Source organism: Passer montanus, unplaced genomic scaffold (genome assembly GCF_014805655.1).
Source record: "Passer montanus isolate IOZ18808 unplaced genomic scaffold, ASM1480565v1 scaffold127, whole genome shotgun sequence".
NCBI lineage: Eukaryota > Metazoa > Chordata > Aves > Passeriformes > Passeridae > Passer > Passer montanus.
Genome location: NW_024359499.1, coordinates 155,512 through 285,099, shown reverse-complemented (window position 1 = coordinate 285,099; position 129,588 = coordinate 155,512). Strand labels below are relative to the sequence as shown.

General features: G+C 54.5%; 5 protein-coding genes across 18 annotated transcripts; 2 read left to right on the top strand and 3 right to left on the bottom strand.

Annotated features, from left to right (window-relative positions):
- The first annotated feature begins 19,339 nt into the window (after positions 1-19,339).
- Positions 19,340-26,048, top strand: TMEM9 (transmembrane protein 9). 5 transcript variants are annotated; one of them, XR_005626474.1, is made up of 7 exons: positions 19,340-19,621; positions 21,882-21,983; positions 22,080-22,171; positions 22,594-22,702; positions 23,568-23,699; positions 24,977-25,714; positions 25,813-26,048. XR_005626474.1 is itself a non-coding variant. In XM_039698508.1 (6 exons), exons 1-6 carry the CDS (start codon positions 19,355-19,357, stop codon positions 25,124-25,126), a joined length of 852 nt encoding a protein of 283 aa, XP_039554442.1. In that variant the 5' UTR covers positions 19,340-19,354; the 3' UTR covers positions 25,127-26,048. The 5 variants fall into 5 exon arrangements, 4 of the variants coding, with proteins under 4 accessions (XP_039554442.1, XP_039554443.1, XP_039554445.1 ...); XM_039698508.1 differs by having other exon boundaries at positions 24,977-26,048; XM_039698511.1 differs by lacking the exon at positions 19,340-19,621 and adding an exon at positions 19,633-19,818 and having other exon boundaries at positions 24,977-26,048.
- A 956-nt stretch (positions 26,049-27,004) lies between these two features.
- On the bottom strand, positions 27,005-43,062 carry LOC120497272 (alpha-1,6-mannosyl-glycoprotein 4-beta-N-acetylglucosaminyltransferase-like). Of its 5 annotated transcripts, none has more exons than XM_039698501.1 (4): positions 42,925-43,062; positions 29,800-29,923; positions 29,385-29,508; positions 27,005-28,471 (listed from the first exon to the last, which is right to left on the bottom strand). In XM_039698501.1, the coding sequence occupies exons 2-4, from the start codon at positions 29,902-29,904 to the stop codon at positions 27,330-27,332; spliced, it is 1,371 nt and encodes a 456-aa protein (XP_039554435.1). In that variant the 5' UTR covers positions 29,905-29,923; positions 42,925-43,062; the 3' UTR covers positions 27,005-27,329. The 5 variants fall into 5 exon arrangements, with proteins under 5 accessions (XP_039554435.1, XP_039554434.1, XP_039554436.1 ...); XM_039698500.1 differs by lacking the exon at positions 42,925-43,062 and adding an exon at positions 36,317-37,259; XM_039698502.1 differs by lacking the exon at positions 42,925-43,062 and adding an exon at positions 33,444-33,540.
- TMEM183A (transmembrane protein 183A) lies at positions 37,421-50,790 on the bottom strand. 4 transcript variants are annotated; one of them, XM_039698506.1, is made up of 8 exons: positions 50,635-50,790; positions 49,858-49,947; positions 46,809-46,964; positions 44,501-44,660; positions 42,925-43,105; positions 39,646-39,726; positions 38,865-39,020; positions 37,421-37,894 (listed from the first exon to the last, which is right to left on the bottom strand). In XM_039698506.1, the coding sequence occupies exons 1-8, from the start codon at positions 50,729-50,731 to the stop codon at positions 37,709-37,711; spliced, it is 1,107 nt and encodes a 368-aa protein (XP_039554440.1). In that variant the 5' UTR covers positions 50,732-50,790; the 3' UTR covers positions 37,421-37,708. The 4 variants fall into 4 exon arrangements, with proteins under 4 accessions (XP_039554440.1, XP_039554441.1, XP_039554439.1 ...); XM_039698507.1 differs by having other exon boundaries at positions 44,501-44,657; XM_039698505.1 differs by having other exon boundaries at positions 44,501-44,657; positions 50,542-50,779.
- Positions 50,791-54,794: 4,004 nt separating this feature from the next.
- PPFIA4 (PTPRF interacting protein alpha 4) lies at positions 54,795-113,335 on the top strand. Of its 3 annotated transcripts, XM_039698545.1 has the most exons (31): positions 54,795-54,873; positions 80,026-81,001; positions 88,555-88,656; positions 88,762-88,926; positions 89,443-89,517; positions 91,067-91,162; positions 91,671-91,892; positions 92,308-92,454; positions 92,556-92,690; positions 93,309-93,392; positions 94,174-94,305; positions 95,882-95,944; positions 97,106-97,197; positions 100,034-100,175; positions 100,405-100,610; positions 101,032-101,272; positions 101,481-101,516; positions 102,102-102,235; positions 102,376-102,533; positions 103,180-103,273; positions 103,504-103,585; positions 104,358-104,558; positions 106,065-106,127; positions 106,797-106,823; positions 107,697-107,872; positions 108,587-108,684; positions 109,292-109,467; positions 109,692-109,760; positions 110,367-110,544; positions 111,703-111,790; positions 112,207-113,335. In XM_039698545.1, the coding sequence occupies exons 2-30, from the start codon at positions 80,765-80,767 to the stop codon at positions 111,759-111,761; spliced, it is 3,690 nt and encodes a 1,229-aa protein (XP_039554479.1). In that variant the 5' UTR covers positions 54,795-54,873; positions 80,026-80,764; the 3' UTR covers positions 111,762-111,790; positions 112,207-113,335. The 3 variants fall into 3 exon arrangements, with proteins under 3 accessions (XP_039554479.1, XP_039554481.1, XP_039554480.1); XM_039698547.1 differs by lacking the exon at positions 95,882-95,944; XM_039698546.1 differs by lacking the exon at positions 101,481-101,516.
- Positions 113,336-113,632: 297 nt separating this feature from the next.
- On the bottom strand, positions 113,633-118,546 carry MYOG (myogenin). The gene is made up of 3 exons (XM_039698526.1): positions 118,020-118,546; positions 115,126-115,207; positions 113,633-114,189 (listed from the first exon to the last, which is right to left on the bottom strand). Exons 1-3 carry the CDS (start codon positions 118,485-118,487, stop codon positions 114,068-114,070), a joined length of 672 nt encoding a protein of 223 aa, XP_039554460.1. The 5' UTR covers positions 118,488-118,546; the 3' UTR covers positions 113,633-114,067.
- Positions 118,547-129,588: the final 11,042 nt, after the last annotated feature.

The window sequence follows — 129,588 nt, the reverse complement described above, 5'->3', positions numbered from 1 at the left end:
CTGGAGCCTTCCCTAACATCACTGGGTTCATCTGGATGCACATCTCTTGGTGCCTGCATGCTGGGAAAACCACTGGAATACATCTTGGTGCTAAGGGGTACCTGTATCCTGAGTGAATGAAAACATTTTGTGTTAAAATAAATCACTTTCCCCTCCTTTAATGTCTCACACTGACCTTTGTCACCTCTTTGCAACATTATTCCCTTCAACACAGCTGAGTTTGCAACTGCCTGGGAAAAGCAGAGCCTCTGAGACCAGGCAGATGATCTCGTGTCTGCAGCCAGTTTACAAACTGTCTTTGGCAGTTTCCAGAGCTGGTTTTCCTGGATTGCTTTGGTGGCCCACAGTCACACACACTCCATGTTTTCCACCTCCAGGGATGTCCTGGTGTTCCCAGACAGACAGACAGGCAGGCTCTGGGCTGGGGAGGGACAAGTGGGCAGGTCACTTTTCAGGTAGGTGGATGGATGAGGAATGGATGGGTGGATGGATAGATCGTTGAAAGGAGCAGGATAATGTCAGGGGTGCTGATCCATCCTGGGCAGACTGGGAGAAGGGAGGAAAGGAGGAGTGGGTGTCAGAGAGGGATCCTGTGTCAGAACTGTGATGGATGAGGGAGATCTGTGTTCTGGGAAGGGTGGCTGGGGCAGACAATGCCAGTGCCAGGAGCTGAGCAAGAGGAAACCAGACCCACGCAAAGGCCCTGATTAACCCTGCATTGAGACAGACCTGGGCTGCTGCTCTGGGGCAAACTGAAGGGCAAGCAAATTGCTCATAGTTTGAGCATTTCCAAATCCAGTATGTCCTTGTCAATCTCTTGGACTGACAGACTGAGTGTCCCAGGTGGCTCAGGGCTGCGTGTGACCATAACAGTGAATGGGTCATACTCTCATTCATGAGCTCTTCAGCTTCATTCAGCTTATTTTCCAGACATCTCTCATTTTACATTCACCTCTCACTCCTCTCTTTGCACCCAGTGAGTTCCAGTTTGAAGGCCTAACCAGAGCAAAGTTTCTTTCCCCACAGTGACCACAGAGGGGCTGAGCTGTCCTGGCAGCCCTCAGTGGAGAGGAGAAGGAGAGAAGCCTCACATGTTTATCACTCAAACCAGCTGACCTGTACTCCTCAGTTCTACTACTAGTCTGGACTCCCCCTGGCTCCTCAGGCCAGCTGGGTCACACTGCAGTTGCCCAATCCTTGCTGGAAGAAGGAATGTGCTGGTGAGATGCTCTCCTGGCCATCCTTCCCACCCCTTTCATGGCAATATTGAAGGACTTGGATCCCACTCCAAGCTGGCAGCAGAGCAGAAAGCAAGCTGATGCAGAAAGGTCAATCCATCAGAGAACAAGATTTTCAGCAACCCAGAGGAAAACTCTAAGGAGCTCTAAAAAGCAGGGAGCAATCCAATAAACCATTAACTGCTGCTGCTCACCGTCTGCAGGTATATGAAGACAAAAATTTCTGGGCTTTGTGCATGTTTGTATTTTAAAGCACAATTTTAGCTCTCTGTCCGATTTATCTACACTAAAAATCCAGGTTTCTCTTCCTGGTGTAGTATTTACCCATTTATCCATCATCTTCTAAGTGGCTATCTGATACTCCAGGTGCCTTTCTTGTCCCTGTTCTCCCTCTTTATTTATCCTGTTGGACAATTTGTGTCTCCTTTGTAGCTTATGAATATACACCTCATTGATAAGGACATTGAGATCTGCAGTTTGTCTTCTCTGGAATGGTTCTGGCCTCCTTCCTGACTCTCTAGGTATGCCTGCAAATATAGCACAAGTGCATCGCTCACTGCTGACCACAGCCTTGAGAAATAAACTTCCTTAAACAACAAGCCACAGCCGTCTGCGGCAGAAGCCAAGACTCACTGGCCTTGCCACATGCCACAAAGGTCACCAGCCCCAAACTGCCCCAGCAGACAGGACAGAATGCCAGAAGCAAAGGACATATAAATCTAATGACTGTCGGCTTAACTATGTCAGCTGATTGCTGAGCTCAGCCAAAGGGGGAAAGAAGAAGATTGGCCCCAGTTTAACTTTGTAAGTCTCAAGGAATTGGGACCCCTTTCAACACAAGTGGTTTTAGCAATTCCTTAAACATTTCACCCAAGAAAGGTTCTTTAACCCTCAGCTCTGTGGTGTATCAGTCAAACCATCCACAGATCCCAGAGCTGGTCAGAGGATGGCAGGACGGCTGGGAGTCTCCACAGAGCAGCTGAGGTCTGTAGGATTTATTTATCTGCTGTCATTCTTGAAAATGGTTTATTATTTGCCACTTTCCATTGCCCTAATCATTGTTTCCAGAGATGCAAGGGCAGAGCACTCCTACAAGGCTCAGGGTCAAGAAAAGTCACAGAGTCACAGAATCGTGGAGTCATTTAGGTTTGAAAAGCCCTCAAAGATCATTGAGTCCAACATTCTCCCAGCACTGCCATGCTCACCACTAGACCCTGCCCCCAAGTGTCCACACATTTTTTGGACACTTCCAGGGATGGTGACTCCACCACTGTCCTTGGCAGCCTGGTCAGGCCTGGTGAACCTGAAAGACACCTGGCCTGGCAGGTGGCAGAGAGATACAGCTGATAGTCACTGAACCATGGAGGTGGCAGTGACCAGGGGATCTGGAGATCCCCAGTCCATCCTCCCACTCAGGGCAGGACTATCTGGAATACCTGATTGAGCAGCCAAGCCTTTTTCACGGAGTCCCAGGAAACACCCCAAACTCTCACAAGGATGGAGATTCCCCCTCTCTCGTGACCTGTCCCAGGCCTGCACCAGCTTTCTGGAGAGATCTTTTCCTAGTGCCCACCCTGGACCTCCTGAGATGGAACTTTTGGCCATTGCCTGTTGCAATTTGGAAGCACAAAGAAGATTTTGTCCATCTGTCCCTCTGTGACCACCCTTGCTCTGCTGGCCACACATCTCTGGATTTAGCCCAGGGTGCAGAAGTTTATGATGGGCACACAGAACTGGTTCACCTTCAAGCTGACCCCCACCCAAGAACATCACCTGGAATGGTTGTGTTAACTTTGAGCAGTGAACATGAGATGATAGTGAAGTTTCTGTGTGCAAGTACCACGACAAAACTGCAGAAACTTGCTTTATTAAATGTGTGGAAATGGATAATGGGCTAAAAGGAGGCAACAAAAATTAATACAAGAGAGCTCAAGAGGAAGGTTGGAGTGACAGTGCCTGTCAGCAAAGGCATGACACGAAGAAGGGCAAGCACTGCAGAAAGGAGAACTCCTGAGCTGAAAACCATCCTGACAAATCATGTCCCATAAGGCAGTTTGGAGATGGAAGCTTCTAAACCCCAGCATGCCAGAGTCAGGGATTTAGGATTCCTGGCAACATTTCCCTTCTAATGATTTTGCTTACCAGAAAGTATGTCATTAAGGCCCTGTGAGGAATTGCTGTCATGCTGCAGTCTGATATCAGCTATTATTAATAACTGGGGAGTCCTGGCTTATGAAAGGAACTCATTTGGGTGCGCTCAGAGAAGATCCATGTTGTTTCATCTGTGTTCATTGTGGAGGAAACCATGAGTGATCAGTTTCCCTTGACCTTGCACAGGTGCTCTGAAGATGCCATTCTTGCCAGGGAATTGGGTCTATTGCTACACTCAGGGGCCTGACTCTGATCCTCAAGTTTTTGTCACAGTACAAAGTCAACTTTAAGTATAAGACTGCAGTTCAGGTGTTTCATGCCTGCACTGGGGGAGATTTTCATCTCTCTGGTCCATTCTCATATCTCTGTTGAAATCTGCTGGTTTTCTTCATTTCTACATTCCAAAGCTTCCTGATCTTCAGTCTGAGACTGACTTAAGTGGAGACACTCACAAATGAGAGACCCAAGCGTGGGGACCTCCACACGAAACACAGACGGAAAAAAATAATAGGTTATTTTTATTTCTACTATGACCTTGATTCCCCAAGGTACTCCCTTCACATCTACAGACTCTGTCATGTTTCTTGTCCTGATGAGTCTGAGAAGGGGTGTTTTGCCAGCTTTTATGCCTTTCCCAAACTGGTCTGTTTGCAAAGCCTGGTTAAGTGATTAAGTAAGAATTGACAAATATCAACCTAAGTAGGACAGTACATATTCCTCAAGACAAGCAGTGAAAAAATCTAGACCAAAAAAAGAAGATTAAATGGGTTGACTCTGCAGCACTGAGAGAGTGAGAATATGTGAAGCCTCCGTTTTAAATCATAATGATGGCAAAAATGGTGATGACAAAGGTGACTGGAGAACAGAGGACACAGGAATGGAAATCACCATGAGCGTGTGGATGGAAAACTCCAAGTGCAATTCCAGCATGAGCTGGTAAGTATTGCTATTAGGGAAATATCCCAATTTCTGAGGCCTCCACCACAATCCAGGAAACATGGCTGTTTGTCCATGTTGAAAACCAAGTTTCTCAAGCAGGAGGATGTGTGGAGGTGGCATCATGGGCTGCTTAGGTAGGGGAGGACAAGTTGTATTAAAATAGAGTGAGTAAGGTTGCTTGTTCAGCCCAACAAAAGAGACAAGGGGGATAAAATATATTAAATATTTTACAAAGGTAAATAACAAAAGGGGACACAAGGTAAGAGAAGGACAAAGAAAATAACTGTCCATAAAGAGGAATATCAGGAGACTTTTAACCACCAGATGTGGTTAGTCCAGCCTCCTTGTTGGAATAACAAGGTGGAGTGTCTGACACAGTTACCATCGATTTATTTTATAATGGGAACTTGGTGTCACAGCTTTCTGCCACTCAAATTCAGAGGCCTTTTCTAAGGTCAGAAGATTTGGGAGGACAAATGGCCAGGAGACACTGAGGTCAGAAACTCTTGGCTGCAGTAAATGCCAGTCGGGGGTGACTTGCTATACAACTATTTTGGCAATTTGTTGTCCTGACCCTTGGACATTCTCTTTGAATTGCCAACCTACAGTGAACTGTGTGCACAGCACGATGGCCCCCATGTCCCAGCCCAGCAGCAGGGCCATGGGCACAGCTCTGGATACTCCAGTGCACTCATTTGGGTGAACAAGGCAGTGTCACACAAGTTTACAGCCTGCCAACACCCTGCCAGAGAAGCCCTTGGAACAGAAGGTACCAATTCTTACCCACTGTAAGACCTCCATGTCCTTTAGACAGAAATCCCAGATGGGTGTTTCATCCAAACAGAAATACACCTTTTGTGTGTGTCTGTTCTCTGCTGTGATGGTTCTTCCATCATTTGTGTGCGGGTGTCTCTGACAGCATTTCATGGGACCTGCTGGGGGCTCTGGGGCCTCAGAATCACCACAGTTTCCTGTTCATGACTCTGCTGACTTATGATGGAGAGTGTGGGAAGCTGTGACCAAGGAATGTCCCCTGTACACCCAGCTGACAGCAGAGCTCCTGCCCCAGCACCCTGCATGCAGGGGCTGTGTCCCTGCTGCAGACCATAAATTACTCACAGCCAGCTTTAACACCTCCACAGAGTTATGCCCCAAAGCTTTCGGTCCCAGCGGCTCTGGAGGGGTCAGTGCCTCTGCATGTCCAAGCAGGTGTTGATAATAAGGAAATGCCCCCCCGTGGTGAGAGGAATTTTAGAAGCTGTGAGGAGAGGTCGCAGGCGCAGGGAGGGCAGTGCAGGAGGCTGCACCCACTGACTGCCCTGGGCACTTGGCCTCAAGAACAGAGCTCTCCCTGCAAACAGATCCCTGGCAGAGCCTGTGCCAAACACAACTGCTACAACAGCCTTTGGGCCATGCCTTATGGTTAGGAGCAGTCTGCTGCAGCAAAAATCCCCAGGCTTTCCTGAGGAGGTGGGAAATGCAGAGCTCTTGCATCATTTCACTTGAGAAATGAGCATTCCTGAGGCAAAGGCTAGGAAAATCTTTCTCCGGATTTCAGAACAAAACACACAAGACACAACCATTCTACAGTCCACAGTCCCTTTTGGAGCTACAGAGAGCATACAGAAGCTCTCAGTCCTTTCCCCATGTTTGGTGAGATGCACTGGATAATTTGATTGTGAATCAAAGAAGTCTCAGTGCCACTGTTCAGAAAGGAAATTCAGCATGGAAACAGCAGAAAACAAGCCAAATAAAACTCTCTTCATACTCATAAATGATGCTTTTTCACACTCCATCATTCCCCAAAGGCGAGGAATTGCCTTGCTTTGATTACTTTGGATGAAGAAGGTGAAGGAGACCCAGGGTGAGGTGCTAAGACCAGTGCCATGCTAACACAGCTCTGGCACAGCCCCATCACCACTTGCAGCACTTGGCTGTTTGTGCTGACTTCCTGTGAGTACTCGGGGTAACCCCTGAGTTCCCAGCATGCCGATTCCAAATAGAAACTTCCAGCAGAGCCTCTATTCCCACCAGCGCCAGAATCTACCTCCGTTTCATGCCCCATTCCCTTCACAGGATTGCAGGAAGGGAGCTAGCCAGGGCCTGCTTAAGTTCAATATTAGGAAAAATTTCTTCACTGGGAGGGTGATCAAGCCCTGGCACACCTGTCTGGGGCAGTGGTGGAGTCACCATCCCTGGAAGTATCCAGAAAACAAGTGGATGTGGAGCTTAGGGATGTGGGTTAGTGGTGCAGAGCTGGGTTAATGGTTGCACTGGATGATCTTGGAGGTCTTTTCAGCGTAAATGATTCTGTGATCTTGTGGCTCATGGTCACAGGACCTCCAGCCTGAGTACTGCTGGTCCTGAGAAGATGCCACTCCTGCTCCTGGCTTTTTGTTTGCACTGACATGGCCATACAGTGTTCTGCAGGTCTCCTATTTTCAATGGTGTAGGACAGTTAACTCCATGTCAAAGCTAACGATTGACCCTGTAGAGGAAACGCTGGAGCTGGGAAGGTGTGATCCCATCCCAGTCTCCCAGAGCAGGCCATTGAAGCAGGTCTCCATTCCTCTGCCCTACAGTGTGTGTGAGGAGGGCCTCCCCTGAGCCATCAATTACAGCACACAGTTAGTTCCACTGAGCCAGAGTCTCCCAGCACAGCCCTGGCAAACTGCCCTTCCTCCCACTTCTCCCTCATTAGGCTGCTCCTCCCTTGCTTGATCTTTAATTAGCTTGTCATCAGCAACTTGGCCTGGACTGAATACCCTGCATTGTCCCAAATGAAACTGTGTAAGACAGATGGGACACCAAAGCAGCAAGAGAGGAGGGCAAGAAGATTTGCAAAGCCATCAATATGTGTCTGACTGCAGGGACAGGCTTGCCAGGAGCAGCAGTAAGATTTCATCTGTCTGGGCAAACTGGGGGTGTTCAAACTGTAGATTGGCTGAGACCCAGCAACCTCATTTCAGCAAATCCAACAGAAGTCCAGCACAGGGAGAGACAAACCCCAGCAAAATCAGTGGCCTTAAGGAGTGAACCTCTTTATTGTGGCATTGAAGTTGTCAGGCAAATTAATCCTCAAACACCAGAGGTTTATGCCCAAAATGGAGACAGAGGAGTCCTGTAACCTTATTCGAATAAAGGGAGAGGCCATGGGGCATTTCCCCTGGGGTCTCTCAAATTTTTAGAGGACACAGCCTCCTAATTTCCCAGCCACATTTCCCTCTCTCTTTCCCCATTGGCTGAGGTACTTGAGAGGTACAGACTTCCTGAATTTCCTCAGACCCCCTTCTAAAGTATACCCCCCCATTTTATTTTCCTATGGGATTTATGGTTCCTCCCATTGCTTCTTTAATCTCTCAGTATCTAGCTTTACCCACAGTTTGTTTATAAAGACAGGTCCCTCTCATTCCTTTCAAAGTGAAGCGCCCAACCTGGTTTGGAGCAGCTTCACAAGGAAGCATCACACCCTCGACTCCCTTTTTTCCCTAGTTCAGAAGCCAGCCGGTGGCCTCAGATCCCCTTTTCCCTGCATTCTGCAGGAGGTTTGTTCCCTGTGTGCCACACAGAGAGCTCACAGACACTCCTGGCGCCGCTGCAGAGCCTGGAGCCAGCACACAGGAGGGACGGGGCAGCCGCAGTGCAGGAGGGGAGAGCAGCCCAGCAAACTGGCACCTGTTGTCAGGCAGAAGCCAAGGCTTGTGTCAGCCTGCTGAAAATGTTTCCCCTTCGACCTTGGCGACCTTTCCCATCACACTTTATGAGGCAGACTGCTCCCATTAAGTGCCACTTGATCCTCTGCTAATGCAGCAGTTATGAAAGGCCCATAGCACTTGTCACTAGGATAAACACCTTCTGAGTGGGAGAAGCTGTGGGGAAGGGGTACACCCTCCCCTCTGCTCCCTCACGTCCCTTCCCTGTCCGTCCATCACCACTGGCACAGCCCTTGGCTTGGAGCAGGAAAGCTGAGCCTGACTGCAGCACTGCCCTGCCTCTGCTGCCAGGGCCTGAATGACTACACAGAGAGGGGCTGCTTGGGTTAGTCAGACATTGCCCTGCAAGAGAGAGATTCAGGACACAGCCCTGGGTGTGTACTGTCTCTTCAATCCTGCAGATCACACAAGCTCAACCAGCTGTGATGGGGACAGGTCCTGCTGAGGACACCCCTGTCCAGTCAGGGCTCAGAGCCCTCTGCAGCTTTAGCGTGCTCAGGAAAAAAGGCTCAAGGTGTGCCAGGGAAGGTTGGACATTAGGAGGCATTTCTTCACAGAAAGGGTTTAAAAATGTGTTTAAAAAAAGACTGGATGTGGCACTTGGTGCCATGATCTAGTTGAGGTGTTAGAACATGGGTTGGACTTGATGATCTTAAAGGTCTCTTCCAACCTAGAGATTCTGTGATTCTGTGATTCTGTGGTTATTAAACATTGCAAGGGGCTGCCGAGGGAGCTTTGAAGTCCCCAATCCTAGGAGCACCTGGATGTGGCACTCAGTGCTCTGGGCTGGGTGACAAGGTGGGAGTTGAGCATAGCTTGGGCTCAGTGGTCTTTTTCAACCTAAATGATTCTGTGATTCAGTCTCAGGGGAAGCATAAAAACACCTTCCCTGCTGGAATGCTCCTTGGCACTGTCCAAGCTGTGGCTTGGCTGTTTGGGTAACCTGAGCAGGATCTCCAAGGGGCTGGCACTAATGTGGGGGTAGGTGGGCACTACTGCCCTGCAGGACTTGCCCAAAGAAAAGAAGACCTTGAGGGCCAGGGCAGCCTGCTCAGAGCACAAACAAGCTGCTGTTAATGTCCTGCCAGCCAACCCTTCCAGCTCCTCCGCACGCTCACAGGAGTGACCAGCAGCAATTCTGTCAGCCCTTTGAGAAGGGTGTCTACATTGATCCTTCTACCCCAGAGCAGGATTGGACACACACAGAATGTAGCTCATCATCCCTGTGGAGAGACTCCCAGAAAAGGGACTGACTTTGGAAGAAATAGCACACATGGGCAGATTTTAGTGAATTGAAAGGTTTTCAGCATCTGCACTGGAATATTTGTCAAAGGAGAAGAAAAAGCAATCAAATGAAGTCCCTCTCTTTTCCAGAAGCTCTGGTGCTCCCGTCCTGGCTCTCTGAACTGTGTCAGAGGCCTCTTGGGTCTCAGGGAGCAAGAGAGCTGTCAGCCAGCAGAAGTATCTGAGGTGTTTTCAGTAGCTGTGATGGATGGTGATGGTGGCAGCACTGTTTGGGCTGTGGGTTACCTGGGTGAGAAGTGCTCAAGGCATGCACATTTCCCTTGTCCCTGTCTGACAAGGGCTGCATGGGCTGAGATTGCTTTGGGGCAAACAGGAGGTGAGTTGGCAGAGACACTTTAGTATTATCTGCTCTGGGTTTGAAATAAATCCCTTCTGGACCAGGCATCTACACAGGGGGCTTCTGCTGGTCACTAATCCCTGTGCAATGCCTTGAATCATGACTGTGTCACAGAACAGAAACACAAAAGGGAACTTTTGAAGTCCCTAATCCAAACCCAAACTCTTCAAGAGCTCTCTCTACCTGCTCAAGCATTTTGGGCTCTTGTGGAAGCAAACTTAAAAAACAACAGTGGTTTGTAGGATCACAGCTCTCTGCACCAGTAAGAGCTGGATATTGTGAACACAGTGGTGATCCCTGCTCCTGGGACACCCTGCAGAGCTGGGACCACTCCTAGGGACTATGGTCATTCCTGTATTATCCATCATAAGCATTCCCCAACAAGGAAAGCCTGGGAAGGAGCTATGAAATCTGCCTAATTCATCGAGATAAATTTTCAGGAGAATTTCCCCCATTATCTAGCAGGAATGGGGGCAGTGAAAGAGACTCCCTCCACTGTATTTTAATGTCTCCTGTCTTTCCACAGGAGACATTTCTGCCCATCTGACCTATGGCTGAGTGGCTTCCCCCCAAAGCTTTCCCTTGCATGGAAAAGACAAATTGCACAGCTCTGGAAGATCAGACTGTTGAAATAAAAAGGGAGTGAAGTTATCTTAGCCCTCAGGAGAAATGTTCTGACGTGTGACTGCCCTCCATGTGGTGATAATGTGGTATAATTTATATGGGTAGAAATCCCTCTTCCCACTCTAACAATGTTTTGTTTGCTTTGTCCTGAATATTGAGCCCACTCATGCCCTGGAAATGATGGTTCAGAACACATGTGCAGAGTTCCTAACCCTGGGCAATGACAAGAAGTTTCATCAGATCAAATAAATATTCCTGCCTCACCAGGAGAGGCCCTCATGCTTCAAATGTCTCACTTCCCTACCTGCCAACATTGGAACTCCATAAATAGGGCCAGCTGGGAGGGGAGCTGGGATGTGCAGTGCCACCCACAAGATAGCTATGAGGCCAGGCCACACTTGGAGGGAGCTCAGGGTGTAAAGAGCACAGCACCAGGCAGGAGAGGCCTAGACCCAAGGCTGGAGCAGCCTGGTGGATCACCGAGCACTCCAGAGCTCCCTCTGGAGCAGGCTGGCTCTGAGCATTTCTCTGCTCTCACAGCACCTCTGCACTGCTCCAACACCTGCAGCAAGCTCCAGTGGAGACTCCACATCCCTGCAGCAGAATGTGGTTCAGGACATGCCCAGAACATCCAGTGAAGTGCTTGCTGATGTTGGTGTCAGTCTTTCCATCCCTGCCAGTGCATTCTGAAGCAGGATGTGACCACCTCCTGCCAGCACCTTCCCATAATCTACCACTATCTTCCAGTGCAGATACCTGTTGGCATAGCAGCTCCCACCCCCTTTCCCAGCACAAAGGCTTCTCCCAGAGGTCTGTGATTCCCAGCACTGTAGGTCTCCCATGTTTCCACAGGAAGGATAAGCACAGCCCTCCACAGATGTTCTTCACTCCTACAGCCATGGGCTGAATCTTGCTCTGCATTACAACCTCCTCCCTGCATTACACAGCCCTCTGTCACTGAGCCCAGAACAGCAGTGGAAGGAAATGGGACTTTTGGCTCACTCCTACTGCTCCTGAGCCCATCTGTTCCACAGGGCCAGAACCATCCAGCACAGGGTCAGTGATGTGGAAGCACTCACTGGTGATGTGACCCACCTGTACAGGTCATTCCTGACAAAAAAAACACCACTTGGAACCAACTCTTGAAATAATCCAGTCCAAAGAGAAAGCCAGCACAGCAGAAATGTAGAGCAGGTTCTGTGTCCAGGCCCTCCTTTGTCTCCCCTTCCAAGGAGAAGGCTCTTTGACAAGTTGGGAACAGCCTCTATCTAATCAGAGCCTGAATGCTGGAGAAGCTGTTAATTGCCTCTTGAAGTCTTCTGTCAGCAACATTATCCTGTCCTGCCCTGCCCAACCTGGCCAGGGACTGTCCTGGTCAGTGGCTGCAGTGGGACACGGAGAAGGGGAAGGTGAAATATGATATGAGAAATAAAACCTATGGCAGCAAGCAATGCTAATAAAAAAATCGTGAGGGAAGTAGCATTCCAAGGAGGGGGGAATGCTGGGGGAGGAAAAGCATGGATCTCTCTTGACAAAGGTCCAGATAATTTTAAAAGGACCCAAGAAATTATATTTTAATGTCTATTTTTAATACAACCTACATGTGTGCTGAGAGCACTGCCTGCCACACCACTATCTTGTTGCTTCCCAAATTAGCAGCAAAAATATTAATTTAGACAGGGAGGAATAATTGTTAACAAAAGTGTCACTGCCTTCTGGGGGAGACGTCTGACCTGGAAAGATCATGTCCAGGGAAACCCCATACCATAGACAACCCCTTGGGGCTAGGAGCCCCACAGCTGGAAACACAACAGTTTGGGGTAGTTCAGCAAAGTTGGGTGACTGATGATGATGTCAGATGAGTGTAACACATCACTTTAATTGAACATAAATATATGTTTGTCACTACAGCTGACAACAAAAGATGTGGAGATAAAAATGACCAGTGTATTACTGGGAGCCTTTGGCAGCTTACCATCTGCATGTCTGTGTTTGCTTTTCTGGTTTACATTTCATTTCATCCAAGCAATACAGAAATGAAAGGCTTGTACTCATTCTCTGTTCCTTTTCCAAGGGCTGCAAAAGCCCCCGACAAGCCCCCAGTTCTCTCTGGGCCGAGCCCTACAGGAGACAACCAGTTACTGTAGCTGGAGCTTCCCGGGCTCTCCTCCTCCCTGAGGTCCGCCCTGCAGGGAGAGGCAAAATTCCCACCCACACTGCTGGATCCACAGGGATGACCCATCTGGGGCCTCCAAATTAAAGGCTGATGGCAGAGCTGAGAAAGCACAACATTTAGTTGCACTGAGGGAACCTGCCCACCTAGTAACATTTATGTTTTCTTCTGTGCCAGAGGAAATGAGCATTTACTTTACTTGCACTGAAATCACTTCCTCCGAACACAGCTGAGTCACTTCTCCCAGCCTCTACTAAGGTTTCTGGAGAGCATCCTTTTCCAAGGGGGCAAATACAGGTGGGATCCTATAACCACAGTGCCCTCCCAGTCCCACCAAACAGAGAAATTAATCCTGCCCAGGGGTCTCCCCAGGAATTCTTTTAACCTTTCTGAAACAGAGCAGCTGTTTAACAGCAACTCAGCATGGCAGCTCAGAAGATGATGAATTCTGTATCCACTTGGGAATTTTTAAGGAAACAAATTGGAAGAAGTCTGAGACGTGGTCCAATACTGCACTGAGCAACCCTTCCAAGATAGAGGGTCATCACTCCCCAAAGGCAGTGACCTCTATTAGCAAAGACTTCATTGGTCTCACATGTAGAATTTCCCCCCATTGTTCCTGCTGTTGGGACATGTGAATGACTCTCTTGTTTTACTTTGTTTGTGTGCATGGCTTTTGCTTTACTTATTAACTGATTTATCTCAAGCCACCAGATGTCTCACTTTCACTCCTCTGACTGCCCATCACACTGTGAAGGAGTGAGTGAGTGTGGGGCTGCCTTGGCAGCTGGGTTAAACCAGGACACCCACTGCGAGGCAGGAGGAGACCCTGACCATCAGCCCAGCCCAAGAGTTCCAAGCTGGCCAGGTTTAAGGAGCAGTCACAGCACGAAGTGTACTGGGGTGACTGCAGCCCTCCTGCACAACCTTAGAAGGCAAAATCAAGCCCCAGAAGGCCTCATGCCAAAAATACACTTAGGCATAATTGTTCATGCAATTCCATCAAAAGTCTTGGAGAAACTTATTTTTGGCTGAATCAGGTGTTACAGAAAAGGCTGCCAATGGTACTGATTCTCTGCCAAGTAAGGAGGAGCCAGACTTCCCAGGACACCCCCGCGGAACAGGAGTGGGTGCAGCACGGAGCAGTCCCCAGAGGCTGCATCCACTCAGCCTCACAAACAGGATCCATCACAGCCATCCTGACTTTATTCTTTCCCCTCTTCCCTCACACACATGGCAGGGGGAGGACAGCAGGGAGGGTGGCACTGCAGCTTCACCAGACATCTCTACACCCAAAGAGCTGGAAGCATCCCCACTATGGGCAGTGCTCTATACCCCTGGCTTGGAAGATGAAAATACTTTGGGTCTGGCTTTGCCAAGTCTCCACCTGCCTCAGTTCCATCAGAGCACAATTCCCCACCCCTTCCCATGGCAGCTCCCTCCCAGGAGGCTGAAGCTCTTGTTTGGTTCACAGCAGGACTGCACCACCACCCAGGTTCCAAGGCTCCAGGGAAGAGCATAGGCTCTTGAAAAATACCTCAGGTCACAGAGAATTCCCTTTTCCCTCTGTTTCCTTGGGAAATCAGGCAGGGGGAAGCAATGTGGGCCAGAGCACTGCTCTGGGGTGCAGCCACTCTCTCCTTTAGTCTCAGTACTGCAGAAGTTTTGGTTGAACCCAGAGGAGGCTCTGTTCCTCAGCCATCCTGTTTCACATAATCACAGAACCACAGAATCACTAAGGCTGGAAAAGACCCCTGAGATCATTGAGTCTAACCTGTAACCAATGCCCACCTTGTCAACAAGACCATGGCACTGTGTGTCACTCCAGGCTTTCCTGAAACAGGAAAACCTCCAGGCATGGTGACTCCACCACCTTCCTGGGCACCACATTCCAATATGTAACCACCCCTTCTGTGAAGAAATTCTTCCTAATGTCCAATCTGAGCCTTCCCTGGCACAAGGTTTTTGACTGGCAGTGGTCTTCTGTCTAGGGGCAGAAATTATTGAACACAGCACAGGTGGAGAAGCAGGAGTCCCCCCTTTGGGGACTCCATGGGGTCAGCCATGTGTGGGTTGGTTCCCCCTCACCAGCCCAGAGCCATCCCATCACCATCTGTGAGCATCTTCCCCATCACACCTTCATGGCGGCACAGCTGTGACCCACAAGAACCAGCTCCAAATTCCGTTGTCCAGAGTTACCCTTCATGGCTGGACATTAATGGCTGTTCTCTGCCTGTCCATGCCATGGGAGGTCATGCTGGACAGAGGGTCCTGCACAACCCCAGCCTGCATGTGCATGGCCCAAGGGCACACACTGACACTGGATCTCCCAGGTTATCAGAGCCCAGCCTGCTGGGCAGCCACATCTTCTGTCAGCTCCCACGCACACAGCAGCTGCTCCTGCCTGGGTCTGACACCGTTTGTTCATTACTGTATGCTCACAAATCTCCATGAGGCTTTTTAAGACCATCAGGTCTTTCAGGGTGAGAGAAGCCCTCAAGAACTGACCATCACAAGCAGCTCTTGTGACCCTCACGAGCTCTTCAACCACCCTCACAGAGCCCCTCCCAGTGCTGTGGTACCATTTGACTGAGGAAACTGAGGCACAGCACCACAAACCACTTCCTTGGAGCTGGAAAGGAGCTGACAGCATAAAGAGAAGGAGAATTGCCATTATTTGGTCTAACTACCCATCCTGCACAAGGAAGAGAGTCCCACAGGTTGGCCCAATGCCCAGGCACCCTAGATTCTTCTCTTGTCAGCTTACAAGTCCCAAAGCATTTAATTTCATAGGCAATAGAAAGACCAAATAATCTTGCTGCAGGTGAAGAATGAAATTTCTTCCCCCTGAATTATAGGATGCTTTTTATAATGGCAGGATGTATTTCTAGAATATTTACAAGTCAATGTATCTGTTCACAATTTAAAATAAACTGCCCTTTAAATATGTGCCAGCTGCTGTGACCCCGGCGCTGGGCCGGAAGAAGGTTTGCAGTGTTGTCACCAACACCCTTGTCCAGAGGGAACAAGGACAAGCTGTTCCTGTGTGTCCTCAGCCACTGCTGTTAACAAAAATGCCACCTGTCCTTCAGATTGACACCATGAGTGCCAGCAAGGCCTAATTATGTGGGTAAAGGGACAGGAACAGGGCAGGGTATTAACAACTGATGCATTTCCCCTCTTTTACACATTTGTGTTTGTCTCCTATCTCCCATTCCCTCTCCCTCTGTGCCACGTGAATTGTTTGGCCTCTATTCCCAGGGCACTGCCCATGGAAGGCTCCTCTGAGGCACCTCTCACCTTAGTGCTGCCAGCAAAGCGGGAGGCAGAAATCAGGAATGAACAATTTTGGTAGTCCCAAAATCTCCAAAGCCTCTCTCTGTGTGTGTCACAGATCCCTACACAGTGGTGTCAGTGGCTAATATCAACCCAAATTACTGGGAATTCAGGGCAAGATCTCTGTAGGGTTCAGAACCCATTGCTGGAGAGATTTTTGAAGGCACCTGCATTCAGCACACACAGAAATTCAGGAAACATGACCACATCTGTTGGGTGTGTGCAGTGGTGCACTTAGGAATGAGGACAAGACTGAGCAACAGGTAGGAAAAAATGAAGCAGCAAATCCTGCTCCCTTCAGGCAAACTCACTTTTCCCACTGCTGCTGGGCTTTAAACACAGCAACAGGGATGACATCCAGGAGATAACTGAGCCTGCTGCATCCCAGTTATCTGGGACAGACAAAAAGGCAGCTTTGCCAAGGGGAAAGTCAGCAAGGAAACAGGAAACAGTCTCCTGGAAGTGTGTGTGAGATCTCCCACTCATCACTGCAGGAAGTGTACATGCAACTCACTCTCCTATCCAAGAATTCTGAAACCAGCCTCTTGGAAAAGGCACTGGAACTGAAATGCAACTTTCAAACTCATCCTGTATTGGGTCAGTCTGTTTTTGAGGTGCTCACCCAAAAAAACTGATCCCTGGATGTGGTCTCTCATCTGCCTGGGCCATTCCTTTCCTTCCTCCAAAGGCATTTCCAGTGTCTTGTCACCACTCCAGGCTGCTTCCTCCAAATGCGTTCTGTAGCCCCACAAGAAGCAGTGGTACGGACCTCTGGGCTGCAAAAGACACAGAAGAACAGATTGCTGTGACAACAGGTATGTCAGAGATAAAAACACCTCCTCACCAGCCAGAAGAAAGTCAGTCACAGAAAATCCCTACGGCCATGGGCCTTTCAACCTGAAAAAACTCAGCTGTGTCACAGCATTGAGTGTCCCATGAGCAGGCCCAGGGTTCTGCTCTGAAGGGAGAGCTCTGATTTAGCACTAAAGAGCTTCTTTCACTCAGCAACACTGGAGTAGGAGGAAGGAATTAGAAGTCCTTTGCACATCTAATACCCAGGATTATTCTCATGGAAAGTTTCCTTGGATCAGTCCAGCTGATTTAGACTACTATCCTATACAGACTCCAGTGAGTGGGGCTAGAATGCAGCCATGGCAGGGCCAGGATTGTAAACATTACAGCAATGGGTGAGAAAACTCTTTAGAATATTATTTATGAGACTATGCAAAAGAACATGCAGTGACAGGACAAGGGTGAATGGCTTCAAACTGTAAGAGAGGAGGTTTAGATGAAGTAATAGAAAAAAATTCTTCCCTGTGAGGATGGGGAGGCCCTGGCCCAGGTTGCCCAGAGAAGCTGTGGCTGCCCTATCCCTGGAGATGTCCAAGGCCAGGCTGGATGGAGCCACAACCTGGGATAGTGGAAGGTGTGCCTGCCCAGGGCATGGGATGGGATGGGATGAGTTTTGAGGTCCCTCTTAACTGAAACCACCTCATGACTTTATGACTCTATGGAAGCACTTTTACATCAGTAATTCCTATGCCAAGGGCATGGAACAGTGTGGGACATTTTAAAATGTGTCCAAAACTTATGCATTCTGCAAGCCCTAAAACAAGCAGTCTCAATTATTTACTCATTTCTAGAAAGTTAAAACTATCGGAAACACAGAACTACCTGCCAAACAATAATTTACCCTCTGATCTACACCTATTTCTGGCTGAATGTATCTCACCTTGCTATTATCATTTTTATTTTCATCAAAGGAGCAAACTCTGTCAAGACTGGAAACACCCTCTCATGAGGGGTCCATGCCAGGTGGGTTCAGGAAGGACATTGAGGGGCTGGAGAGAGTCCAGAGCCGGGAATGGAGCTGTGGAAGGGTCTGGAGCACGAGGGGTGGCTGAGTGAGCTGGGAAAGGGCTCAGCCTGGAGAAAAGGAGGCCTGGGGGGACCTTCTGGGTCTGCACAGCTCCTGACAGGAGGGGCAGCTGGGGTTGGCCTCTCCTGCTCCCAGGGAACAGGGACAGGACAGGAGGAAATGGCATGAAGGTGTACCAGGAAAGGTTCAGGTTGGACATCCAGAGGAATTTCTGCATGGAAAGGGTGGTCAGGCATTGGAAGGGACTGCCCAGGGACTCCAGGTGGTGGAGTCCTCATTCCTGGTGGTATCCAAGGAACGCCTGGCCATGGCACTGAGTGCTCTGGACTGGATGACAAGGTGGGGGTCAGGCATAGGTTGGACATGATGATCTCAGGGGTCTTTCCAAAACTATTTGATTTTGTGATTCTATTTCTAGAAGTTAAACCAGGGGTTTGGGTCTCTTCTTTTTCCATCAAGGGATATTTTTTACCTGAAAAAAATTAGGTCCTGACTTTATCCAGCAGCACCAGGTAAATCTGCACCAGGTAAAGCAGCAAAGTGCCAGAGAAGCAGGAAGCCCCTTGAGAGGAAAGCTAATGTCTTTATGAACAATTTGATGGGTGAAGGTATGGGTGTTAACGTCTTTGAAATGGGTCTTAATGTATCGGCAGCAGGTTTGTTGCAGAGTCCAGACAGCCTGGATCCTGAAACAGACAAGTGGCTGCACAAGGCTGAACTTTGGGGTAAAATAATGAGTTCAAAGGGGTTCATGTGGTAGGTGGTTCGGGAAGGCTGTACCTTCCTAGTACCTCGGCCAATGGGGAAAGGAAGAGGAAACATGGGGCCGGGAGTTTGGGATAAAAGAAGGCTGTGCTCCCCAAAATTCGGGAGAGAAAGCTCCGTGGGTGTGTGACCCAGTGGACTTTCTCCCTTTATTCGAATGAAGTTGCAGGACTCCTCTCTCTCCTTTTTGGACATAAACCTCTGGCGTTTGTGGAATTTTCCTGACACCCTCCATCCCTCCAGCTCCGAATGGAACCTCCTGGGAGCTGCCACCGGAGCAAAGCCAAGGCTTGGGGTATTTGCACACCTGAAGAGTGCCGACACAGAAAGTGGGGCACACCCGAGGTACTACAAGAACCACATCTGAGTAATGTTCTCTGGGCAAACACCAGACACTGTGGCCTTGGAAAGGCACAATGTTCCTCTTGGCACAAGGAACAGGCTTTTAAAATGAGTCACAAGTCTCAAACACAAGAGGTTCGTAGCAAGACCAAAGCCTTTGAAACTGAAGGAGCAGTGGTATCATCTATCACCACAGATCAGCCAAAATGAGAAGCAAGGGCACCACTGCGGCCCGGGCTGTTCCCTCTGATAGTCACAGGACCACCGCCGGTGTGAGGGGAGAGCAGAGCCATGACGGGAGAACGGGGTGTGAGGGGAAAACGCAGAATGCGAGAGAAGAGAGGCCATGACGGGAGAGCGGGGCCGTGAAGGGAGAGCGGGGTGTGAGGGAGGGAACGGGGTCTGTGAGGGAACAGAGCGGCCATCAGAGGGGAATGGGACCGTGAGGGGAGAGCTGGGTGTGAGGGGAGAAGGGGGTGTAAGGGGAAAACGGGGATGTGAGGTGAGAAGGGGCTGAGAAGGAGCGGGGCTATCCCGCGTCTCAGCCGCAGGATGAGGAGGCGCTGCCCGGGAAGCCAGGCGGGAGCCGCGCGGGTCACGTCGGCCGAAGGCTCCTCCGGCAACGGCAACGGCCGGCGACAGCAGCGCGTCCCTCAGCCCTGCGGGACGCCCTCAGCACCGGCGGCGCTGCCTGCCCTCCGATTGGCCAGCGGAGCTGTCCGTCACTGGGCGTCACGCTCCATGGCCGAATGGGCACGCGGGGCGGGCCTGGCCGGGGCCTGCAGGGCGGGGCTGCGCTCGGGCTGGAGCGAGGGGCAGGTAAGGGGCGGCCGTGGGGTGGGCACGGCCGGGCTGAGGGGCGTCGGGCCCTGCTCCGCTCCGCTCCCCGCACCTGCGGCGGGACCGTGCAGGACCCGGGGCTCGCGGGGCGGCGGTGGCTTGCACTGCCGGAGGCATCCCGGGTGGGACCGGGCGGTGGAAGCCCCTGGCGGGCTGAGGGGGCATCCGGGGCCTCGGTAGTTGTAGGCCCAGTAGATGTAGGGGGTGGTTCGAGCATAAGTCCGGGGAGGGAAATGGGCTGGAGCCTTAGAAGTGCTCCATGTGATGTTCACAGAATCGTCCCAGAATGGTTTGGGTGGGAAGGGACCATCAAGCTCATCCAGCCCTAACCCCTGCTACGGGCAAGGAGCACGAGAGCAGGCTGCTCCAAGCCCCGTGCGGCCTGGCCTCGGGCACTTTCCGGGATGGGAGGTTAAAGATGAGGTGATTACTGGGCAGTCCCAGGGAGAAGAGCGGGTGGTTGTGTGCAGCCATGCTCTGGACAGCCTTTGGTGGGGGTTCGTCCTGGGAGCTATCACACTCACAGCCCCCGAGAACTTCACCTCACCCTCTGCTGTGCTTACTGCGCTGGTGGGTTTTGGTCCAGATGCAGCTGGTTTTGGCTGCATGGCTGCTGTGGCCTGGGCTGATGGTCTGGAAAAAATAGCTCTTAAGGCATGTGTACATGCGTCCCTTTGCTGTCAAATAAATTAGAGATAAATATGCCTTAATCATCCTTTGTGTGGTTGAGGGTGTTCTGCAGTTCATGGTGAGTGAACTCTGCCCAGGTTCTAAGTTTTTGTTTATGGTATAATAGATCATGTGTTTTCCCCTCCTATTTTGAAAAGTGACATTTATGAGTTGTTCAGATATTCTGAACTCAGCTGAGAGTTGGGCATTGCATGCCCAGCAATGGTACATGCCCCACTGCTGTGTTAAAAATTCAGACAAAAGTCCAGACCCACTTAAAATGGGTAACGTGCACTGGGCAGCTTAGATCAGTCCTGTTCCCCAGATCCGTGATGAAGATCTGAACCCCTGATGTACAGGGGAGTCTCCCTGGAAAGGATCATTGTTTGAGGAGATTTTTGAAGCTGTGGTGCAAAACCTTAATAAATCATGGGATGAGGTGATAGGACTGGGACGCATTTTGGAGGTCTGGCAGCTTGTTAGAAAGTTGCTGGTGTTTTGTTTAGATAAAGAAGAAAGGAACTTGGTATTTGTAATTCATTATGTGAATTTAAAGTGTTGACATAAGATAAAGCAAAGGGAATGGAATATTGCAGTGATTTAAATCCCAGTGGAATCAGGTCAGGTGATGGAATACAAGTACCTGGAGTAAGCTGTGGGATTACCTGGGAGCTGATTAATGACGGTGTAAATTCCCTTCCCCTTCCTCTGCTGAAACAGCTCTTCCCTGCTGTCCCAAGGTCCCCCAACACCTGCTCCACCTTTTCTCTCTGAGGGTGAATGCCAGTCTGACCAAGGCAAGCTTGCCTTTTGTGGCACAGGGAATAAATTCATATTCTTATGGATTTATGGAAGCACACATCTCTGGAACAACTTTATCTGGAAGGAGATAATCTTTAGGGTCCCTTCCAGCCCAGACCATTCTGTGATATGTAGCAAAAGGCGTTAATGAATTCACCAAGCTACCAGCTTGAAGTAATTTTAAAATCAGGATTTACTGAACAGGTATCTTGAGATAAAGGAGGTTTAGGAATTGGTTTGGAATACTTAGGAATATTCAACCCCTTTCCCATAGCTCATGACAGGAAAATACATAATTCCCTTCAGCAGCAAGACTTTGAGTGTCAGAAGATGAATGATTTGCTGTTCATGGCAGAGCAGCAGGGAGGCCCCAGTGTACTGCTTTAGGTCACCCTTGCACCTAGTTCTGCATCTTTTAGTGAGCAAAACTGTCAGCACCAAAATATCTGCAGCTGGGCTCCAGGGTAGTAAGAGATGGACAGGAGGTTTTCTGCAAGTCCAGTTGTAAGGAAATCAGCAATATTTTTGCAGGGCTGGGGTAGTTTAGATGTGTGGCTGTACAGGGTGGAAGCTCTTCTGACAGGAGCGTTGTTGGGATCTGTGTTGTTTCCGAAAGTTTCTGGCTGGCATCAGCTGAGATTCAGGAACAAATTTCTTCTTCCTGGGCAAAACAGAGGCAAGTGGGCCAAAAACAAAATCTCTTGACTACCTCATTGTGGCTGCATTCAGCTGAGACGCTCTATCCTGGATGTGAATTTTGTTCCCTCAGGCTCCCAGGATGTTTGCCCAGAGCTCCTGGAACTCTGTGAGCCCCATGCTGCTGCTGGTGCTGCTGGGCTGTGTCCTGTGTCCCCCAGCACAGGCCAGCAAGGTGGGTGACACCGAGCCATGTGTGGGGCACGGCAGAAGTGGGGTGTGAGGGGACAGAGCTGTGTGCCCTCCTTCACATGGCTCCTGTGTCCTGCAGAGCTCTGAGGACATTCGCTGCAAGTGCATCTGCCCCCCGTATCGCAACATCAGCGGGCACATCTACAACAAGAATGTGTCCCAGAAGGACTGGTGAGTGAGTGAGCAGCCTCAGGGGTCGGTCTGTGGCAGCCAAGCTCTGGAGCTGATGCTGAGAACAGATTCCCTGCCTGTATGTTTGCAGAGGGAGCTGCTTTGGTGTTCAGCCTAGGCCAGGGGCATTTTTTTAAACAGAAATTGAGGAATCTGGGATGACATGTTTACCCACTGCTCTTGGCAGATGTAGGGTGTGCCCTCCAATCCTTTCCACCTGGACTGGATCCCTGCAAAAGCTGCTGGGACAAGCTATCCCAGGGAGTTTGGGCAGCTAGGCTGTGAGGGGAGCTCTTAACACCAGATCAGTCTTATGAGCCTGACTGGAAAGCTGGGGCACAGACAAAGTCACCCCAGTGTCCTTGCACAGAGCACTGGTTTCAGCTTGTGCTGCTGCTGATTGTGGTTGGTTTGTGCTGTAGCAACTGTCTGCACGTGGTGGAGCCCATGCCAGTGCCCGGGAATGACGTGGAGGCCTACTGCCTGCTCTGCGAGTGCAAGTACGAGGAGCGCAGCACCACCACCATCAAGGTACCTGAGCTCAGGCCCCTGCCCGGTCCTGCTCCCTGCTGTGCCACACAAGCCCAGGGTGACTGCACTCACTGGCTGTGCCGTGCCACAGCAGCGCCGGCACTGCCGCACTGGTTGGTTCCTGGAGAAGAGCCCAGAAAGTTTTCTTTAAGAAAGGAAACTGTCACAGCGAGTACATGGTGGCAGTGCCAGGGGCTCACTCTACAACTCTCTGAAAGAAGGCTGTAGCCAGGTGGGGGTTGGCCTATTCTCCCAGGCAGCTAGTGACAGGACAAGAAGACGTGGTCTGAAGCTGCACCAGGAAGAATTTCTTCACAAAAAAAGGGTGTTGGATACTGGAAGGGGCTGCCCAGGGAGTCGCTGTCCGTGGAGGTGCTCAAGGAACAACTGGATGTGCCACTGAGTGCTCTGGGTGGGGTGACAAGGTGGGGATTGGTCACAGGTTGGACTCCATGATCTCAGACATGTTCTCCAACCTCACTCAGTGATTCAGGGATTCTGTGAGTTCTGTGATTCCGTGTCTGAGGCAGGGGCATTCCTGGTAGTGAGGAGCTGTGTGGGAGCCCAGTCTTCTTGCTGGGGATGTGGACAAGTGTGACAAGAGTGCCAAGCACCTCTGACCAGGGCCCCATCTTGTTGTCCCTTATGTGCAGAACATGCCCTCAGTTGGCACAGCGAGAGCGTCAGCACACTTTGTGCTGTGATGGCACAACCTTGGCCTCCTGGCAAGAGCAAGAGACTCTTGTGAGCAAAATGAGAACAAGAGATCACACATCAAAGGCAGCTGCAAAGGACCTTCCTGACCTCTGTGGTGCTTCTTATCTACACTGCTTATCCTTTCCCCCTGCACTATCCTCAACTGCAGGTGATCATCATCATCTACCTGTCGGTGGTGGGGGCCCTGCTGCTCTACATGGCCTTCCTGGTGCTCGTGGACCCCCTGATCCGCAAGCCAGACCCCTACACCCAGCCCCTGCACAATGAGGAGGACAGCGAGGTGAGGGGGTGCAGACAGGGGGACAGAAGAAGGGGGGATAGGGAAACAGTGACCTCCTGCTTGTCTCCTCTGATCCACTGAGGGACCAGCACTGCTGCTTTGGGGGTACTTACACAGGTGAACATTTAGATATCTGCACATCATGCAGAAGCACATGGAACGTTCAGAGTTCTGTGTAACGACCCCAAGGCAAGTCTTGCCCTCAGAGGCAGAGGGGACTTTCTAGCAGCTGGCCTGAATTTGGTTTGTCCATCTAGAGGGAAAAAAGTCAGATCCTGTTTGTGCAGTGTCCCAGATGGAGTTTTGTGGTGCTGAGCTTCCAGGGAAGGATGAGCTTAAGTGTCAGCTAAAACATCTTCTAGACACTTAAAACAGTGGCCTTTGAGGTGCTGTTTGAGCCTGCTCTGGGGCTGGGCCTTGGGTTGTATCCAGGCTGCTGTTCCCTATGCTCCTGTGCTGCAGTTCACCAGAGCACAATTTCATTGAAACCCCATCTTTTTGTGGGATGCTGGTGTACAAACTGTGGGCAAAATGATTAAGACCCAGTAGCAAAGAAAGAGCCACTCTCTCCCTCTTTCTCTCTGTCACACACCAGTTTTGGGGGAGGAAAAATTTCTTGCTACATAAAATTAATGCAGTTGCAGCACTTGGTTAGATTGTCCTATTTGTACTTTGTTGTGAGTATAAACTATTTGGCCCAATTCCTTCAAACTCGGATGTGAGGAGCAGCTGCTCCAGTGTCCACAGTCTATCCCTTGCCTCCCTCTGCTGAAAAAGGAGGTCCTGCAGGAGGAGATGCATTGTATCCCAAAGTCATGGGTTTGCAGCAGTAATTCAGATCCAGATCCAGGTGCACATGGTAAATGCCTGGTGTTAAGTGACATTTATCTGACTCCAGTACGCTGGACTAAGTCCTCTGGGATAGGCCTTGTTCCTGTGCCAAGAGGGATCTCCATCCATTGTCAGCCTGGTTTTAGTGGGGGGATGTGGTTCACCTTGGCACTGTGGCTCCTTGTAGACTCCAAGAATGGGTTTCCAGCAGTGCTCTACACTTCGTGCAGTTCCTCTGCTGGGAACTTTTATCTGGAGTCGTGGGTGATCCCCAAGAGCAAGGACTTGAGGGCTGATGTTGAGGAGCTCTGAAAAGGAGGTTCTTCATCAGAACAACTCAAACCTTGAACTGCTCTTTCAGGTGCAGTTTCTCCCCAAGTCAGCTACCTCCCTGTGTGCTCGGGCTGGGCATTGCCTGGTCTCCAGCCGCATTCCTTTCCTTGCAGGACACTCACTCCCTGGCCGCAGTGCCCCCCCTGGCTGGCGCCAGGGCCAACACAGTGCTGGAGCGGGTGGAGGGGGCCCAGCAGCGCTGGAAGCGGCAGGTGCAGGAGCAGAGGAAGACAGTGTTCGACCGGCACAAGATGCTGAGCTAGGCCCTGCTGGGCCCTGCCGCACCAGGACACCCCAGCGTTGGAATGGAACCTCCAGCCCTCCCTGATTCACCGTCTCTAGAGGGAGCAGCAGCCCCAAAGGCTTCTCTGGTGGTGTCCCCTGCCCTTCCCCTGCCCAGCCATGCTGGCCCCTGGGCTCTGGCTGCCCTGTGGAGCTCGGCCGAACACGGGACTCTATCAGCCCACCCCAGCAGGGACAGGGGCTGGGAACAGAGTGCTGCAAGCTGGCTCAGTCCTCCTGGGATAAAAATAGTGGGAGAATTTTGATGTGGGATAAATTATGTCATGTTATGTTTCTCCAGGATACAGCAGCCACCTCCTCCTCCAGTGTGCACTGATGGTCCTTGGGCATTGTGGTGCTGAGCCACACAGGAACAGCACAGGAACAAAGGGGAGGGGGTTTCTGCCAGTGCGCACTGCTGCTTCTGCTTATCCTGATGTAAATGGAGAGATTTCCATACCTCTGGATTCTTTCCAGGTTTACACCAGCATAATTGAGACTGCAGCTTGCTTCTGGGCATGTGAATATCACAAAACCTGTTAGTACCTACATCAGTAAGAGTCCAACAGGTAAAAATCTTTTTGTGCTTTACCAGTAGATAAAAACTTCCTGGGGTGAAACCTCTTGAGTTGTACTCATACTGGTGACCCTTGGTGTTCTCCCACAGTGGACAGCAGCATTTGTGTCCAAGAGAACTAGGACACAGGCTCTCCTGGAGCACTAGAAACACCCGTCAGGGCCCTGGGAAGTGGACACTTGTGCCACTCAGAACACTCCAAGAGCTCTGACAGGGCTTGGGCTGCATGGAGGAAGCTGCAGTGATTCTGGCGTGTGTATTGATCCCACTGAGAACATTTGGAGTTTATGGTCTAGCACCTCCATATTAAATGCAAAGATCTGCTACCTGAGTGGCTTTTTTCAGGGGAAAAAACCCCATCATGCCAGGTCTGAGGCTTTCCATCTGCCTGCCAGTGCCCAGCCGGTGAGCTCATACCACCTCAAAGCAGAGCTGTGGTTATGGTGCTGCAGGAGTGTCCCTGGCACTGTCCCTGTCCTGCCCCAGGAGAGCCAGGCTTGGAGCATGGGCAGACCAGAGTCCTGCTTAGCACAGGTTAGTGACTTAATTTCTCTGGGCTACCCTATGGGAATGCTGAGCAGACTGGAATTCTTCCTTTGCAGGAAGCTGAGACATTGTTGCTAAAAGCCTAATTGGGAGAAATGCCAGTCACTGCCCTGTGTGCTGGGGCCTGCAGCTGCTAGTGGAACATCGAGCCCTCCAAGCTGACCCTGCCAGACAAGCCCAAACAGCTTTTGGGAGCCTGTGTGTACCCCAATTACCCTTCAGCACCTCCCTGGGCTAAAAAGGACCCGTAGCTTCACATTATACCGAGGTCACATTTTCCTTGGCTTATCTTTGTTCCCTGGAGCCCAATTCTGTGCCTTCCTCACCTTTCTAGAAGCCCCATCTTGACTGTCCTTCTCGCTCCGTGTGAACCCCGCAAAACCACGAAGTGAGGTCCCTGGGAATTGGTTTGTTCCCTTCGAGGGCGGGAACAAGGAGCGCCGGTGGGAGGCGGTGCCCGGGGCCGGGCCGATGGGTCCATCTGGTGGCCATCGTCCCCGATGGGCACCGGGAAGTGGCCGGGCACCAGTGGGAGTTTGCTGCTGCCACGAACCTGCTGAGCCTGCAGGGTGAAGGGTTTGGTGAGCAGCACCCCCAGACTTTCCCCTGACCCCTCCAGCAGCAGCTAGGAAACGGGCTCAGAGAGGAGTGAGTTAGAAATCGAGAGTTTTGGAAAAGGTTAGAAAACTTAAAGCAGCTAAGGTGTGGAGAGGCTCCAAAAAATACCACTGCCTGATTAATTATTTGGTTTGTTAATTAGCTGATCAGCTTTGTCCTGTACATCATCCTCCCCGGGAGGAAAGGTTTTCTGCCGCTCAGCCTTGAATTCCCAAGCCCCTTCCCCTTCCTGTGCCCCCTCCCTGGCTCATTGGGGCATCCTCCAGCAGGTACATTCTGATGTGCCCTGCTCCTAGACCCATCCACAGCCCACGTCAGTGGTTTCCATCTCTCCAGACATGGACCAGTGAGAGCCAATAACTTAATTTCTTATCCAAAAAGGCAATGTGAAAAATAAAGGAACCAAATCCAGGAGCTTTGACATCCTGCCACAGGTGTTATGCTCAAGTGCCTGCTGTGGTCCAGATGTCGATGCTCTGGATGATGAGCCACTCGCTCTGGTCCTGCGTCACCCGGATCCTCACGCACTCCACGGGCCCAGGCAGGACCCTCTCCAGACCCTGCTGCTCCAGGGTCCCCTTCTTGAAGGAGCCCACAGGGATGTAGGAGGAGCAGTCCCGGCTGTGGTCCCGGCGCTGGCCCAGCTCCAGCAGCCCTGCGCGCAGGAAATCACCTGGGCGCTCCACGGAGCCCGTGCGCACCCGGACACGGCTGACTCGGGCTGGCTGCTGGAACACAATGGAAAAAGTACTGCCAGCTGCTGGGTCTTTGCCCCAAAAGTACCCCTGTGCCGAGCTGTAGGCTTTGAGGGGCTCGTAGTTCTCAAAGATGGACATGCTGGTGTACAGGGATGCTGGCGGGTTGTCCGGGAGGTCCAAGGCATCAGCTTGGAAATCCTCGTCCTCCAGCCGGTTGACAGTGCCCTGGAAGGAGGAATAAAAGCCCATGTGCTGGAAGAGGGATGGCTTGAAGCGGATCACGTCCTTCTGAGTGAGCAGTTGGCGGAAGTGGACCAGCAGCCAGTCACAGGGCATCTCCTGGTAGAAGAGGAGGAGGAATTGAGCCAGGCGAGGAAGGTCACTGGAGCGGTAGAGCTTTCCAATGTAGCCCAGCTTGGAGAATTCAAGGGTGGCCCAGTTGGAACCCTCCTGGGAAGCCACTGCCCTGCGGATGGCCGTCAGGAAGGACCTGGCGCTCCACACGTCATCCTCAATCATCAGGTAGTAGGAGGAGAGGTTGGCGGCGAAGGCGAGCAGGAAGGCATAGTCCACATTCTGCTTGGAGCGGAACCTCACCCGCTCCTCTGCATCGTTGAAGTTCCTCTTCAGGCCTTCCAGGGTGGGGTAGAATTCAGGGGGAGCATGGATGAGCAGGAGCCGGCCCAGGAGGATGTGGCGAGCAAACTTCTGGGCGATGGTGGCGGCAACACGCGCGTTCCAGCCAGGATCAGTGTCAGCCAGGTGCACCACCACCACCATCTCCTGCAGTTCCTCCTCTGTAGACTGGCTGAAGAGGGACTGGAGCGTGGCCAGCAGGTAGAAACCACGTGGCCTCTGCACGGATGCCATTCCCACTGCCAGGAATTCTGCAAGGTAAAGGAAAGGCATGAACAGGCAGAGGGGTGACCTGGGATCACCATATCTTCTTCCCTTCAAAACGTAATAAAAGGACTCCAAAAACCTCTTCCCGTCGCCAGCCTCCAGGGTCAGTGCTGTTTGTAACCCCACGTCTAAGGCCAGTGGCTCCTTCCTGAAGCTGAAGCCTTCAGCAACTCAGGAGGGGCCCAAAATTGGCCCAAATGGCAGCAAGAGGCAGATTGAGGAGGCAGGGGCCTCACTGAAGAAATGTTCCTGAAAAACACCTAAAAAAGTGAAACCCAGGCAAGTAACAGTGCAGAGAGAGAGTCAATAGAGCAGGAATGGCCTGTTGGTATGGGTGCACATCCTGAAAGCATTCCCCACTCCACACCTCATGGAGATGCACCCACACTGGGATCAGGCACCTTGTGTCCTCCCCGTGGCCCAGCAGTGGCTGCCTTGATTCAACTTTTCTTGCTGATGGCTGGGACAACACCATTCCTGTGCTGGTGCCAGCACAGCCTCACACGTTGCCCTGAGCTCCTTCCCACAGGGTTTGCATGGGAATTGCTTCCTGTGCACCTGTCCAAGAGCTTGGCCCACTCCTCCCACACTCTGAGGTTGTCCCAGTGGTCCAGCTCACCATCTCCACTGGAACCCCAACCCCAGGGAGATGGGATCTCAAAAACACCTGTGGTCATCCCAGTCCCAAGGTGCAGCAACTTGGACCCTGCGTGGAGCACATGGAGCTTCCCTCCATCCCCAGAGTGAGCAGTGAAAGCTGTGGAGGTTGTGAGCAGGTCCCCACCCAAAAAGGTGGGACACAGCCCCTCCCTGCCCCAGCAGCAGTAAGAGGGCAGGTCTGTGCTGGGATGTGCAGCTGTGCACACCCAGATGTGCATACCCAGAGGGTCCACTCACTTTTTTGGGGAGCCGGAGAGCCAGCGAGGAGCTGGTAGGAGATGTTGTGGAGTGCAGAGAGCTCAGCTGTGTCCCTGAGGATGTGCTGGGCGCCCTTCGGCTGCAGCAGCTGCAGGATCGTGTCCTGCAGGGGAGTGACAGGCAACAGGTCACACCCCAGAGAACCATGCAGCAAGGGGGGATGACAGGAGGGGGACCCAGAAGGGAAGGGGAGCCCCTGTCCTGCCCTCCCTGGGTTCAGCGGGGTCCAGCTGCCCAGGGCAACCCTAGGGAGAGGAGAAGGCAGAGTTTGGGGTTGAGGATGACATGGAGCAGGGAAGAGGGCAGAGCTGAGGCTTGGGTTCATGTGGGGCAGGAAGGGATAGAGAATGCTCCACTAGACTCTCCAGTGAGAAGTCACTGGTTGGGGACTCACCTCCAGGGGATCCTCTTCCTGCCGTCTGCCCGCATGGAGGAGGAGGAGGAGGAGAAAGGAGGTAGCGAGCAGAACCGTGAGGGAGCGTTTCGGAGAGCACCGCATGGCCCCTGCTGGCTGAGGCCTGGGGAGAGGGGACATGTCAGGGCACAGCCTGTGGAAAGCCACCACCCCCTGGACAGGACAGTGGGACAGCACACGGATACACCCCTGGGACTGACCCCCTGCCCCAAGCACCCACAGGTGCACACTTGTGGGCAGCTATGGGGCACCAGGAGACACTTGTGCACTGTCCCCTTTGGGCAGGCAGGGACAGGGACATCCCAATCTGACCAGGACAAAACCAGCCCCAGGACACCTCAGCTGCCCTGGGACACCCCAAGCAGCACCCCGGAGCTGGAAGCAGAAGAAATGCAAGTGGACAGGGCCTCAGAAAAAAACTTTTGGGTCATGGAGACACCCCATGACCACTCACCAACACCCCAGGATTTGTCACCAAGCCCTGGGAAACACTCAGGTCTCAAATGGGCCCAGGCTGCTCTTCCAGCACTGTGAGGAAGAAGCAGCTCCCCACCTTCCTCCAGGCAGGCACCAGCTCGCCCTGTCCCAGCAAGAAAAGTGTCCCTGAGGGGACAGTGTCACCTTCAAGCAAGTTGCAGTGAACTTGAGATACTGTACTTTGTAGCAGAGGTGTGGCAGGAGGCTAAAAGACTCCTGTGTTTGCCTGGGTTTTTTCCATTATAAATATGACATTGCTGCCCTGGAAGAGAAGCAGCTGAGCCTGGGCAAGGGCCCAGCTTGATGGGGCAGACACCCTGAGCCCCATCCAAACTGTTTACAGTGACTTGGCTTGGTCAAAGCAGCTTTGAATGCAAACGTGGAGGAAAAGCCCTCCTAAGCCTTCCCAAACCAAGGCTGGGTTTCCTAGGACAGTGCCCTAAATACTTTCCTGCCCCAACCACCGCTGTGCAGGGGATGCTCTGAGCCCACCCGCGGGCCCCACAGACTGGAGCACAGAACCTCAGGGCTGCTGCCCTGAAGCGTGAGCTGGGCTTATTTTAAGGAGAACCCTTGTTTTTGCGCCCAGGAGTCCTCTGGAGGGGATGTCAGCTCCCCAGGAGGCTGGTGCCGAGCAGGTGCCCCCGATCCGATCCGCAGGCACTTCGCCCTTGGAGCACTGGCCGCGCCCAGGGACACGGCTCCTCCCTCGGAGACAAACACTCGGAGCCAGAGAGCCGCGCTCCCCGGCAGGGCAGGGCTGACTCGCGGCAGAGACAAGCGGCTCCTGGAGCTGCTCAAAATCTCTCTCAAAATCCCAGGTCCCAGCAGAGAGTGTGGCCTCTCCATCCCTTACAGCTCGGGAGACATGGGGACCTCACCAGCTCAGGGGGAGCAGCATTAGGGATCTGTCTGAGCCACAGGGACATCACACCCTGATGCCACCCTGGAGGTGGATTTCCAAGCCTGGACCTCCGGGATCTACAACCAGGGCCACGGGTGAGCTGGGAAGGGTGAGACCTGGCCACATGCCAGGCTGGGCATTTGGCCACTCTGGATGGCCACAGGTTTTTCTGGCTGCTGGGGAATGTCTGGCTGCCAACGGCTCATCCTGCATGGAAAACAAGATGCTGCTGAGCACCCCCAGCTCTCACAGGAGCAGCTTCACCCGAAGAGTAGGCAGCCCATGGGGAACAGGGGTCAATGGCACAGAACAGAAGGTAAGGAGTGCAGCCGCATAATTAGCCCCCTAATTGGACTTTGGATTTCTGCCTCCATGGAGGAACAAAGCAGCCCACATAAGCGGGCACAACCAGGGGTGCAGCATCTTCCTGCTCCAGCTCAAAGCACCTCCAGAGGGTATCCCTGTCCCCACAGTCTGCTCCAAGCACCTCATGCACCTTCCCCACAGCCCATCACCCCACTGCAGATGTCCCCAAAAGCCAGCCCACTGTGGGGACATTGGCCAGGAGGAGCTGAGAGCCACTTGCGTGGAGCCAAACTCCTCCCCAGCCTCAGTCCAGGGCAGGGGGAAGGAACAGTCCATTCCCAGCCTCAGTCCCACGAGGCTCCGAGGAAGCTCCCCGTGTGCAGGCAGCTCCAGCTGCTTCCGCCGGCACTGGGGAGAGCAGGGCTGGTTGCACAAGGAGAAGGGACCAGCCAGGGTCCCTTCCCACTGGCAGGAGTGCCTTTCCATGCTGGGGGAAACTGAGGCACAGACAAAGGCTGTGTCACCCAGCAGGGTAAACACCAGCTCTCCTGCAGCAAAGCTCAGTGCCCCGCCCTGAGGGTCCCCGGGCTGGAAAGGGCTGGGATGGAACCCAGCACCAGAAATGGGTGGGGGACACTGCAAATTGCGGCAGCACAACGGCCCCCATGGGCAAACTGCGGCCACTCGGGACTGTGGGGGATGGGGGCTCCTGGGCCCCCTGGGAGTCAGGCCAGGGTCTGGCCCCATGTACGTGTCTCTGCTCCAGGGGTCGTCCCACAGGGACAAAGGAGGGGAAATACCCTGCTCTAGTAGCACACGGCTCCGGGGGCCAAAGCTTTCGGTCAGTTCAGGTGTCCCACAGCACAGTGAGGTCCCTGCAGGGAGGGACACTTACACCGATCCTGTCCCCACCGCTGACAGCTGGGGAACCCCCAGCCCAGCCCCCTGCCCTCATCCCCGGTGCCCAGGCACCCGCTCCCATGGCAGCAGGAGATGGCTCCTGGCCAGCCCCGCTCTGCACGCACCCGCCGAGGGCAGAGACTCACGGGTGGGCGGCAGCCTCGCCTCTCCACGGTGCTCGGCCCTCGCAACTTCCCCAGGCTGGCCGGATTCTGGACTCTTGCTCGGTAAAGCCACACCCCGAGTCCCTGCCTGCCTCCCGCAGAGGAGGAGCGTCCGCCGGCGGCCTCAGTCCCAGGAGCTTCGGGGAACCGGCCAGGTCGGCGCGGACCCCCATGGGACGGGCCAGGGGCCCCCAGCCCACCGTGGGACCTTCGACAGCCTCACGGACGGGCATCCCAGCATGGCATCAGCCGTGTCCCACCGACCGCATCCTCGCAGGCAGCTCCAGTCCCCCGGGCAGCACTAACCCCCGCTGGGGGCTCTTGCCAAGCCCCAGCATCCCAAACTCTGGCACGAACCTGACGCTTCACCGAGCCAGGAGCTGGTGACACGGAACTGGCACAGCTTTTTGCCCATTTATTTTCCAGCTCTTGTGATGAGGTGGCAAAAACCTCTGGGGCTGCAGAGCCAGAACTGCACGTCTGGCACCCTGGACCAGGGCAGAACCTGGATCCCACCCGGGATGTAGCCCCAGGACACCACAGCTTCCCCACACACTCCAGCTCCTCACTGGAGCATTGGGCATCACAGCTGGGCTGGGAATGAAGCCCTTTCTGATCCCAGTGAACCAATGTGGGCCACATGGGGCCCAGTTTGTTCCCAGCTCCCCTACACCCAAAGCCTTTTCTCCCACTGCTTCCCCCCTCCAGACCCAGAGCAGGAACATGGCTCTGGAGCATCCATGAATCATCAATGGCATTGCTTGTCCCCAGCTCCCAACCAGATCAGCTCATTCCCACAGCAGCCCAATGGAGCGGAAACCCCTTCCCCTTCCCCTTCCCCTTCCCTCCTTGCTGGCCTGGACCTCTCCTACCTTCAGAGAGACCTCGCATGTCTTGCCAGGCTCCATCTTCTAGAAATCCCCCATGACAACTTCCAGCCCCAGCTGCTCCCATGGGAGCACATGGAGCTTGGAACACCTCTGTGAGAGAGATAAGGCAGAGCAGGAAGCAGGTGATGGTGCTGGGAAGGCAGAAGAGACGTCCCCAGGCTCCTGGATCTGCTGACTTTTGCTTTTCCTACATCGCTTGGGTTTAAATCCTTAAATTCCTATGGTGGGATGGCAGTGGCTCTGTCCCAGTGGGGACACCCCACCTGCACGGGAGCAAAGGCAGTGTGGGATTCCCACCTGCGCAGGGGCTGGAGACTCCAGGGACAAGGCAGCTGGGATGGTGCAGCCCAGCAGAGCTTTGCTGCTCAGTGGCCCCGGGTGGGAAGGGCTGTGGGCTTGGCGGCAGCTGCAGGAGGGGGAGGGCTTTTCTCACCACAGCTGCCCCTGACCCCCCACCCCTGCACAGGAAGGAAATCTGGTCCTTCCTGCCCCTGCAGAAAGGAAGAGGGGTAGGGCTGTGACACTCAGCACAGCCCTGGGTCCCCAATGCTCGGGGTGCAGCAACCCTGCCAATAGAACAGCCAACACTGCCAAGGGGAGCAGGAGAGCCACCAAATTCCCTGCTGGTCCCCACAGGCTACTTCAGGGTGCAGTGCTAGGGCAGGATTTGACCCTCTTCAGGGACATCCAGAAGTGGGCCTGGAGCAGGAAAGGAATCCAGCTAGGACACAGCTCCTGGTGTCCAGGCAAACATTCTGGGTCCTCTTGCCCTCAGAGCAAGTGCCACAAGGCCAGCCTGAGCCAGTTCATCCAGTCCCTGCTTTGTGCTATGAAGCAAGTCCCAAATGGTTTTTGGGTGCTGAAAAAGTGTCCCTCCACCTGCCACCCTGTGAGTGCCACAGCATAGCCCCAGTGCCCAGGAACCAACCAGAACCTGGCACCAAAGGCTGCTCTCAAACCTCCCGCTGGCCCCAAACCCAAACATGCTCTGCTTACCTTAATATTTGACCTTGGGAAAACAGGGAGGTGGCTGAAATGAGGCTAAAAGGCACATTTTTGCTTGCTTTTATAATAAGCTGAAGAAGAAAGACAAGCCCCAGGTGCAAAGTCTGCTCTGAGAGGGCCCTGTGGCTGCGCAGGCAAACCCAGCTCAGAGGTCTAGGGAGGACCAGTTCTCCCAGTTGAGGCCAGAGCAGAGGGACTGGGATGGGACAGGCACAAGGGGACACACAGAAGGACCTAGCCCCTTTCCCCAAGCCTGCAGGCCTCACCTTACCCAGCTCAGCTCCTGTTGTACACTGGATCCCTGACAAAGATCAGGAGCAGGGTGAAGGTGGTGGCCAAGTCTTCCTGTCTCCCCTAGGAAACCAGAGAGCCAGGCAGGATCTGTTTACAGCCCTTCCATTATTCAGGAGCAGGACAAAGCAAAGGTAGAACGGGGCCTCACACAGCAGGGAGAGCCACCATGATGCTGATCTGGGGCTCCATTTCCACACCACCGAGGACCCCTCTGAGCCGTGTCCTACAGAAATGGGTGGCACCAAAGCACAGCCACTCCGGCCAGTGCACTCACTGCATCCTACCCTGGAGGACACTGAAGAGGACTTTTTTTTTTGGCAATCAAGCTTCAAGACAGGCTGGGCTCAGGGGCCAGGGTGGAAATCCCCTGCTCAGGGCTGAGCTTTGGTGTCACTCCCTCACTGAGCAAACCTCAGCCCAGGGTTCAGGATCTGAAGCTCTGGGTAAGGACCAAGGGGGACACCTGCAGCTCTACACAGAGGCAGAATCCCCCCTCCACTGCATCCCTGCCACTGCCCATCCTCCCAGCATGGATCAGAACAGGTTCCCATTCCCTGCCAACACTGCTGATCAGCACAGCTCCAGCACCAGGATCAGTGGGAGCTTTGTAAAGGAAAAGACTGAGAATTGTTCTTGTACATTTTATACATTTCAGTCTACAAAAAGCCTGGCCTGGGAGGGGGCCAGGCACCTCTGGCTTAGGGGCATCTGTATCCATACAAGTATCCATATTTGAATCCAGCGAGTCTGTTGGTAGCAGGAAACATCCCATCCACCTGCTTCCTGCTGTCACAGCCTGTGCTGCCTGCTCCGGCTGCACCGCCTGGGATCAGCCAGGGAATTCTGGAGCTGCCAAGCACCTTTGCCCCCCGGATTTGCCATATGCCTGATCAGAAGGTATTCCTGCTTTGCCAGATGGCAGGAACACACAGCCCTAGGAGCTGTTCTGTAGCTCTGCACAGAAGCCAGAGCAGGGCCCGGGCTGGCATTCCCAGCCCCGCTCAGCCTGAGCAGCTCCCCACAGGTAAGGGCACAGCCTCAGACAGACACCAGCCTGCTCCATGCTCCTGCCATCAGCCTGAGCCAGGAACCAAACCCCTCTGCTCCCACCCTCCAGAGCCTGCATAAACAGGAACCACCAGGCACATAGCCGTGGCACCATCATGAGGGAATTTTCAGGGAACACAGCAGGAAACAGCCTGAAGCACAGCCAGAACCAGGCTCTGAGTAAGAAGCCACCCCCCTCCAAGACAACCAGCAACTACAGCCTGACCACATTTCACTGCCTGAGCTTTACCACCTGTCCCCATCTTCAGTGGTGTTTAACCCCACAGCAAAAGAAAGACTGTTGTCCCCCACTGCCCTGGAGCAGCTTCCTTGGCGTTGGAGCCCCTGCAGCCCTTACACACAGCTCCAGCCCTGACCCTGTCCTGCCTCTCCTGCACCACAACCACAACACAGCCCAGGCTCTGCAATCATGGCAGCCCCAGGAGCACAGGATAGCACATTTTTCTTGCCTTTTATCTCTAATAAACCAACTTAACTTCAAAACTTACCTGTGGCATCAACGGAAGTTCAGCAGTGGTGGAAAGGGGAACTATGAGGCAGAAGCTGTCCCAAATGTGTTTGAGGTCAACACGAAGAGCCTCCAAAGTCAGGGCAATGCCCTTAGTGGTGATTTACAGAGTGGCAAGAAAACTCCTTCTGATCAGCTACACCAGGGTCATGTGGGGTCACAGAACCACTGGATATTCTGAGCTGGAAGGGACCCACTGAGAGCTCAAAGACCACAGAGTCCAAACTGAGATGGCAGAACTCCCTCTTCTTTGTGAGCTTCACTGAACATTCTACAAGGACAAGTACTGCTCCTCCTGCTTGGAACCAGATGTGGTGTGCAGAACTGAGGAGCTGATATCTGATAAGCAGCAAAGCTCAATCCAGGGTCTGTATCTGCACAGCTGCTCCCCTACCCTGCAGCACCTCCTCTGAACCTTCCCAGGGAGCCACGTGTTCAATTAAACCTCCAGCCAGGTTCCTTCTGGTCAGACCACACTTCTGACAGGCCCAGCCCCTGCACCCCTCACTTCTCAGTCAGCCCAGAACCAGAGGAAGCTTCATGGTTGCTTCTTCCTCACAGAAATAATTTGTTTAGTCAAAAGCCAGATCAGTGGTTGCTTGGGGGCTTTCAATGGAGAATATTTCCACACTGCTCTTTGAAAAGACACAGAGTTGAGTCCTTCATCACGGCTTCAGTTATTTTAGTTTGTCCCCTCCTCTCCCTCCCTGTTTATGTTTTCTGTAAAGCACCTTCTGGTTTTAAGAGTTTAGATCTTATTTTCAAAGAAAAACACCAGTGTGAGAACTTAAGTCTTTTGCCTTACAACTCCTCTTTCAAGTAATTCCTTTGTTTGATCATTTATGCCTTTCTTTCCTTAAACTGGGATCTGCTGGGCTGGGAATTAAGATTATTGTTGATCACTGCTGTCTTGCTCACTGCTCCTCAGACACTGAAATATCACACTGTGCATGAAAACAATTCTGCTGCAGTAAAACAAACATAGATTTTGTTTGTTGATTGTTCCTGGAAAGCAAAAAGGAAAGTTCTTGGAAAGCAAAACCTCCTACTTCTTCCCAAAGAAGAGAACACAAGACCACTTTGATTAGCACCAAAAGGATTTTAAATGAACAGTTCCAGGGAGCTCCTTTCAAATCATAAAATGTCAATTTTACATAAAAGTGTGTTTACAAATAGTTTCTGCTTTACACTCAGCTCTGCTCATTACTGACCAGAAGTTATATACATACAAACTAGCTCAGCAGCTTCAACCACTTGCAAGGAGACTGCAGAATTTATTTCAGAAATAAAAATAGGATTTCCTGGTTCCTAGAAATTCTCTTCAGCCTGCCAGATTCAGTCCCCTGTGGGCTCCTGCAGCCTCAGGAGAGCACTAAGCCTTTGGGGAGAAGGGGTACTGTGGGTGCCACCAGTCCAGGAGCCTGACACTGTGCACAGGGTCCAGCACCACCTGCACGCCCTGCTCCATGCGCGGCTTCTTCCCGTTGCGCACGGGCGCGTCCTGGAACACCAGGCGCACGCGGTGGTGCCGCATGTCCGTGCTCACCGAGATGGAGAACTGCAAGAGAGGAGATCACAGCTGCTTCAGAGCGTCACAGTGGCCAAGAGAGCTCTCAACATGACACTTCTAGACTTTATACATTCCTCTGAATTGTACAAGGTGTTTCACAGTCACATTCTCTGGGCTACAGCACTGCATCCAAACCAGCTGGCTGGCTGGCAGCCCCACATAATCATGGCAGGGATGTCAGAGAACACTGGAACTGCCTGGGCCGTGGTGGCATCACCATCCCTTGCAGTGTTCAAAAGGACTGTGGATGTGGCACTGGGGACATAAGTTAGGGGTGAACACAGCAGTGCTGGGACTTGATCGTAAAGGTTTTTTCCAATCTAAGTAATTTTATGACTCTAAGTGAACCTGGAAGCAAGTGGCTGTCAGGAGAAGTCTGGAACTCACTGCCCAACTCCTAAGTGAGGCCAGATGGAACCTCTACTGAGCACTGGCCACTTCTGAAACCCTTACTCCCAATTTGATCCCAATCAGGGACCAAACACACAGTCAAAGAGTTTCCTCATGTGGGATTTTCCTCCCAGAATTTACTGCCATAAAGAGATATTCCTGTGAGGGGCAGACCTCCACTTGTATTGCTCCCTGTCTCCTGTACCTGCTGCAGTTCTGGTAACACCTGAGGCCGGACACTGCACAGCCACAGCTCCGGCACATTCTCTACATCCTCTCTATTCACTGCACCAAACAGGGAAGAGCCAACGGAAATGGAGAAGTTAAACTGAGATTCTGAGCACTTCCTCTCTTAATTAACCATATGATTCCCAGAACTGGTTTGCTGATACAGCAGTAGGATTTACACAGCCCAAAATAGGCACTGGGTAGGATTCTTGGGATTGTCCTGTGCAGGGCCAGGAGTAGGAACCCTGTGAGTCCCTTCCAACACAGGAGATTCCAGGTGCTCACTTCATGTCCTTACAGTAGCCTCATTTGCAAAGCCTGGCAGCTTTCTCCCACTCACCAAGGTGAAGGTCATGCCCATGACGATTGGCACGAAGATGAAGTTGAAGGTGGTGATCTGCAGCAGGCAGCAATCCTGATCAGGGTTTGTGTGCACTTCCTCATACTGGATTGGGGGCTGGAGACCTTTGCAACACTTGCTCTTAAATCTGGGAGACTTGAAAGAAAGAGAGGCCAATTTAGCAAAGCAGGAACCTCTCCTGGGTTTGGCTGCTCCTCCCCAGTGTGGCCTGGCAGGGTCTCTCTCCTCCTCCCCAGGTATTTGGGCAGTGTCACAATAGCAACAAAATGCCAACACTCAGGATGGGCAATTTTCAGAACCATTTCTTTAGAGGGGAAAGCTGCACAATTCCCAAGGTTGCCTGAAATTACTGGCTTCTCCCAACACCCACCACTGGAGGCTTTCCCTCGCAGTGCTGGCTGTCTTCACTTCTCTGAGAAATCTTGGCAATGGCATAACAAGAAGTTTCAGATTTTGGTCAACATTTTGACCACTGCAGTCACACAGTCTGGTTTTTGGTAACAATCAGTAGTGATGATCCGCATCTTACAGCAGGGAAAGGATACCAAAGGAGGAAATAAAAATGTGGGATTCTAAATGTCTTGGTAACACAGACTGAAAACTGAGTGTAGTTGCACAACGTGCTTCAGTTTACCACAGGAATCTGTTTGTATTTATTCTCTGAATGGACAAAAAGTTTCCACTTCCCTTCCACCCCCCCCACCCCCCGAAAAATAATTTCTGCTTCAAACAAGTCACAGCTGATCTGGTTCCTTCATACCTGCTTTTTGAACTTGAAGTTGAATTCCCACATTGCTTCTTGTCTGTTCCCTACAATCTTTTTGCACCAGAAAAGCAGACACTGAGGTAGAAAAAAGAAACACAAAATTATGAAACCCTTAGAAGCACCACTTTAAATAAGTTTTAACAGATCATGAAGGCTTCCAATTGAAAACACAATTACATAGGAGTAATTAGAAGCCGCGTATTCAAATTAATTATGTTGAAAGAACCCTCTCAGTAGTGTAGATCTCCCAGTTTCAAGCTGGCCAACTCCTCATGCAACACGTAGTCACTGATGTGCCAAACAGCAAAATCCTGATGTGCCATTTGTCCCTTTCCTAGGGCAGGTATGAGTGGTGCAGGTTCACCCGTTCCCTCCACCCACCAGCAACTCCCATTAAACTGGGTTCCAAATGAGGTTAAAGCGAGGAACAAGAGAGAACAGAATAAGGATTGAGAAGGAAAGGATGCAGAGGGAAATGCAAAGACCCCAACACGAGCTATGAGGTGATGGATGAAGAAGCTCCTAATCCATTGTGGTGTCAAATGGAGACCCTGACCTTGCCATTACCAGCACTGAGTGTCATCATTTCGAGTCCAAAACCACTGCCAGTACAGCACAGTCTGACCAACCTTCTGTGTCTTTTCAAAAGAAAATGAGAAACCAGCCTCAAACAGCTTCAGAAGTCACCAGCACTGCTCTCTCATGCAGACATAAACCAGGACTGCTCCAGTTTCACTTGGTTATCGCTGTGTGGGCCACAGGCTCCAGCCCAGGAGCTCATTCTAGAGCAGGAGGCTCAGAAAAACTCCTGTAGGAGGGAAATCCCTGCCTACCAGTCACAGTACAAGCAACCAGCCTTCAACAGCTAAGGAAAGAACCTGGCAAGTCAGTCCAGCCATCCCACAAAGCTTTTCCACACCACAGATGCCAGCTCACCACAGCTGGTCTTATCATCAGTGTCAGCAGGTAAAGGAGGAATAATGTGGGTAAAGAGAACTCCCTGTGATCCATATACAGTCTCTCCTGATGAGAGAAGACCTGTCTGGGTTGCAGGGCAAAGCACACATTTAACTTCGTTCCAGGATGGAGTGATCCTAATAAAACTAAGCCAGAGCCAGCTTGCACCACAGGGGCTCTGAAGAGACCAAGGGGGATACAAGACCCTCTACTTCAACTCTGAGTCACATCCATAAACAAGTCCTTAAAAGACCTTTTCTCTCCACAATCCTCGTGAGATGAACAACAAAGCTCTGTGGAGTAAAGCTCAGAAACATGCATGGAATAACCTCCACCTGGGAGGAAACAACCCTCATGTTTTTTCCAATAAAAACATTCTCCAGATATTTTAACTCCGATAAGCAGGAGATGCTGCTGAGTTTAACTCCACCGTCAGTGGCATTTGTAGTTCACCTGCAGAGGCAGCCTGGTCTAGCAACCTGTTTGGTCATGGCAAGTAGTGAAGCACAAAAGGTCAGTACCTCCTAAGGGGCAGAGGATGTCGTCCTCGGCTCAGCCGTCCTGCCCTTCAGACGCGCCGTGCGGGGCCGCTCCGCCCAAAATAATGGGGTGTCTTTAAAGGGCAAACACCTCTGCTGACACCATAACGGCTCCAGTGTCCCACACAAGCTAGGCTAGGGAAAGAAAAAAGGAAATTAAAGAGGAAAAGCTAGGTTGGATAACACCCGGGGCTGGGCTCTCCTCTAGCCACATGCAGTTTAGGTAGGCATTGCCGTTAGTGTCAGCAACCCACAAAGGTACAACCAAAGCCCAGGAAAGCCAGAACATGGGGAGGCAGTGCCAGGTCCTCCTCCAAACCCTCTGTGCTGAGGGATTTGTGTGCACCGTCACACAAGTGGAGCTCAGAGTCCTGCAGTGCAGTAGTACAGCAAGACCACACTCAGGGTGGCTCTTTCATGCTGCAAGGGGTTAGGTCAAACCTCTACTGCTCTGACAAAGTCTTGTCCCCATTTAATTTCCTTTTTTAAAAGCTGAACAATGAAAGACTGCACTTAAAGGATCCTCCTCCAACTGTTAGTACAGGAGAAGCACTAGCAGTGGGCACCAAAGCCGTTATGATGTCACCAGGAATCCTCCCAAAACATCAACCCTGCCAGCACTGCCTCGGGGTTTCAGCTCCTACAGCCATGAGCAGTGGCTGCTTGGGCTCAGGACTACTGGAATTTGCTCAAAGTGTTTTGCTTTTTCAGTTGGTAAGAATGAAGATCCCCAGCCTGGGGACTCAGGAAGAGAATGAGGAGCTCTGGATGCAGAGTAAGAATGTACACAGAGCCATGTGCTTTTCCCTGTGCTGCAGCACCACCTCCTGTGTGCTGCTGGATGCTCCTCAAGCCCATGACAGCCTGTGACAGGGAGAGGAAGGAAGAAAGGTGGGATGTCATGTACAGATAGATGAAGCTCCTCTATTTTGAACAGAAAAGAAAGAACAACTCCTCAATGAAACCAACTTCAGTTTGGCTCCAAAAACGTCTCTCAACAGGTTTTTGACCTAGGATTTGGAGGGTGGAGAATTCACATCGTTCTTTAAGCTGCTCACAGATTATTGGCCAGTTGCAAGTTCAAACCAAACAAGTGACACAAAGGCATTTCAGAGTTAATGGTCAACAGCAATTAAAGAGGAATGATATGCAAGTGCTCCAAGCTGGGATAGCACAGGGAATTACCTGCCCACACCACAGACAAACCCTTCACAGCCCAACACAAGTGCAGCCCAGTCCCAAAGCAGACACTGGCTCTGCACATTTGCCATGCTCACCCCAGCATCACCACCCCACCTCACCCACACACCAGACCACAGATGACCTGCAGGAAAGCAGGGTGACACAGCTCCTGGCATCAGTGTCACTCCTGAGCTCTCCAGAGGCCTGTTACAGAGAGAAGATGTACTCTGACAGACAGTGTCAGAATAAAGCAAAACATATAAAAGCTGATCCTATGGAGCCTTGATCAGAAGAAGGGAAGCTACACACATCCCTGGCAGTTCTGATATCCAGTGATACCAGGGCCCTTTTTGCTGGTTAGAATGGTGTAGTGTAGGACTTAAGCAGAAGTTACTCCAAAGAGTAACTCTACAGGTACAAGTAACCAGCCCACTTTTACAAATCCTGCTGAGACTACCCAGTTAGTGACATCCTACACCAGCTTCACTGGTGACCATCTTCACATCATCTGTTTTTCTTCTAGAAAGCAAAAACCAAACCAAACAGAAACAGCAACACGTCAGACAAATCCCAGCTCCTGAGTGATGCTACTTACTCTGGAATTCTTTAAAGTGCTGGGAGTACTGTCTGGGATGGCGGGGTTCCTGGAGAGGCGGGCGGCGAAGGGCTCGTACATGTGGAACAGGGAGCGGATGACGCAGGCGCGCAGGCAGTGCAGCTTCTCCATGGACTCGGGGCGCAGGCGCAGGGGCAGGTACGCGTCCAGGCTGTAGTGCCTGCAGAACCCACAGGAGAGGTGTCAGCTCCAGGGCACAGCAGGGCAGGGACTGAGCCGTGCCAGGGGAGAACCCCACATATGACTGACTACAGGATCTGGTCAACCCTGAGGGCTGTGATGGGGGTGTGCTGCTGACAGGCTCAAAGCCCTGACCTGCACCAGGCAGGCTTCCAGCCCACACATCCTACTACAATTCCCAATAATTTCTAGTTTGCCCAGACCAGCCGGGGATGTAGCTGCAGGATGCACAAAGGGCTGCAGGTTGCTGCAGGTTCCCAGGGACTCCCAGCTGAACTGAATGCAGCTCTCAGTACTGCCTGAGCAGCCTGAACACCTGCGCTCAAGGGCTATTGCTTGATTACATTCCAAAGGAGCCTTTGCTAGGGAATGTCACACTAAAAACCAGGGGCAAGGATGACCAAGCCACTCTCTACTCTGTACCCCTGCTGCTTGTGCCTCCTGGGCAACAGGTAGAGCTGTGTAAAGAAAATATTCTCTCCTGAAAGAATATCCCAGTGGAATGTACTGGGATAAAAGGATTTGTATCAAGCGTTGACCACCCCTTTGCCCTCCTTGCTTTCACTTACTCCTGTCACTGTATAGCTCCAGAATTCCCAAATTACACGGAGGTGACTGTGATTAGAGCTTGAGGCAGGGCAAGTTGTCCATCAATGATGTTTGCCTTTCAGCACCGACCATGCCATACACACTTGGAAAGGTTGATATATACAAGTGTTGGGCCATGGCAAGCAGAAAAAGACACAAAGCTCTGAGATTTTACAGGGAACATACAGGAATACACCACAAAGATCCATTTCCATACCCAAAGCAGATGTGATTTTAGAATCATACAATGGTTTGGGTTGGAAGGGACTTTAAAGCTCAGATCATTCCACCCCCTGCCACGGGCAGGGACACCTTCCACTATCCCAGGGTGCTCCAGCCTGGTCTCGGATACTACTGGGGATGGGCCAGCCAGTTTCTCTGGGCAATCTGTGCCAGGACCTCACTGCCTTCACAGTCAAGATTTTTTTTCCTAACATCCAATCTAACCCTGCCCTCTGCCCTCAGTTTAAAACCATTACTCCTTGCCCTGTCACCACCCACCCACAAAAAGTTCCTCTGCCTTCCCTTTATAAGTCCCCTTAAGGTACTGGAAGGTCACAGGGATGTTTTCCTCAAGCCTTCTCTTCTCCAGGCTGAACAACCCCAGCTCTCCCAGTTTGTTTTTGAGGGATAAGAATATTCCACAAGAGAGGCCCATATCACCACGTCAATGTGCAAACACAGGGCCCAGGCCTACAGGGAATTATTCCCTTATTTCCAGCTCTGCAGAGAACTGCTCTCTACTGAAACCTTGCACAACCAGTCTTAAAACCCTCTTGAGTCTCACCTTCTGTACAGCCTGGTCCAAAAGGCAGCGGTGCAAGTGACAGTCCAGGCTTTCTTGCAGATCAGAGAGAACCGGACGATGTCCTCAGGGCGGATGTAGGAAGCCAGGAGCAGCCAGATGTCGATGGGATATTCCTCTCCTCCTCCCCCTTCGGCATCTTCTAAAGGCAATGAGGCTGTGTTAGCACGGGACATCACACCTGCACCAACTCCCACCCAGAGACACGCGCCGCACACCTGGCAGCACACATGGGCCACTGATTTACACACACAGGGAAAGCCCAAGCCCCAGTCTGCACAGCCTCAGTGGCCCTGCTCCCCGTTGCCATCAGTGTCCACACAGCCATGACACCTCCCTTGGGCTGGACACCCGCCACTGTTATCCCCGCTGCACAAGTGGGCAAAGTGGCAGATTCATAAAGGAATTCAGGCTGAAAGGGTTCTCTGGAGGTTTCTAATCCAGCAGCTCAGCTCAAAGCATACAGAATTAGGTCATTTTGTTCAGCATCTTGTCCAAGTGAGGGCTGTGTGCAAGGATGGAAACCACAAAGCCTTTCTGGACCCTGTTTTGATGCCTGACCCTGGCACAGCTGAAATACCACACTGAAGCTGAGAAATAAAAACTGGATGTCAAATAAAGAGACATCAAAGTTCCTGCATTTTTAATAAAAGGGCACATTCAACAGGTCACTAAAATAGCTTCACACATGAAGACCGTGACGGTTAGTACTGCCAGGCTTGTCCAGTTGGTACTGCCAAGTCTTTGTTCCAGTGGTCACAATATTTTGGTAGGAGCTCTGTCAGGGAGGGAAATTCTGTTCTGCATCCAGCAATCAGCTTATTTTCCTAAATCTCTTAATTTCATTAAAACTTCTTGGATGTGAACTTTTAATGCAATTCAGATGGAGAGAAAGGCCTGTTCTTCCTCTCAGAGGTGTCAGAACTGCTCAGCCAGAACTGAGGGCTCACACTCCTTTCAATCCTGGAGTGTTTTGTAGTTTACACCACACTTTTTTCTACAGACATTGCTCCAACTTTAGGAGTAAAAAATACTTTAAAAGAATATAAGTAGGTGAACAATACTGAGCATTAGGAAGGTTAAGAACAGAGAAGGAAAACACAACTTGTGCACAGTGCTAATAGGAAAAGCTGCTGTGAGGTCTCTGGCATAGAAGAGGTGTTTGGGAACTTGCCAGATCTAACTCTGAGATGGCAGGTTAATACAAAGGGCAGTTCTTTATCCTTATGTGATACTTGCCAAAGAAAGCTCTGGATGTGATCACTTCCCCACAGCACTTCAGATTTATGGCAGGCACACCCACAATGGGCTGCTACACCCATTTTGCTGGGTCAGATCTACCTCAAGAAGCCATCAAACTCCACACTGCTGAACTCAGAGGGCAGCCAGAAGCATCACTGCTCTATCACCATTTTTTCCTCCCTAAACATGTAGTAGAAACAAGACAAGGCTGTGCTAGAACAGAATATTGGCTTCCCAGACTCACAGCTCCAGCCACTCAGATATTATTTTGCCAGGATTCTGAAGGATGCCTTAATAAAAGAGGTTAACCTCGTTTAACTCCCTTCCCAGAGGAAGTACTGTCCACCCTCAGTCTGTGGTGGATGGATGATCACGTGCTACATAAATTGCTACTAAGCTCAAGAAAACTGGTTAGAATTTGATTCTCAACCTGAAAGGAGCTTGATACTAGAAACTTCTGCAGGGTTCCCCAGACCAGCAGAGCTGTTTGATGCTTTACACTGCACTGTCAATGGATTTCTATGGAGTTGCACAAAGTGCAACTGATGAAGGATACATCTCCCTTGAATTAATGTATTAAGGTGCCACTAGGATCAAATGCACTTCCTTGCTGGAAAAAGAGCCCTTTAAACCCATTTGTAACAAACCACAGCCTTGGAAACACACTGAAAACAGAGCTTGTGTTTTGCCAACAAATGCATCATGGACAGCAGCACTTCAACCCCAAAGTAAACCTGCTGCAACCACCCCATGTTGCACAACTCTGGAATAGCAGTGTTTGTTTTCCAAGGCTGAGGGATATTTGTTAAAAGCAAGGAGCTCTCAGGCTCTGATTTCATGCCCCAGGCTCTGCCTTTGTGCAAATGCAGCTCTTGTGACCAAGTGCCAGCAGATTTACAAGTGACAAAACCCTTGGCATTTCTTTGTGCACACACAAATTCCAGAATGCTCCAAGAGCCCCATGACCATCCTGTAAATCCCCAGCATGAGCATCCCCCATACTGGACACCAGGAGCCCACAGAGCCTCAGGATGGCAGGTGACCACACCTTTGTGCCTTTTGCTCTTCTTTTTCCTCGAGGCAGCCCTCCCATTGATGCTTTCCTTGGTATCCATCTCATCACTGCTGTCACAGGACTCTCCTGACACGGAGAGAACTTCCTCAGTAGGGACACAGGAAGCTTCCAAACCACACAGGGATTTTACTGGAATGAAAAACGACAGTAAGTACAACAGCAGAGAGGAAAAGGTGATCCAAGTCCAGAAGATGCTTCAGTGGAACCACTGCCTTAAAGCCTTCTGGGGAGTGACACAAGCAAGTAAATCCTGAGCTCAAGTATTACCTTGTCAGAGAAAGATTAGCAGGGGTGAGTGAATGGGAAACAATTATTCAGCTGCTTGTTTTAAGTAATGAACAATGAAGATGATTACCAGCACATTATGCAGATCCTATTGGTTCAGCTGAAGCTATTTACAACTCCAAAAAAAACAACAGGCTCTTTCTAAGGGGTAACTGGTTTCCCTAAACAGCAGAGTTGCTTTGCATGGCAATGTTCAGCCTGGAGCCAGCACCTGCTCTGGAACTGTTTTATGAGCATGGAGAAGAGAGGACTCACTCCCTTTGCAGCAGAAAAACCATTCTGTGGCTGATGACATAATCCTAAAAAACTAAATTCCACTGGGGCTGGAACTCAGTGTCAAGTGCACAGGAGTTCCACTTACCCTGGAATTTAGTGAAGGGGAAGGCTCTGGTCTAGCAAGGAAAACAGCCAGCTGAGTCAGCTGGAGCTTGGGGCCGTTTTTTTCCTGTATCTGGGGACATGTTTAGACATATCCCTGTTCAGGAATATTATTTTCAAAACTCGATCTGTAAACTGAGGGCTCATTAGGGCAGAAAAGTCCACATGAGAGTCAGTAATGACAGTCTTGGAAAAGAAAGGTGTGGTCCTGCATTACAGCTGTGTGAGGCACTGCCACAGAGACCAGCACTGCCACAGCAGCACCAAGGCTAACAAACAGCCTGTGAAATTCATTCAAGAGCTGAATTTCAACCCAACAAACTGGGTGAAGAATAGAACATGACCAGTGAGGTCAGAGGAGGCTTATAGTGTTCAAGCTTTTCTGCTCAGCACAAACTGAAGCCTAGGAAGGTTTTATACATGCCAGTTCCAGTCACTGCAGTCACCAGAGCCACTGAAGAGCAAAATGTGCTGTTTCAATCACAGAGACAGAGTGGCAGAAAAACAAACAATAACAAGAAGAAACCAAAAATATATTCAGGTGAAAAATATTCTCATTTCTAACCACCAAACAAGGTTTTAATAAAATGAAAAGACAGCAGATGGAAAAGCAGTCTTCAGACAGGGCTTGACTGTACCCACTGACTAGACACACCTCAGTGCTTTGCTAAACCAGTTCTACCTTGCTTCGCACAGTTTGTTCTGTAAACTGGATGCTTTCCTGGCACCTGGATGTATTCATGGCAGTTGTTTCCCCCACTTTCCTCTCCACATGACCTTTCATAGGTAAAAAGAGAGTGAAATATGTGGCAACACAAATGACAGTGAGTTAGGAAATCAAATACAGCCAAGAAAGAGAGGACAAAACTGACAGGGACTCAGAGTGGGGTTTAGAAGAAGAGTCCAGCCCACTCTGCTAAGGAAAAGTCAACCTCTGAGTGAACAGCACGAGTCCACCGAGCAGTGAATGGCTGCACTGCAACCCTGCAGAGGCACCCTCTCTTCACCTCACTCTTGCAATCCTCCCATCCTGGGCGCTAAAATGGGGAAGAAAGAAGCCCAGAAAAGTTCCTCCTGGCCGCGGCTCCCCTGTCGGTGAAGCTCCCATGGCACGCTCGCTGCAGTCCCACCCAGTGGGGGTTTACTCTGCCGAGTTTCTGGAGGGCAGCAAGGCCAAAGGTTGGAGCTCCTGTCCCCACGCGTGGCACCCCAGACACAGATAAGGCTGGGCCAGATAAGGCTGCAGCATGGTCATGGCTGCACCAGATAAGGCTGGAGCACAGCCCTGGGGCTGGGGAGGAGAGATCCCAGAGAATGAATCCGGAGGGGAAACCCCTGAGGCTGCACTGCAAAGACCTGGGAAAGGGGTGGGCACGGAACTCCTGTGAGCTGGAGGCACCAGGATGAGGTGGAGGTGAGCCAGAAACACAGCAGGAAAGGGGATAAACTGGATGAAGCAGATGATGCTGGGGGCAGGGAGAACAGAACATCAGCAGTTTGCCAGCATGATGCTCAAGTGCTGGACTTTGCCTCAAGGAGACAGAACACAGATGGGTGAACAGGAGCAGGACTGGGAGGAGGGAAGCCCCAAACAAAGGAGGCCACAAAAGAGGGAAGTGTCCTGATCTTAAAAGCTTGAGAAGCAGCAGCTGAAGAGGATCTTCAGGAGCACCACTGCCCCTGACAGGCACTCACACCAAGTGCATACTGCCTCCCACAACGCAACATTTCAGCAGCAAATCAAGAGTTTGCCTTTATGAAAAGTTCAGTCATCGTTGTCAACACAACATTCACACAACACGTGTGACAGCTACATGTAAAAGGCCTAAACATCAGCATTTCTCAAGCAAGTGGGGTGTGTTAGCTCAGAAAGCTCCCAGACAAGGAGAAAGCTGATAACAAAATACTGCACTACCTTTCCAGGAAAACTCCTTTGCAAAGTTCACCAAAAAACAGCAACACCCTCCCAAGACCTCCTTGCAACAGATGTTTGACAGACCTATTACAACCTTACTCCCCTGGCAAAGAACTTTACCTGCTAATAAAGTTATCTACAGTTTTATATGTGGTAATAAAGTAATAAATACTTTTATAATGTTATTTTCTGCTTCAAGCAGGAGATGACAGCCAAGCCTTTCCATTTCAGGCACTAACAGACTCAGCAATTCTTGCAGCAGGCTCTCTGCAAAACCTCCTGTCTAAGTCCTTAACACCTGGTTGTCTACAGAGTAGCACGGGCTCATTTTCAGCACTAAAGGACAACACATTTTCTCAGTTTAAGGAAGAGGAGTTTCCCATGTCATGCAGAGCAAACCCTGAAGGCAGTGTGGGGAAGGCTGGGGCCCCATGGCATACTCACCTTCCTGCTGCACTGCGTTGGCCACAGCCTTCTTCACCCGCCCAGACTTCACGACAGCTGGGTCTGAGTTGGCATAATCTGCCACCGTCACTGCAGAGGGGCAAACAGGGGTCAGGGGGATTAGGGATTACGGGGAGGGGACAAAAGGGCTAAGAGTCACAATGACTAAAGGGAACAGTCCCCAGAGGAGCAGAGGCTCGAGGAGGAGATGCACAAGCAGGAAAATGAGCCTCAGCAGAGACATGCAGACCAGCAGTCCCCAGAAAGTCTCTACTCCAGACCACCGGCCTACCAGGCTCAGGGGACCCACGCCCCCACCCAGCTCAATGCAATTCTCCTTCTCCCACCACCTCAGCCAGTGATAATCCCATTCTCCCTCGCACAGCCCAACTCGAGCCTGGCTGATCCTCTGGTCTCAGGCTCCTCCTCCACAGGCAAAGAGGTCTTAGTGCCACACATCCCTCCAGAACCCCGCTGGGGCATCCCTCCTGGATGCAGCTCTCTGCCTGCACAAACGCGAGGGCCCAACTCACTCCTAGGTGAGACTAGACCGTCCTCCTTCCCCTCATCCCCCTCAGCCAGGCCAAGCCCAGGCTCTTTAACTATCTCCTCTCTTAGGCCCCAATGCGGGCCCAGGGCTCCTCTCCGGCGTGCACCAGCACGGCCAAGCTGGGCCCGGCTCACCTTCGACCCGCCTTCCCTCACCAGCCCCGGGCCGCCTCAGCCGCGGCCCAGGCCCGCCCCTGCAGGCCCAGCCCGGCCCGGCCCGGCTCTCACCCCGCTCGGAGCACACGTCGTCGGCGCGAAACTTGAGGCGTTTGCGGGCGCCCCTGCGGGGCATGGCGGCGGCGGCGGGGCGGCCGCGCGGGGCCATGTCCGGCCGGGCCCCGCGGGGACAGCGGGGACAGCGCCACAGCGCCCGCCCCGCGCGCGTCAGCCCCGCGACACCGCGCGCCGCCCTGACGTCACCAGGGCTGTGACATAACCCCAGTGCTCCCAGTGCTGAGGGGATCCCCGCAGCGCTCCGGTAACGGGCACCCCTGAGGGGATTGTCCCTCCCAGTGCTGAGGGGATCCCCGGAGCGCTCCGGTAACGGGCACCCCTGAGGGGATTCTCCCTCCCAGTGCTGAGGGGATCCCCCGCAGCGCTCCGGTAACGGGCACCCCTGAGGGGATTCCCCCTCCCAGCCCTCCCAGTGCTGAGGGTCCCTGAGGGTTTCTCCCTCCCTCACAGTCTTATCAGTAACAAGAGCACTTCAGGAGATTCCCTCAGCTCAAATTCAGATTTCCCCCAAGTAAAAGGGGATCTCTGAGGAGATCCCCCCTAGTAATGAAGATCTGTGAAGTAATTGCCCCTCCCATAATGGCGGTGTTTGAGGGATTGCCCCCTCCCAGTTCTCCATTAGCAGGGGCCCTGAGGGGCTTCCAGCCTGCCCCAGTCCTCCCAGTAATGGGGCTTCCCATAATCCGCCCTGAGGGAATTCTGTCCAGTACTGAGGGTCTGTGAGGTAACTGCCCCCTCCCAGTAAACCTGGGTGCTTGAGGGGATCCCCCACACACCAGTGCTCCCAGTACCGAGCGTCGCTGAGGTGAACGGCACCCCCGTCCTCCCAGTCACAAAGGCCTTTAAGGGTGCTGGCTCCCCAGTGCTCCCAGTAATGAGGGCCTCTGAGTAAGTGGGTCCCCAGTTCTCCGAGAACATGGATCTCTGAGGGAATTGTCCCCATGTCCTCCCTGTAACGACAGTCCCTGAGGTAACTTCACTCTCCAGTCCTGCCAGTAATGAGGGGCTCTGGGATAATTGCCCTTCCCAGTCATCCCAGTAAGGGGGGGCTCTGGGGTAATTGCCCTTCCCAGTCATCCCAGTAAGGGGGGCCTCTGAGGGGATTGGCCCCCAGTAAAAGGGTGGTGATTGCAGGCCTCCCCAGCGCTCCCAGTAAGGAGGAACTCTGAGGTGATTGTCCTGATGCACCCCCCTGTTGGAAACAATGGAACTTTTAAATAATAATTTTAGTTAATGGTTTTAATTAACTTTTAATTAATTGCTTTAATTAATCATAACCTATATATAAATTATAAATAGTGTGTTATTTTTAAATTACTCTTTTCCAGCATCTAGTAAAGTTGCCATGAGCCACTTCCCACAGATTGGGAAAAGTACTGAAATTGAAGTTTTGATAAACTAAGCCTGATATGCTTCAATGAACAAAGCCTGGGAGAGAAGAACATATTGGTGAGGTTGGACATATGGAATGTTGAATTTATAAACCACAAATAAATTTTGCATAAACCTGAAGATAAAGAAGAGGCAAACAAAGACTCCATCTATGTGTTAAAAGTTTGTACTTTCCAAAGATACTAAAAAGACTAAAAAGATGGACTAATTAACATAAGAAGTGAGAAATCAGTAACCGGTAGAGGAGAGAACAGTATTAAATGAAAGGGAACTATAAGAGAATTATGGAATTTAGACCAAATTAAGCTTTGGGGTTGGTTTTTTTTTTTTTGTTTGTTTGTTTGTTTTGCTTGGTTTGGGTTTTTTTTGTTTGTTTGTTTGATTGTTTTTTAATTTTGGGGTTTTTTGGTTTTATTTTGGGTTTTTTGTTTGTTTGTTTTGGGTGGTTTTTTTGGGTTTTTTGTTTGTTTGTTTGTTTTCTTCTAAAAATATATGAACACGTGGAAAGGTTTTGTATTTCTGTCTGTGTGGAGGCTGGAACTCTGTTGGCCAAGTATAAAGTAATGCCACTGACACTAAAAAGACAGTGTTGGCGGGGTTTATCCTGCTGATTTCAGAGGATTTGGAACACTCCCAGGAGACACCCACTGAGCAGTGCCCACGCACAGCCCACACCACAGGCTCCCAGTGCCACCCACACCTCTGTGGAGTATAAAGTAATGCCACTGACACTAAAAAGACAGTGTTGGCGGGGTTTATCCTGCTGATTTCAGAGGATTTGGAACACTCCCAGGAGACACCCACTGAGCAGTGCCCACGCACAGCCCACACCACGGGCTCCCACGCCACCCACACCTCTGTGCTGGGAGCAGCGAAGGGTGGCCACCAGCTGTAAACTGCATTTGCTATTTTTTAGGGTTGAAATGAGTGCTTGGAGCTTGCTGAAGGAGTGGTGCCACCCCAAGGGGGAGGAATTGGTTCCAGGGGACCTGCAAAGGGAAATCGTGACTGGCAGCCCAGGGGCTGATGATTTTGGGGCCTGTGTGCCCCTGAGGGCTTGTGCCCTGCTCACAAGGGGATGTGGGCACTGGCAGGAGCTGGCTGGGAGTCCTGCCCAGTGCTGGGGTAAACTGGGCAGGCTGGTGGAAGGAATCCTGCTCCTCTCCTTTGGGGTTTACGCAGCGACAGAAGAGCCCAGCCCTGCCCCATTCTCCCTCAATGACTCTGAGCACTCCAGAGTGCTGCATTCCCACTTGTGCCCCTTTCCTACAAAACTTCAGGAGAGGATTGGAATGACAGTGAGATGTTTTCACAGCTGTGGTGTCAGCTCTTGGCCCTCCCCAGAGCAGGATAAAGCACGGAACATGGACAAATCCAAGAAATCCACATTCCTTCTGCTTCCCAGGCATGGCCAGGAGCTGGTATGTCTATAACCTCCCTGCCTGACCCTATTTCTCTCAGTGTTTCTTGAATACACAAGGAGCATTTTATCAGCTAGGAACATACTTGATTGGGAAAACTTCTGATCATCCCAGGCACGAAATGCCATGCCTTGACAGACAGGCTACTCCTAATCCATCTGTTCTTAAAGCAATGGATACAAATTGACACGAATGGAAGTCAATAAAGCAGATCCTGGTGCTCCTGGTTGCACCCCCCTCTTGACTTGAAAACCTTTTCCTTGGTTTATCCTATTCATCATTGTTATTTGAGAACTGTATCACAGTATTATTTTTAAAATGTGAAGGTTGTCTTGGCTTAGAAAACTGTGGAAAAGAGATGAAATGCTCTTGGGATTGAAGGCAGTTGTTCCTGAGTCGGGCGGGCAGGCGGGTGGATCCAGCACACTCCCTCATCTCCTGGGTTGGAGGCATTTATGTGAGACTTCCCCAGGGTCCTCCAGCAAAAATCCTGAGGATGAGCTCGATGTCCTTCTTGGAGAGAGGAAGGTGCTGCTCTGTGATGATGCTACTGATCCCAGTTGTTCCCAGTGGGGTCACAGAAAGGAGCTCCCCCTTGGTAGGCTGGGTGAAGACTGCTGAGGGATCCCAAAGGCTCTGCCAGGGGCTGTGCTTCCAAGGCTCCCAAACTAGTTGTTTGTGAAGGATGCTCCTGTGCAAGGCAGGATGATGAAGCAGGGTTGGTTTTTGGCTGCTCCCGCTGAAGTTCATGTGTGCCCTCTGTCCCAAATCCCATTTATGATGCTGAAGACATCCTTGAGGGGAGCCTGGCGTGACACATCTCATCCCCCCGGGGCTCAGAACTGAGCTTTGCAGGGTGAGGAGGGGGCTGGGGCAGCCAGGGCTTGGGACACCCCAGAGCCCATGTCTGCTCCTGCCTCCCTCCCTCTGGGGTTGGACAAGACCCCTGGGGAGTCCTGACCCTGTGGAAACCCCGAAGAGATTCCTGTCCCCAGGAGAATTCTAAGCCCATTCCAGGAGGATTCCCGTACCTCTCCCAGGGAGGAACCTTCCCCACAAGAGAGTTTCCTACTGCCACAGGGGCATTTCTGCCCCACCTCAGAATCTTCTGTCCTCCCAGGGGAATTCCTGCCCCCCAGGAGGGTTTCTGCCCTCAAGGAGAGTTCTCCTGGGGGGATTCCTGTCGCTCCTGAAAGTCTTTTAAGGCCCAGAGGGGGGTCCCTCCCCTTTCCAGGGGGATCCTGTCCCCGGGAGCACCCCCGGCCCCGGCCCCGCCCTGACCCCCGACCCCCTCCCCTGCGGGCGTGGCCGCTCGGGGGCGTGGCCGGGGGCGTGTCCAGGCGGGGACGGTGACGCAGTGGGCGGGGCAGGGCGGGGCGGCAGCGGCGGCAGCGGCGGCTTCCAGCGACTTCGGCGGGCGGTGAGTGCGGGCGGGGCCGCGCTGCCCACGGGGGATGCTCAGCCCCGCGCGGGGCCGCCCGGGGGGAGCTCTGCCCCCGTGACCCCCGTGGGGCCGCCCGGGGGGGGCTCAGCCCCCCGGTGGGACCGGACCCGCAGGGCTCTGCCCGTATTGCCTGCCCCGGGGATGCTCTGCTGCCCCCCGAGAGGATGCTCGGCCCCCTCCGTGGGTATGCTCAGCCCCCGGCGGGGCTGGACTCGGCGGGCTCTGCCCTTTTTGCCACCTCCCGGGGATGCTCTGCCCTCCTCCCCCCCACCCCCCTTTCTGGGGATGCTCCCCATTGCCCCCCGGGCGGGGCCGCAGTAGGGATGCTCAGCCCTGCCGTGCCCGGGGGATGCTCTCCCCACTCCCGCCCGGAAGAGGCTGACTCGCTCCGGGGGTGCTTCATCTCCCACCCCGTTACCCCTTGGAGGGGGTGTCTGAGTCAGGGTGTGCTGAGCTCCCTCATTTCCCTTGGGCTGAGTCTGAGCTGGGGAGTGTCATTCTCGCCCCGAGCTGGGTTGGAGGAGGGACTTGCTCTGCCCCGGCTTTACCCGCAGACTGAGCATCTGAGCTAGGGTTGCTCCCCTCAGTCCGCTGGCCCCGGACCGAGAGCCGGGGAGATACTCTGCCCCATCCCCACTGGGTGTGCAGGCAGGGGGTGAAGGGTGGGCACATCCCCCGAGGCCGCATGGTATGGGGGGCAGGGAGGGGGCAGTTATTCCTTAACCCGGTAGAGGGGGTCTTGATTTTCAGCTGCTCTCTGCCTCTGGCAGCCCCCCATATCCTCCCAAACTGTCCCTTTACATCCTGTTCCCCAGATTCTACCTTACACCGAGGGGAGGGCAGGAATGCGGGTGAGCCTGGTCCTACCACGGCCTTCTCCCAGTCCTCTGATTTCCCAGCGCTGTCTCCTCCCGCCTTCCTCAGTGCTGCCTCCAGCCCTGGAGCATCCACCCAGCACCGAGCTCTGTGTCAGCCCCACTGAGCATCTGCCTGGCTCCGAGCTCTGGGCTGGACCAGATCGTGGGGATGCTGCCACACACATGCTCCTGGAGCTCAGCACCAGGTAAATGCCTTCCAAGCTGGGCCAGCTCGGAACTGGGAAGATGCTCATGGATCTGGTTCAGCCTAAACATTGGCCTGTGTGCTCGGGGCCGGACCAGAGGCGCATCTGTCCAGCTTGGCTAGCTCCAGCTGTGCCCACACTGGTTCCCAGCCTCTGTTAGCTCTGTTCACAGGGCTGCTGCAAGCTGCCTCCAGACAGCACTGTTTGTTCCTGAATAACCAGCCTTGAAGGGCTTGTTTATCCCCTCAATTGCATCATTAGAGCAGCAATTGGCTTAGGGAGCTGGGTTTTGTTAAAGCTGTGCAAACCCTTCTGGGGAGGCCCTGGTTTTGGCCAAGTCAGGATTGGCAAAGCGTTCATTTTAGCTCATTTGCCACCATCTGCTGGATGCTGGAATGAGGTTCTTCTGGTGGGTTTAATACCACCAAGCCACTGTGTGAGCAGGAGCTGCTCCAGAGGCAAGTGTGAGCTAGAGTTTGGGACCTGGATGAATGTGCCTGTGTGGTTTGGGAGTTTCTTGGTTGTGGTGCTGCCCACCCAGCAGGAGGTGGAAAGTTGAGTGTCTTTGTGTCTCTGATGATCAGTCTGAGAGTCTCAGGTACCTGTGCTCTTGGGGACATGACGCTGTGCTGCTCCCTGCAGGTGCTGGTTGGGGAACAGGGCTGATCTGCAGGGACTTCCCTGGAGATTTGTCAGGGAGCCATCAGCACAGGTCCCTGCTGCCATCTCCCTGGCACCCTGTGGTGCTCAGGTGCACAGGTGCCTTCCAGCTTCAGTGCTTGCTCCTCCTGCAGCTCCTTCCCAGGAGTCAGGCCAGAGGCTGTCTGGGACCAGTGTCACCAGCAGGAGGGTGGGGTGCCTCTGAACTGGCACCTGAGACACCAGTGGTGGGACTGATGGACAGATCCAGCTTTCTGCAGCGGCCAGCTTGGCAGATGTGGGATTAAACATCCCATCCCTGTGCAGCCTTGTGTCTTTGTGGTGAGTGGCTCTTGCTCTCTACCGGTCCAGCTGAGCTTGGCAGCAGCTCCAGTGAAGATGCAGAGGGACTGGACAGCTGGAGCTTTGGGTTCCTGCCTGTCTCAGTTGTCTTAGAAGGCACCAGGGCTAAAACCCCCACCAAAACCCTTCTCATCTGCATCTTTGGAGGGACATTTTTGCAAGTCTTGTTCTTTGGGGCAGCTCCCACTGGGGGCTGGGAATGAGGACAGGGATGAGGAGGAGGCTGACTGAGTGTGAGTTGTGGGTCCCACTGTGCTGGGTGAGGATGTCCTGAGTCAGTGCTGGGAAGGAGCCTGACACTGTGCTGGAGCTGGAGGTTCACACTGGAACTGAGAGAGGCTTTCTTGGAGCCTCAGAGGGAGCTGAATTCAAATTGGGGCCCAACTGGGAATACCTCTGGAGGGCTCCACTCTGTGCACATGAAGAATCATTGCCATAAGTGTCCATCCTCTGCCTGGGAATTGCCATTTCAGGGTTTCCAGTAAAGCAGAAATATACTGTATTCTTTATCTAACCTTGAAACCTTAATTCACAATTAATTTCCTCCTAAAGAATGCTTTGGTGAGCCAGAGGTTTCCCAGATGGCTCCCAAAACTGAGCTGTGAGGTCTCTGAATATTACCTGGAGAAGGTTGTTGGATCCATTGCCCAGCTGCCCTCCCAGCAAGGTGTGAATGACAGCGCCTTCCTTAGGGATGGTTTCTGGGATGGTCCAAGCACCAGGTGTGGGGTGACAGACCTGACCCAGGCTGAGGGCTCTGCTGGGGCCCCTGCGGGTGGGTCCAAGCCTTGGCCAGGCTGCTGGAGGATGTGGTTGGGAGTTTTCAGTGCTTAAAGGCCTCTTCTGTGAGCAGACGAAAGGCTTGGAGGTGGGCTCCCGTGTGGGTGTGCTCACATGGGCTGGCATTTGGGAGGGAGGAGGGAAAATATCACATGGAACAACTGCAGTATTGGGGGACAGGTCTGTGTTTGGGCCCATCTGGAGCAGAAGTTGTGGGAAATTATTCCAGGCTCTTTGCTATAAAAGTTGTACTGATGTAACTGGATTTTATTTCTGTTTGTTGTGTGGTCAAACAGGTTCAAACCCTTGTGGGGACAGAGTAAAAGCCTTGAGTTCATTTGTAGGGTTGGGATGTCCTGAGGAATCAGGCTGAGAAAGCTGGGGCAGCTCAGCCTGGAGAGCAGGAGGCTGTGTGGAGACCCCACAGCCTCTTCCAGGGTGTGAAGGGGCTACAAGGGAGCTGGAGAGGGACTCTGCAAAAGGAAATGGAGTGACAGGACAAGAGATTCACACTGAAAGAAGAGATTTAGATTCGATATTGGGAAGGAATTCCTCCCTGTGAGGGTGGGGAGGCTCTGGCACACCACCTGGTTCCCCAGAGAAGCTGTGGCTGCCCCTGAATCCCTGGAAGTGTCCATGTCCAGACTGGACAGGGCTTGGTTAGTAGGAGGTGTCCCTGCCCATGGCAGGAGGTTGGAATGAGCTGAGCTTTAAGGTCCCTTCCAGCCCAAGCCATGCTGTGATTCTGTGGTTTTATGAATGAAGTAGCTGCTCATCTCTCTCATTTTTGTGCAAAACTTGCTGCTCCTCAGCCCTGGGCAGCACTGGCAGCACAGTGATTCCCAAAACACAGGAGGATCTGGGAGCTGGGTGTCTGACCTTCTCCAAAAGCCTCTGGCCAGGAGGGGACTGACCCTGTGTCCTCCACGTTGTCCTTCCTTAGCTGAATCTTCACTCTGATGTTTTAAGCAGCTCGTGGGTCGCTGTCTCCAGCTCTGTAATCCTGCAGGACTGACAAGGCTGGAATTTATCTGAAATGCAGATTTTTTTTTTTTTTTCTGCTCCTGGTTTTCAGCTCCTGCCATGCTTCTCTTAGCAAGCGTGAGGAGCTACCGGCTGGGTAGCTGCCTTTAATTGCATCCAAACATTAAAAAAAGAAGAGCACAAGTGGCACATGAGAGCTCGTTTCCCCATCCTCCTGTCCGTGTCGAGCGGTTTCCAGGAGAGGGCAGTTCCTGGGGATTTTTGCTGCATGGTGCCTCTCCCCTGCGGCTCCTGCCGTGTCCAGCCCCTGTGTCGGTGCTCCCGAGCAGAGCCGTGCCCGGCACCGCGGGCCGGGGCCCGCTCCTCCGCGGGGCCCTGAGGCGTTCTTAGCGGGGCCGGGTGCTTTAGATAGCGGCCGCGGGGATGTGCGGCAGGGAGGGAAGAAAGGAAGGAGGCTCCTCCTGCCTGGACTCCACATCCCGCCTTCCAGAGAGGGCAGCATCCCTCGCCAGGGCGGGATGACACGGCAGGGAAGAGGCTCCCTCCCGGGACTGCTGCCCATGCGGCAGGTGCGTGCATTTAACTTCGCATTTCCACCCTTTCCTGGTGGAAATTTCTCTGCAATTCCAAATTCCCTCCTGGCCATGCCATGATGTGATGTGCTGGGACAGCAAACACTGCAGCTGTGGGGTGCCTGAGGGGTCCATAGCCCAGAGGAAGGAGCTGGGCTGAGCATGGGATGCCTGGAGCCTGGGAGAAGGGGACGTCTGGCCCCAGCCCAACTCTCACCTTTTCAGAGTCTCATTAGTGCAGAACACCTCACACGGAGTTTCTCCTGCCAAAGCCTGGCCTTTCTGGTTCCAGAGTTGGGAAGGTGTTTATAGCCTTACCGTGGCATTAACACAGGTGTCATAAAGCTGATCTCAGGCTCTGGATCATGAGTTAAATAGGCTTGGTGGTGGTGCCTAGAACTGCTCCCCATGCAGACATTCCCAGTGCCAGGAGCTGCGGGCACAGAGGGGAAAGATGGGCTTGTACAAAATCCATAATCCACTTAATCTGCCCTGTAATTCAGTGTCTGGCAGCTGTAACTAAGTAGATCTGGGCTTCTGTCAAGCAGCAGCCCCAAACTGTTTTCCAGGAAGGAGTCAAAAAATGTCCAGAGGTTATTTTTGGCTGTGGCTGATTTATTCACACACTGATCAGCCAGGAGAGGAGTTATTCTGGTCCCACACTGCCCCACATAACACCAAGTGCTGTGTGTGGGTGTGGTTTCCCTGGGAGACATTGGGGGATGACACTCCTGTTTGTGGATGGAGCTGTCAGGAACCCCTTGGAGGCTCCGTGTCCTATGAGCACACTCAGGGTCCTCAAGTAAGGCCAGAGCCAGGGAACAGGCACAGGCTCTGTGCCCTCTCACCCTCTGTCCTTGGGGATAGACCTGAGCCCTGTGTCCTGGGGTGGTGGAAGGCTTTGTGCCTTACAATTCCTACTCCATCCTGAGCAGCACCCAGCTCAGTCGGGGTCTCCCTGGGTGACACATGGATTTGGGGAATGCAGGGAGTTGTTTCAGGGCTCTTTTGGGCATCGTGTTTTTTCAAGGCTCAGGAAGGGCCGAAGTGTCTGGGACGGTTTCTCTGCAGGACGTAGTGGCTCTGGTGCTCCTGGATTTTTCCCTCCTGTGTTTGCTTTCCCTGGCATGCTGTGAAGCTGAGCTCCTACTCTTGAGAAGGGGTGGTGGGAGTGAAGTGTGAGGGTGGCAAAGCCAAATCCTGCTATTCTTCTGTATCTGCAGAAGAGAATGTTTCTCTGGGGCGTTCTGGTGTGGCCACCACTGGTTTCTGGCCATGGATTGGGATCTGCCAGGGTGGGAATCACTGGGATGTTGTGCTGCTGTAACTTTTGCAATCCCACCATGCTGATGACGTGTCTCCCACCCGGCTGAGGATGGAATCACTCTTGGCTGTGTCCCTGTGCAGAGATGCTGGCAGCAGTAGAGGTCCTGTCCCTCTAGGTTGCTGTGGGACTGGAGCATCAGTGAAGGCCATGTCCAGCCTGGATGCACTGCTGGATGGGCAAAGGGCACCCGATCTCCACATCTGCAGCCAGGGCTGTATCTGCCAGCAGTTTGGGCTAAGGCAGGCTGGGGAGGGTTGAGGAGGCCATGTGGGGGTAGAGGATCAGAAAACCAAAGCCTCTGAAGGATCCACAGGGGTGTTAACCAACCCAAATTTTCAAGCTTTGCTGCTTGGAAAACCTGGATGTGCTAGAGAGTGGATGGGTGGAAAGTCTGGAGATTCCCATGTGCCTGTGGAGAGCTGCTGTCCCTGTTCCTCCCCAGCATCGCAGCACCTGGAAGCAGATGTGCCTTTACTGGGACATGGGGTGGAGTCTCGGGTCACTGCCGGGGTCCCTGGGAGAGCCTCCTCCCAGAACCCTTCCAGGAGCTTGGGCTCCCCATGCATCATGTGCTCAATAACATGACTTTACTAATTTTAACCCATCAGGTTTTAATTAGAGCCAGAAGGCTCATCTCTCCTGACCTGAGCTGTCTTTCCTTTGATCCCAAATCCAGAAAGGGTTTGCTTTGCTGCTGTTATCTATCTGACATCCAGATGTGCCACCCAGAGAGCAGCTTGTGTTTGATGGGGAGAGAATCTTCTCCCCAGCATCAAAACCTGGATGATAATCACTTGATTACAGCCAACACTTTGGGCTGCCATATTAAAAAAAGAGCATTTTTTTCTGGTTTTGATCATCTGCTTCTAGTTAGTTTAGTTAGCAGACTTTCACAGTGGCCATTTTTGGAGTTGGCAGCCAGAGCATCCCTGCAAGCAGAAATGGCTTTTGTTACATGTGTCCTTCGTGTTTACACATTTATAGAGAAATTTTGTCTCCTGAACTGAGGCTGCCATGAGCCCCAGCACTGCTGATCAGTGCCTGCCTCTCTGGGAGCACCGGTGTCGCTTTCAAATCACACGTTGTCAATAAATCTCGTTCTGAGTGCCCTGCAGCAAATGGCATCAGCCTGCACGGGGAGAGCTCTCCCACACGTCCTCCCGCTGCCTAAAAATACCAGTGCTTGAATTCTCCAATGGCTTGGCTATTGCACAGCTTCCATTCCTGCCTGAGATCCTGCTCATGGCTCGGTGCAGGACATCTGCTGCGCTCCCAAGGGTCACACTCTGCCCCCCAGATGTGGGCTTTAGGTAAAGCAGCAGCTGCATCAATTTGGGGGTAAATTAACATTTATTACCTTTACTCTCCGTGCTGTGACGTGTGTTTGTGATCGGGGGTGTGGGGTCCAGGAGGGAAATGATGGCACATTCTCTGGTGGCCACTGAGAGCCCATCTATTGAGGAAGGACGAGTTTTGGGGACTTCATGTAGCATCAAGCAAAATACCCTCAAAACCCTCTGTTAACTCTCTATGTGTGTCCTGGGAGTCTGTTCCATCCTCTTTGTAAATAAACAATTTTCACATCTGGCTTTGAGACGTGAGATACAGAAAAGGTGGCCAGCTGTTTTGCTTTGAGAGCCAAGTCTCTGTTCAGTGGGTGAATGCAGAGGTGAGTGCTGGTGTTTCCAGTTCACACAGGGCACTGGGCAGATTGGTGTGCAGGCAGCAGGCTCTTGTCTCCAGCAGCTTTCAGCCTCCTGACCCTGCTGGCTTGTGGTGGAGCAGGGAGAGCTCATCACTTGAACTGTGAATGAAGCCAAGGGATGATGTCACCTGCTGTGATCTTGGGGGCAAGTGACAAACTGGCTTTGTGGCACTGACGGGGATTTGAGAGCAGAGCTGGGTGTGATGGATGTGCAAACTGAAGTTCAGCACAGCTGGGAGGTGCTGAGCTGTAAAAGAGGAGTGATGGTCTCAAGGGATGTGTTTCATTAGGAGACCTTGGATTGAAGGTATTTGGATTTTCCTCTCTCCATCTCCATGTGATTGCCCTATTTGCTGCTGGGAGGTTCATGAGGGAGCTGGAATCCAGCAGTGTAGGAGCAGGAGCTCGAGGAGCACATTCACAGGGCTGGCTGCTCCCTGGGAGCCCTGCACCCTGCTGCAACGTGGTCAGGCCATGGACACAGGCACTGATAGTTCCCCCAGTCTTGCAAAGAAAATAATGTTTATTTTTGAGTCTGGAAAGACGAGGAAACCAGTCACCAACCCCACCAGCTAGCAGACACTGGCTGCTTGACTTCCTCCTTTCTCTACTGAAAATCAAAGGAAATCCAACCGTTGGAGATGCCAGGGAGGGGCTGTAACTGCTCTGGCCTGGGACCAATGTAGTGACTCATCAGGAAGAGCCACCCTGGTCTGTCAGACCAAGGTGTGTCAGCTCCTCCATCACTCCATGCTTGAACTTTCTCCTTCCAAGGACTCTTGACTCCTCATGGGCTGCCCTAAGGTGCCTCAAATTGCCAAAACCCTGGTGTGGGGAAGGAAGCAGAAGAATCTTCCCATGCTCCTGCCTGCACCTGGAGCTTTGTCTCTTTTCTCTTGGTGCAGGTGGAGAGGAGAATGACATTGGTCATCTCCTGTGTGGTCACTCTTGAGTTGGACATTTGTCTGAATGTGTTCTCCCAAAAGTGTGAGAATTTGCAGAATTTATCCCCAAATCATAGAATCAGACTCATAAAAATCATTAAGGTTGGAAAAGACTTCCAAGATCATCAAGTCCAACTTTGGACCTAATACCACCGTGGCCACTAAACCATGGCCAGAAGCTGCTTGTGAGCACCCAGTTTAACCCAGTCCCTGGGGCAGCTGGGACCTCATGGTGTCCTTTTGTCCCTGTCTGTCCCCCCGGCAGGAATTGAGGCTTATCACTCTGATGCGGCTGCTCAGTGCACTTGGTGGTACCCAAAACATCTGTAAATATGAGAGGACTTCCAGGCCCAGGGCAGGTGCTGTTGACACCAGTAACCAGAGCAGGCTGGTAGGAGAGAGCTGGTCCAGACTGGTGGTGGGAGGAGAATGCTGAAGGTGATGGTGGCAGCTGGGATGGCTTTACTGCCTCTGTATTGTCCTCTGAAGGTGACAGTCTGGTTTGGAAAAGTCCAACCTCTGTGCAGCTCCCAACTCCCTGCCACCACAACCTTACTCTGGCAGGAAATGTGTGAGGTTTGACTCTCACTTCTTGCGTCCCAAAAAGTGAATCTTGTCAGATTCGGAGGACTCTGGGCACACTGTGGCTGTGAACGTGGGACAGAGCAAGGCTGGGCTGGGGGAGCCGGGGCCGTGCCCGGGGTTCTGCCGATGGATGGACGGATGGATGGATGGATGGATGGATGGATGGATGGAGCTGCAAACGCAGCTCTTGGGAGGCGCTGGAGGGAGACGTCAGGAGAGGAGGACGCCGCGGGGGATGCGAGCGGCTCCAGCTCCAGAATCCCCGGCGCGGCAGCTGCGGCAGTGCCGGAGGGATCGGCGGGGAGGGAGCAGGGAGAGCGGGGCAGCGCGGCTCCGGCCCGGCCTGGGCGGGGATGGAGCTGCCGGTCGGGCAGCGGGCGGTGCCGCAGTGCTGCGTGACGGTGACAGCGACAGTGACACAGCCCCGGCACTCCCCTCCCTCCCTCCCTCCCCGCAGCGCCGGGGCCGTGCGAGGCCGCGGCCGCCCCGGCTCGGGGCTCGCAGGGATGCGTGTCCCCTCCTGGGTGATGCCAGCTGCTTTTCCACTCGCGATGCTGGCGGCTGCATTCCCGGCCGTGCTGCTGGCACCGCAGGAGTGCCCCTGTTCCTGCCCTGAGCAGGCACAGCAGAGAAGAGGTGACAGGAGGGCGGGATCAGCGCCTCTGGAAGGATGTTTCAAATTCCGGGGGGATTTCACTGTGTCTCTTTGGGACTCGCTCGTCGGGGATGGGGGATATCCCGGGTTTGCTGTCACCTGCAGTGCTATCACCATCATGACAGGCACGGCCTCTCAGGACCCCAAATTCCTCACAGGTCACCCCAGGCACAGCTCTGTAGGTCAGCCCACCCCTGTAGTCACCAGCGTGGCTTTCAGAGCCATTCTCGGGTGGTTGCTCCCCCACTTGTTCTCTGTTCAGCTTCCCCCATCATATCCCTGTTCTCATCACTCATTATGTCTCTCCAGGTGAAGGCTTTTTAATAACAGCTGACATTTCAGCCATTTTTGAGTCATTTCCTTTCTTCTACTCCAATTTTCTTCATATTCTTCATAACTAGGAAGCCTTTCTTTGTCCTTGGCCAGAGGGGAGGTGTCTGTTATTGCCTGTTATCATATTCCAGGAGGTTTGATCGGGCTGATGAAAATCCTTCTGTTTTTTTTGTAGGTTTTTTTTTTTTGGGGGGTTTTTTTTTTTTTTTTTTTTTTGTTTTGTTTTTTGGTTTTTTGTGTGGTTTTTTATTTTTTTTTTTTTGGGGGTTTTTTTTGTTTTTTTTGGGTTTTTTTTTTTGGGGGTTTTTTTGTTTTTTTTTTTGTTTTGGTTTTTGGTTTTTTGTGTGGTTTTTTATTTTTTTTTTTTGGTGTGTGTCACTTCCACTCCCATCTTCTTTAGCCTGGTTTCTTAAGAAATTAAACCAAAAGCCTTGCTCCATCGTGGCCTTTACTCTCTCCCTGCTTGCTCTTGAGTGTGTTGGTCTTTGATAGGGTGGAGAGCTCGGAATGCTGAAAGCTTTGTGATGGTTGTTGGAGAGGACAGAGCCAGGAAGCACCCCAGAGGGACTTGGGGCACGAGACCAGTGGTGCAGGGCTGGGGCTCATTGCCCAGAGAGCAGGGCTGTGAATCCAGCCAGGAATATGAGGGACAGCAGGGCTGTATCCCTCAGCCTGTGAGCTGGGATAACAGGCCACAGCACTGGGCTGTTTGTGCTGCACAGCAGCTTTTCCTGAGCTCAGGGAGGGATTCAGAGGAGAATCCAGCCTCACAAGTGCTGGGTTAGCCTGGGATTTGGGAGGCCTCGGCTGTGTTTGCAGGTGCAGACTCACACGTGGTGTGCTCGAGGGCTTTTCCTGCAGCAGCAGGAGCTGCAGCTGCTTTAAGCTGGTCTCCTGGAGTGTAAACTGCAGTGACAGGGGAGCCAGAAGAGATTTTCTGCTCCTGCCCATGCTACAGCAGGGAGAGGCAGTAGAGCTTTCCCAGTGGCTGCTGCAAAATCTGGTTCCTTTGGTAGGAATGTGGGTATTGTAGTAGTGCTAGTGAGGGAAGTCTTGGGGGTCCTGGGAGAAGCACGATGTGGAGTCAAGAGCTCAGGTTGGTGGAAAGGGACCAGGGTGCTTGTTGGGGTGTTCTTGGAGCTTGTTGCCCTTTGCAGCAAGGGATGGGGCACCTCTTGAGTGTGTCCCCTCCCGTCCCAGCCCAGCCTGGGGACAGGGATCACCTCTTCCAGCTCACAATATTCTGTGAGTCTGTGCCAGGCTGGGGAGGAGAGTTTGCTGGGAATTTATGCAGCCTGGAGATGCTCTGCCCACACCTCACTGTGAGGGAGCAACATGTCTGCCTGGCAGTTCAGCTAGGGACTCCTGTGCAGGTGAGGTTAGTCCCTGCTCCTTGGCACCAAATCTGCTGTGGAGCTGTGCTCTGAAGGTTTCCCCCTTCCTTCACTTTGCATTTACCTCTGGTGTTTATTTTGGCAGCCTGTTCTGCTGATTTCTCTTCAACCTGCATCCCTCAGGCCTGGAGCCTGGCTCAGCCCCAGGCCCTTGTCCAGTCCCACTGCTGGAGGAGATTGCACTTGCCATTCCCCCCTCCTGCTCCCCGCTCCCTGCTCCTGCCTGGTCCCACCTCCCTCGTGGTCCCTTGCGAGGTGAGGAGCCTGCTGGGTGATGCTCAGCACAAGGGCACTTGTAGCCTGGCAGTGGGTCCTTAGCAGGTCCCCACAGGGTCCCTTCTGCCGGGGATGTGATCTTGTGATCGCATTGGAGGGGGATGCACAGAGCTGGCTCCATGTCCCAGCCTATCCCATGTCCTTTTCACCTCGCTTGTGCTCTGCACAAGGCCTGGTGGGAAGACAGGGCCATGGTCACACATGGTGCAGCTCTTTGGGCGTGGTTTGGAGCGAGGTTTCCTGTCCAGCTGTGAGAGAGGCCTGGATAAACGGAGGAGAGGGGCTTGGCAGTGACCCTGCTTCTACAGGTGCTTGCGTGGTTCCTCTTTCCAGGAAGCATTTTGGGCTTTGTTCTCTCCAGCCTCTCTTGTGATGATGGTGAGCTGGGCTCTGTAATTGAGGAGATCTGAATAAACCACTGAGGAAGCTGCTAATTTGAAGACATGTCTGTAATAATTAAATCATTATCTGGAGGGAAGAGAGAGCAGATACCAAAACGGGGCTAATTAAAATCCAAACCCAGGATGACTTGGGCTCTGGGCCAGAGCAGAGCAGAGTCTGTTGGGGATGTCTTCATGTGTAATTGCTTTTCAGAGCATCAGTCCCCACCAGAAAACCCATCTGTTTCCCCTCAGGAGACTTGGATTGACCCAGAAACCCTCTTGCCTTGCCCTGTCCCATGTTCCCCAGATCAGACACAGCTGGAGGAGGCCACATACTTTGCAAAGGGCAGAGGAGATGGTGAGACCCAGTTTGGGAGAGTGTTTGGTTCTTGAGCTTCAGGAGCTAGACTCCACCTTATATCAGCCCTCAGAACTGACTGATGCTCTTCAGAAATCCCTGAGAGCAAGGAGCAAGGTGGGCTTGGATCCATCCCTGCTCTGTGCATGGAAGGATTTGGACATGCAAAGGTGCCAGAGGGACCCAGTGCCTCAGAGGAAGGTGGCTTTGGCTGTAGGGAGAGATGAATCGTGTTCAGGTTCACTCCACATCCGGGGTGGGAGCACCCTGAAGAGGCTGTATGGCCTGTAAGGATGCAGAGCACTGCTGGATGTGAGCCCAGCTCTGGAGCTCCCTGTCGGCTCTGAGCAGGTCCAGGCAGGTGAAGGTGGTTCTGCTGAGCTGAAGGGTGGTGACCAACATCTTTGGTTGTGGTGTTGGAGAGGAGAAAGGGCCTTTGGACAGCACCTCATGCTGTGCCATGAGGGTGGCAGATCTGCAGGGTGGGTGTTAATGTACATTCCCAGAGCTTCTGGGAGTGCTTTGCCTGTCAAGCCCAGAATCCACCATGTTTTCAGAGTTCACCATGTTCTTCAGCAGGGCCAAGCACTTTGCAAAGGGCAAGGCACAAAAATCCCACCTCCAGTTACATCCCAGTTGGATGCAGGGTAAATTCCATCCTGCTGAGTGCCTGCACTGGGTGCATTCCCAGAGAGCTGTTGCTGCAGTGTCTGCGTGGGCTGAAGGTCCTCTCGTGGTGGTGGCAAGGTCTGGAATCACTTATTTCAGCAGGGAAGTGATTGTAGCTGTCCAAACCAGGCACCTTCCAGAGCCAGCGAAGATAAATTGGTGCATTTACCCAGAGGAGACAAGGTCAGGGGGCTCTGCCTATCAGGTGTTCACATGTGAGCATCACTCAGTGAATGTCCCCATATCAGCATGACAGGTGAAGGTCACCTCAGGTGGGCTGGTGCCTGCAGGCAGCTCTGAACTTGGGGAGGTGGGAGGAGGGTGCAGGAGGCTGGGCAGGGAGCCACTTCTGCTTGGGTGAGCATCCCACCAGTCCTGACACATGCTGGGTTTTCTGCCTGTGCTGCCCTGGGGGGGCTGCAGCTCTGCAGCAGCACAGCCTGGCACTGCTGAGTGCTGGGGTCAGGGAGGGCCTGAACCCCCCCAGCCAGTGCTGCTGGAGCTGTGCTCTGCCTGCTGCCTACAGGAGCAGGTGCTGGGTGGTGTGCGGGGTCCAAAACTGTTGTAAAAGAGGCAGAAATTTAAAGCTGTCTGCAGAAATGGTCACTAAACCCTCTGGAAAGCGTTGGCTCAGCTGCTGTGCTTGAGTTGTGTGTGGAGAGAGATTCCCAGCCCTACCTGTGTCCTTTTGCCTTGTGAGCTTTGATGTGCTCTTGGCTTTTAATAGAGAGCACACAACATCCTCAGCTCAGGCAGCAGATGTTTTCCAAGGCATTGAGATATCCCCTTCTCTTCATTCCCCCCCAAGGGAGTTTAAGATGTCCTGGCCCCATGTTTTTGAGTGTCCACAGGAGCAAACAGGGGGACCAGGTAGGAAACCACCCCACCTGCAACTCTTCCCACCAGTGGTGCACCAGTGTCATCACCCACATTTCATTCCTCTGAAAGCCTGCTGAGCTGCAGAGGTGTCCCTGCTCTCCTGGTGACGTCTCATGGATTGGCCAGATCCTGCTCTAACCTCCTGAGGTGGTTCAGGGTGGTTCCTGGTGCTGGGTTGGACAGGGATTGGAGCAGCCTGGGGTAGTGGAAGGTGTCCCTTGGCAGAGGGTGGAACAGGATGGGCTTAAAGGTTCCTTCCACCCAAACCAGTCTGGGATCCTGTGAACTCAGCGTGTGCAGGAGCCCCCAAAGTACTGGGGGTGGCAGAATGGTGTTCCCAGGTGCTTTGGGCCAAAGAGTGAAATGAGTTAAGTGTTTTTTGGGTGCTCTTTGGGGGTGATGGGTGGAAGCAGGGGTCAGGCTCGATGATGCCATGGCTGGGGCTCCTCTTTGGGTGAGCTGGGATGGCCATGGGAGCCTGTGGGTAGCACAGTGAGGACAAGGACAGAGCTCCTGGGGCTCCTGTGCCAGGCAGGGCAGTCCCTGTCAGGGACACTGAGGACACTGCATTGGATGGGCTCCACGGAGCTGACATTTTGAGAGGGAGCAAGTTAGAAGTTGAGTGGAAGTAGTGCCTGGTGCTGGATTTTGAGATGATACGTGCCCAGATGAGAGCTCTGCTGCCACCCCTCTGCAAACCACCACACTCCCCACACTTTCTGGAGCAATTTGGCATTGCTTCTCTTGATGGGAAGGGAAGCAACACCCTTGTGTTTTCTCCAATCCCCAGACAAGGGGAGCAGTGGTGGGGCATGGTGTTTCCTCTGGTCCCTCCCTCTGCTCATTCCATGCTGGGTGAAGCCCTCAGGGGCTCTGCTTAGAGCTCCCTGCTGGATCCAACTCAGCTCTTCACATTAATGGAAACCTTGATTTATTCTTCCTGATCTTTTGCAGTACTTGGGATTTCTGGAGGGAACTGAACTTTTATATCCCTTATATCTTCCTTGTGGCCTACATCCAGGAGGAATGAGCTCCAGATGGAGTTTTTCCTTGGCAGGCTATTTTTGAGGTGCTTTTTGTGGTTCTTCTGATGCTTAATAAGGGCTGAGCTAATCCTACAATTCTCCCAAGGAGGAACAACTTGAATTTTCCTTCTAAAGCACAGCATCTCCAGGCCCTCCGCCTCACTGGTGCCGTGAGTGGGCACAACTTCCCCTATGTCAGGAGTTAGGATGTGCAGGGCAGAGACTCCCCTGCAAAGTCCTTCTTGCATGAAACATGGCTTAAAGTGCCAGACAGGAGTAGGATGAGTCCTTTCTGCAGCACTGTGGCTTTGGCTGTGCCAGGTGGGCTTTGGCTGGGGCTCATCCTGGGGGCTCACTTTGCACCTGGAGGGTGTGGCTTGAAGATGTGACCCTGCTCGATGTGGATTCAGACAGAGCAGACAGGGCTGCAGTGCCTGAGCCTTGCCCCCAGGCACCCTGTAAGGCCACTGTCCCCAGCACGGCTGCTCCTGCCAGGTCCTGTGGCTGGCAGGGCTGACACTGCCCTGGCTCCTCCCGGCACGGGCACCGGGGGAACGGCGCTGGGGCCATTCCAGCCTGACTGGGGGCTGGTTGTCTCCATCTCTGCCTGCTCATCCCTCGCTGGGATTCATCCACCCATTCCAAATCAGCGGGGGACAGCCAAGGTGCCAAAGGTGCCTGGCTTGGCAAGGGAGGGCTGTGGTTCTCCATGGTGCGAGGGTGCTTGGGAGGAAGAGCAGGTTTCAATCAGGCAGGGATTTATTTAACCCCATGGTCCTGCCTTGTCCTACATGGAGCTGAGCACCCACATGTCCCAGTAGGGGTGGAGGTGCTTGTGGTAAATCCTGTGAGATTTCCTTGCCAAATGTTGCAGAGCTGTACTGGTGCTGGATCTGCTCATCCTCAAAGCCTGAGTGTCCAGAACCAAGAATCCCACCGATGTCCCACTGCCCGCCACTGCATCTGGGCAGAAGCTCTTTAGGAACTAGCTGTGCTATCAGCAAAGGAATTAAATAATTGCTAAAGCCCCTTAGCACAGGCAAGGAGCAACAGAAGGGATAAAAACAAGGGGGAATCTTCCTCACCCCCTAACGTGGGAGTTACTGAAATTATCCCAGTCACCTCTGCTTGGGGTCATCCAGTGCCCAAGCCTCTTTGGAACAGGATGGACTAAAACCTTCTGTGCTTTGGGAGGATGGAGGAAAGGGGAGCCCTGCCTGGATTGTCTGCAGGTGGCATGGGGAGCACAAGGGGAACTTGGGGCACAGTGTAGTTGCTGCTGTCTCTGTTTGTGTGCTGGAGTGGTTGATGGTGAATTGCTGAGCTCTGGAGGCTTCCCCAGGGCCAGGGTTGTGCTCCAGGACTATTGGTCCTCCCTTGCAGGTTGTGCAAAACCCCAGAGTGTGTGCAGGGGTATGTTCCTGAGCCTGCTGTGGTCCAGCCTGAGACCAGCAGCACTGGACACATCCCTGCTCTGTCCACTGTGGCTCTGAACACCCTCTAACACTTCCCAAATCTCACTGAAAGCCCCATCTGCCTCTTCCCTGACTCCAAACTCCCTCCCTGGGCTCTTCCTCAATCCCACCCATAATTTAGAGTCTGGTGAGGGATGGTTGGCCAGGTTGGCCAGGGCTTGGAGCATCCTGGCTTCGTGGACGGTGACCCTGTCCATGGCAGGGGTGGAACTGGTTGAGCTTTCAGGGTCCTTTCCAAGGCAAACCATTCCATGATTCTGTGGTGGCAGAATGCTGGGGACCTGCTGGAGCGGGACAGGGAGTGGGATTTCTCTGTGGGCCTCAGGGAGCTCACTGAGCCCCTTTCCCTTTGCACCAGTCACGGAGTTGGTGGCTGAATTTTACACTGGGATGGGGCAGATACGCAGCTGACGTGCGGGACTGGTTATCACTGCTGAGGCTCATGGCAGGAGGGCCTGCTGAGGCTGTGGGAGAGATTCCAGTGGGATGGGTGGTGCAGGGGAAGCCCTGGATCTTGGGCAGACCAGGCATGGAAGCTCCTCAGGTGCATGTGAGGTTTGCCCCGGGGTTTCTCTACAAGCAGCAGCCTCGCCTGTGCCCTGGGCTGGGCATGGGCTGGGTGTGGGTGCCAGGGCCTGGGTGAGTGGAGAGGCACCTCTGCAGCATTTGGCAGGGCTCGGGTGCACCCAGATTTCCTCAGCCCCCCTTGGAGATGGTGACTCTTCCCTCGTCGCTGAATAAATTAGCACCACAAGTGCTCACGGGGTGTGACTAAAGCAGGGCAGGCGCTGGTTTGGCAGCGAGGGGGAGGCCCCCGGCTCCAGCCCGGCAGGCTCCCAGATGAGATAACTCCTCAGCAGAAGTGTCATGGGGGCGGGAGGGATGTACCCGTGGCAAAACCTGTCGTGAAATCATGGAAAATCACCAGCAATGCCTCTGTGTCTCAGCAAGGATTGAAGCAGTGCCCTGCTCGTGGGGAGGCTGAGGCACAAAGCCTCACTTCCCCAAAGGGAAGGGAACCTCGCAGGGATGCTCCCTCTGTGACAAACGCAGTGGTTGTGGATCACTTCCCTGTGCCTTGTTCTCTGTCGGAGGAGTCTGCATCCACCTTGGGCTGGAAACCAGCCTGATTGCTGGGAGGGATCCCAGTGCTGTGTTCCCTGGCAGAGTCACCCAGGGGCTGGTTCACCTCAATGTGCTCTTCTGTAGGGAATGCATTTCCTTCTGCTGCTTTTTAAAGTAACCTTCCTTGAGAGAGAAATCGAAGACTCTCAGCACCTCAACACGAGGAAGGACTTCTTTCTGTGGAGGAGGGCAGAGCACCAGAACAGCTTGCTGGGGTGGGCATGGAGTCTCCCTCCCTGGAGACATTCCAAACTCACCTGCATGTGTCCCTGTGGCACCTGTGTGGGGTTTGACCCTGCCTTGAGAGGGCTTGGACTAGATGGGCTTCAGAGGTCCCTTCCAGCCCCAGCTGTTCTGGGCTTCTGGGGTTCTGTGTCTTCAGCCTAACAGAGCAAAGGACGGGGTTTGGTTGCAAAGTTATGGAACAGAAGGATGGATGAGCCATGTGACACAGCAGAGCAGCAACTGGAAAAGGAAATGGTTGTCACCGGAATTGTGGCTTTTTTGTGTTGGTTTGGTGGCTGCTGAAACCCCTCCTTGTCCCTGTGGATGGATCTGAGTGCAGACCACATCCTGGAAGAGGGATGTGAGCTTGGTCTCATGGATCGGGTGCATCCGTCTCCTCCCTTGCAGGGCACATGGTGGTTTTCCAACCTCTTGTGCACCAAAGGAATTGGAATTTCTCCAGGGTTTCCACAGCCCTGACTTTCAGTGATGCTGCTGGGTGCAGGCAACTGGAGTGTGGTGCGATTACAGTATTTGGGGTTTGGTTTGTGGTTTTGCTGGTTCAGGTGAACCCCTCATGCCAAATGGGGCAGCTGTGCCAAAGAGTGAAATCCAGCTTGTGTTCCAGCACCACAGTCTCGTGCTCCTCCAGAACACTCCCTGTGCTTCCACACATTCCCCCTGGGATCCCCAGGGCTTCAGCAGTCTCCTCAGACCTGTGGTTCTCCTTGGGATACCCTGAGATCCTGCCTTTCTCTGGGGTCAGGGCAGGACACGTGGCCCACCTTGGAAACAGGGAAACTGAGTCAGGACCCCCGACACGACCCCCACAGCACATCCCAAGGTGACAAAGTCCTGTAGATTCCTGTAGGTGTCTGTGTGACCGTGTTTGGGTGCCAGCCCTGGGGGTTCAGCTCCCTCCTCCCCCCCAGGGCCAGAGCAGATTTTGGCTCCTTGTCTGACAAGGTTTTGCTGAGGAGCAATTGTGTCTCTGCACAAAGAGGAGCAGGTGGCTGTCTGAAAATACCCTCTGGAAGTGGTGTGTAATGCCTCCCCTCCCACTGGGAAGTATAAATACCAGTGCAATGCTAGCATTTACTGCTCCCTGCAAAGAAACTGTCAGATCTGGACATTTTTCCTTGTGGATTCTCCTCTGGTTTAGCAACTTGAGTGAGCAAGGGTTCAGGTGGGAGCTGCTTCATGGGTTTGGAGCAAGTCTTTGGGGCAGAAGTGTGTCCTTTAAGGTAAGATATTGGGAGTAGCTGCCTTTTACTGCTTGCAATGTCCCCTGTCCCCCTCTTTGGGAGCACCCAGGGCTTCCCAACACCTGAGACAGCTCCAAACCCTGGAGACGCTGCCTGAGTGTCCTGTTCTGCCACTGCTGCATCCCCAGCAAGGGACAAGTTGGACATTGTTGCCCTGGGGGCAAAGGACACACTGCTGCAGGTGTGGGGACCCCAGGAGACCTCCCAGACGTGGATGAGAGAGGAGGCACCGCCGTGTCTTTCCTCAGGTCTCCACCACATTCCCAGCCCCGATCTCAGCAAATCCATCTCACCTTTTGGAACGGGAATCCAATCCTCTGCTGCTGAAAAATGGCACCTTATTTCCAGCCAGAATGCCTCATTTCCCTTGTTGTCCCTGGGTGTCCTGGCCACGGGCAGCCCCTGGCACCAGCCAGGGACCATCTGTGCAGCTCCCTGCCGGCGGCGGGGCTGCGCTGGGGAATTTGGGAGCACTGTTGCCATATGGGCCCCATGGAAAACTGCATCTTCCTTGTCCTTCTTAGGGGACTGGAGGTCCCAAGAGGCCACAGTCTATCCTGGGACTAAATGAGGGAACCTGGGAGAAAAGCTGGAATGAGGCCTTATCTTTTCCCAACCTCTAATTACCACATCTCTCACTGAGGGGAGGAGAAATGGTGAGGATGTTCCTACTCTGCCATCCCACTGCTCAGAGGGTCACTACTGACCTTCCTTGGGGTAGGCAAGGGTGGGTTGGTGGCTCAACTTGTCCTGGCTGCTTCCAAGTGGTGTCTGACTTCAGTGAGGGTGGCAGGACTTGTGCTGGGATGTGGCTCTGTCTGCAGGGGCAGTGTTTGGGATGAGCTTGCTGGGAATGCCAGGATGCAACGCTTGCAGCCTGTCCTGGGGTCACAAGTTCCTGAAAGGTAAAACTAACAGCAAAAGGACATCAGACTCTGGTCCCTCCTGGATGTGGCAGAGAGGGGTCAGTGTGAGAGGTCAGTGTGGGTGCTGGACCCCGAGTTTGGCTGCTTGGGCAGAGGGGAGGCTGTTCCTGTGCCAGGGAGCTGGGAGTGAGGGGTGCTGGTGTGGGCTCTGCCACCCCAGCTCTGTGCCTCCAAGGCCAAGTTGGGCAGCTGAGGAGGATTTTCCAGGAGCAGAAAAGATCAGAGTGACATTTTTATGGGATGATCAGTCTATGAGAGCTTGTTGCCTGCAAGGAGTGTGTTAAAGCCTCTTTGCCAGCTGCCTGCTGGGTGATGGTCCTGCTGACAGAGCCACTGAGGCTTTTCTCTTCCTCTCTCAGGGCTGGGATGGGAGTGGAGCTGTTCAGAGAGGAAACATGAGGCTGTTTCCATCCTCTGTGTGTGGGTAAAGCTGTGGGTGCTTCTCACCCTCGATGGGAAGGGAAAGCCAGGGTGCTCCCTGGGACCCAGCATCCCACAGGCAGCCTGACTCACCGCCGAGCTGTGCTGAGCAAATCACCAGCTCCAGGGCAAAAACCCCTTCTGCTCCCCATCAGCTGCTCCACATCTGGGCACCTTCACGAGGAAGTGGCCTCTCTGAGCAGGCAGCATGTGATGGTGCTGTTTTCCATCCCAAAAAGAGGGAAATCATCATTTCGGGGTGGAGGGGGAAGGGATAGTAAAGCGAACACGTTTTCCCTGGCAAGAAACCTGCTCCCAGCAAGCCTGTGCCTGGCAGCCCCACGGGACTAAAAATACCCAGCAAGGGCTGGAGCTGTGCAGTGTGTGTTTGCTCAGCTCCCAGCTGTCTCCTTGCAGGCTCTACCCGATGATTATCCCAGCACTTAAGGCCCTCTAAAGCCAGGCAGGAGCATTTAGGAAGTTCTCCCAGAGACCTGTGAAAGGCTGAGATTTACAGGCACTAATTGGGAGCGAGCTCAGGCCCCTCTGACCTCCAGCAGCAGAGAGCTGCTCTGCGTGTGCCCTCGCTGCTGCTGCAGTCACAGCAGAGTGTGGGGGGGTCTGGGCTGTCACCCACACTAATGTCCCCAAGGTCCTTCAAAGTGACAGCTGGCATCTGTGGGTTTGCCTGGGAGCTGCTGAGCTTTGCTGGGTAGGGACAGAGCCTGGGTGTGCCCCCTCCAGCTGGGCTTCCTGGGAGAGGTGCCTGGGAGTGTGTGAGGTTCTCTTGCTTTTGGAGCATGGAGAAAAGCCCAAGGTTTGAGGTGGGACAGAAATGAGGGGAGTTGACCCTGACCTCCAGCAGCAGAGAGCTGCTCTGCGTGTGCCCTCGCTGCTGCTGCAGTCACAGCAGAGTGTGGGGGGGTCTGGGCTGTCACCCACACTAATGTCCCCAAGGTCCTTCAAAGTGACAGCTGGCATCTGTGGGTTTGCCTGGGAGCTGCTGAGCTTTGCTGGGTAGGGACAGAGCCTGGGTGTGCCCCCTCCAGCTGGGCTTCCTGGGAGAGGTGCCTGGGAGTGTGTGAGGTTCTCTTGCTTTTGGAGCATGGAGAAAAGCCCAAGGTTGGACAGAAATGAGGGGAGTTGACCTTGTAAAGGATCTTTCTGCACATTCCTGCTCGTGTGCACATCCCTGGCTCCATGGATGTTGCTGTATCCCTGTCCCTGTGTGCACATTCCTGCACACTCACCTGTGCCTGTTGCTCACTGAACTTCCTGCTCCACAGGCCTTGAAGACAGCAGGGATCAAACGCAGTCTGGTCCTGGCTCCTTCACCTGCCATCCCAAATAAACCCTTTGCATCTGCCCTGACTGTGGGTGTTGTACAGCCTGGGCTCCTCCTGGGACTCTGCTGTGGTTGAATCCAGAAATGATCACTCACAAATCCGTGGGGTAGGAGAGTTCCTGTGGTTGTTAGAGGAATGGATCCATGATGGGGTTGCTGGAGCCAGCTCAGTGTCTGTCCACGGATGTGGACGGTCCCACTGCAGTGCAGGGAATTTTCCACTCTTGGATCTTGCCATGGTTCCAGCCAGGATGGGCACACGGGGCTGGATTGTGTCCAGAGCCACACTCGGAGGTGGCAGAGCATCCCCCTGGATTTCCCTGGCAGGGACCCTCTGGCAGAGGGATTCTCAGAGTGCTACAGCATCCCGGGAGGCACAGAGAGCCCCAGGAGCCCTGGGCTGGCTGTCCCCACCTGCCTGGGGGCTTCAGGCCAGGCCAGGGGGGCTTTGGCTGCTCTTGGGGTGGTGGGAGGTCTCACCCTGCTCATAGGGCTGCTCCAGCTGCAGGGGTTTGTAGCAGCTCCTGCCTTACACCTCTGTTTGTGTCCTTGGTGGTCCAGGATGAGGGGGGAATGTGACTTCCCTCAGTGGAGACACCCCCACACCCTGGGCACTGAGGAGCTGTGGGTCACCAACGTGGTCTTGTCCAGGAGAGTTTGATGCTTCACTGAGCATCCTCAGGGACAGGGCAGAGAGGCTTTTGAGGACAGGTGGAATGGGATGAGTCCATCCTGGACCAGCTGTGTAAGATCCCTGTGATTCTGTGATCACCCTCCCCAGGCTGAGGGACTGGCTGTGCTCATCTCCCCATCTCCCTCAAGCACACAGGAATAACAGGATGTGATTGTGGGCAGGAGCAGGTTTGCAGTGAAACAACCCCCCCCCCCAGAACAACCCGTGCAGGAGCTCAACCACGGGGGAAGCAGAAAGAAAATCAGCTCTTGGATGTAAATCTGTGCCTCTTCCTGCACTGTGTGGGTCCAGCCCCATGGGGGTGTGGGAAGCTGCCGTGGCCCTGCTGGAATTGGCATCTGCAGAATCTCTTCATGGTAAGGGTGTCTCTCCTTTGCAGCTGGGATAAATTTCCATCCCATCATCACTGGTCAGATTTATGTCTTGGTTATTCCCTGCAGCATTTCCTTTCCCTGAGAGCTTGCAGGGCTCTTCCCTCCATGCCTTGATTAATATATCTTAATTAATCTGCTAATTTCTCCCAGTTCCCCACCAGCAGCTGGCTGGGGCCATGCCCATGGGACTCATTTTGCCATTCAAGTTGTGCTCAGGAGCTGCCAGACTTTGCCCAGCCTGGGTGTTCCTTCTGCATGCTCATCCCTCAGGCAGAGGAGGGGGCGTGCAAGTCACCTCATTCAGGCTTTGTGCCCAAATTAACAGGGCTTAGCCCTGGGGTAGGACTGGTTTCTGCTCTTCTTGGCCCTGGATCTCCCTGGAGTCTGGACCTCTTAACCCCAGGAAAGCTGTCAGGGAGCCACATGCCTGTGGGTACCCCTGGGGCTGTTCATTAGGGACCACAGAACTGGAAAGCATTTTCCCTGCTTAATTACAGGGGTGAGGCTCATATCCAACTCAACCCAAGGAGAGCAGGGGCTGGAATGGTCCCTCACTCCGTGCCTTTTGCTCCACCAGCCTTGTTTTTGTGGGATCCCGCTGGGATGGGATGTCCTCAGTGCAGTTATCCCATGAATGCACAGTTACCCTGGTCATCCACACCCCAACAGCCAGGACAGAGTGTGAACAGCCCTCAAAGCTTCAGGACAGTGTTACATGTCCACAACAGGTTTTATCCCACTTGAGGATCCAGCCTGGGAGGGGAGGACACCACCTGTGGGACAGCCCTGTCCTATGTCCCCTGAGAGCTGGCTCTCAGCATCACACAGGATGCACAGTGAGGGGCTGCTGCTTTTGCCAGAGCCTCTCTATTTTTAGAGAGCTTTTTGTGTCAAACTTCCCCTCAGCTGATGAGCCAATGTCATCCAAAGAGCAGATTCCCCTGCCCTGGTAGTATCTGGTATTGTGTCAAACTTCCCCTCAGCTGATGAGCCAATGTCATCCAAAGAGCAGAGTTCTGATTCCCCTGCCCTGGTAGTATCTGGTGTGACAAAGGCACCTCCTCACAAGTGTCACCTTTCATCAGGGCAGGTCCCTGCTGTGCCATTGAGCTGTTGGACACAAGAGCTTTCATCCCAGCCCAAAGGGCCAGAACAGGCTGCTCTGGCCCAGGTCTGTGTGCAGGTCCTTTTTATCCACCTGTGTGGGGGAGAGGTTGAAGGGGGGGTGACACACAATCACAGCTGGTTTGGGCTGGAAGGGACCTTAAAGCTCATCCAGTCCCACCCCCTGCCATGGGCAGGGACACCTCCCACTATCCCAGGTTGCTCAAACCCCATCCAACCTGGCCTTGGACACTTCCAGGGATGGGACAGTCACAGCCTCAGGTGCATCCACAGACTCAGAATATTCAGACCTGTCCTTGAGCATCTCATCTGGAAAATTGAAAACTGGAGTGGGGCCTGCCCCAGAAACAGCTCTAGACCAGCATTCCTCACCCTGGGCCTGCCATGTTGTGTTTTGCTGCTCAACTTGAGCCCTACTCGTGGTTTGTCCACTGGCACAGATGGTGACCGGGGTGGGCAGGTCCCCACAGTGGCTGGGGTGGCAGTGTCACACTCACCCTTGCTGCTGGGGACCCTCACCTGGCTGCAGAGGGCTGAAGTTCCCCCACAGGACTGTGAATCCCCACCTGGCACCTTAGGGAAGGTGGGGCTATGGGTTCCAGCATCAGCCCTGGACTGGGTTCTCAGGTCCAGCCATGCTTTAATCCAGCCTATATATTGCCCAAATGTCAGCTCTGCCTCTCCCCTCAGCCTCTCATGTGTGGTGTTTGTGCTTGGGCAGCAATTTGGGAGAGGTTTGAGCAAGGGAGGATGTGCTGGAGTGCAGTTGTCACTGAACAGCTGGGCCCAGCACATCTGTCTAGAAGAGGGGGGAACATTAATCCAATCATTCAACTCATTTGTTGTTATGACCTCCTGCCAGGTTTGGGCTAAACTCAGGCAGGAGCCTGATTTTCTGCAAATTCCCTGAGGATGGGGAACAGTGGGACCACAGGGGCCCTGGGCAGCCAGGAGTTCCCCAGAGGGCTTGGTATCCTGGCCCAGGAGATGTGAATACCAAAGGCAGTTGCAGGATTTTGGGTGCCAGGGTTGCTGTCTCCTGCAGTTTGGTACCATCCTGGATTTGGTGTAGTGGGCAACCCAGCACAGCCCATTCCTGTGGGTGCTGAGCCCCCTGGTGCAGCTCTCAAGGGTTTGATGGAGGGCAGAGGGGGCTGGGCAGGTCTCTGGGCATTTTGGGGGCAGCAGGAGGGATCTGATCTCTGTCCCCTCTGCCGTAGGTCACTGCTGGGTGTTTGAAGAACTGTGATGCTCAGCGGAGACACGCTTCCACGTCAGCAGTGACACCTCATCCAGCTGTAGAGAAAACAGCCCGTCCTCAGCAGAGCCCTCCTCAGCATGCCCAGGCAGCCCAAACACTCCCTGGACCCTCCCTGTGCTGGCTTGGGCTCTCCCTTGGGACAAATCCTCAAGGATCGTTTTGTCCCTCTCTGAACAGCCAGTGGGTCACGGATGCTGCAGCCCCTTGGAAAGGCATCAGGGAGGTGACACACGGGACCCAGGAGAGGTGACACACGGGACTCAGGAGAGGTGACACACAGGACCCAGGAGAGGTGACACACGGGACTCGGGAGAGGTGACACACAGGACCCAGGAGAGGTGACACACAGAACTCCAGAGAGGTGACACACAGAACTCCAGAGAGGTGACACACAGGACTCCAGAGAGGTGGCAGCAGGACCCAGGAGAGGTGGCAGCGGGAGCTGGCAGTGACGAGCAGCGAGCGGGGCACTGGTGACTGCGAGGACCCTGTTGGTGCCCAGGACATCCCTGCACCCTGCTGGAGTGATGCCAGCTGCTGCTTAGCACGCAGGAGGACGGGATGGGGAGTCCCCCTCCTTGAACACCCCACTGTCCCCCCCCGTGCTGGCTCCCCTGGCCCCCGGGAGCCCGCAGTGATGTGACCTGTGCTCAGCACACCCCCAGCCCCGTCGGGACCCTCCCGCAGCCAGCCCAGCCATGATGTGCGAGGTGATGCCCACCATCAGCGAGGGGGACCCGCTGGGCCCCCCGCAGGGCTCGGAGGCGGACGCTGACTTCGAGCAGCTGATGGTGAACATGCTGGATGAGAGGGACAAGCTGCTGGACACCCTGCGGGAGACGCGGGAGACGCTCGCTGTCACCCAGAGCCGCCTGCAGGAGACGCTCCGGGAGCGGGACCAGCTCCAGAGGCAGCTGAACTCGGCCCTCCCGCAGGTGAGGACCTGCCCTGGCACGAGCAGAGCCTGCCCCGAGGCACACGAGGGGCACTGGATGTGGGGTTACCTCGTGGCCCTGGGAGGGTTGCCTTGGTGTGGCAGTAGTGATGCTGCCGCGAGTGTTGCACCTCATGTCAACAGTAAATCCTGTGGGTTCTCTCCAGCCAAGCCACAACCAGCTGGGACATGTCCCCTTCTCCTTTGTACCCTTGCTGGAGTGCAATCCTGCTGTCCACGGGGGAATGGTTTGGAGAAGGGGCAAAACCTCCCCAAGGACACCCCAGGGTGAGAGCAAGGCAGATGCAGAGCTTTTGCTTCCTGTGGGGTCAGTCAGTCACTGGGGAGGCACCTGGGGGAGCAGATAGCTCATTTTGAACAGCAGATGTGGCTTTCTGCCTCCAGTCAACTTCTTGGGATGTCAGGAAGTGCTGGGCCCACACTGGCACTTTAGACTGAGACATTAACCATTCATCACTCTCCTTCCCCACTGTGCAGAGCAGCCCCACTGCTGCCCCTTCCCTCACCAGGAGGGCTCCTTTCCATCAGCCCCATTCCCAGTGGAAATGGGACTTCTATATCTCAATCTTGGTCCTGAGAGGAGACACTGGAGGCAAAGCTGGTGCAGGGTGGGAGCTGGGACATCTCAGGGAGTAGAGGACAGCGAGGCTGCCAGAGGTCCATGCTCAGTGAGCAGTCCAGGGCTTGAAGAACCAGGGCTTGGGGAACCAGGGCTTGGGGAATCAGGGCTTGCCTTGGGGCTTTTCCTGCTGCTCTGCTCCTGGTTCATCCACCTGCAGGACTGTCTCCAGGTACTCCAGGGGCCTGGTCTTGAATTCCACAAAGATGTTCAGGCTAGAAGAGGGTGAAGTGGATGAGTCCAATGTCACAGGGCTGTGCAGGATAGTCTGAGCTGCCCACCATCCCTCTGGGGTCCTTTGGAATAGCACAGTGTTCCAGGGCTCAGACCTTGGGTAACAGGGATTCTGGGGGGCTGTTGCTCTGCTCCATTTTGGGTATGGTGTGGGAGGAGCCCAACAGCCAAGGGAAGCAGGAGGATTAGAATGTTTGCATCTGTTCTAACTCTGCAGTGCTGAAACCTGAGATCCTCCTTGCCTGCGATTTGGGGTTTGGAGCACCTTGGAGAGATGGGAAATGGGTCAAAAGTAGTGACATGAACTAGGACAGAGCTTGGTCTGTTGGCTGGCCAGCTCTCTGCATCCTTGCCTTGTCTGGATGGAGAAAAACAGCTTGGGAACAGCTGCTCCATACGCAGAGCTGGGCTGGTCCTGGCTCTGCCCAAGACGCTGAGAGCAAAACACCCAACAGGGCTTCCCAGGAGCTCCTGGGGTCCCTGTGGATGAGTCTACCTTGCTGAGAGAGTTGCTGAGATGTACCCGGGTGCTGGGTGCCCCCAGTGTCACCACTGTGCTGAGGGCTCAGTGCCTCTGCTCCCCGCTCTGGAGAGAGCAAGCCGGGTCACCCTGAGGCTCTGCCCGCCCCACCGTAGCATCCCGGATTAAGGGATGCGCGGATTTAGCCTCTGCTCCCGCTCCGGGGCCGGGCCCTCGGAGCCTCGGGGTGTGCTCGGAGCAATCTGGGTCAGCACTCGGGGACGCGCTGGCAGCGCTGTGCCCGCGGCCCGCTGCGTGCTGCCCGGGGCCGCCCCGGCCCGCCGGCCCCGGGATGTGACTGGGGCCCTCCCATGGGGAATTCCCGCAGCTCTGCTGCCTCCCGCGGTCCCTGCGCGGGCAGCGGCCGCCGCGCCCGGGCACGGTGGCCTCCGGTGCCCGCCGTGCTCTGCCCCGGACATGAGCGCTCGGCATGAGCACGGGGAGCACATCCAGAGGCGCTGGCCTGCCCAATGGGATTAACCCCAGCATGTGCATGTACCAGGTAAGTGGGACCGGGAGGCGCGGCTCTCTCCCCAGGGCGCTGGGGAGCATCCCATAGGTCTGTCCCATCCTCTTCTTCTCTGTGAGCCCTTTTACCCAGGAGCTTCCTGCAGTGTCTCAGACACCATTGGGAGTGGGGTGCAAGCTGGATTTCTGGGAGAACCCCTTCTGTGAGGGCAGGATTGGGCACCCAGGCTCATCAGTAGTGTCCCCTGGGTGCAGCCAGGCTGGGGGATGCTCTGCCTGGTGAGGCTGGGATGGGTGGCACTCTGCACCCTCTCAGGGCACAGTGGCAGCTGGATGCTGCTGTGTCAGCTTGGGATCGAAAGGGACAGGCTGGGAATGTGCATCTGGTGCAGATCCAGGCATGGGGCAGGCAGGGGATGTGCCTGTCCAGGGCAAACCCCTTGGCAGGGATGCTGCAGGGATGCTCCTGCCTGTAGCTCCCATTCCCCCTTGCCTGTGCTGCATGGCTGAGCCATCCCCACCCCCAGTCCATGGGGGCATCCCTCAGCCCCCAAAAGGCAGAACTCCAGGGCGATTTCCTGGGGAGACTAAGCTGCCTTAATGCTTCTTACATGATTTATTTATTCATGTGGGAGTGCTGAATGTGACTTAATCGGGCTGAAAGCTCCAGCTCCAGCCCCCCTGTTCTGCAGGGAATTTGTGGCCAGGGACCGAGCCCTGGGCAGGCTCTGGGTGCTCTCAGCAGTCCCCCAAGGCCCTGGCTTTGCTTCCAGCTCCCTCCTGCCCAGCCCCCCAGCTCAGTTTCTCCTGGGGCAGGTGGCACCAGGGGATGTGATACTCAGTGCTCCTGGTGCATCCAGATGTGTTCCCAGTCAGGGTCCTGTGTGGGATGGAGCTCCTCCCTGTCCTGCCATGGCTTGGAGGTTTGGCAGGAGTTCCTGTCCCCAGCTGTGTCAGGGAGAACATGCTCCCACATTTCTACAGGGCTGAGGGCTGTGAGCTGCCAATTGCCACGCAGATCTCCTGCAGTTGCTCCTTCCGTGGAGCTCTGCTGCACCTTTGCTGCCTCTTGGGCTGCCTGGAGAGCGGAGATCTGACCTTTTTGGGGTGAGCAAACCCCTTAAGACTGCCTAACCTCCCTGGAGGTCCCCCAGGAGCTGAGGCAGGTCCTGACATCAAACAATCACATATAACTTCAAAGTATATCTCGAGTTAACTTGTGAAGACCAGCAGGTAAATGGAAACCTCAGGAGCCCAGGTGGGGAAAACACCCACTGGGTAAGACCCTGAAAGCATCTCCAGATTTTGGGAAGGATGGAGGATCTGGCAGCTGTGTTGGAGCTGATTGTGCTGCTACAAGACTAGGATGCTGAGATGTTGGATTCCTGCTTGCCTGGCTGAACAGTGCTCCTCCCTGAGCAATCCCAGGTGGAAATACACATCCTGATGAAGGGAGGACACTGATTCCCCATGGATGCTCTTGCAGAGCCCCAGTGTTGTATCCAGGAGGTCTGGGAGGTGCTGGTGTCCAGCGCTGGGGGTGGGTGATGGTCGAAGCCCTGGGTTTACCCAGCAGGATTTAATCTGTGTAATCCCATGCTGCAACTGCTGGGGTTGTGTTTATCCCCTCGTCTCTGATTTGGGGCTTTCTCTTCATTCTGCTCCACTCTTGGGACAGAAGAAGTGGGGTGATGGGGCTGCCACACGGGCAGATGATGGATGGGACTCTCCCTCTCGTGCCGAGTCAGCAGCGCTGGTTTCCAGCATGGGCATCCTTCCCAGCCATCCCCTGCCGCTCCGTCAGGAGCAATCTCTCCAATTAGGGGCTTTAAAATGCTGTTAATCCTGCAGCTGGAGCCGGTTTGTCCCCAGGCTCGGGTGCCTTGGAGCAGCAGCCGTGCTCCTGCCACAAACAGGGAATTTTGCTGCCTGTGGTGTGGTCCTGCTGCATCCCTGTCTGTGCTGCAGGCAGCACTGGGAGAGACACAAGGGGGCCCTGGGCTGGGGACTTTGGCATTTCAGCTTTTCCATGCTACAGGCCTTGGAGCCTTCTCCCCTGAGCTTCCTAAACCTCTCCATGCTTTTCCAGCCATTTCCATGTGCTGGTTCCTGGCCCTGCTCAGCTCTTCCCTGTGCCTTCCCCCTCGATGCAGCCAAGGAGGAAAACCCCAAACCCCCAACATGCCTGGTGCTGACTAAAAATCCGAGTCACAGTCCACAGCATCCCACTTGAACACCTTGTGTGGTGCTCAGATCTCCCTCCCTGCTCCGAAAACAGATCCCTCCATCCCTCCATCCTGCTCCATCCCTCCATCCTGCACCTTCCCTCCATCCTGCTCCCTCTCACCCCAGGACTTGGGGCCAAGCCCAGTCAGTCATTGGGCAGGGTTTGGTTTTAATCCAAACTGGCCCCTCCCTGAGCTGCTGGGCTTGCAGGGCTCCCAGGGACTCCCAGGCTGTATCTCATTGTCCACCCTTGGACTGGAGATCAGGCACCTCTCCTTCACTTTCTAATCTGTTTATAGGTGTCCCTGTTTAGTCTCAGAGCTTACCAGAGCTGGGCAGGCACCTCTGCCTCGCCTGAGAGACTCCTGGCCGTGGCCAGGGCAGAGGAAAATCATCTGGATCCTCTTTATCTCCACTTTGCTGGGATGGAGGGCTATGGCACACCTGTGGCTGGGGGGTGGAGGCTGCACTCCACAGTGTGACACTGCAGCTGTGAGCTGGGACAGCTTGTCGTGGTCCCAGACTTGCCTGGTGGCCACCAGTGACCCAGAGCAAGGTGGCAACATTGGCATCTGGCACAGCCAGGGCTGAGGGAGGTGGCTGCAAGTAGGAGCTGGAGTGGTTTGTTCCTGTTTTTTATTCCCAAGGCATCATACTCAGGCCCTGTGTACTTGGCTGACCTCGCTGCTGGCCTGGCTCGCCGCAGGGCTGTTGCTATTTTTGATGTAAATGTTCATTTTTGCAGCCTTCCCTGAGGGGGGACAGTGACCGAGGGCTCTTTGATTTGCCATGGGGTGCTCCAGGCCTGGCACAGGATGTGGGACACGGAGCACAGGATGCAGCCAGCATTCCTGTCGGGATGAAGGGCTTGGAGAGGAGAATCCCTGGGGAAGGGCTGCGGGAGCTCTGTGCTGTGCCCACCCCGGCTGTGACCCGCTGACCGCGTGTGCGCTGGGCTGCCCGCAGCAGGGGCTGCTTCTCTCTCCAGAGGATTTGCTCCCTTTTAATCCCCTCTTTCAGGATGAAATCCTGATTGCAGGAGCATCTGTACAGCCTGGCCACCACAGCGAGGGAATGCGGGGAGAGGAGGCTGGGTGCTGGTGATCTCTGCCCCCAGCCCTGGCCATCCCTGTCCTCTTGCTGCCTCCAACGCCTTGTCCCACCCATCCCGCGCTGCCCTGCCCTGTTCAGCCCCGTGGGAAAAGCTGCCGCTGTCCCCTTCCAGCCGCAGGGCAGAAGAGAGGCTTTGGATCCGCAGGGTCCTGCTCTGGTGCTGGAAAAGCACAGACCTGATGGGTCCTCGACGTTTACAGCTCGGGCTGCTGGAAGACATTCCCGGGGCCATCCCGGCTGCCAGGATGCTTTTCCCCAGCTCCTGGAGCCCTGCCGCCTGTCTCTTGGCATGTTGAGGCACCGGGGGAGTGACAGATCCCTGACTGTGTGGCGATGCACAGGCACCTCTCTGGCACATCTCCCTGCTGCTTTCTGCTCGCCGGCATTCCCAGCCCGGCTCTAATCCGCAGGGATGCTCGGGAGCTGCTGGCGGCGCTTGCATAACCCGGGAATGCGCACGTGTGCCTGCGGCCGGGCTGTGCGGAGCCTGAGCCTGCCGGGATCGCACCGGGATCCCAGCGCCAGGCAGAGCACGGCTCCGGGAAGGGCTGGGCTGGAACTGCCGAGGGTTCCCTGTGCTCTGGGGACTGTGGGATGGTCCCAGAGCAAGTGTGGGATGGGGCATGGCAGAGGTTAGTGACGAGGTTTGGGGTGTTGTGACAGATTTGTGGGAGAACTGGTGGGGAGAAGGGTGATCCCAGGGCTGGAGGGATCCCTGGGGAAGGGATGGGGCCAGGGGTGATCCCAGATTGGAGTGGTCCCTAAGAAGGGATGGGGAAGAGGGAACACTGCAGGGCTGGAGTGGCTCCTGGGGAATGGATGGGGCAGGAAGGGGTCTGGGAAGACACTGGGGACCTCAGGCCCTGGGGCAATCCCAGAGCAGGGATGTGGAGCAGGAGTGTGGGGTGGCAGCTGTCTGAGGCAGGTGACAGGCGGGAAAGCAGCTGTTTGTGGGGACAGTGATTCTTTCTCCTTTCCCCTCACTGCAACCTGCCTAGATCCTGTCCCACCGTGGGGGTCTCAACTGCACCAGTGGCACAACCATCCCCACCAATCCCAGGCTACAAACCCCACCAGTGGGGCAGGTTTGGGGAGGGGAGGGAGAGGGAAAACCTGGCTGGGGCAAACAGATGTAGAAGCTCTGGATTTCTCGGAGCTTCAGCTGTCACAGGAGGTTTCACTTGGAGCTGAGCAGAGCATTTGGTTCAGCCTAAGCCTCAATGCTTTGCTTCGGTTTGAAGGGGTTTTATTTGGTAAACCTGAAAATTAAAGTGAAAAAGAATTTCATGCTGTAAAGCAGCTCTCAGCCCCCTCTTGAAATTTGGTTTGTTAATGCTCCATCAAATCCTTCTTGGCTTCTTCCGAAATCCTTTGCCTTTTAAAATTCTTTCCAACAACACTCAACATGGTGTGAATTCATGGCACGTTCCTGCATTTGCATTTCTCACCCTAAGAAATCCCAGCTGCAAAACCTCACTTAGGCCTGGCACCACTGAAGAGACACTGGGAGCAATGGGAGGTGCTCCTGGGCTCACCCAGGTGCCTGGATTTTATTTTTTATGGAAAAGGGAACTCTCCTGCTTCCAAGGGACTCCAAAGTGACTTTCCCTTCCCCTCTATCACAGCCACAAGTGTGATTGTGGCTTTCATCCTGTCTCAGGGGATGTGCTGGGTGTGCAGCATTCCTTTGCATTGCTCTGGGCATGGCTCTTCCTAGCTGGCTGTCACATTCCTGGAGGAAGCAGAGGCAGCAGCAGGAGTTGGTGGCACCTGGTGTATCTCCTGCTGTGCCCCATCCCTCTCAGCTGGGACTCGGGACCTGGGGGTGCCCCATATGCAGCTCGCTGGGGCTCCACATGCTGGACTGAGGCAGCAACCTCTTTCTTTTGGAAGGAAGTTTTGGATGATTCCAGGTCCTGAGGCCATGGCAGAGGCTGGCTGAGGGCCAGGGGACTCATCCTGACTGGCTGTGGCTTTGTGGTGAGTTTTAGCCTGATGGCATGCTCCAAGGTGGGAGCTGCATCCAGGGGACAGTGGGAATGGGAGCGTGCTGGTGGTCTTGACTGGGATGCTTTAGATGCCACTGACCACCTCTGCAGCTGTAGAACAGTTTCTTGTGTCATTGGACATCAAACCAAGTGGGATAAATCTTGAGCTGCTGTGTTCTCCTTGTCCAGAGCATGAGGGAAGCCAGGAATAAATCCCCTCCTGGCCTGGCTGTGCCTCTCCACTGGTTTCTCCACGTTCCCCGCAGTGGTACCCTGGCTGGGTTTGGATGGGAGATGCTGTGCTGGAGGTCCAGCAGTGGGGCTGGAATGCTGGCTCCATCCCATGCTGTCCCTGCTCTCTGCAGGAGTTCGCGACGCTGACGCGGGAGCTCAGCGCCTGCCGGGAGCAGCTCCTGGAGAGGGAGGAGGAGATCTCAGAGCTGAAAGCCGAGCGCAACAACACCCGGGTAAGCCTGGAGGCCCTGCTGGCAGGCCCTCAGTCCTGGGCTGGGGACCCCCGGGGCTGCTGGGCCCGGGCTGGCAGTGACAGCCCCTCTGCTGTGCCCCTGCAGCTCCTGCTGGAGCACCTGGAGTGCCTGGTGTCACGGCACGAGCGCTCCCTCAGGATGACCGTGGTCAAGCGGCAGGCCCAGTCGCCGTCTGGGGTGTCCAGTGAGGTCGAGGTGCTCAAGGCACTCAAGTCACTCTTTGAGCATCACAAGGCGCTGGATGAAAAGGTGGGAAAGCAGTTAGGACCTGTCCTGCTGAGAGCTCCTTCTCCCAACCCTCCACTCCATCCTTGCTACTTTGTATTGTTAAGGTGACATGGGGGCCCTCAGCAGGAAAGTCTCGATATCCCAAAACTGCACTGAGGAGCTGCTAGGGCTGCCCAGTGTATCCTCTGGGCCTGAGGCTGTTGGGGACAGGTCACTCTTACAGGTCACTCTCAGGGTGGTGGCATTTGACACCCCGGGTCAGCCTTCATTGTTTCTCCTCATTCATTCACCTCAAGCATCTCCTTCCTCTACTAGGAGGCCTCTCCAGGCTATTCTGGCCATAGATCTCCAAGAATTGCCTAGCCTGTTTTCTCCAACACAGTTTAACCCCCTGTGATGGGCTGGATGATCCTGAACCTGTGAATCCACCTGAGCCTGGCTGTCAGCCCAACAAACAGGCCTGGGAGTGTGCCTAAATCCTGGACACCCTCATGCTGGGTAAATAACAGCCTTTCCCGTTGTTTCACTCGCCTGCAGGTGAGGGAACGCCTGCGAGCAGCCCTGGAGCGAGTGGCCACCTTGGAGGAGCAGCTCGTGGATGCCCATCGGCAGGTAAGGGGTGCCTGGGCACCTGCTGGGCTGGGAATGCTCCTCATTACCTTTGGGAGTTCACGTGGTGTTTGCATTTGGTCAGGTTTGATGTAAGGCTTTTGCTCTAAAATTGCTGTTTACTTGAAGATTTGTCTGTGCTTAAGGAAACCTTGTAAAGATTCTGAAAACTGTTTGTCTCACAGGTGACATTTCCTTGTTGTTTGCTGTTTGGAATTCATGTCACTGACAAAAACAGTCTGACTCTGAATCATTCCAGGGGGCTGAGGGTGACATGGGATTTGCCCTGATTTGGCAGAGACCCAAACCACACCACTTCAGGCACCTCGTCTTGCATCCCCCATCTTCTTCCCTGCTGGAGTCCTGGGGGTGGGACCTTGCTGTCCCCAATCTCCAGCTATGGTCATCTCAGAATCCCAGACTCATTGGGGTGGGAAGAAACCTTAAAGCTCATCTCGTTCCACCCCCTGCCATGGGCAGGTACACCTTCCACTATCCCAGGTTACCCCAAGCTCTGTCCAACCTGGCCTAGGACACTTCCAGGGATAAAGTGTTCTTGAAGAGACATGAACTCTGTTTTCCTTCCTGGAGTTTGTGCCCAGCCACTAGTCCCAAAAGGAAGGAGCTATTCCTACAGCCTCTGCTGGCCAAATTTTGCTCCTCTTTCCACTTCCCAGGATAAGTGTTAGAGTATTTCCCAGGCTCCCAGACCCCTCTCCTTTCAGGAACCATTCCCCATCCTCCCCTATCAGAGCGGGACACAGTCCTAATGTTTATCCCCTTCTCCTGCTGCACTGGGTTCAGAATCTGTCTGGCTGTAAACCAGTGAAATGAGCTGGGAGGGAGCCTGGGATCCTGGGCTCACCAGGAAAACCTCCCTCAGTGCTGAGCCTTCCCAGCACCTCTGACTTCCTCTGTGTTAGAATCATGGAATCATTAAAGCTGGAAAAGCCTCCAACCTTTGACCAAGCACTCCCATGCCCACTGCCATTGTGAAGTTCCACATCCACTTGTTTTTTCAACACTTCCAGTGATGATGACTCCATCACTGCCCTGGGTAGTTGTGCCAGGGCCTGACCACCCTTTCAGGGAAAAATTTTTTCCTGATGTCCCTCCTGACCCTCTCCTGGCATAGCTTGAGGCCATTTCTTCTTGTTCTGTCCCTTTGTTCCCTGGTAGCAGAGCCTGACTGCCCCCCACCCCGGCTGTCCCCTCCTGTCAGGAGTTGTGCAGAGCCAGAAGGGCTCCCCTGAGCCTCCTTGTCTCCAGGCTGGGCGCCCCAGCTCCCTCAGCCCCTCCTGGTGCTCCAGCCCCTTCCCCAGCTCTGTTCCCTTCCCTAAACACGCTCCAGCCCCTCAATGTCCTTCCTGAACTGAGAGGCCCAGAGCTGCCCCCAGGATTCCAGGTGTGACCCCAGCAGAGCCAGCTCAGGGCTGTTCCTCACCTGCTCCCTCTGGTCCCCCACAGCCATAAGCAGGTCTCTGGCAGGAAGCTGCTGCAGGGCTGGCCTCACCTCCTGCTGTCCCCAGTGCTGAGTCCCTGTTCCATGCAGGTGGCAGCTCTGCAGCAGGGCTCTGCCCGGGAGCCTGCGGCGGGCGAGCGCGATGAGAGGGAGCCCAAGGAACCGGCCCCGAAGCTTCCATGGAAGGTGAGAGCCCAGGAAACCCCTGCTCTGGCCATGCTCAGTGAGGATGTCATTTCTCCAATCTCCCTGCTGCTGGCTCCAGGGTGCTGAAAATCATTTTCCCTCTCCTCTGGGTCCAGCCCCTGGTGGATACAGGCTATTTCTGAGCAGGGTGCACTGAATTTGTGCTTGGGCTTTCTGAGGGGTTCTACTTCCCAGAGATCACAGAATGGTTTGTATGGGAAGAGACCTTAAAGGCTATCTTGTTCCAACCCCCACCATAGGCTGGAAAATCTTCCACCAGATGCTCTGGTAAGCCCTCAGCCATCCCCATTCCATCATTCCCGTAAGAAGCCCCATCCCTGGCTTGTGGAGGCTGTTGATGGAGGTCCCAGAGGCCCCTGTCTCCACTTCCACCCCTTCACTGAGTCCCTGCAGGGCCACATTTCCACTTTGAGTAGCTGCAGGCAGTGCCACAGCCTGGGAGCTTTGGAGCATCCCGATATCCACCTCCCTCTGTGGTGCCTTGCAGCGCCTCTCCAATGGCTCCGTCCACCCGGACGACGAGGCTGGGCGGGTGGTGGAGCTGCAGGAGCTCCTGGAGAAGCAGAATTTTGAAGTGGTCCAGGCCAAGGAGCGAATCTCTGCTTTGGCTGCCAGCGTGGCCGAGCTGGAGGAGGATCTGGGCACTGCCAGGAAGGATCTGATCAAATCTGAGGAGATGAGCAGCAAGTACCAGAGAGACCTCCGAGAGGTGAGTCCCTGTCCCTCTGCACTGTCCAGCCTAGGGCAGAGACCTCAGAGCTGCTTCCACTGGGCTGGGAGGGGATTGGAACTCCTGTTGTGTGCAGGATGTTGTCCAAAAGAGGCCACTGCCTTTGGGAAATTGTCCCCAAGTCCATCAGCAGGACTTCTCTGAGGTTACAGACAGGCTCTCAGGTGTGCTGCACACCTGGGGCAGTGACCTGTGTCCTCTCTAGAAGGTTTTCCTGTGATTGTTTGACTCTCCCTGTGTCACTGTCCCATTCTGCTGTCCCTCATCCCCGTTTCAAGGGGGCTTTTCACACCCCTTAGACTCGGGGTGTCCCAGGCTTGAAGGAGCTGTATGGCCCTGCTATTCCCAAAATGCTGTCACAGAGCAGGCTGTGACAGCCCCATCGCTTCCCCAGGCCCTGGCACAGAAGGAGGACATGGAGGAGAGGATTACCACACTGGAGAAACGGTACCTGGCAGCCCAGCGAGAGGCCACCTCCATCCATGACCTCAATGACAAACTGGAGAATGAGTTGGCCAACAAGGAGTCCCTGCACCGCCAGGTACTGAAACTGGGCCCTGCGTGTCCCCTTGCCCCGGGGACCTGGGGGGAGGAGGGGGTGCTGGGGTGGGACATGCCAGCAGTCACCCCGCTGTCCGGCAGTGCGAGGAGAAGGCGCGGCACCTGCAGGAGCTGCTGGAGCTGGCGGAGCAGAAGCTGCAGCAGACGATGAGGAAGGCAGAGACGCTGCCCGAGGTGGAGGCGGAGCTGGCCCAGCGCATTGCTGCGCTCACCAAGGCAAGTGGCAGGGCTGGGGCCAGGGCTGGAGGGGCCCGACTGGGCTGGAGGGGACGTCAGAGACCGGAGGGAATGGGAGGGAAGGGACTGGAGAGGGAGGGCGGTGCTGGGACCAGGGGGAACTGGGTCTGGCCGCCCCTTGCAGCAATGGAGCCCCTGGCAGCCCAAGGCATCCCACTCTCCTTCCCAGCTGTGGCCTCAATGTGTCCTGAACATGAAGGGTTTGCTCTCTTCCCTCAGCCCCTTTCTCCAAGGTGGGGATGGCCCTGTTGCTGTGGATGCCCTTTGGCTTAGGTGAGACCACTCTAAGATGAGGAGAAAGAGGAAGCACCAGGCTGGATTTTGGAGGGTGCAGGTCTGAGGGAGGAATGGATGTGGCCATCCTTGCGCTTCCTGGGTTCTGGAATGGTGTTTAGGCCCTCACAGGGCACCTCCAGCTCCTGTCACCATGCCAGCAGGGCTGGTTTGGGCTCACAGGGAGCCCTGGCAGGGATACAGGCAGTGGAGAGAGCCCCGCATCCCAAGAAGGACTCAGATGCAGAGATGGACACCAGGATGCAGCAGGGCCCTCATGGCTTTGGGGAACATCATCCGAGAAAGCTGCTCTGCTTTTCCCAGGCAGAAGAGAGGCACGGGAGCATCGAGGAGCACCTCCGGCAGCTGGAGACTCAGCTGGAGGAGAAGAACCAGGAGCTGGCCAGGGTAAGTCCTGATCCTTGCCTTGGTGCCTGGGTACCTGGGCACACCTGGATTGCAGTTCGAGAGCAGGTTGGAAAAACAGCCTGGTTAATCCTTTTCCAACCAGGATCACTTAAATTTGAGCCACACAGGAGCTCATGGCACTCTCTGCTGTGATTTCCTCTTTCCCAGGCATCCAAGACTTGCTGGTAATATTCCACACTTCTCTCTCAGCATCACTCCCTGGGGAAAGCTGCAATCCCAAAAGGTGGAAGGGGAGGCTTCAGCAGCTCTTCCCCTGAGCCTGGATCAGCAGAATGAAAAGGGCAGGGAAGCTGATCTGCTGTGCCCTGAGCTGCACAGTCCATCCTTCAGCTTCTGTACTTCTCAGAAGGGCTGGGCTGTCCATGCAGGAGGCTGTGATGCCCATTTCTTGGGTCACCCAGGTGACATTACACATGTGGCCCTGGGGAAGCCCCCAGGTGTTTTGCCTTAAGACAGATACTTGAAAATCCTGAGACTCAGTATCCAGTGGGGTCTGGAAGGTGCCCCCAGTGTGGGTATTCCTGGCAGACACACAGGAGAAGCTTTCTTGAGGGGCAGGCAGGCATGGTCTCCTTAAATCCTTTTCTCTCCTGTTCATCCCTGGCTGAGAGGTGGCAGAGAGCAGCAGAGCCACCACAAGCTGTAAGAGGTGGATTTGTCCCCAAGCGCTGTGCCAGCTGTGACAGCGCAGCAGGCACAGGAAGGCAGGCGGGCTCTGAGCCCCCCTGGCTGTGACACGGGTGTCACTGTGTCTGTCCAGGCGCGGCAGAGGGAGAAGATGAACGAGGAGCACAACAAGCGGCTCTCGGACACCGTGGACCGGCTGCTGAGCGAGTCCAACGAGCGGCTGCAGCTGCACCTCAAGGAGAGGATGGCAGCCTTGGAGGAGAAGGTACTGCCTGGGGCAGGGGTCCTCTGGGGCTTGAGGGGTCTGCAGGCCCTCTGTGCCTCAGCCATGGCCCAGGGCTGGAAGTGCCTGTGCAGGGCTGGAGAAATGGTAACATGCAAGACATGGCTGTGCTGGGGCTGGTGGAGCACAGGGAACTGCTCTGGTCACCTCACCCAGGGAGACCCCCTCCCCACCACCTCCCACCTCCCACAGTAGCAGGATTTATCCTGCTCCTTTCCCTCACCTCCCTGTGTCTCTGCTGGTGCAGCCCTGATACCACCTTTGCCCAGCTGTCAGAGCAACTCCCAACTTCATTTTGCAGGAAAAATTGCAGTGTTCATCCTGTCACGGTGCCCATCCCTCCACGTGCTGCCTTAAAACTTTCCTGCCCCAAAGTGCAGACTGATTTCCCTTCTCCAAGCCAGGGCAATGTCCATGAGCATCCCCCACCTGACTCCTGGGGAACTGGGTTTCCTTGGAGGAGCTGTGGCTGCCTCAGTGTGAATGGAATTAACTGGGAGCAGCTGGCTCCAAGCAAGGATCCACCCAGAGTGCCAGTGGGAGGTCAGGCCTTGGTGATTCAGCTCTCTCAGGGTTCCTGCCCTCAGCAAGTCAGAGCACACAGGTGTGTCCCCCAGCTGATGCCTCCAGGGCTGACTCTGTCCCCCCCATGTTGCTCTGCTCCTCCTGTCCTCAACCATATGTGGCTATGCCAGCATGTCCAGTTATTCAGCAGATTTGTCTGGATAAAGAGCAGGACCCAACCTGCAGGGATGAGTCCAAATCCCACCCCAGCAAGCAACAGGGACCAGAGTGGTGACACGTTTTGAAGGGCATTGCCTGCTCCCCAGTCTGGTGCCAGCACTTGCCCACCCTGAGAGTTTATCCAGGTCTTTCATGCACAAAAATGATCCTGTTTTGCTGCCAGCACTTACCAAAAATGAGCACTGGTTCAGGCAGTTACAAACACTCCAGGGGAGGTTTGGACAGATAGTAGAAAAAAAATGTTCAAGGAAATAATTATAGCATTGTAATAGACTGCCCAGGACAGTGGTGGAGTCACCATCCCTGGAAGCGTTGCAAAAACATGGATGTGACACTTGGGGTCATGGTTTAGCTATGAACACAGCAGTGCTGGGGGGAATGGTTTCGCTCAGTCTTAGAGGGCTTTTCCAACCTTAAGAATCCCATGATTCTGTGATTCTATAAGCACATCTCCTTTCCCCCCTGCCTACTCCCTAGCTTAGATGTAAGGGACATTTTTCCCTTTGATCTAGCTGCTCGAGGAGTTGTTCTCTCAGACATATTTCCTAATCTTCAAGCCCTCCATGGCCATGCTCAGCCCCAGAGCGGGGCAGGAGTTGAGTTGTGGTCACCCTGCTTGAGAGGCAGGAGCTTTGCAGAGGAGACCTGTGCACAGGCAGGTGAGGAGTAGCCCAGGGAGCCTTTTCCAGGTGTTCACTACACAGGAATTCAACACTGGCCATTCCTGGGAGGCCACGTGGCCATTTCCTAAATGGTCTCTCTTTTCTTTCCTGTTTTTGTTCCCTTTTTATTTTATTTTTGGTTTTTCTTAAAGAATACATTGTTACAAGAGCTGGAAAATACCCAAAAGCAGATAGAGGAACACCAGCATGACAAGGTAAATGCGGCTGCAAGGACCTGACCCAGTGATGGCATTGCCTCACTCCCAACCCCCGGCTAGGGGCACTTGCTTCTCCAAAAATGCCCCAGTTTGGAGCAGAGCACCCCGCAGCAGGAGGCCACACACTCACCACGCAGTAGCTGGATGGAAGCTGCCACCCCCCTCCCTGGAGAGCCCCGGGTCAGTTCCCTACCATCCATGTTCCTGCCACACTCATCCACCCCTGAGCCCTCTGGGTGCAGTGGTGAGAGCAGGCTGGCTTCACCCGTGCCTGGAGGAGGGCTCAGGCAGCCACATCCCCTTGGCCCCCGAGGCTTTCTCAGCCTGGGGGTGATCTGCCCCGTGCCTAGCTTGCAGAGGCCCCGCAGGTCTTCACACCCTGCTCTCAGATGAAGCACGTCGTCAGCATCTGCATGCACCCCTAGTGGCCTTGCTAGAAAGCTGGGGGGACGTGGCTTTTTGGAGCAGTGAGAACTTTTGGGATGTGCTGCATGTCTCATGCATGGTTTTGGGGGATCAGCGGGGCTGCTTTTCCCCTTGCCTGCAGGGAGCATGTGTGCTTATTCCTTGTGCTTCCCAGCCATGGCTGCTCAGGTCTGGGCAGGGCAGAGCTTGGGGATTTGCATGACACTGCTGGCACTTTACCCACCATGGCTCAGCCTGTTTGTCCCCCAGACAGGATCCTGCTGTGCTTGGGAGATCCCTTCTCCCCTCCCTCCCTGTCCATCTGCAGCTCCCCCTGGCATCTCTGAGCACGGGGTGTGGGCACAGCTTCCCCATGGGGATGGGGCTGGGAGCAGGAGGCACAGGGCCAGCAGCAAGTTTGGCTGGGGGGTCCCTCACTGCCAACCCCTTGCCAAGGGAACACACGTGCAGTCTGGAGAAGAACCAGACCATCCAAGTGGGACCTGTTTTCCTTCATCTCCCAAAGCAGCATTCCTTGAGCACCTGTCTGTCCTGGTCCTCCCTCCCCAGCACCCTCATTCCCTGTGCCTGCATGAGCTGTTTCTCTACTGATACGTCCAAGATGCTTTAAACCTGGGGTAGGGATCTGTAAAGGGAATGTAAGCATGGCAGTAGCCAAGGATGTGGATTGCCCCAAACCTGGCAGCTCTCCAGAGCAAACCCAAGCCCTGCCTGTCTCGTCCCCCCAAACAGCGGCGTTTGTCTGACGAGATCGACAAGCTGAGGCTGGAGGTGGATCAGCTCAAGACGAGGAGTGGGACGTTTGTGGAGAGCGTGCACACCAGGTAAGTGCCAGGGCAAACCTCTGCACCCCTGGCTTTGGGGGCAGTTTGCTTTGGGGGGCCCAAAGTGGTGCTGGCATTGGGTGTTCCTGGCTCCCCAAGCTTCAGTGCTGGGCTGCAGGGTCCTCATGGCAGGGTCAGCTCCAGCCGTGCTGTCCCACCATGGATCTGTCCTGGGGTGGGACATGGACTCTTGAGAATAGCCCAGCCCAACTGAATGGCCCCAAATTTGTTCTTGTTTTTCTGCACAAGTGGCTTAGGACTTATTTTGCTCTGAAAGCTGGATATTCACCAGAGGACTTTTCCACTGTGGACTACAGGGGTTGGGCTGGGGCAGAAGGAGGAATTGCTTTGGAGCTGTTGCAGGCAAAGGAGAGTGAAGCCCCTCTTTCTCCAATGCAATGGTCCTCCCACACCCTTTCATTTAAAGTCAGCTGGGATGTGGGGACATCCCAGCCCAGGGCACCAGGAGCAGAGGTGAGTCCATCAGGTTCAGCCTCCAGCACTGACCAGGATACCCAGAGCTGCTCCAGGAAAATGGAGGTGAAAAAGGAGGGTGACAGCATAACAACGCCAGCTGGGATGCCACACCCTGCCCTGAGCACTTCCAGCATGGGTTCAAGGCAGCAAGGGGGCACTGGGAGCAACCAGTGAAGAAAATTCCCTTTTTAGCAAGGCTGGAAAAGATGGGAAGGAGCTGGTGTAACCAGCCTTGGACCTGTCAGCAGAAAGAATGCCTGGAGACCTTGTGTCTGTCATGGAAAAGATGGGAAGGAGCTGATGTAACCAGCCTTGGACCTGTCAGCAGAAAGAAGGCCTGGAGACCATGTGTCTGTCATGGAGAGAAAAAAATGGGGAGAGTGAGGAAGATCCTTTAAGGATGAAGGAGAGCTGAGTGCTGGAGCAGAGTCTGGAGCCTGTGTGGGACCTCTTCGAATGGGTCTGTAAGAGCAGGATGGACAATTTGGTGATCTTCTATATCTCTCAGGTGAAAAATCAGCAGAAATCTTGCGTTGCAGAATGATCCCCCAGCTGAAATGTCAGCTTTTGTCTAAGCTGGTTTTATCTGGGTAGCAGCTTGTCAGCAGCTCTGAAATCCCTGGAACTTCACTTGTGCCTTTGTCTGACACACCGGGCTGGCCCAGCCATGCTGCTCGTGGTGCTGATTTTGTCTCCAGGCCTGCATCTGCCTGACCGCCAGGCCTGACCTGATTCTGTATCCAGGCCTGCAAACCAGGCCCACCAAGGTGCAAAACCACAATCTGCCTGGAGCTGCTGCTTTTATCACCTTAAATTCACCTTAAATTAAACAAGCCTTGAGTCTCCAGTGGCACTGCATGTGGGTAGTAATCACCCTGTGCCCAGGAATGTGTCTTGCTCAGCTCCATGGTTGGGTCTTCAGGGCCAAGAGGAACAACCGAGCAAAGTGGAGACATGGAGTGAGCACCACGAGTGGCTCAAAGTGTCCTCCTGTCAGGCTGCTGCCTTGATCTGCCTGGTACGGGACTCACCAGGGCCTGGTCCCAAGCACCAGCCCTGGCAAGGAGGAGGAGGGGGAAGAAGTCCCAGCTGGTTCCTGCTGGGAGATCCCAACAATGCTCATGTCCTCACACCTGGAAGATGTTTCAGGTGGAATTTTATTCATTGAAATTGCAGAATCATTAAGGTTGGAAGAGTCCTCCAAGGTCATCAGGTCCAACCTTCACCCAAGTACCAGCATTTCCACTAAATCACATCACAAAGTGCCTCATCTACCGTTTTTTGAACACTTCCAGGGGTAGGAACTCCACCACTGCTCTGGGCAGCCTGTGCCAGGGCCTGAGCACCCTTTCCATTAAGAAATTTTTCCCAATATCCAACCTGAACCTTCCCTTGAGGCCATTTCCCCTCGTCTGTCACTCACTGCCTGGGAGAAGAGACTGACCCTCATCAGGTTATTTTCTCATGAAAATACTGGAATAAACATAAAAAGGACAAGAGCTCCCTGGCTGGCTCCTGCTGGGTACGTGAGGATGGAGAAGACACAAGCTGTGTTGGGACATTCCAGCTGCTCTGGAGAGGGCCTGTTCAGGAGGGGGCTGCTCAGCCCTGGCTCCACAGCAGCCCCCCAGTGCAGGGGCTTTGGGGCAGAACTGGCTGGATGCCCCGATGGGTGCACATAGAAGGGGGAGGGAGCAGCAGGGGAAGGCCCAGGGCTGAACTTCTGACAGTCTGGGAAAGTTGGGAGTCTCCAGAGCTCAGAGAAGTCTCCAGAGCTCAGAGATCTTTGAAGGCTGCAGATTCCTCAGAAGGGGCAGCTTCAATCTCTGCTCTCTGTGAGCAGGGACAGGACCCAGGGAGCAGCTGGAGCTGTGTCAGGGGAGATTGAGGCTGGATATCAGGAAAGGTTCTTCCCCAGAGGGTGCTGGCACTGCCCAGGCTCCCCAGGGAATGGGCACAGCCCCGAGGCTGCCAGAGCTCCAGGAGTGTTTGGACAGCACTGCCAGGGATGCCCAGGGTGGGATTGTTGGGGTGTCTGTGCAGGACCAGGAGCTGGACTTTTTTGTTGTGAGTTTCTTCCAGCTCAGAATATTCTGTGATTCAATTATTCTGTGAGAGATTCTGTGAGTGCATTTCCAGGTCTCCTGTGGGGGAATGGGGCACCTTTTTCCAGGATGCACCATGCATCCTTTCGTGCCAACCAGGCAAACATTGCTGGGATGGGCATCCTGCAGTGGTCTCCTCCTCCTGCTCCTCCTCCTCCTCCTCTGTTCCAAGAAGCCTGGGCTGCAAGGGGAGCAGCCTGAGGGTGAGGGTGTCCTGCACAGAGCAATGTCCCCCACAGGGCTCTTTTTTCCAGGTCCCACATGGGCAGTGCCACTGACCTGCGCTTCCCGCTGGGAGCCGTGGTCCACGCCCCGGCCGAGCCCTTCGGAGCAGCTCCGGGGCTGCCCCGGGCACAGAAGGGACGATTCAGTGCCCGGAGAGAGGAGCCAGCCAAGGTAAACCCTGTGCACCCTTGCGTTAGGGTCTGCTCCTGCCCTGCATCCTGGGATTAGAGTCAGACCTGGAGACTTGGGGCAGTTTCCTTCTCCCGGTGCATTGATGGGGGAGCATCGGAAGGGTTTCTCCTTGGGGTCATGTTGAGATAGAATTCCTGCATGGAGATCGCCAGTCTGGCTTTCGGAGACGTGGGAATGCTGTGTAAGACTGTGGCCCTTGTTCCCCCAGGACTGGGAGCAGGCCCAGGCAGGTGGGGTCCTGGCCACGGGGCCTCACGCCTTCGACAGCGACCCCGACATCTCCGACGTGGACGAGGATGACCGTGAGACGCTGTTCAGCTCCATGGATGTGCTCTCTCCTGGTGGGCACTCAGATGCCCAGACATTGGCCATGATGCTTCAGGAGCAGCTGGATGCCATCAACGAAGAGATCAGGTATGACCATGGCCAAAACCCAACACTGCCTTGTGCAGAAATGGCTCCAGGGGAACAACAAATAGCCAGAAGGCTCTGCTGACCTAAAATTGGGGCCTTGGTGTGTCTTCAGCCAGGGAAGTGGCTCCAGGACATCCAGCCACAGGGCTTGGTCCTTCCTGCCATGCCTCCCTGTCCCTCAGCTGCACCAGTGCTGGCTCAGAGGGTATTATTTCAAACAATCATATTTCATATCCTTGATGGATATTAAAAGGAATCAGGGTGTCTCAGCTCTGGTTTTGATGGATCCTGATGGATCTTGCTGCCATTCCTGGAGACTGGGGGTTGAGGCACAGGACCAAGGTGCATTTCCCCAGGACAGAGGTTCTGTGTCCCTGGGAAGGTGGGGACCCAGGAGCCCTGAGCCCTGCTGCTTCCCCAGGATGATCCAGGAGGAGAAGGAATCCACGGAGCTCCGTGCAGAGGAGCTGGAGACGCGGGTCACGAGCGGCAGCATGGAGGGCCTGAACCTCACCCAGCTGTGCAAGAGGGCCTCCATCCCCACCTCGCTGACAGCCCTGTCCCTGGCCAGCTCGTCCCCTCCGCTCAGCGGCCGCTCCACGCCCAAGCTCAGCTCGCGCAGCGCCGCGCAGGACCTGGACCGCATGGGGATCATGACGTTGGTGAGGAGCCGGGAGGGGCGGCCGGGGGCCCGGCTGTGAGGTGGGAGCGATGCCCGGTGTCCACACGGGCCTGTGGGGGGTGTGGGACAACGGGGTGCCCGTGTTTGCTGTCTCCAGGCTGGCAGCCTGGCCCCGGGACTGCTCTGGGGGGGTGCTCCATTAACTGCCCCCCTTTCTGTGTCTCTCTCGCTTTCCCCCTTGCAATCAGCCCAGCGACTTGAGGAAGCACCGGAGGAAACTGCTAGTGAGTGGCTCCCATCCCGTTGGTTTTTGTCCAAGCCCTTTTTCCAGCCTGCTCCTGGCTTTGTCCACACCAGGTCAGGGTGCAGCAGGCGCGGGATGGAGCTGGGGACCCCAGGGATTCAGCAGGAGGATCATGGGGATCCTGAAAGGTGCTTGGACATGTTCCCGCCGGCAGCCTGGGGGGTCTGGCAGGACATGGGGAGGTTCAGAAAGCCACTGGGTCCTCAAACATTGTGTCCCCTCTGGCAATAGGGTGTCCTTGGGACATTCCCATCTGTGCTCCTCAGAGTCCTCTGATGAGGGCCAGCAGCTTCTGTCCCCACACCTTGACCTAGATCGTGGGGCTGCATCCTCTCACCCCCCATTCCCAGGATCTCAGCCATACTGCCACATCCTCCCCATCCGCTTGGGCATCTGGAACCATTGCCAGAGCTCTCATTCAGGCCATTCCTGGAGCATGGCAAAGCCCCAGGACTCTGGTGGCTCTTTTGGCCATGCCTCCATGGAGCAAGAGAGAGGCAGGCAGCAGGGCAAGGATGGAGCTGGGGTCTGGCCTCCCACCCTCACAGCCTCTCCGCTTGTTCAGTCACCCGCAGCTCGGGACGAGAGCCGGGAGGACAAAACCACCATCAAGTGTGAGACATCCCCGCCCTCCTCACCCAGGACCCTGCGGCTGGAGAAGCTCGGCCACCCTGCTCTGAGTCAGGAGGATGGCAGGAGGTATGTGGAGCCCTTGGCATCTCTGTTGGTTTGAGGATATTCCTGGGGCACACGTGGGTTGGGTGGGCTGGGGTTTGCCATGTGCCCTGCTCAAGAATAACCTAAAGGCTTTGCACTTTGTCTCCCTCTTCCATACCCAGCTCACTGGAGGACCAGGCTAGCAATCCCAGCAGCAGCCAGGACTCCTTGCACAAGGGCTCCAAGAGGAAGGGGATCAAATCCTCCATCGGGCGCCTGTTTGGGAAGAAAGAGAAGGGTCGTTTCAACCAGCTGAGCCGAGAAGGGGCCACGGGGCAGGGTCCGTGAGCAGCCCTGTCCCTGTCTGTGCCAGGCCCTACACAGCCTCTGGCTCTGTCTGCCATTGAGGTGCTGTCGGGGTGACAGGGAGGGGCAGGGACACCCCTGCTGGTGTGGGGATGCTGGGGCCATGGCAGCTTCAGGGAAGTTGGAGCTTGGTGTTTTCTGCTCTTGACATTTCTGGCCTAAGCATGGTGTCACCTTAATGCTCTGTCAGAGCTGGGGTGTGGACAGTGACCTCCTGTCCCTGTATCTCGTCTTTAATGTCCCCAAATCTTCTTCCCTTCCCATGGATTTTGGAGAGCCCTTTGGTAGGAGCTGCTTTTCCACTCCCAAATCCTTTACTACTTCCATGTTGAGCATTGATGGACTCAATGATCTTTCTGTGCCTCTTCCAGAAGGGGCTGTTCTGTGATTTTGGGGTTCTGGGACTTGGAAATAAGAGGGATGGCAGGAAGGGGTCTGCTTGGGCTTCCCAGGGATGCAGGGTGGCCATGGGGGTGGGTTGCAAAGGGCCTCACCTCTTGTACTGTCACTGTGTGTCCCCCTGGCATGGGGATGGTGACAATGTCCACAGTGGCCCCGTGGGAGGTCACACTGACTCGGGGACATCACACTGACCTGAGGGTGTCTTGCTTGCCCAACAGTGCTGCTGACTGACGTGGAGGGGGGCATCCAGGACCCCCTGGGATTGGGCAAGCTGGGGGCTCAGGCTGAGAAGGATCGGCGCCTACGGAAGAAGTGAGTGAACTTCCTTCCCTATCCCAGCAAGAAACTGATCTGCTGGGAAGCCATGGCCCAGGACTAGGAATTGCTGGGAAATCTCATCATCACCCTCCCTTGGGCTTTGTTACTTCCTTCACAGCTTTGTATCCAGCTGCTTCCTGCTGCTCGGGGTGTGCTCCCTTCAAAGAACTCTCCCTTCCACACAAGTCCCCCATAAATTACTCTTCTGCTTCTGTTCCTGCCAGGCATGAACTCCTGGAAGAGGCTCGGAGGAAAGGATTGCCCTTTGCCCACTGGGATGGCCCCACTGTTGTGTCCTGGCTGGAGGTGCGTGCCCATGGATTGTCCCCATGATGTCCCCACAGGTCTGTGTGTGCCACCATGTCCCACCACATGGCTGGGGCCTGCAAATCCTGGCAGAGCAGAGGAGGTCTCTGCATCCCTCACAGGGACTGTGGAATTGTGGTTTGAGTAGAGCTTTGGGTTTGAGCATAAGTCTGATGAGGAGTGGCTGAGGGAGCTGGGAAAGGGCTCAGCCTGGAGAAAAGGAGGCTCAGGGGGGACCTTCTGACTCTGCACAACTCCCTGATAGTAGGGGGCACCTGGGGGAGGTTGGGCTCTGCTCCCAGGGAACAGGGACAGGACAAGAGGAAATGGCCTCACACTGTGCCAGGGGAGGTTCAGGTTGGATATTGGGAAAAAGGTCTTCAGTGAAAGGGTGGTCAGGCTGTGGCACAACTGCCCAGGCAGTGGTGGGGTCACCATCCCTGGAAGTGTTCAAAAGATGTGTGGATGTAGCATTTGGGAGATGGGTAGGTGGTGAACATGGCAGTGCTGGGGGAATGGCTGAAGTGATCTTAGAGGGCTTTTCTAACTTTAATTATTCCATGAAGAGCTCCATGGTTGCTCCTTCCCTGTGCTGTGTCCATCAGGCACAGGGATGGGGGCTGCCCACAGGCCACCTCTGCAAGGTATAACCAAGCCAAGAATCCCACATGGACATTCAGCTTCAATAGTGGGCTCTAGAGAGGGTGGCCTTGCCCCTGGCACGGGAGCCAGGGTGGCAGCGCCAGGCAGTCACTGCTGTCCCTGTCCCCAGCTCTGGGTGGGGATGCCAGCCTGGTACGTGGCTGCGTGCCGGGCCAACGTCAAGAGCGGGGCCATCATGTCAGCCCTGTCGGACACCGAGATCCAGCGGGAGATCGGCATCAGCAACGCCCTGCACCGCCTCAAGCTGCGCCTGGCCATCCAGGAGATGGTGTCCCTCACCAGCCCCTCGGCGCCGCCCACGTCCCGCACGGTGAGTGCTCCCTGCACGCCCGACCCCCCAGGGGCCGGACGGCTCCTTGCCCTCCTTGCCCTCCTTGCCCTGGGGATCACTGTGGCAAGCGTGGCCATGGAGGGGGTGATGTCCCCTCATGGACTGGTCAAACCACTGGACACTCATCCCCCAGCACAAATGGGGGAGCGTGAAGCTTTTTCTGGTTTCAAGGCTCCTGCCACTCACATGGGGTTGTCAGCAGGAGGCCAACCCTGAAAGAGTAGGACTCAAGGCCTGGCTGCCCTGGAGAGGATAAAACTCCATCCAAAGAGCAGAAATCCAAACATTCCTGATGAACAGGGCCAGCCTGGTTGTACACAGCCTCTTTCCCAATCATTTCAACACAAGCCTTTTCCATCTGAAATTCTTGGGGCAACTCAGAGCAAATGTAGATCCCTGCCCTTGGTAGGATGGAGGGATTGTGTCTTTTGCTGGTCCCCAAAGGCCTCGAGGGGTTAATGGTGGCCAAGTAATGCAAAGACACATCTGTAGATTTGCAGCTGGCAGAAGGAAGGCTGCTATGTCCCTCTCAGATGGCTGTGTCTAGGTTACAGTTGATGGGGACAGGCCTGCAGGCTCCTTGAGAATCACACTAAAGTGGAAAGGGAGATGAATGAAGGTCCTTGGTCTGCTCTCTGTGTCTGCATGGACATCCCAGGGTCCCCTTGAGCAGTGAGGTGTCACCAGGTTGAGCTGCAAGGATGGGGGGTGTTCCCAGGACAGCTCCAGCCTACAGTGGTCTGATCCTCCACCAGCCTGAGCCAGGCTTGGTTCCAGCATAGTTGGTGCTGACAGAGGCTGGACATGAGCCCAGGTGTGCTCAGGTGGGCAGAAAGGCCAAGGGCACCTGGGCTGGCCCAGCACTGTGGTGGCAGCAGGCCCAGGGCAGTCCCCATCCCCTGTGCTGGCACTGCTGGGGTCATACCTGGAATCCTGGGGGTGTTCTGGGCACTTCATGACAACAGAGACCTGGATGGGCTGGAACGTGTCCAGGGAAGGGAACAGAGCTGGGGAAGGGGCTGGAGCACCAGGGGTGGCTGAGGGAGCTGGGAAAGGGGCTCAGCCTGGAGAAAAGGAGGCTCAGGGGGAACCTTGTGGCTCTGCACAACTCCTGACAGGAGGGGGCACCTGGGGGGGGTAGGGCTCTGCTCCCAGGGAACAGGGACAGGACAAGAGGAAACGGTATTAAACTGTGCCCGGGGTGGTTCAGGTTGGATACTGGGGAAAAGTTATTCAGTGAAAGGGTGCTCAGGCCCTGACACAACTGCCCACGGCAGTGGTGGGGTCACCATTCCTGGAAGTGTTCAAAATATGAGTGGAGTTGCACTTGAGGACAATAGTTTAGTGCTGAAGATGGTGGTGGTGCTGGCTTGGGGGTTGGACTTGATGATATTTCAGCCTTAATGATTCTGTGATTCCATGACTCCATGGTGGTTGTAAACTGAGGCCATGTTTGCTCTGACCCCTCTGCTCTTTTCCCTGCAGTCCTCTGGAAATGTTTGGGTCACCCATGAGGAGATGGAGAACATGGCAACTTCCACCAAGACGGTGAGGCTGGGCAGCCCCCAGGGTCTTGGGGGAAGCCCCCGGGGTGTCGGGGTCTGAGCAGCTCCAGGTGTGTTAACCCAGAGGGAAGGGGTTCCTTCACATGTCAGCTCTTGGACAGCACCCTGCAGCTCTTTAGAAACCCTCTTTCAACCTTTAATATCCCAGCAATTTCTAAAACCCCATCAGATTTTTTTTTTCCCTTGTGGATATCACTGGGTTTCCAGAGCAGCCTGGCTGTTTGGGAGTTAAAGACAAAACCCAGGAGTGATCTCAAGACATATGAGATCCCTGGGTCATTCTGCACCCAAGTCATGGTCTAATCCCCCACTGACCTCAGCATACCCAAATATTGTCCCCACCATGTGTCCGTGACACAGCTGACAGCTTGGGGTCCCTTGCAGGGATATGTCCATGCTCCCCAAAGCTCTGGCTGCTTTGGAGAGATGGAGCCACGCTCCCTTCTCTGCAGCCTGATCACCCCTATCTGTGTCTCAGTGCAGGGCAGCATTTCAGATTTGGGTGGGAATTGTGTGTCCAAGGCCAGGTTGATGCACACTGGGATAGTGGAAGGTGTCCCTGCCCATGGCAGGGGGGGAATACCCTGTGCAGGGCCACCAGGTACTGACTCCACTGTCCTTTCTGTTGACATGCTGCGTGTGTCACACTTAGGACACAGAGGAAGGCAGCTGGGCACAGGTGAGGTCCCCGGGTCACTCTTGTCCGTGGGCGGTGCATGGAGTGGTTGGGGGGGAGCTGGACATCCCAGGGGATGTTTGGGGCATTGATGTTCACCAAGGCCTTGGAGGCGTTACCTGCACCCCGTGGCTGCTCCTCTGGGCCATCTCCCAGGTACAGGATGTCCTCCTGGGCCCTTCTCTGCTCCAGGCAGTGTCTTTTCCTGAGACCTCTGTGAGATCCAGAGCCTGTGTTAAGAACTCCCACCTGTGTGATCACCCTGCATGCAGGCAGGATTTGAGCTGCACATTTGCTTTTCACCTATTTTGTAGCCCCAAGTCCATACAGATGATTTTTATGAACCAAAAAGGTAGGAGGAAATAGTCCTGCTTGGATCCATCTCTTCTGGTTTTATCCCTCTCAAATGTTTTACTTTCCTTCTGGTGGATTTTAATTCATTTTTGGACCAAAATCAATTTGCAGTGGGAGTGAATGGGTAGGGTTTTTTTTCCCAAAACTGACCTTGTTTTTTGTTTTGAATTCATAAAATAGAGATTCTTAAAGTATAGATTCTTAAAAATGAGCTGAGAATGCACTGGAAGCTATTTCTCACTTATTTTGTCTTTCAATGAGTGTGCTTTTTCCAGAGGCAGCTGCTCATAAAGTCCAGTTATCCCTTGCCATTGCTTTTGCCTCCTGGAGGGACATGAGTAGGACACAGACCATGGCCAACAGGACTGTTCCCTCCAGCTCCTTCAGTATCACCCAGGGCTGACTCCTCTGGCCTGGCTTTAGCTTCAGGACAGTGACCCTCCTGGGCTGTCACTGATCTGGGATTCTGCAGCTCCACCAAGCCCTGGGTTCTCCCCAGCTTCTCCATGTGCTTCTCTGCAGACATTGGCCTACGGGGACATGAACCACGAGTGGATTGGGAACGAGTGGCTGCCCAGCCTGGGTCTGCCCCAGTACCGCAGCTACTTCATGGAATGCCTGGTGGACGCGCGCATGCTGGACCACCTCACCAAGAAGGACCTGAGGGTGCACCTGAAGATGGTGGACAGCTTCCACCGGTGAGGCCTGGCCCTCAGAGCTCCTCAGCGTGCATGTGGAGCAGAGGAGGGGGGGATTTGAGGGATTCTCCCCTGTCTTGAGCAGCCCTGGATGGCTCTTCCAGGCTGGACTCACCACCCTGAGCTGGGGCAGGTCTTAAGGGCAAGAGTTCTCCTTCACCTCACTCCCTGCTGCAGAACTGTAGAGGACCAGGCCTTCCCCTGGCTGTGAAGCAAACCATAGGCAAAATTTTGGGCTCATCCCACCTGGTGCTCCACTGCTGTCTGCCAGCAGTCCAGTGGGAGAAGGCTTGTGCCATCCAAGCCATGGCTCCAACACCAGGATCCAACCCTGCCATGGGGGTCCCACAGCCCACCCTGACCCATGGGCCTGCCAGGGTCACCTCCATGGGTGAGCCCTTCAGCCTGGTGCAGCCCCCAAGGGCTGGTTCCTCCTTCCCCCTCCAGCCACCAAGTGTGAGCATTGTTTGGAACTGTGCGCTCTCAGGCAGCTGGAACAGGCTCAAACTGATGGAGTGGGGAATTGCCATGGAAGGGGGGACATTCCCCATTGTCCAGCTTCAGGTTCTGTCTGTCCCAACCCATCCCTGGCCTGAAGCATCCTTTGGGCATGTGGGGACAGAAGAGGGGTTCCTACCCGGGTCCCTCCCAGCCACGTGTCCTGGAGGGCTGGGTGACCCCTCGTGTCCCCTCGTGTCCCCTGTGTTGTTGCAGCACCAGCCTCCAGTACGGCATCATGTGCCTCAAGAGGCTCAACTACGACCGCAAAGAGCTCGAGAGGAGGCGAGAGGAGACCCAGCATGAAATCAAAGGTCAGCACCCCTTGTCCAGCTCCAGAACAGGAGAGAAACCTCCCAGGAGATATCCAGAGCTGGTCTCTCTTCTATCTCTTTTTTTTAACCCATTATTTCCGAGCCCCCAGTGCTGTTCTCCTGAGGCACCTTCCTGCTGCTCCAAGTGCTTCTATCAGCTGACTGCAGGCAGGCATGAGGAGGGAGGAGGGGAAAGCAAAGATGCAGCCTGAGCATCCCGTGATCTTCTCTGCCCATTTCACTACTCAGGACATCCCCAGCTTGATCAGCCTCCCCTTCCTCCTCACTGTCGTGAGATTCCCTGTGCATCTGGCTGCTGCTTGGATTACATCTCATTATTGATAATGCCCCTAATTGCATCAGCAGCCGTGGGTTCTTAGGATTAATTTGCACAGTTGTTTTCTGCCTGTTATTTCAGCTTTGAGCTTGGTAAATTGAACTGAGCTGGTTTTGGCACTTGAGCTCCTGGTTTTGCTGCTGGCTTGGGAAGGAGAGTCCCAGGTTCATCCTAGAGCAAAGGGAAAAGGCCTCAGGACATCCCCAGACCTGCTCAGAGCCATGAGTGTGGTGTGAGATAGCCCTGAGCCATGCCCTTGCTGTCGTGCAGATGTGTTGGTGTGGACCAATGACCAGGTCATTCACTGGATCCAGTCCATTGGGCTGCGCGAGTACGGGAACAACCTGGTGGAGAGCGGCGTGCACGGGGCCCTGCTGGCCCTCGATGAAAACTTTGACCACAACAGCCTGGCCCTTGTGCTGCAGATCCCCACCCAGAACACCCAGGTAGGAACAGCAGCCTTGGGGGATTTTGGAGGAGAGTGGCCAGTGTGGGACATGGCTGTGGTGTGACCACATCTGTGTCACCAACTCAGCTCTGCCTTTCAAAGCTGAGCTCTCCTGTGGCATGGGGGCTCTTTCTGTCACACTCAGGCTTTCCTAGAATGGAAGTTTGGCCTGGAAGCACATTCCCCACTGATGGAGGATCATAATTTTTTGGTTAATTGCAGGCTCGACAAGTGCTGGAGAGGGAGTTCAACAACCTGCTCGCCTTGGGCACGGACCGGAGGCTGGATGATGTGAGTGCCAAACCTCTCCATGTCCTGTGTGACTGGGGAAGGACTTGGGGGTGTTGGTGGATGAGAAGCCCAATGTCCCCTGGCGCTGTGCTCTGGCAGCCCAGAACCCTCCCTGTGCTGGGCTGATCCCCCAGTGTGGGCAGCAGGGCAGGGGGGGATTCTGCCCCTGTGCCCTGCTCAGGTGAGACCCCACCTGCAGAGCTGCCCCAGCCCCAGGCTCCTATATCAAAAGGACATGGAGCTGCTGGAGCGAGTCCAGAGGAAGAGCTCTGAGGGCTGGAGTTCCTCTGCCATGAGTCCAGCATCCCTTGGAGTCTTTACTGGGACGTTTGTGTTGATGTCCCCAAGGCATCTTTGCAGGCAGACTGCAAAGATGATCTGTCTCTTCTCTACCAGCTGCTGTAGAGAAGAGACAGATGAGCTGGAAAGGATAAAGCCAATGCCATGGGATCCCAGCAAGATGTCCGATGTCCTCAGCCCAGTTTGATCCCACACTTTTCTAGAGCTGGTCACTGAGGACAGGCATACCCCTGTTAGCTGGTGTCTCACAGGGCCGGGAGGTGCTGCTGGCACTGACCCCGGGCCTGTCAACGCTGTTCCCTGCAGGGCGATGACAAAACCTTCCGTCGGACGCCGTCCTGGCGCAAACGCTTCCGCCCACGGGACGTGCACAGCATCAACCTCCTCAGCGGCTCTGCTGAGACCCTCCCCGCCGGCTTCCGTGTCACCAGCCTCGTGCCACTGCCTCCTCCAGCTGCTCCAGCCAAGAAAATGCCCCCGGAAGGTGGGTCAGCCCTTCTCCAGGGAAAGGGGGTTCTCTCCCACCTCTGCTCAGAGTCTTAGGGAATGTAGGGAAGGATGGGCTTGCTGGTCACCCAAGATGCTCAATCCACATGGTCCTGGAGTGGTGGCCTGCTGGAAAGGTTTTTCTGAAAGGGTTACTTCAGACCTGTGTGTGAGTTCTTGGTTATGAACTACAAGAACCAGTTAGGGGCCAGGATTGTGGCATGAAGTGGGATATGTCACCCAGGGGCTGCCAGGATGCAGGAACCCAGTCTGGGCCAGTTTCCTCCATTCTGGTTTTGGGAACCACCCCAAAGGGATGTATTAACTGGCTCCATTTGCCTTGGCTGTCCTGTTTTGTGTCCTAGAATCTGCCTCTGCCACACAGTTCCTTTCTTCAAGGTGTCTTGGTCCCTTCCAAAGGTGTAGGGGGCAGAAGCTCCAGCCAGGTCACCCTGATTTGTCCCCTGTACCAGGCACCCTGGTCCCACTATCCCTGGGCAGCAGCTACTCCCCACTGGAGCAAAGCTGGCTTCAGCAGACTCAGAAATGAGGATGTGAATGAGAATTAAAAAGCTGTGTACTTGCCTTCCAACTCCAAACCCCAGATTCAGCTCTTCTCCTGCCTCCAGTTTTGCTCAGATGTCCCAGCTTTCCATCCAGCAGTTTGGGTCAAGCTTCTGTTTTACCTTTTTCACACCATCCCTGGAAGCTGCAGTTCTCACCTGGCTGAAGACATTGAAACGTGGGCAGAATCCCACCCAGACAGGGAGCAGGGTGCTCACTGCCCAGGAGCAGGGATGGCAAGTGGCAATTTCCCAAATACCCTGGAGCCTCAGAAACATCTGAGCTGGCCAAACGTGGCTCTTCCTCTGACCTTTATCTTCACATGGCTGCAGTGCACAGTTGCTGCTCAATAAACACGGGATTTGGGGACGCTGGGGCAGTCACTAATTGCTGGGGCAGTCACTAATTGTCCCATTGGTTACACAATCGGAGCTCAATAAACACGGGATTTGGGGACGCTGGGGCAGTCACTAATTGCTGGGGCAGTCACTAATTGCTGGGGCAGTCACTAATTGCTGGGGCAGTCACTAATTGCTGGGGCAGTCACTAATTGCTGGGGCAGTCACTAATTTGCTCTTTGGTTCCCTTCCAGTCACTGCCTCCGGGTCCCCAAGGCTGGAGACCTCCACGGTCCGGACGTACTCGTGCTGAGGGTCAGCGAGATGGGAGCCAAGCCCTGGGTGAGTGCGAGGCCCTGGAGCTGCCTGGGGACCAAGAGCAGAGCAGGAGCCCCAGCAGCACCCAGGCAGGGGCTGCCCTCACCGAGCTTTGGCCATGGAGGAGCAGGGAGACCTCAGTGTGGGGGAGCTGCTGCTGGCCCAGGCTCACAGAGATGATGCAGGAGGGATGCTCAGCGTCCCACCACGTGCGGTTTGTCCACTCTTGGACACTCCACTGGGGACCCCAGGATGCCATTCCCACTTGTGTGAGGGAAGGATAGTCAAGCACTTCAGGGAGGCTCCTGCTGTGCCCTGGGCCGTGGTTGCCCTATGCCAGGAGGATCCAATGCTGATTCCATCTGGGCTTGTTGGCCGGTGGGTGCACGGGTGGAGCTGAGCCAGCATCCTCACGGGGCCTTTCCCACTTTGCTCCTCAGCAAATCTCCATGTCTGTACGCCATGTGCTGGCTGCCTTCCAGGACAAGAGCCCAGCCTGTGCCTGTTCCTCGGCCCTGACTCACAGACTGTCACTGCTGTGGACCGACAAGATCTGTCCCTCCTGCTCATGCACCCCTGCTTCCCCGGCTCCCGTGGCTCCCTCTATGGCCTGTCCCCCACTTCTCCTGTGCTGGCTGGGCCATGGATGTGCTCTGGATGCCATCCTGGCATGGTGCAATCTGGGGAGCAGCACGACACCCCCAAAGTGTCTGCAGTGTTTGGAAAACTCTCCTGCCTGGTTCATGTTGCCAATCTGCCACGGGGCTGCACTCACTTGTCTGAGCCCTGGGCATCAGGGGTGCTGCTGCCCACAGGACTTGAAGCCAAGGAAGATTCAGGCTCGTGAAAATCCTCCCTCCAGGGTGGCCGGGCAAGGAGCTGCCCTTGGGGGGGCTGGGGCAGTGCCAGGGCTGGTGCTGGGTGGGGTGAAGGGGCCCAGTGTGAGGCCAGGAGGGCAGTGTCTGCCCAGGGCTGGGTGGGCACGGTGCTGATTTTGGTGCTGTCAGGTGCCCTGTTCAGGGGGGCTGTGCCTGGGACCGCCCCACACGGCTCATGGGGACAGTGTCCAGCAGCCACAGGAGAGGGGACCCTCCTTGGGTGCCCAGGGAGACAACAGGAGCCCCCTCCACCCCTGGGATGTGCCCACCCTTCCCCTCTGGGTGCAGAGGAGATGCTCTCCCCTCCTGCCTCCTGGCAGGGGTCAATCCAGGAGGCTCTTAACTCTTCCCATTTCTTCCATAGGGTAGGATCTCTTTGTCTCCTCATGCCACGTTTGCCTTGTGTGGCCCCTATTTCTGATGTGATATTTATTGATGGCTGGAATGACCTTATACTTATCATGTGCTGTCTGGAAGTGCAATATCTGAGAGACTCTACAGTCACAACGTCTTTTCGGTGTATCATTTGCCTAATACAGTACTAAATATTTTTTTAATTTGAAGAGTCAGTGAGCCCTTTATATTGATGCCCTATTTCTTTCGTCATATTACTGGTACTGCATGGACTCCAAACCCTGGATTGGGTCAGGAAAGGATGTATGTGTGTTCCAATAAACAGGATTTTAAAACAGTGCTGGCTTTGAGCCTCCTTTATAGAGCCCAAATTAAAAATATCTTTAATCTCTAGCTCCCTCAAGATCTTTGGGGTGCAAGGCTGAGCCCCAGTTAAACACCAGTGAAATCACTGGTCCGTGTGGGGCTAATTGAAGTGTGGCACATCCAGTTCCCAGCTGAGTGAATGGGCTGAGGTCCAGCTGGATTTACTGATATGAAAATCTCCAACCTGGATTTGGGGATTGTATAACCGGGGAGACCTGCACAGGGCAGGACAACAGTAAAGGAAACCCCAAGCTGTCCAAACAAGAATGCCTTTATTTAAAAAAGAATCCAAATAAGTTAGCAAAAATAATAATTAAAAAAACCCTAAATGGCAACTGCACACAGCGTTCAGTAGAAAAGACAGGTGGGCTCCGGGTCAGCACCACCAGACCTTGGTCAAGGAGCATCTGGAAAACTCAGCAAAGCGAACCCAGCACACACATTGGCCCTAAACCTGCCCGTCCCTGGCTGGGCAGTGGAGCCTGGCCCTGGGAAGCCCCTCCAGGACCTGCGGCTGCTGCCCCATCCCACCTCTGCCTGTCCTTGCAGCCCGGCAGGAGCGCTCCAAGGAGTGGGAAGGGAACTGAGTGGTGTCAGCCGTGCAGCACTGGAGGGGTGGATGTGATTTCCAGTGGCTGGACCCTTCTGGCATCTCATTCCCACCCCGTTACCATTTCTTGGAGCCGCCGGGGTTTGCACCAGCTCAGTTCTGACCCCGCTCCTCCGGGAACGTCACAGCCACGTCCTCTACAGCAATGCTCTCCACGATGGAGGACAGCGAGTGCAGATTGCGCTCCTCGGCTGCCTCGTCGGCCAGCAGGTGATCTGGGGAGACAGAGGGGTGAGGACACTGCTGGGAATGGGATCTGGGGAGACACAGGGGTGAGGACACTGCTGGGAATGGGATCTGGGGAGACACAGGGGTGAGGACACTGCTGGGAATGGGGACTGTGTGCTGAAGATGGCTTCTGGTTCTGCTCAAGGGGATGTAGGTTAGTGATGAACATGGCTGAGGGTTGGACTTGATGATCTTTTGCATCCATAACAATTCATTGATTCTTTTCTATGATTCCATGATCCCATGATCCTCCACAGGGCCAGAGGGACCTAGGGACCTGCTGCCAGCCCCCACCCTGGGGAAGGATGAGAGAGCAACAGGGAGTGGGACTTTTGGATCCTTTATAGGTTTAACTCTCCACTGGAAAATGAGATTAAGTTTCTGCCTTCTGGGGAAAATAACAGGTGGATTTGGCAGGGGCAGGGATAATGGCAAGCAGGGAAAAAAAGATCAGCAGCTGCCAGGGGGGTGTAGGGAGGGAAGGGGGTCTGGGGCAGCGCTGGCCAGCCATGCTCAGCTATGCCCAGCCGTGCCCAGTGATGCCCAGCCAAGCATGCCAAGCCAGGGATGGCAAAGATGAAACCCTTGCTGGGGGTGAAGGCACCAGGGCCCCAGGCTGCTGCAGCCCAATTTCTCGGCTCCCAGGGGTTGGTGTTTTGGTGAAATCAGGGCTTGGAGAACCCTGAATTGCTGAGAATTGAGCCAAGGAGGTTCTGCAGGATTTCTGAGCTCATCACTCTGCAGCAGAGGCACAGGGAGAGAAGGGCAAGGTTCCTTCTGCCCTTTGCTCCAAGAGTCTCCTGCCCGGGGAGGGGGGTGGCTCAGTGATGCTCTGCTCCAGGCCTGCAGTGTCCCCACTGTTCCCACTCCCTGCAGAGCCAGCGAGGCCCTGGGATGCCCCAGGGAGACGAGGAGGGCGTTACCTGCAGGGTTGGTGCCGAACTCCAGCTGGCTGCTCCACTCGGGGCTGCAGGAGGAGCTGCCGGACCCGCAGTCACTGGATGCCTGCAGGAGCCCAGAGCAACTGTGTGTCACCTCCTCTGGCACAGCTGAACCCCACCAGCATCCCCAAAACCCAGGGGGCTCATCCCACAGCATGACACCCTGTGGAGGGGGACGTGTCCCTCCCCACCTGGAGGAGCCAACAGCACGCGGGGTCCCCAGGACCCATCAGGCCAGGTGCTTCCTTAACCATAAGGGCTGGGAAAACCTCCTTTTTTTGGAACACTGGCCACAGAGAAATGGGGCTCCCCTCTCACTGCAGCTAAAAGGGCATCTCTTTCCCCACTGATTGTGAAAAAGGGCTGGATACAAACAAATGTCCTTGGGTAAGACACCTTTTTACTGAGAATCACCTAATCAGGCTTGTAAAAAATGATACATGGGCTAGATGCCCTCAGGCCGTCCTGAGGGAGGAGACTGGAAAAGCTTTTGGCAGTTTGATTTGTGGATTTGGAGTTGAGTGGTTTTGGAGAAAAGAGCTGACAGCATGAAAAATGAGAGCATTATTCAGCACAGCTCAGAATTCACTTTTTTTTGGGTGTGTCTTTATCTGGGAATGGGTGTCAGCTCAGGTAAAACCCCAAAAGTGATTTATATGAACAACTTCACAGTCCCAACTCTTTGTAGCAGACGAGAATGGCACTTTGGCACAAGCTCATGGCAGCATGGGATAATTAATTAGCACTTGGATTTATTTCCCATTAAAGCAGGAAATTCTTACAGACATGATTTTTTCCCCCCCAAAATATTGGCTTTTGCATCAATATGTGAGCCCCTGGCTGCACCTGGGAGAAGGGGCAGCTCACAACAGAAGTGACGAAGCTCAGCACAGTTTTGGGCACATTTGCAAATCCAAGTGGATTCTGGGAAGTGGATATTGGATTCTGGTATCCAAGTGAATTCTGGCATTAAAGTGGATACTGGGAAGTCCCACTAATATGTAGGATGGAGCCTAAATACTTTTTCATTCCTTTATTCAGCATTAAATTGGACTACCTGGATACCTACTGGTTTGGCCCTTAAATCCCTTAGTCTGGAAGGAGATGTGGGAATTCCCTCTTGTGGTCCTCTGATAAAGTCCTTCCATATCTGTATCTGTATCTGTATCTGTATCTGAATCTGTATCTGTATCTGTATCTATCTGCATCTATTTCTATATGGATATCTATCTATATCTATCTATCTATCTATCTATCTATCTATCTATCTATCTATCTCCATATATCTATATGTCATATTTATATCCAAATCTACTTTACCTATTTCTGTATCTATATCATCCATATCTACATTATCTATATCTCCATAATCTGTATCTATACATATATGTGTATGTCATTTATATATTATATATCTATAGATAGTCTATATAGTCTTTATCACTGTCTGTATTATCGATATATATTTATATAATCTATCTCTATAATTTGCATCTATCTCTACAGCTATCATATCCATATCAACTTCATCTGTAATTTGTCTGTATGATCTCTGTATCTATAGAACCCATATTATTAATGCCTATACCAGTACATACCCCTACATCTCTCTATTCCATCTCTCCCTAGACCTGTAGCTGTAGTTTCAGCTCTCTGTGCATTCGCAGATCCAAACCTCAGAGCAGCAGGGAAGCACATACCCAGCCATCCACAGGAATCGGGGGCAAGGTGAAAATGCCTCTCAAAAACTTGGTTAAATGACTAAACTCTTGTGGAGTGACATGTCCTGGCTCTCTGGGAATGGTGGCAGGACACAACTACTGAGTGTCCTCAGCCAGTGCCCAAACGGGCCCCTTAGGTCCTAGAAACCAGAGCTGTCCCTGTGCCATCCCTGTCATCCCTTCCTCTGCCTGGGTGTGAACAGGGAGTTAACACTCCCTGTTTTATTTTATATTTTATGCTTTATATTTTTTGTATATTTCATATTTGTATTTCTATTTTTGTATTTAGTATTTAATATCATTGATTGTTATATTTTCATCTAGTTTAGTATTCATTTTCACCATTTTCACCATTCCCAGCCCAGGCCCACGCGTCACTCACGTGCACGGCCCCAGTGCAGCCATTCACAGGGACAGAGTGGCTGTGGCCCCTTTCCGCAGGGATGTGAGCACTCAGCAGGGCTGGATCATTGTCTCCGTGCCCCCGTGCAGGACACACTCACACATCCCCCAGTGTCCCAGGATGGCAGTGTCTGCCCCGCCCCAGAGCTGGGGTCCTGTTCCCCAGTAGGACCCAGTGCCCCAGAGCTTCTGCAGTGCCTCTGCTTGGGGTTACCCCACAGGGCATCACCCCCACGGAGCAATCTCCCCTATGGCCTCACTCCCACAGGCCTTAACCCTGAAATGGCATCAACCCCTTAAAGCATCATCCCATCATGCATCACCCGTGTAGAATGGACACCCCAAAATGACATCACCCCCCACAGAACATCATTCCCATATGGCATCAACCCCATAGAGTGTCACCCCCATAAGGCATAACCTCCATAGGCCATTGTCCCCTTAGAGCATCTCTGCCATAGAATGGCACTCCAAAATGACCCCACATCAGGCATCACCTCCATGTAGCATCACCCCTAAATGGCATCCCCCTATAGAGCATCATCCCATAGAATATCACCCCATAGAAAGTCACCTTCATAGGGCACTGTCCCCACAGAGCATCAGTCCCATACGGCCCTTCTCCCATGGAGTGTCACCCCGAAATGGCATCACGCCCACAGGGCGTCACCCCCACACTCATCACCCACGGGGCACCAGCTCCGCGGCCGCTCCCCGCGCAGCCCGGGACGCGGGGACAGCCGGGGCACTCACGGCGGGCTGCGGTCGGAAGCGCAGGTCGCGCTGCTCCCGCTCCTGCTGGTTGAGGGAGCTGAGCAGGCTCTGCAGCCGCTCGATGTACTGGATGGCGCTGCGCAGGATCTCCACCTTGGGCAGCCGCTGGTTGGGGTTCAGGAGGGTGCTGCGCTTCAGAGCCTCGAACGCCTCGTTCACCTTCTTGAGCCGCCGCTTCTCCCGCAGCGTGGCCGCGCGCCGCCGGTCCATGGACACGGATTTCCTCTTGCACACCTTGCAGGCCCAGGGCAGGCACTGGCCGGGACAGTGCTCGGCCAGCGCCTCCTTGTCCTGCAGAGCCGCCCTGCCCTCGGCGCACAGGGCCGCCTCGGCGCGCTCGGGGAACGCCGCGGGCTCGTAGGCCTGCAAGCGGGAGCCCAGAAAGTTTTCCCCATCGTAAAACCTCTGCTCCGGGAAGAAATACGGGTTGGTCTCGAAGAGCTCCATGGGCGGCTCGGGGACGTGTGCGCGGCTCGGGGACGGCTGCTCCCTCTCCCCGCGCCAACTGCTTGGTGCCATTTAAACCCCGGCGCTGGCATTAAATCACGGAGATAAATATAGAAAACCCAAAGGAAACCTGAGCCCACCCTAAGCTGCTGCCTCACATCAGAACTTGTCCGTCTGATTCTATGTGCTCTCCCCACGGGGATTACAGTGCCCGGCCCGGCGGGGCTGGGGGGGCTGGCACGGCGCGGGGGCAGCTCGGCTGGACCCGAACAAGGGCTTTGTGTGAGCCCCGAGGTGCCACTGGGGACTGCGGCGGCTGCCAGCTGCCCCCGGCACTCCCCCGTCATCTGCTCCCTTCAGTTACGGCTGGGCTGGGGCTGCCGTGGTGGCCTCGTGGCCGGTCTGCCTGACCAGGGCACCCCATCCCTTCACGCTGCCCCCATGGATCTGTGCCTTCCCTGCGGTGGGACTCAACACCAGCACAGCATCGTCCCCTTGCAGCCCTTCCCACCTCCCGACCCCGCTCTGCCCCATATTCCCCATGGTCCCATCCTGCCCGTCCATGTTACACCGATCCCGCTTCAGCTGGAGCCTCGGGAAAGCCTTGGAATCCAGCCCCGGGAGGGATATCCCAGTGCAGGGAGCACCCCGGGCTCCAGTCCCGTCTCTGTGGACGCTCCTCTCTGTGCTCACCAGTCCTGGTCCCGGCTGCTGTGCCTGCTGCCTGTCCCTCAGGAACGGAGCAGGCAGGAGCAGGTAGGACAGAGCCAAAGCCCAACCTTTCCTCTGCCATGGGTGCCCAGTCAAGTTTCTTATCACATTTGTGTCACAAAATCCATGTTTGTGGCTAGTCTCATGCACCATACCCAAAGGACACCTGCTCCCACGTGTCTCCAGGTTCCAGCAGAGCCAGGCTGGACTCAACCCTCTCCCAGCTGGCACTGCCTCATCCCACCTGCTCTCCTGTGCTGGCCTCTGTACCTGTGGATAACCAAAGCCCCAAATGCCATCCTGATGCACGCCTCTCCCAGAAAGGACACATTGCTCACGCATTCCTGATAGGGAAACTGAGGCTCACCCAGCAGCAGCAGCATGAGGGGTATTTTAACTCATCCCCATCCTTTCTCTGCTGACTCCAATGGCTTGGCTACATCTCTCCACCTCTGTCTTTAATTCAGAGGGGATTTTTTTTCCATCTGGGACATCACAAACCATCTCCCATCTCCTCCTATTCCTGCTCCAGGCCAGATTCCAGCTGAGGGATCGGTCAGTGGAAAGAATGTCAGCAAAGTGCAGGGCCAACCCTGCTGGGATTCTCCTTCCCCAAATTCCCCCTCCTTGGAGAGGCTGTGCTGTGGCACATTCCCTGTGCCCACTATCAGCACCTTTGCTCACTTGGAATTGATTTCTGGCCTTGTTGGAACCTGTCATGATGCTCTTCTCTCCTTGTTGTGATTTGTTTGCAGCCAGGAGGTTTCTAACACCTCCTCACCCGAATTCCTGCTCTCCCAGGGTCCCAGCCCTGTGGATTTGCTGTCCCCTTGGTTTTAACATCTATGAAAGTCTGCACTAAGGAAAGCAGGACCTGCAGCCTTGAGGTTCACCCTCAGCACAGCCCCTGTGCTCCCCACGGTCACTCAAACTCCAAAATACTTAAGAAGGAAAGAAATCAGAGCATCAGCTTGGCCTTTGCCTGAAGGGAAAGCGCTAAAAGGGTTGGGAAGAGGCAGGATTCATCCCTCAGGTGTGCACAGGTGCCCATGGCAGGACTGAAGCTTTAGGAGTGGATAACCTGAGCCTGAGATCTTCACGTCAGCCCCACACCATCACATAATTCAGCTTGAGTCACTCATGGGGACCTTTATCAGTGGCACTTGGTGGGCATGGACCCAGTGAGCCTCTTGAGCTGCAGCTGCATCCCTGGGTGAGAGGCGCCAGGACCACGCTGGAATAAATGGGCGTTTTGGAATTGCAGGAGCATGTTTGGAGGCTGAGAGACACAGTGGTGACATAATGGGCTCCAGGGGCACATGGCTGACCTGCACAGGAGAGCGGTCAAGCATTTGTCAGTTCATAAACAGGGGCAGCACTGGTGGGGGAGCACCAGCCACGTGTCCCCAGCTGGAGAAGTGGCACAAGCCAGCCCCAACAGGGCCACCAAGGCCACTGTGTAGCCATGGCTGAGCGGGCAGGGGAGACAGAAGGCAGCTCAAGGGGAGGAAAGGACACTCAGTGCCAGCGTGGGGTGGACACTGGGAAGAGGGATCCCACTGGCAGCTGTGCTGCTGCAGCAGCTGCACTCACTCCAGCTCCATTTGAGGGTCTCATCCACTGCTGTGGGAGCAGAGATAATGCTGTGCTCACCCAACTGCAGCTCTGCAGTTCCTTCAGCCCCTCCATGCCATGGATGATCCCTCCTGAATGGAGGAGGGACACGGCGGTGTCTGGGGTCTGTAGGTCCAGAGGTCTCATCCCGGTAAATATCAAATCAAGGATAATGAATCCCATTGGGCAGGTAGCCATCATCAAGGGACCCCGTGCCTGGGCTACAGGGGGGTTCCCATCATGGTCACCCCACCCAACAGAGGCACTGCTGGGGGACGGGCGAGCGTGGCTCTTCTCGGTCCCGTGGGTGCTGAGGCTGTGCCCGGGTAACTTGGAGCCTAGCAGGGATTAGGACTGTGCTGCCGGCTGTCAGGTTATCCTGTGATGGATGGGGCCGGCTGGGAGGCAACACAAAGTGACGCTGTGTGAGCCCTGGCAGAACGTGCTGCGATCCGTCACGGGGTGACCTTTCCCCGGCCGGCAGGGGCCTCGCGGGGACGGCTCACCCCGACACAGCTGGCGGGGAGGGCAGCCACGAGCCCAGAGCTAAAAATACCCGTCCATTGAGAAAATCCCAGAGAGGAGGGCTTGTCCTTGCTCCTCCGGGGCAGCTTCCCAAGCCAGTGGCCAGGTCCACGGAGCAGGGTCACGGAGAGACACCCAGGGGCTGCCTCGGCTATTTTGCTTTCCCACCACGTCTGATGGTCTGGATTTGCTGAGTTTTGGGGATACACGTGAGCGTGTTGCAGCCTGGGGAGTCCCTCTGAGTGCACAGAGCCTTAACCAGTGCATGTCCCTGTTCCGTGCTCGGAGCTGCACACACGGGTTGCATGTCCCTGCCCGGGGCATGGAGCTGCGCCGTGCCCACGCTGGAGAAGCGATGGTGGGGGTGGTGCCGGCCAGCTCCTACTGGAAAGGGCAGAAAAACCTGGGTTTGCAGGCTGGTGAAGAGATTTGGATGCCCCAAGGGGCATCTACAGCCCGGGATGCCGGGACCATCCCACTGATGAGGAAAAAGGGGGAAAGCCAGGGCTCAGCAGATATCATCCCTCTGGGATTTCAGCACAGGGAAGGAGACTCACCAAAATGTGACTTCCAGTCAGACCCACCCTCCCACCCCCACCGGGCACCCCACCGGGCACCCCACCGCCCCACATCCCCTCTCGCTTTCCAGGCTCTCGACATCCCTTCCTGCCGCCGTGACAAGTCGTAACATATTTGGGAGCAGCTGCAGGCGGCGGGGAGATGCTTGGCCCTGGCCCCACGCTCGGCCAAGGAATGTGGAACAGACCTCTCCTCCGACACCCGGGATTTCCGACGTGCCTGCTCGCCGGAGATTTGGGACGGCGACAGCTGCTCGGCCAGGATGGGGCTCGGCAGAGCCTCCCCGTTCAGCCTCAGCCCGAGGCTCTGCACACCACGGCTCGTGCTGCTGGGGATGTGGGGTTCGTTTGGGGTCCAGCCCGTGGGGAGTGATGGGGGATGATGTCCTGCTGTCTGTCCCGGCAGGGGTGGCAGCAGCGGTGACAGCACCAGCAGACAATCCCTCCCTCACCTGTAAGTGCCAACTCGTCCAGCTTCAGTTCCCTGGTGGGAACAGGGCTGCTCCTGCAGCTCTTGGGTCCCCATGGGGATCACCACCCTTGCTGCCCTCTCACTCACCAGCACTCTAGGTACCCCAGTTTCCATATCAGGAAATCAGGGATCATGACAGAGGTCTAAAATCTGTCTGGAGAACAGCTTTATTTTTGTAATTAACTGTCTTTGTCAATCCCTCACCTCCCTCCCAGGTCAAACCTACAGAGAGGTGCTGGTGACTGAGTAGCCCCCAGTACAGTGGATCCCACTTTGGGGACAATACTGGTTGCCCCAACACACCAAGCCGCTGGGCCCTGTCTATGAATTTCAGTGGGTGACCTGCTGCAATCACCCACTGTGCCCTGACCCACCAGGATCCCCATTTGGGGACAAAACCAGGTACCCTGACCCATGAGTCCACTGGTTCCCAGCCCAGGGAGCACAGTGGGTGCCCTGACCTCCCTCCTTGCCCACACTGATCAGGGGATGCTCTGCCCCACTGCAGCACTAAACCTCCGCTGTTTCAGCCCCTCCGCGGGCTCCCTTGCTCCATAACTCCATGGCCTGGCCATGACCCTTCCCCTCCACAGTCCCTAGCCCCAGATTACAGCTGGAGGAGAGATTCACCCGGCAGGACCCCCACTAATGAACCCCACAGTAGGATTTCCCTTCTGGACCCCCTGTCAGCAGGTCAGGGGCATCCCTGGCTGCTCCATCCCCTGCAGGGTGGCACTGGCCGGGTTGTCCCCACACGTGTCACCGAAGGAAGAGCAGGGGGGGACTAGTGTTGCCAACAAGGGGTTGTTTTCCCTGGAGCGGGACACTGTGGCAGGAGCAAGCTGCAGGACAGGTGGGGGTTCAGAGGAAGACCCATGAATGTGAGGGATTCAGCAGTGACATGTGGCGGCTGTTTGACCCCAAGAGGGGACAGCTGTCCTGGCAGGGGAGGCCATGAGGCCCGGGGACAGGACCTGGGGACAGCAGCATCCCTCGGCAGGGACAGCCCTGACACGGCATGCCTAGAACCAGCAGGGAGGGTGGGGAGGGATCTGGGTGACTGCCAGCCAAGTGTCCTGGGTGGGTGACCATCAGCTTGTCCCCGTGGTGGGCATGTTCTCTTCCTCCGTGACCTGACTGGGGCTGATGCTGCAGAACCCAGGTCTGGTGAGTACAGGAAAAAGGAGCTTATGATGCTCATGTCAAGCTTTCATACACCAGTGAGTCCTGTATTTTTCTGCTCCCACCCCAAGAGACAGCAAATTTTGGCACAAGGAGGGGTGACACTCAGCCTCCTCTCCCCACCATGAAGGGCATCCCGTGGTAACTCGGACAGACAGGGAGGGAGGGTTGTGACGATTTTGTGGCTTCAGCGTGGGATTCCCCGGAGGACAAGGGTCAGCAGACTCCCCCCCCCGACATGCCAGCAGTGATGCCAGACGCGCCGGTCCCCAGGGAGGGGCCCCCAGCCCTTCCGGAGGGGCCCCACCCTGAAAATTCCCCTGGCAGGGACAGAGCTTTCCGTGCCCCCCCTTCCCGATTTCCCCCCTGTCCGGGGAGCCGAGCCTCGGCAAACCCCGACCCCCACTCGCATTCCCAGCTGTCGCCGCTGCGGCACTGCTCCGGGGGCTGGAGGAGAATCGCGGCCCGGGGCCGGGCAGAGCTGCACCCCACGGGGGTCCCTGGGCCACCCCCACCCGGGGATGTGCTGCTCCCAAAGAGCCGATGGAGCTGGAGCACAGGCGGGGGGAGGAGAAGGCGTTGGGAGGGGTGAGAAGACCTGGTAGGTTTTGGTGTGGGGAACAGAAACCGGGTGGGTGTTTTTGGGCTGCTCCCCGTGCCCCATCTGAGGGGATCAAGCTCCTTCCAGCCCACCTCAGCCACTGAGGAAATGCAACTCCTGCCTGCCTGCTAGGAAAAATGCCTTGAAAGGCAAAATTGTGGAACCATGAGGTTGTGACCGAGGATAAACCCTCCATTCCTTGGTCAGGTCGCTCGAGGGTCCCACGAGACTTGGGAGGCTGAAGGTCTACGGCTCCGTGCAGGAGGAACGGCAGGAGGAGGGAGGAGGGATGCGGGAGGGATAGAGGAGGGATGAAGGAGGGATGGCAGGAGGCATCAGCCACCGCAGCTGGACGGGAGAGGGCACCAACAGCCCGGTTATCCACAGCCGAGCCCGGATTTAGGGATGCACGCCTCAAGCCAGAGCCCAAAAGCATCTCAGACCCCTTTGATCCCCCTTTTAGAGGGGGAACCCGCGCTTCTGCCGCAGGATCCAGGGTGGGGCAGCTGAGAGGGGGGATCAGGATTTGGAAAACGTGGCGTGTTTCCCTTGTATCCAGATCCAGTTCTCCAGCAGGGATGATCCCAGCTATTTATTTCCGACCCCGCCATGGGAGAAAATCTCGAGGTTTGTTTTTTCCCGCGGCGTAATGACCCCAACAGGTGCTTTTTCCTGCCTGACGGCCGAAAATAGCTCCCAGGGTTTGGCTTCCTGCGGTTCCTGCTCCAGTCCCAGTTCCCTCATTCATCTTTTGGGCCAAAACATCCTCATCTGGGACAGGGAGGCTCCAGGAAAGTGGAGGGACTCCCCGGAAACACTTTCCTTTCTGTTTTCCTGCTCATTTGTGGATGAAATTGTCCTGGAGAAGGAATTTTTGGCCTCAGCTGAAGCAGACACATTTGCCCCCAAATCTGTTTTGGGGAGCAGCTGGCTTTCATCCCACAGGGAGGGACAGGAGTGTGATTTGAGGGGTTCCCTTCTCTATTTCTTCTTCAGCAGAAATATAAAATAATATCAAACATATTAATAATTAACAATAAAATATTATTAATAATTTAATATTATATACAACTATAGTTACAGTTACTGTTACTATTACTATTACTATTATTATTATCTTTTTCTATTTATTCTCTTTCTCCTCTGTCCCTCACAGGATGCTCTTTCCCAGTGCCCGTGTTCCATCTGGTCCCTTTGGCTCCATGGATTTAATTGCTTTTGGGAAGTGCAATGGCTGGGGTAGTGGGGAGCCCCTCAGCCACCGGAGTTCATGTTGGTCCCTGCCCTTTCAAGAGCATTTATTTAGGGATGTGAAACTGGGAGCCCCAGTTGCTCTGGGGATGTGGAGGTCCCTTGTCCCCAGGAGGGGACCCTGGGCTTCTTTCCCAATTTCCCAGTTTTTTTCCAGTGCCTGGGTACCTTTTAATCCCAGGGGATCCCCAGAGGTGCAACATCCCAGCTCTCCCCTCCCCGTAATGTTTTGGTTAGGGTGAGCTGGTGTGGGTGTCATGGGCACACAGCGGGAGGCTCCTTCCCTGCTCCATCCCCACCTGCCCAGCCTGGGTGGAGGAGACAGACATGGATGGCAAACACTGCTCCAGCCAAGGCTGTTCGTGGAAAGGGCTGCTTCTGCGGCGAGGAGAGGAGATTTGGGGTCGCTGCCTTCACAACGCCTGTCTGGGGTCTCTGCCTTTCAGCCTGGAGCTTTTCCCAGCCTTTCCCAGCAAGGGAGATGCGGTGCCTGCATTCCCCCCCCGCCCCACCCTCCGCTCCCCCAGAGCTCGGAGAGCATCTGGGGGCTGTCAGTCCCCCAAAACTGCAGCCGTGTGGCCTGTGCAGCGCTGATGGACCCCCCTTTCCCCTCCTCCCCAGCCTCCGGAGCCGTGCGGCACCGCTGTGGCAGCAGCTCCGGGGCACCACCGAGCGACCCCCCGGGCACAAATTCCTGCGGGGCTCGGCAGTGCGGGGCGGGGTGACCCTGCTTGGGTCCCCCAAGCCTTGCGAGGAGCGGCTGGGCAGGCAGCAGAGCCTCCGCGCCCAGCGGAGCCGCTGCGCTCGGGGCTCGGGGCAGGCACCGCTGGCCCCGCGCTCCCGGGGAAGGAGCCCGGCTGCGGGAGCGTCTCCCCGATCGTCCCGGCTGCGGGACCCTGCGCAATGTCACATGTCCCGCTGCAGCGCCACCGACCTGGACCGGCCATCCCCCGGGGAGCGGCTGGGGCGCTGCTTTGGCCGGCGCTCGGGCTGCGCCAGCGGGGTTTGTGCGGCTCCAGGGCCGCGGGGAAACCATGACACATGGAAGAGGAGAAGTGGAACAGGGCAGGAGGCGGATCCCCTGTGCTGATAAGAAATTGTCCACGTCTTCCATAGGAATCTGCAGGTTTAGGCGAGTGGGAAGGGTTTGAACAGCTTTTTCTACAACACAGAGAACCTACTCAGTGAATTGCTGTCCTGAATTAATTTCTGGATAGAAAAGAATTTGCCTTAAATTGGTTGGAAGGCAATAATTTGGGCAGCAGCAGGGTGCAGGGCTCAGAGGCTGCAGGGGCTGGGTGGAAGAAGAGCTTTCCTCTTGGAGGGTGGTGAGATGGATGCAGTCTGTGAGAGCTTGAGTGGGGGGAAGAGCTCCGTTACCAAACCCGAGAGCTGTAAGTGACAGCTGGAAGCTAAAAGCAGGGAATTTAAAAATAGAAATATGGGACAAAATGCTAAAGTGAGAGATATGGGCTTAGGGAGCAGCAACCATGGTTTCTTTTCTGCCACTTCTCCCTCCTCACTCAGAGCCACCAACCCAGCCCAGCCCAGTCCTGCTTGGACATTTCCCACTGTGGCTGTCACTGCTTCATCCTGATTTTCTCCTTCACCCCAAATCCTCATTTCCAACCACCCCTGTGTTGTCCCCAGGTGTCCCCAGGCCATCACAGGCCCAGGTCTGGGGGTTGCCCTGGGCTCTTCCAGCCAAAACCCATGCTCAGCTCTTCATCCCCTCCCCAATATTTCCCCGAAGATCAATCAGGAAATTATTTTACCATCTCTGAGATCCATCAAGGGAAGTGGTTCCCCTCATTCAGCCCTTGTAGCAAACCAGAACTCACATTTTTCCTTTTACATTTTTGTCCCTCACAGCCTTTTTTTTTTTTTTTTTTGCTTTCTTGAGCAGTCACTGTTTCACGCCAGTCTTTGCCCCAGAAGGATCTGTCATCACTGCTGGGTGTTCCAGAGCCCTCACAGCACCCAGCTCCCCCCTCCCTCCCCACGGCACAACGGGGCTGGAGGCAGCAGGCAGCGTCCTGCCCTTCCACGGGCTGCTGCAACTCAAACCAGAGGCCAAACAGCGCTGGGTTTGTTCCAGGGGTGGCCCTGGAGAGGAGGCAAAGGGTTTGAACCGTCCTGGAAACTGCTTGACAGGATTGGAAAGGTTTAACCCCTTCCTACCCCACAGAGACGGCTGGAAGCGGTGGCAGGAATAGTTCCTGGCTCGATAACACTCCCGGGGCTCCCTGGGGAATAGAATAACTCCGGTGTGGTGAGGAACAGGCAACAGTGCCGAGGCAAATGGCTGGAATGGGGCGTGGGGGCGGGCCTGGGGACAGACCTCTGCCCTACCCCACTGCCCTGCCAGGGACGGCGCTGCCAGAGCTCCCTGGGCTCAGAGCAGTTTGCTCTGCCACGCAGTGATGTCTCAGCAGCTCCTCCCTGACAGGGCAGCACACAAGCCTGGCAATATCCTGCTGTGCCAAGGCATCCAGCACAGTGCCCCATCTGCCTGTGGGCAGCAGCTGGCTGGCATCTGGCAGGGATCCGAGTGGGGCCTGACCCATTTGGCTGCTGTGGGAATCTGCAGCATCATGGAGTGGCATCTCCCCAGGCTAGGGGGAGCTGGGGCACATCCTTATGCCAGCATGGGGCTGATGGATCACAGGCACTTTTCGGGACTCAGTTTCTCCCTCGGTGCACTGGTGACACTGCCAGCCCCCTTCCCAACCTGCTCTGAGTGACTGGGGTGGGATGTGCCCAGTGGGAGTGGGCAGTCCACAGGGAAACAGCCTTTCCTTTATTCACTGTCTGGGATCTGCCCATTTAAGTTATCTTCTGGGATATTTTCTGTGCTGTGTCATTGCTGCTGAGCATCTCCTGCCAAGTCCAGATAGGGATGCACCACCCTACAGAACTCTGGGACTCCTTGCTCCCCAGATGGATTCCCAGGGCCGTGTATCCCATTAAATGGGAGAGAAACTGAGCACAAATCATAGACCAGCCATGTCCTGAGTGAGGTCCCCAGGGCTCTGGGTCACTGGCACACACAGAGTGGTGGCCCCAACAGTATAGGGTGACCATCACTCCAAAACATCTCAACACAGTGGAGTCTTCCTGGAAAAGCTCCAGGGTTTCCTTTTGTTTGCTGCTTCTCTCTTTGCCTTGTGCCATCCTGTGTGGACCCAGCAGACCGTGGCACTCAGGGGATCGCTCATCCTCATTAATGTCTCTCAGAGCCATCAGCCCTCCAAGTGCACATCCCTGTGCTGCTGGCACCAGTCACATTCCTAATTAACTTTCCTAGTTAAGAGGCCCCTTTCCATGACCAGAAGTGCTGTGGGATGGTCACCATGATGGAAGAGGTGGAGAAATCCTCAACTTCTCCTGCCCTGACTGCCCAGAATGGCACCATGGAGCTGCTGTTCGTGCAGGTAAACTAAGGCAGGAGGGGGAAGCTCACACCCCAGAGAAAAGCTGAAGAAAGATGGGCAGAGCTAACTCCCCACGCCCTGACTTGTCTCCCTGGGAAAGCATTTCTTGGCTGCTGCCAAACCCTGGGGGTTCAGTCAGGGTTCGGTCTCATCAACCAGCCCCAACACGCCACAGCCTCGGGTGCATCCCACTGGCATCAAGCCAGACACCAACCATCCCCTCCTGCCACGGCCACAGGCTGCTCCTGTCCCCAGCTCACAGGAGCTGGTGCAGGAAGCCACACCATGTCCCTTGTTTGTCCCATTTCATCCCATCTCTCCCTGTGTGCCAAGGGTATTTATCTGCACCAGCATCATCCAACACTCTGTGGTCTTCACAACCCATTGCAGCTCTCAGGACGTTTTCTCCTCAAAACCCCCATAAAGAGCCTGGCAGACCTGAATAACTTTCCCAGTGTTTGATGTTCACCAGAAAATTATTTTTCATGGGTTTTTAAGGAATCCCTGACACTCTTCAGACACATCCCCAGCTTGGTGTCAGGAGAATGAGCTGATGATCCCTCTCTATCAGGAAAGGGCTCTGTATCAATTTGGTCATTCAGCCCCTGCAGTCTTTGCCCATGCTCTGGGACACTTTGCTTGGGCTGGTGAGAGAGCTCAGAAACCCTCTGGCAGGTTCACAGCCAGCAGATAACATAAAAGGGAGGTTATGTTTGGCGTAACATGGGGGGTT

What these genes read in the sequence shown, in the direction of transcription:
- TMEM9 (XM_039698508.1), top strand. Translation starts at nt 19,355, where the DNA reads ATGAGGAGGCGCTGCCCGGGAAGCCAGGCGGGAGCCGCGCGGGTCACG. An exon ending in GCAGCACCACCACCATCAAG is followed by an intron (nt 22,703 to 23,567) that starts GTACCTGAGCTC and finishes CCTCAACTGCAG; the next exon opens with GTGATCATCATCATCTACCT. An exon ending in ACAATGAGGAGGACAGCGAG is followed by an intron (nt 23,700 to 24,976) that starts GTGAGGGGGTGC and finishes CTTTCCTTGCAG; the next exon opens with GACACTCACTCCCTGGCCGC.
- LOC120497272 (XM_039698498.1), bottom strand. Translation starts at nt 32,804, where the DNA reads ATGCCCGTCCGTGAGGCTGTCGAAGGTCCCACGGTGGGCTGGGGGCCC. An exon ending in GGCGAGGCTGCCGCCCACCC is followed by an intron (nt 29,924 to 32,553) that starts GTGAGTCTCTGC and finishes CCCTCTCCCCAG; the next exon opens with GCCTCAGCCAGCAGGGGCCA. An exon ending in AGGAAGAGGATCCCCTGGAG is followed by an intron (nt 29,509 to 29,799) that starts GTGAGTCCCCAA and finishes ACTCCCCTGCAG; the next exon opens with GACACGATCCTGCAGCTGCT.
- TMEM183A (XM_039698503.1), bottom strand. Translation starts at nt 50,731, where the DNA reads ATGGCCCCGCGCGGCCGCCCCGCCGCCGCCGCCATGCCCCGCAGGGGC. An exon ending in TGAGGGAAGGCGGGTCGAAG is followed by an intron (nt 49,948 to 50,541) that starts GTGAGCCGGGCC and finishes GCCCCTCTGCAG; the next exon opens with TGACGGTGGCAGATTATGCC. An exon ending in GCACTTTAAAGAATTCCAGA is followed by an intron (nt 39,727 to 42,924) that starts GTAAGTAGCATC and finishes TTTCTACCTCAG; the next exon opens with TGTCTGCTTTTCTGGTGCAA.
- PPFIA4 (XM_039698545.1), top strand. Translation starts at nt 80,765, where the DNA reads ATGATGTGCGAGGTGATGCCCACCATCAGCGAGGGGGACCCGCTGGGC. An exon ending in AGGAACACCAGCATGACAAG is followed by an intron (nt 95,945 to 97,105) that starts GTAAATGCGGCT and finishes CCCCCCAAACAG; the next exon opens with CGGCGTTTGTCTGACGAGAT. An exon ending in CGCCGCCCACGTCCCGCACG is followed by an intron (nt 104,559 to 106,064) that starts GTGAGTGCTCCC and finishes TTTTCCCTGCAG; the next exon opens with TCCTCTGGAAATGTTTGGGT.
- MYOG (XM_039698526.1), bottom strand. Translation starts at nt 118,487, where the DNA reads ATGGAGCTCTTCGAGACCAACCCGTATTTCTTCCCGGAGCAGAGGTTT. An exon ending in GCTTCCGACCGCAGCCCGCC is followed by an intron (nt 115,208 to 118,019) that starts GTGAGTGCCCCG and finishes GGGCTCCTGCAG; the next exon opens with GCATCCAGTGACTGCGGGTC. An exon ending in GTTCGGCACCAACCCTGCAG is followed by an intron (nt 114,190 to 115,125) that starts GTAACGCCCTCC and finishes CTGTCTCCCCAG; the next exon opens with ATCACCTGCTGGCCGACGAG.